This window comes from Zeugodacus cucurbitae, chromosome 2 (assembly GCF_028554725.1).
Source record: "Zeugodacus cucurbitae isolate PBARC_wt_2022May chromosome 2, idZeuCucr1.2, whole genome shotgun sequence".
Taxonomy (NCBI): Eukaryota; Metazoa; Arthropoda; class Insecta; order Diptera; family Tephritidae; genus Zeugodacus; species Zeugodacus cucurbitae.
In genome coordinates this window covers 29861102-30005280 of record NC_071667.1, presented here as the reverse complement: position 1 = coordinate 30005280, position 144179 = coordinate 29861102, and the positions used below count along the sequence as shown (strand labels likewise).

The 144179-nt window shown below is 36.3% G+C and overlaps 4 protein-coding genes across 14 annotated transcripts; 2 read left to right on the top strand and 2 right to left on the bottom strand.

The window, feature by feature from the left end:
• The first annotated feature begins 22259 nt into the window (after positions 1–22259).
• LOC105213638 (geranylgeranyl transferase type-2 subunit alpha) lies at positions 22260–25256 on the top strand. Its single transcript, XM_011186604.2, has one exon. The coding sequence runs from the start codon at positions 22374–22376 to the stop codon at positions 23847–23849; it is 1476 nt and encodes a 491-aa protein (XP_011184906.2). The 5' UTR covers positions 22260–22373; the 3' UTR covers positions 23850–25256.
• Positions 25257–25805: 549 nt separating this feature from the next.
• LOC114804160 (uncharacterized) lies at positions 25806–27383 on the bottom strand. Its single transcript, XM_029041240.2, has 2 exons — positions 26087–27383; positions 25806–26022 (listed from the first exon to the last, which is right to left on the bottom strand). The coding sequence occupies exons 1-2, from the start codon at positions 27254–27256 to the stop codon at positions 25918–25920; spliced, it is 1275 nt and encodes a 424-aa protein (XP_028897073.2). The 5' UTR covers positions 27257–27383; the 3' UTR covers positions 25806–25917.
• A 5796-nt stretch (positions 27384–33179) lies between these two features.
• LOC105213637 (afadin) lies at positions 33180–84201 on the bottom strand. Of its 8 annotated transcripts, none has more exons than XM_011186600.3 (21): positions 83698–84201; positions 63421–63605; positions 63234–63342; positions 62969–63162; positions 62401–62865; positions 62250–62331; positions 48719–48906; positions 48478–48642; positions 44981–45102; positions 44516–44570; positions 44202–44446; positions 43608–43784; positions 42611–43076; positions 41975–42499; positions 41662–41909; positions 41489–41607; positions 37884–38027; positions 37584–37752; positions 34112–36530; positions 33916–34037; positions 33180–33843 (listed from the first exon to the last, which is right to left on the bottom strand). In XM_011186600.3, exons 2-21 carry the CDS (start codon positions 63523–63525, stop codon positions 33654–33656), a joined length of 6309 nt encoding a protein of 2102 aa, XP_011184902.2. In that variant the 5' UTR covers positions 63526–63605; positions 83698–84201; the 3' UTR covers positions 33180–33653. The 8 variants fall into 8 exon arrangements, with proteins under 8 accessions (XP_011184902.2, XP_054081960.1, XP_054081959.1 ...); XM_054225985.1 differs by having other exon boundaries at positions 83720–84201; XM_054225984.1 differs by lacking the exon at positions 83698–84201 and adding an exon at positions 83247–83503.
• Positions 84202–90814: 6613 nt separating this feature from the next.
• LOC105213636 (chorion peroxidase) lies at positions 90815–142830 on the top strand. Of its 4 annotated transcripts, XM_011186597.3 has the most exons (18): positions 97562–101151; positions 121403–122117; positions 127192–127343; positions 127439–127513; positions 129083–129160; positions 130835–130909; positions 130984–131049; positions 131132–131200; positions 133524–133595; positions 133843–133960; positions 134069–134370; positions 134921–135079; positions 137221–137373; positions 137481–137626; positions 137992–138220; positions 140406–140601; positions 140993–141189; positions 141248–142830. In XM_011186597.3, exons 2-18 carry the CDS (start codon positions 121650–121652, stop codon positions 141417–141419), a joined length of 2727 nt encoding a protein of 908 aa, XP_011184899.2. In that variant the 5' UTR covers positions 97562–101151; positions 121403–121649; the 3' UTR covers positions 141420–142830. The 4 variants fall into 4 exon arrangements, with proteins under 4 accessions (XP_054085273.1, XP_011184897.2, XP_011184899.2 ...); XM_054229293.1 differs by lacking the exon at positions 133524–133595; XM_054229298.1 differs by lacking the exons at positions 97562–101151; positions 127192–127343; positions 127439–127513; ... (12 more) ...; positions 140993–141189; positions 141248–142830 and adding exons at positions 90815–91190; positions 91511–91699; positions 91766–92009; ... (3 more) ...; positions 93553–93711; positions 93774–94093 and having other exon boundaries at positions 121403–121604.
• The last annotated feature ends 1349 nt before the right edge of the window (positions 142831–144179 follow it).

Genomic DNA, 144179 nt, shown 5'->3' with positions numbered 1-144179 from the left:
CGATGAACCAAATTTTCGACGGTTTTCTAGCATAAATCGGCCTATACTGCTGCAATTTTACTTTCGATATTCGTCAATCGTCGCTGGCTTATTGGCATAGACCATAGACTTGACATAGTCTAACGGCGTCAAATCGCACGACCAAGGCGGCCAATTTACTGGATCATTTCGTGAGATAACACGTTCACCAAACTTAGTTTTCAATAAATCGATTGTGACATTCGGTGATGCATGTGTCCTGTTGGAACCACATATAGTCCAAGTCCATATCAACCAATTGAGGTCAAAAATATTCAGTTATCAATGAGCGGTAGCGATTCCCATTCGCAGTAACGGGCCGGTCTTGATCATCACGGAAGAAGTACGCCGGCCCAGAAACCGCACCAAACCGTAATATTTTCGGGATGCAATTGTGACTTAAAGAGTATGTGTGGATTGCTGCCTGACCAATAAAGCATATTTTGCTTATTGACGAAGTCATTCGTCCAGAAATGAACCTCTTCGCTGAAGATGATTTTTCGATGAAAATCCGGATTATTTTCAAGTTGTTGCTCAGCCCAATTCACGATATTACGACGATTCTGGTGGTCAAGCGGCTTGAATTCTTGAATTCTAAATTTGATCTTGTAAGGATGTAGGCCAAAATCTTTTTGAAAAATTCGCCGCAACGACGTTACAGAGATGTCCAACGCTTGAGAACGACGTGTGAGAGATTGATTTGGGTCTTCCTCAATTGATACGCTAGTGGCAGCAATATTCTCGACACTACGGGTACTTCTTTGTCTACAGGAACATTTTGTAATGTGCCTGTGGATTCAAATTTTTTCACAAGACGATCAATTGTTGATCTGACAGGACGATTATGACGATCATAAATTGGACGTAGCGTTCTCAAAGTTGAGGTCACTGACTCCGAATTTCGGTAGTAATTTTTTTTTAATTTAGACTCTTATTTATCTTTCCATGAAAATGAAATACAAGTCTTACTGAAGAGAAATGTCAAAAAAGTGGAAAAAATATATGGCGTCGTTTGCTCCCTTTCCATATCGATCTATTTTCGTAGCGTCCCTATTGAAAACCCCTTTAGCATAGTACGCCATATGGACGCCATAGTTATATAGTTCGGTACTAATATGGACTATACGGAATTTAGAAAACCGCTCACAAATGATTGCTTGTTCTAACACAGATCCTTAGCTAAACTTATTCACTTTTTCATTTAAAAATATTATTTCATTATCATATGACGTTGATATAAATCCCTCTCATAGAAACGAAGCGAATTGTTCAGTATATCTAGAACATAAAATATTATGTATATTCTTCACAGTTTGCAGAGAAACACAAAAAATTTGAGAAACATATAAAATCCGATTTGAACCTAGAACTGCATTAATCAAAGGAAGGTGCAAGAACTTAAGAACATGTTCAACTATTTTAAGTTATGCCGACTGTGTTGAGTGCGAGACTACTTGTTTTGTGCTCAGACGTACCAAGAGGGAAATATTAGCTCTTTCAGTGAATTTCTGACACAAAACATCGCCTCATAAAATCCATTAGTCCTTCAGAGATCATTTTAAATTTTCAACTTTACTCTTACAAAAAGCATAATCAATTTTTTTTGTATTTTTTAATGTCCTTGGCTAAATTCTCATTTCATGTTTTTTAATTACTTCATTATTTAATATAAGATTGAACAATGTTAAATTATACTCCTTGAATCTTTTTTTGACATCACTTCAAACCTTAAATCTTACTTTTAAATCTTTCAATTCAATCTTTCAATATATATATATATATATATTCCACCATTATTTAGTAAAGGCACTTTAATATGAACATTTTGTGTGCAAAATAAACTCCTTTGCTGCCATCTCCAGTTAACACCGCTCGAAATCATGAATACACAAATACTATAGCGGTAACAGTAAATAGTTCTGAAGTGTTAACTCCTCGCATTGACAACAAGCGCCAACAGCGCACATTTATTTAGTACAATTTATAGCCGAAATGCTCAGTAAGCCACTAAATTATTTATGATAAAACTAGATACTACATAGTTGGCAATCGAATAAATAATCGAAAGATAGAAGGTAGGAGTGAAGGTACTGTGAAGGTTTTTCAGGCTGAAAATGTATTTATAAATGTACATAAATATTGCAATAATAAGGAAAGTTTAATATAACATGATAGCGTAATTAATTATTCCACATAGTCTGTAGCAGATTGAAGAATTTATATTCGAAAACAAAGTGCCTGACAATAGACGCTGTAATAAATTGCTTTATAAATGAGAAATCTTAGAATTATATTTTAATTTAAATAGTATATTTTTTCTCTTCGGAAATAATATATAAATATACATATTCCCGGTAGTAAGAACTACGGAGATTGAAAGTATGAGGTGTCATTTTCATATTCAAATCTTCAAGATCGTCGAATATATTTTTATACTCTCGTAACAAAAGTTGCTAAGAGAGTATTATAGTTTTGTTCACATAACGGTTGTTTGTAAGTCATGAAACTTAACGAGTTAGGCGTGGCCCCGCCCACAAATAGTTTTTTTTTGTATATATCTCGCAAACCAATAAAGCTATATACACCAATCGGTTCCCTTACGTACCCCCCACACACCATGAAAATTGTTGAAATCGGAAAATAACCACACCCACCTCCTATACAAAGGTTATGTTGAAAATTACTAAAAGTGCGTTAACTCACTAACGAAAAACATCAGAAACACCAAATTTTACAGTAGAAATAGCAGAAGGAAGCTGCACTCAGATTTTTTTTCAAAATGGAAAATGGGTGTGGCATCGCCCACTTATGGGTCAAAAACCATATCTCAGGAACTACTCTACAGATTTCAATGAAATTCGGTGTATAATATTTTCTTGACCCCCTGATGACACGTGTGGAAAATGAATGTAATCGGTTCACAACCATAACAACTTCCCATATAACTCAATTTTGAATTCCATCTCACTCCTTCACCTTATAATATATATAGTACATAAGGAACCAATGAAGATAGCAAAATATAAGTTTACACAAATACTGTATATGATCTGTGGCATCACTTGTGAAAAATTGTCGAAATCGGACTATAACTTTCCAATGCCCCGGATATCGCATATGATGAACTTAGTGCCCCATGGTAATTTTTCATCGAAAATATCGGTAAGTCACTCAGATATCTTAATTTAATTCAGAGAAATTATTTTTCTTTTAATAGTGAATCTCTGTATCAAAAATTTTTAAAATCGGGTCATAACTTCCACTAGCTCCCATATACCTAATTACAGGATTTTAAAAAATACGATGGGCTTAATAGCTTAGAAATCGGTTAATATGTGAAATATCTTAGCCAAATTAAATGAGCATATAATCTTAGATATAATGTATGTTGGTGATGAAAATGAGTGAAATCAGTCCATTAATTAACCAGTCCCCATATACTATATATGATGATTTTTGTTATTCTATTGGACTTTTTTGCCGAATATGTGTCTCAAATTTATGTGTTATCTTAATAAAAATATAGCATTAAATTTCGATAGTATGAAATGTTCGGTTGCATCCTAACTTAGCTTTCCTTACTTGTTAATTCAAGATTTTTTTATTATTTGTACGTTAGATGCTCAAGGAAGTAAACTGTCACATAACAATGAAAAGTCTGTATAAAAGTTGGGATATAGTACAAGTTCCGATTGATAGAGCTCAAGGAATATTTTTAACTGTTTAAGTACATGAAATTAAGTTCTTCCTCAAAGAAATGTTGAAAGTTTCATTAAGAATAACAATAATTTGATCATTGCACTTACAAATGTATATTTTGTATAATTATTTCAATGTTATTATTATATTATATTAACAGTGAAATTATAAAATTAATGACCTTGTAGTTGGATCTGTAAGGAAACTTAGTCCGCTTTTCTCATATAAGATATACAATTTTAAACCGATGATCAATCGATGAGATTTATCTAGCTAAATAAGCTTTCGTTATCTTCATCATCATTTTGCTGCCCCATTAAGGTTATAATATTGCCTTTAGCTACAACACATCTGAGAAGCGGTTTTAAGTGCTCAACCTAGAGTTATACCACTGGTTTGCTAAAACAAGAAACAGTGTCACTAACAAAACAAATTCATCACTTGGTGGGCCATCCATACCCCAGTCTACCTCAATGCCTCGTGTGTATGCAACCGAATGTTTTATCCTACATCTAAGTACTTACGTGAATTTATATACAGATATGTAATGCGGCAAGAATGTCTCGCCATGTCAATTGCATTTTAGGCCGGTTGACTCGGTTGCATGCAAACATATATCCCTGCTGGAAAATGTTCACGTTCCGAACTGATGCGTCTCTAGAGTACTCGATATCATACTGTTTGGGATTGTAATATTCCTCATCAAGTTTTCAATAACTTTGTAATAACCTTGAGCGTGTTGATTTTTAGTATTTACTTGACTTATAGTCTTGAATACTTCCGAATCATTGGTAACTGCTAGTGAAGTTTAAGTGTTGGCCTCTAAGGTTAAGACTAAAGTCCACACCTTCCTTTGATCTCCCAAGTGGAGAGTTCCATAAGAGAATGATATTAATTCTAATCTTTGGCATTATCGAAATCCCGCTTGTCAAAGTAAAATGTCGACTGTATCACGCTTCTCTACAGGGATATATTTCCAGGCATAGGAATGAATTTAAGCATTGACATACACACTTCTGTAAACATAGTATGAACGCATAGAAATCAGTCGTAGCATGGCAAATCGTGCTTTAGTGTAATTCCGAAGAGCATTTATGTCATTGAAAACCGAAACGCCTCTCGAACGGAATTATTATTACCACTTACGGATTGAAGACAGCGGCAACAACAACATCAACAATGTCAACAGAAACAGAAACAGCAAGTGCAATACAATAACAAGAACATGTTAAAAGCAGGAAGAGGACAGCCATCGAAAGCGAAGTCATTGAATCGCGCATTGAAGGTCCAAATGGATTCGACGAACACAATAGTGTCAGCGCATATGCACTTATACGCGTATTTCCATACGAATGCACTTCTATGCAACCCGGGGCATGGGTACACATGCACTCACTAATGAAACACAAGTGATCGGAAATGTTTGCCTATAGCCGATCCTTATGCAAAAAAACTCAAAGATCGTAAAGAGCAATCAACCCACTTCTTCAATAGCGCAAAGGCCGTAAATTTGCAGCCGCAAAAGAAAACGCGTAAATTGTAGGTATTTAGAAATGCAGTGAAGATTGAACACGTTGACATGGGCTTTCATTTTAAAAGTACAAGCTATACATGGTGTGTTCAAAAAATAACGGGAATCGACTACATCAATGTTGTCGCCATCAATTATGTCAGCTCTTCTTCCAATCGTCGAAAGACTTCTCAAACTCGATTTTTCGGATAGCCTTTAGCTCTTTCAGCGATTTCTCATATGCATATAATATGGTGGCCCTTTAAAGTTTTTGGAATTGGGAAAAATTCACATTCACCACTGACGAATATGGAAACTTAGCAAGCAACGAAGCTTTTAACAAACGAAAATCGCCATGCTCATAAAACCACGTCTAATCTTAGCGCCTGCTACAAATAAAGTAAGCAATGAATACAGCTCCAAATTTTATCGTACTTCAGGGGCATTGTCAACCGGGTTCTCCAAACCAACGAAATTTTAAAATTCCCATTATTTCTTTAACTCACCTTATACTGTGTCAGATTAAGTTTATAAAAAACATTTCTTCATAGAACATATTATAGTGCTTTGGTATTATGTCAGTATTACTTTGTTGTCTTACTATTTAATACAACTTTTGTCTTTTGAGCACTTCGATTGAGGAGTATCTTTTCAAAATAGGATATTTACATTTTTTTTCTTGTTTAAACTAAGTTTGCAGTCTTGTTCTTAGTGCTAATTAGCCAGTTTCCAGTAAAACAGCTTTAAATGTCAACGTAATTTTCAAACAAGTAAGGAAAAGCTAAGTTCGGGTGTAACCGAACATTTTATACTCTCGCAATAGTTTAATAGAATAACGAAAATCGTCACATATAGATATAAGGTAAGGCTGAGGTAATTCCTGAGCCGATTTCATTCAATTTCACCAGCAAGGTACACTATATCCAATACTATACGCTCACTTAATTTTGCTAAGATATATCACATATTAACCAATACATACATGCGGAATAAAGCCCAACGAATTTTTGAAAAACCTATAATTAGGTATATGGGAGCTAGGAGATGTTATGACCTATTGGAAGAAAATAATTTCCTCTGAATTACATTAAATTATCTGAGAGATTTACCCATATTTTCGGTTAAAATTTAACCTTAGGCCCTGAGTTCAACATGTTCGATATCTGGGGCCTTGAAAAGTTATAGTCCGTTTTCGACAATTTTTTCACAAGTGATGCCACAAATCATATACAGTATTTGTGTAAAGTTTTATTTCGCTATCTTCATTGGTTCCTAATGTATATATTATAAAGTGAAGGATTCAGATGGAATTCAAAATTGAGTTATAAGGAAAGTAGTCGTGGTTGTGAACCGATTTCGCTCATTTTTTAACCGTGTTGTCAGGGTGTCAAGAAAATATTATATACCGATTTTCATAGAAATCTGTCGAGTAGTTCCTGAGATATGGTTTTTGACCCATAAGTGGGCGATGCCACACCCATTTTCCATTTTGTAAAAAATCTGAGTGAAGCTGCCTTCTGCTATTTCTTCTGTAAAATTTAGTGTATCTGACGTTTTTCGTTAGTGAGTTAACGCACTAATAGTAATTTTCAATCTAACCTTTGTATGGGAGGTGGGCGTGGTTATTATCCGATTTCTTTGGTTTATATTGCTTTATTGGTTTGCGGGTTATATGCAAAAAACCTATTTGGGGGCAGGGTCAAGTCCACTTTTCAAAAACAATTACATCCAAATGTGCCCCTCCCTAATGCGATCTCCTATGTTCCAAATTTTATTTTCATAACTTTATTTATGGCTTAGTTATGACACTATATAGGTTTTCGGAATAAGAAAGAAACCGGTTATAACCAACAAAGCTGAGTATTATGATATTTTCAAGCAATATGGTCAATAAAAAGTTGGGAAGAGATTTACAAAAGACTGGATAGAATAAAGTCAATGAAAAGAATTTTTCCCTCTTGTTCGTAGTCCAACCACTGTTAAATTGAAGACCTATGAAAACTATAGATAATAATCTGGTACAGAACAACATATGTTGGTAAACAACATATGTTGACTTCAGTAAATTTGTATGTAGCACAACGTCCGCTGAAATAATACAAGAAGAAAGGTATTTTTATTTACTCAAGCTTTAGATTTAGAGGCACTGAAGTGGTATAGAAATCTAAACAGAAGCCCTGAAGAACAGAATACTGAAATGGAATGTATTAGGTTTGCAATTCTATAAAGCGCTACAGAGCTCGTATCTGTATCTACTATACATCTTTGGAAGGTCTTGACATAACCTACAAAACGACGCTATGCATAATTAGTTTGGATATTGCATTCAACAGTTATAGACGTGTAAAAATGAAGTTCACTAAAGCCGAAATTCGCGTTATTTTAAAGTTTTCCTTCGTTAAAGGCAAATCCGCTAGAAAAACGTTCCGTGAGATTAATTCTGTTTTGGGAGATGGTACTCTATCACTTCGGACTGCGGAGGAATGGTTTCGACCATTCAGAGTGAAAACGACACCATGGATAAGCCAGCTGGAGAAAGATCTGTGGCGACGAATACCGATTAAATCATGAAAAACATCGAGTTAGACCGGCATGTGGCATCTCGTGACATCGCCCAGGAGATGGGAGTTAGTCACCAAACTATTTTAATCCATCTGCACAATGTTGGATCCACAAAATTTCTTGATTTTTGGGTGCCGCATGATTTGACGCAAAAAAACCTTCTGGACCGAATCAATGCCTGCGATATGCTGCTGAAACGGAACGAATTCGACCCAGTTTTGAAGCGGAAGGCGACAAAAAATGAATCACAAACAACAATATCAAGCGAAAACTGTCGTGGTCGAAGGCCGGTGAATCGTCCCAAACAGTGGCCCTGCCGGGATTGAAGGTCAGGAAGGTTTTGCGGTGTGTTTGGTGGAATTGGAAAGGAATCATTCACTATAAGCTGCTCCCATATGACCAGACGCTCAATTCTACCATCTACTGCGAACAACTGGACCGCTTGAAGCAGGCTTCCAGAAATGGCCAACAGGAAGGGTGTAGTGTTCCACCAGGACAACGCCAGACCACATAATTCGTTGATGACTCGTCAGAAGCTACGAGAGCTCGGATGGGAGGTTTTATCGCATCCACCGTATAGAACGGACAAAAGTTGAACTCGAAAGAGGCTAGTGAAAAGTGGCTGTCCGAGTTCTTCGCAAAAAAGGAGTAGGGCTTCAACGGGGGGTATTATGAAGTTGCCGTCTAGATGGAAACAAATTATCGAACGAAATGGTGCATATTTGAACTAAATCCGATCACTGTAACACTTTTTATAAATTATTGAATAAAGAGCAAAAAAGCGGAAGGGAGATATTTGCCAACCTAATAATATGTGGACAAATACATATATACTGTCGGTTTACTGGTCAGAGAGGAGCTCGATCTGAGGTCTGTGTCGAACCAAATCTATAGCGACCAATATCAAACAGTTGTTTTATGTTGTTCGTCAATCGGCATATAACGGCTTTGCTCAGCATCAAAACGCACATAACATACCATAGAACACTCGCTGTCTATCATTCAGTAAAATTATGTGGGCATGATATATCGGATTGTGTCTTTTCTTCTCGAAACTGGGTAAATGAAAGAAATAATCGTAATTGTTGTAAATAGAAGCATACCAACTCACTTATAAATACTGTTATAAGATCATATTTAAGTAATTTCTAATTGATTATCTTCAAACCAAATCTTAAAAGAAACTAACACCACACATTCATGTACGCCCTTCTAAAAAAGTATGCGTCATTACTTGATAATTTGAAAAGAATCAAATTACAAGAAAAGGTTCTAGTTAATAATTCCATACAGTTTATGCGCCGGCAACGAATAAGACGGTCAGTAGAGATTGGCCGTAATTCCCCATTCCCATTCAACCTTTTATGTTCTACTTCAGCATCAAATTCCCATCCACTTGCACTCGGTTGGCCTTAACAAACTGCAAAACACGGAAAACGGGGGAAAGCGGAATGCCAACACGTCGCAGCAGCGTCATAAAATCCAAATTGCCTTCGAATGCGTAAAAACGAAACTTTTTAATTTCAGCTTAATAAAATGTAATTAAATTTCTACTCCACGATGCACAAACCGGCAGTGGCGACATCAGCTGCAACAACAACAAAGCCGCAACGAACAACAGCTGACACAACAATCCCAGCGGCAGCCGAGGCAGCCTTGGCAGCAGGGCGAACAATAACGGAATGCATAAGGATGAAAAGAAATTTATAATTTTTGGCACAACATGCCTTTGTACACAGAAGTTGGAGAAGAGTGGTTGAAGTAGAAGACGACGAGAAGAAAAGTAATATTTGTAATTGTGAAGAGGCCGTGGAAGGATTGCGCTGTGGACGAGGCGAGCCAAAAACACAAGTCGGACGGACGGACGAACGCACTCAGGCGTCGCTTTAATTGGAAAGGAAGAATTAACCGAACGAGAAGTGGGCGTACGAAGCGCCAAGTGTGCAGCTAAAATCGGTTGCGCTACATGGTGGCAGCACAGCTCGCCGCTCACACCGCTACTCACGTTGCGTTACCCCATTGCAATGTTTTCAATTTAATGCCGTGTACGGTGCGGCAAGAGAGCCAGGCAGCCAGGCAGACAGGCGGGCGGACAGGCAGGCAAGCAGCATGCGGACAGGATATTAAAGTATCCTGTTGAGATTACAGCCTGAGGTTGTTGTGTGTTGACTGTTGTCTGTTGTCTGTAAGCACACACACACACATATATATATTGGTGTGCAATTTCAAAGATCATAGATATAATAACAATAGAGACATACATACATCTTTGAATATACATATGTATGTATGTATATATGAGTTTATAAATGCGTGCATGCCAAGTGAAATAATCATTTAAATACGAGAATATGTAGGTTTGTACGTTTTTGTTGTTGTAAGTGTATACAGTGGGTTAGAATTAAATAAGAATGTGAGTCTACCCTAAATATCTCAACCGTGTGCCCGACTGCTGCGGCTGGTTATGCCAATCGCGCCGAGCTGCCACAGCGCAAGGTTCTTGTTATCATTGTTGTTGTGCTTGTGGTTCTTAAATCGCAATAGCGCGCCAATGTATGGCCTCGTTTCATTTGTATATATATTTATCTGCAGAACAGAGTTCGGCTGGCGTGGAATGAGCAAGAAATGTGCATGGTGCCGTTACCGCTATTTGAAGTTCGTTTCCCCAAAGTGTTTTCAGCATATAATTTAAAGTAATTTCAACAGGAGCATACATTTTGGCGTTTAGCGGGGTTTCAGTTAAATTAAATGAAATTTCGGCAAATTTTAGTGAGAAAAGTTTTCAGTTTTTATTTTGTAATTTGCTTGGAGCTAACCTTAGCTGGAATTATTATTTTGATAATTTCATTCATTTTAATTCTGTGCGGGATTTATTTACACAGCCCTATTTTTAGAAAGAGCAAAGATATGCCATATTAACATTTAAATAGAATTGTAAACTTGAGTGTGCTGTATGAATTTTTAATGCTATCCAAGGATGAAGAGGTTTCTTTATTTAATTACGACTTAATTTATTTTCTCCTGGGTTCTCGTTCTTTTTTGTTATTATTACATTCCTACTAACTTCTTTATATTTTCTATTGGTATTTAACTAGGCTAAATTCCAACTAACTCCTTTCTGGAATCTTGATTTTTTTAAATCTGCTAAAACAAGCATTTTAAAGGTTGCTCACACCTTGAAATTGGCTGTAGCCAATCGGGTCTTCCGCCAATCTCCAAAATAGAACAATATCTTACATACTAAAAGTTCAAATTTTAGACAAAACCCTGCCCGTAAGTCTGGAAAACGGTCCGATACCGCTAGATGCAAACAACGGTTACTGACTGCCGGAACAAACCTTCAGGTCAGCAGGACACTCCTCGATACTAAAAAACCCCCCTGAGTCAGGAAAAAGACTCCGAACTTCTGAGGAACCAAAAAGCTCGATAAGAGCTAAGCATCAAGATCCTTGCAAGGGCCACCCGATCGAAACAGCAATATACCCTCAAGTATCAACAAAAGGAGTAATAACGTCAATGCAGAGAAGGGCAATAGGTCCTACGCAGAGGTGATCCATCCCTACCATAATGAACCTACTCCAACGTCAACATGGATCGCGGAAATGGCGAAAGACCGTAAAACGTAATTGATCGAAATCGATGACACATAAAAATTAACAAATCTTATAACCAATTGTAGCCTGAGAGCAGTGTTTGGAGCTGTTCATTCGTAATAAATCTGAATGCTCACATTAATATGTGAAAAAGGATAAAATATGCGTCTCCCATTTCATCTCTAAATCCGATCGACAGTCCCAGAGAATCCGAGTGGAGGCATGCAAGTGAGAAAACTAACCCAATTGTGTACGAAGAAAGTACTATCGATTCATCAAGTTTCAAATTGAAATATGATTTCAAAATTTTGGACTTTCTTTCGCATCCTCCATATTATTGACCTCCAATTACATTTACTGACTCTCAGACATAAATAAAATAATTAAAAAAACGTTAAATTCATAAATTTGGATTTAGGGGAGTCAGCATATCCGCCACCAGCAGATATATACAGAAGTAAAATTCACCATCCTTGGCCTGTACACAATAACTCAAAGAAAAGACACGACTTTGTTGTTATTGCAAACGAACATACATATGTATGTATGTAGATTCCTTATACTGTCAACTTTACTTTACTAATTACCGTTAATTAAAATAGGTGCAAGCAAGACGTTGTAGCCTCATCAAAACTAAAAACGAAACGAAACGGGGAACAAGAACAGCGAGGTCATCAAAAATCCATACAATGACGTTGCCATAGTCCGCCAAATGGCTGAAGTTAAAAATTCAGGCCAAGCACACGTCTGTGCTGTCCTCGGCGACGTTCGTTTCACAAAAGCGGATGCGAACAATTCTCCAGAGTGCAGATGACTCGTCCGCATGCAAAAATAAATAAGCGCACGCACTGAATTGTTGCTCGGAGAAGTACACAGCAGGGAGTATACTTGCGCGACACGAAGTGAGGGTTGGACGGCAAGTGTATTAAATTATAATTATTTGTGCATGACAAGAGGGCATGAAACAGTGAAACATGCCTAATGACACATTTGCCACACTAAGCGCCCTTACATAAGTAGTCTTACATTTACACACATACACACATCCATAAATTTGGACAATGAGAGAAAAGAGAGCAGCGAAAGACCCAAAGACCCTCTTTGCCAGCAAATAGAAACAAGACAATGCAAATTTATAGAAGCCACTGCACCACATGCGTACTTACATTTGTATATAGAGGTCGCTTTAAAGTAATCCGATCGGATGTCTGTGTGCTAAAGAATATTTGAGCCGAGCAGAGTAGCCGATTTTATAAAATAATTATTTTTAGAAATCTCAGTGTTTAATAATATAAATGTTCATTCTGAGTCCCGCATCACTAAGCGGGAAAAAATATTATACGAGGTTTTCCCCCTCTAGACCCGGTTAAACGCTGTGTTGATGCACTCTTTTGCTACATTGAAATCTTAAAAACTGTAAAGTGCTATAACTAAACCTTAAATAAAGCTATGATTATGAAATTTGGTACAGAGGATCACACTGAGATGGGCTACATGGGCGTGATATTGCTCGTTGCCTGTCGCTAATTTGTTACCGAAAGTATCGGTAAATCTCTTAAATGTTTATGGAAATTTAGAGAATATTTTTCATTATAAAAATGTGCCTCTGTGCCAAAAATTCGTAAAATCGGGTCATAGCTTCCTCTAGCTTCCAAATACCTAATATTCGATTTTTTAAATATGCCGTCTAGATCGGTTAATATGTGTAATATCTATAATGAGTGAAATCTTGTGTTATATGTCGCAACCTTCTTCCTATCATGATTAATTTTTTACAATTATATAACCCGGTTTCATGCATCACTCTATACATAAGCATCCCATACAAAACGATTTGATAACCTCCTCCTTTTATAAGTGAAATGAGAACAGCATGAAATAGAAATCCACATTACAAAGGGAACTGATGAAGACCAAAGTCTCAGAACACATACTGCAAATGAATTCAACTTGTCCAGAGGTTAACAAATTTAGGCATGAAATTTAAACTTTAATACCGGATCACAAGAAAGGCAGAGTCTGCAACAGTAGCAGAGGGGAGATTGTGGCATAATAAGAGAAACACAGAACAAAACAAAATATGGTTCGAAGAAATTCCCGTGTAATCTGAGCCAAAGTCAGTAAGCAGTAAATGCATATCGCAGGCAAGTAAGCATGTGGTCAAGTTTGTTTGAATACAACAACAAAATGTATTACTCGCCAGCTTCTCTATAAATACGATAAATACATATGCGATTGTGTATTTGTGTGCCTGTGTTATACATACCCAGTAGTTCGGCTGGTGTCAAGCGATTACTAGAGCGCTAAACCTACTAGCGATTTCATGCATTACTAGTAATTAGTCTTTTCGCTAATGATTTGTAATGCAACGAGGCATTACTCGAAAAATGAATTGGCAAAACCCACCCCTAAAAACACTACTCTGAGTTGTTTTTTTCATTTCGCGCTCTCTCTCTCTTTAGTTTCTTTTGTCACACAATTTTTTTCAAAAAATTTGACGCGTCATTTCACATTTTTCCGATTAAGAGGAAGATGCGTAATTTGCGTACGGAAAATTATAGAATATTTTTACATATAGTGAAAAAGTAATGTGCAAAAGAGTGAAAATTAATTTAATAGGTGAAAAAAATAATACAATTAGATTAAGAACGCAACAACAGAAGAAGGCAAAAAAACCACGGACGGAGGCGCCAACACCGGATCATCACAAACAACAACAAAATCACCGGAGATCACCCATCTCTACAACCATAGAACAATCGCGGGATTATCTACCCATAGATCAGGTATATACTTAATATAATTGAAAACATATTATTATAAGTAATATAAGAATATTTGCACATGAATTAAATAAATATATTTCTTTGTATTTCGTAAACATTTGTTTTATTTTTTGTAAAAGTGTTATTTTCAAAAGTTTTTCTCAGGCGTAGAACCTAGAATCGCTAGTGATTTTGAATTAATGAAACCTCTAGCGTGTCCGAATTAGTCAAATCACTGGCCATTTTGAATTAACGAAAACGCTAGTGATTCTGTGCTAGCGATTCACTAACGATTTTGGAACTAGTCCTTTCACCAGTGACTGGTAATGCAGAGTCGCACCGCTCGATTACTCTCGTAGGACATTGCAATGTAAAAATCGTTAGTCAAATAACATTGCATGTAATCGGGCTGGGACCGGTGCTAATGATTCGGAATTAGTTATATCGATAGCTCTTCTCCGATGGTACCGAACTACAGGGTAGAGCCCTTGTAAGTTGAAACTTTGATTGAATATTCAGATTGCCTTTGGTTTAAGTAACTAAGTACTATAGTTGACTGTCATAGGAACGGACTCTTTGTGTATGTAATTTGAAGCAGGGTCTTTAATTTTTCTTAATTTCAAATTATAAAGTGAAGCAGAAAAGTAATTAAAGTAAATAATTTAACTTTACTCTTGCTATACTTGCAAAATTCAGGCTTTGCTTTGCATTAGCTTTAGATAATATCGACTATTGTCGATTATATATTGGATATTTAGGAGAAGTATTTATTCTTATAAAATGGATATCGTAAGGATTTGTCGTAGTCCGTATTGACATTCAGTGAAAATCTCTGAGGCCAACGTAAGGATTTCACAAATTCCATTTAGCGAACTTCGGTGTCATGCATTTTCTATTAGTTAATTCCAGTCGATCTTCATGAGATGAACATCAACTAGTAATAATTATAGTCGCTCTTAATCAGTTCAGAGACGAAATGAACGTAGTTCCTGCGGAAGCTTGTTTAATATATTCACATAGCAATTAGCTGTCTATGGCTATCTACGACAATAATATGCATTCAAATGATGGTGCTACAAACTCGGAGGGCCTGTGTCACACATTGCATCCTGCCAAGCTGTCAAACAATTGTCAATGCATGCATACATACAGACATATTGGTATTATCGACGTGCTCAAAAATACAAGTTGATAGGCAGTCATTGTTTTGAGTCTAATTTTTATCCTTTCGTATGAATCCCTCTTTTGTTGATCGCGGTTTTCATACACACGTGCATACTTTTCGGGTTTTAAATACAAAAGGGAGACAGTTGGATGAACTAATTTCGCACTTTAATTTTCAGAGTTTCATTCATGGGTTTCGTGGGTTCAAAAAATCGATTTTTTTTTTATTTTTGGCTTATTAATTTCTACAACATCTCAAGAATATTATCCTAAATTTTAAAGTCGATCCGAATAATAGTTTCGGAGATACAGCCTTTGGAAGGTGTGCGCTCCAACTCTAATACCTGAACCGTGTTTTCAAATTGTCAAATGTTTATGAAAACTACTCAACCGATATTGATGAAATTTTTCACAGGCGTTTGAGATACAATTTACTCGTGCTCTAACGAAGGATTTCCTTTTTTTTTAATTGTATGTGATTGGCGTTGCAACCGTTTAGCCGGTTATAGCCGAATCGACGATAGTGCGCCACCTGTCTCTCTCCTTCGCAGTTCGGCGCCAGTTGGAGATCCCAAGTGTAACCAGGTCGCTCTCCACCTGGTCCCTCCAACGGAGTGGAGGCCTTCCCCTTCCTCGGCTTCCTCCGGCGGGTACTGCATCGAACACTTTCAGGGCTGGAGTGTTTTCGTCCATTCGGACAACATGACCTAGCCAGCGTAGCCGCTGTCTTTTTATTCGCTGAACTATGTCAATGTCGTCGTATAACTCGTACAGCTCATCGTTCCATCGTCTGCGGTATTCGCCGTTGCCAATGTTCTGAGGACCATAAATCTTGCGCAAAATTTTCCTCTCGAAAACTCCTAGTGTCGTCTCATCTGATGTTGACATCGTCCAAGCTTCTGCACCGTAAAGCAGGACGGGAATGATAAGCGACTTGTAGAGCTTGATTTTGGTTCGTCGAGAGAGGACTTTACTGTTCAATTGCCTACTCAGTCCAAAGTAGCACCTGTTGGCAAGAGTTATTCTGCGCTGGATTTCGAGGCTGACATTGTTCGTGTTGTTGATGCTGGTTCCCAGGTATACGAAATTATCTACGACCTCGAAGTTATGACTGTCAACAGTGACGTGGGAGCCAAGACGCGAATGCGCCGCCTGTTTGTTTGATGACAGGAGATATTTCGTCTTGTCCTCATTCACCTCCAGACCCATTCGCTTCGCCTCCTTATCCATGCGGGAAAAAGCAGAACAAACGGCGCGGTTGTTGCTTCCGATGATATCAATATCATCGGCGTACGCCAGGAGCTGTACACTCTTGTAGAAGATTGTACCTTCTCGGTTTAGTTTTGCAGCTCTTATAATTTTTTCCAGCATCAGGTTAAAGAAGTCGCACGATAGTGAGTCACCTTGTCTGAAACCTCGTTTGGTATCGAACGGCTCGGAGAGGTCCTTCCCAATCATGACGGAGCTTTTGGTGTTGCTCAACGTCAATTTACACAGCCGTATTAGTTTTGCGGGGATACCAAATTCAGACATCGCGGCGTAAAGGCAACTCCTTTTCGTGCTGTCGAAAGCAGCTTTAAAATCGACAAAAAGGTGGTGTGTGTCGATCCTCTTTTCTCGGGTCTTTTCCAAGATTTGGCGCATGGTGAATATCTGGTCAGTTGTCGATTTTCCAGGTCTAAAGCCACACTGATAAGGTCCAATCAGTTTGTTGACGGTGGGCTTTAGTCTTTCACACAATACGCTCGATAGAACCTTGTATGCGATATTTAGGAGGCTGATCCCACGGTAATTGGCGCAGATTGTGGGATCTCCCTTTTTATGGATTGGGCAGAGCACACTGAGATTCCAATCGTCAGGCATGCTTTCTTCCGACCATATTCTGCAAAGAAGCTGATGCATGCACCTTATCAGTTCTTCGCCGCCGTATTTGAATAGTTCTGCCGGTAATCTATCGGCCCCCGCTGCTTTGTTGTTCTTCAAGCGGGTAATTGCTATTCGAATTTCTTCATGGTCGGGTAATGGAACATCTGTTCCATCGTCATCGATTGGGGGATCGGGCTCGCCATCTCCTGGTGTTGTACTCTCACTGCCATTCAGCAGGTCGGAGAAGTGTTCCCTCCATAATCCCAGTATGCCCTGGACATCGGTTACCAGATTACCACCTTGGTCTCTACATGAGGATGCTCCGGTCTTGAAACCTTCGTTAAGTCGCTTCATTTTTTCATAAAATTTTCGAGCATTCCCTCTGTCTGCCAGCTTCTCAAGCTCTTCGTACTCACGCATTTCGGCCTCTTTCGTTTTTTGTCTGCAAATGCGTCTCGCTTCCCTCTTCAGCTCTCGGTATCTATCCCATCCCGCACGTGTTGTGGTCGTTTGCAATGTTGCGAGGTAGGCAGTCTGTTTTCTCTCCGCTGCGAGACGGCACTCCTCATCGTACCAGCTTGTTTTTTGTCGTTGCCGAAAACCAATTGTTTCGGCTGCAGCGGTACGCAGTGAGTTTGAGATGCCGTTCCACAGTTCCCTTATACCGAGATGCTGATGAGTGCTCTCAGAGAGCAGGAGTGCAAGTCGAGTAGAGTATTTCGTGGCTGTCTGTTGCGATTGCAGCTTTTCGACGTCGAACCTTCCTTGTGTTTGTTGACGGGCATTCTTTGCTGCACAGAGGCGGGTGCGTATCTTCGCTGCGACCAGATAATGGTCCGAGTCTATATTTGGTCCTCGGAGCGTACGCACGTCTAAAACACAGGAGACATGTCTTCCGTCTATCACAACGTGATCGATTTGGTTCCGCGTGTTTCGATCAGGAGACAGCCAAGTAGCTTGATGTATTTTCTTATGCTGGAATCTGGTACTACAGACTACCATATTTCGGGCCCCAGCGAAGTCGATCAGCCTCAGGCCGTTTGGCGATGTTTCGTCATGGAGGCTGAATTTTCCGACTGTTGTGCCAAAGACACCTTCTTTACCCACCCTGGCGTTAAAATCACCAAGCACGACTTTTACATCGTGGCGGGGGCAGCGCTCATAGGTGCGTTCTAGGCGCTCATAGAAAGCATCTTTGGTCACATCGTCCTTCTCTTCCGTTGGGGCGTGGGCGCAAATCAGCGATATGTTGAAGAACCTCGCTTTGATGCGGATTGTGGCTAGACGTTCATCCACCGGGGTGAATGCCAGGACTCTGCGACGGAGTCTCTCTCCCACCACAAATCCAACACCAAATTTGCGCTCCTTTATATGGCCGCTGTAGTAGATGTCACAAGGACCCACCTTCTTCCGTCCTTGTCCCGTCCATCGCACTTCTTGGATGGCGGTGATGTCAGCCTTAAGTCGTATGAGGACATCAACCAGCTGGGCAGAGGCACCTTCCCAATTAAGGGTCCGGACATTCCAGGTGCATGCCCTTATATCATTATCCTTAAAACGTTTGCAGGGGTCGTCATCAAAAGGGGGGTGTCTCATCCGAGGCTTTCGTAGATTTTTCATTGGGGGGTGTTTTTATGTGGTGGGTCCCAAACCCTACGCACAACCGCATAAGCGGGCTTCGCCTTTTCACTTTAGCTCGCCTTCAAACGGATGTCTGTTGGCTACCCAGAGGATACTTGGTCTAAAACCGGAAGTCGTGAGCTGCTTGAACCATGTGGAGAAGAATCGTTTCTGGCCACTCCCAAGTGAGTGACAATCAAAAACTTTCCTCACTTGCGTGAACTTCTACACATGATCCCATCCTCCATTACATTCCATTAATTACAACTATTAAAAAAACAAAATGTCAAGCAAATTTGATCGAAAGTTTTTGGAAAAATGTCTGCCAAAATTCCAATTTTTACTTTTTTGTCTTTCATTCGTTCAAGCACGAGTTTATGGTCTTACCTAAAACACTTATTTTTGTTTTTCAATTCATGAGTTATGCTGAGAACGCGGATGCACCTTTTTTCCGATGGGTCATTAGAAATAACGTCACAATGGAGGAGTTTTAATTTTTTTTGTTGAAAATTTCCGAAATTAGTCTTCTATCTATCTATGTATCTATAAGACAGAAAGAAGTTTTAATTATATAAATATTTTTTTCATAAAAAAAAATTTAAAATAGGACTTAGTTTGTCCACAATACAATTTTACTAAATCAGGATTTTCCACCAAAAAATTCAACTGTATTTTTAATACTTAGGTTAGTTCTGTGGCTATTCCCCATAAGAGGAGGAACACACTTAGAATGTAAGGACAGCCCTTTGTGAAGTCAGGAAAGCCCCTAAATTGGATATTAAGACTCGAAAAGTCACTATGAACCTACTACAAATCGGCATAGTTCTCGAAGGTGTGAGATCCATAAAAGTGAGAATCAAGAATTTTAGTTTCGATCTCGCAAACGGGAGGCATTCTAGAAGGAGATAATGCGATTACTTCACCTCATCTTCTTACTGGCAACTTCAGCAGCTTACACCCGAAAAATTTTTTGATTTTACAGAGTAGATCCCGACGGGACAATGACTTCTACAACTATAGAAATATACTGAGGGCGTAGAACTACGTAGAGTTCTTGCGATTTACATTGGGTCAGTAAGATTTGCGAATGCACAATTGCTAGTGACTGACCAGCTCAGTTGAGGACCATCCAGTAATAAATCACAAGAAGATATGTGAAGATCTCCATAACTAGTATTGGCAATAGCGTTTAGAAATCGTTTCATACAAATTTCCTTCCATAACTCAAACTGCCTTAACTCGATGTTCTCCATAACTCGAACTCTTGGATTGGCAATAGAAGTCAAATTTCATACAAATTTCCTTCCATAAATCGAACTTTTCGACCAGGGCATAATACAAAATTTAAAATTTTATAATCGATTTTGAAAGAGTATTTCTATATCGTATGGAGGAGAATAAAAAATATGATATAAATCCATGTAACAAAAGCATCCCAATAAACCTTTCTATAAGCGAACGGCAATAGAGTTATAGAATAAGCTTATTGTAATGATTTGTCGAAAACATTTAATAAGCATATTTATGAAAGGTTTATTTAATTATAAAATAATAATACTTTTATAAACGTGCTTGAAAAATGATTCACATAGTAACAACATAACAAATATGATTGTAATTGACTTAGGCCTCGCTATAGTTTTGTAGCTCTGTTGTGTACATGAAACTTACAAAAAACTTACGCTCGCTACAGTTTTGCTACAACACTTGCAACAGACTTAGGCTCAATACAGTTTCCAAAGCTTACTGTTTCGTTTACCGTTATTCTGTCGCGCCGTTGTCAGCGTCTTCACATTTTTCATTGTCATTGTAAAATTTTATACGAAGTGAATAAGGTGAGAGTGAACATAACATCTTAAAATAATTTAAAATGCCATATAAAATAAAACAGAGTGTTCGTAATGAGTCTAGTGAAGTTGTTAGTTTGTTATTAAGTGCAAAAAAGAAAAAAAAAGAATAATGAAGATGAGGATATTGCAACCAGCTCCAGTCAAAATGATTTTAGTGAAGCAAATATTATTTGTGATGAAATCAATGAAACAGAAAATGAAATTTACAGTTCTGAGGAAAATGAATTAGATAGAATTGGTCATCCCACAACAGCCATTTCAAACAATGGAGGATTTTTTAAATTTTGAAAAACAGCTACAGGAAGATCCAAATTTGTTTGCTTCATTCGTAAGTTTACTAAAATACTAAATTAATTTGTTCGATAATCAATCATTTGTTTTTTCTTATTTTTAATCAAAGGATATGGAACTCAAAACTGTTGGAAAAAAGTCCAACTTTACCAAAAATTGTTGGAGAAAATTATTGGTCGATGAACTGGCGGAAAAACTTTGCTGGAAAGGGACGAAGCAAAAAAAAAGTGTACGCGGCCTAAGTACATCGAAATCAATTAGAAGTAAATACTTAAATGTTTTTTTGGGATGTATATATTAATTTATTTTTCATATTTTTTTCAGATGCTGCAATTTCTATTGGAATCGAAGAGGATGAATTCATCCGGAACGCAAAGTCTTTCTTCCAATTTGCCAAAAACCGCCAAGAAAGCAAAGAAAAATATAAATCAAAAAAATTAGCTCAACTGTAATCTCAAATGAAATGAAATGAATGAGAAATAACAATACAACAATTTAAAAACGCTTACTATTTTAAAATTTTCACAAGCTTAAAAAAATTTTGCTAAACTAAGCTTATTGTAAGCATGTTTAGAAAACTATTGTTTCAGTAAGCTTGTTCAATAATTAGACTTCTAAGCTTGTTGTATACTTCGACTACTAAGCTTATAGCGAGGGATCGTTTTTCTTTATTCTATAATTATTAAAAAGCCTTTCACAACAGTAGTCACTACAGTTTTCTAAGCATAAGGCTTAGGGCAGCAACTTGTTACAAGTTATTTCCGAAGCGTTTTGGTATGTTGGGATGGGATACAGACGCCAAGAGCTTAACAATAGGAAAGTGCAACAAACAAAATGACATAATACATATTTTTAACGTATTAAAATAAAACTTTTTGCGAATTGAAAATTTCTATAGCTCGAAGTCTCTCTAACTCGAAGTTTTTTTGTGGTTCATGGTGATAGAGAAGTTCCACTATATTATTTTTTTAACTTTTCCCTTCGAAATAGTAGCTCAGGACGCGAGGTCCTAAAATGCACTGAAAATAGCTAAAAGTGATCACAAAAAGTGCCTCAATGATTGGAAGAAGCGGTAGCATAAGTGCCTAATATCGCTCGTATACCAATGTTTACAGGAAAAAAATATATATCCTTATTAGTTCTATCAGACTTTTGACTTTCATTACAAATTCAGAACCTTACATGCAAAGTAAGCAACATGCGAAAAGACCCTGCGTGTTTGAGCATAACTTGTCTAACAATGCGTGTTCACCCTAAATATTTGTATTTGTACTATCTGGCAGCGTTGGTTTATCGATAATTCGGCGATAAAAAGGTATTGTCAGCTGTTACAATTTCTGGAGTTGATATCATTTTATCAGCATCAGTGACTCAGTAAATTGATTAAAACATCTAATTATACTTCAAATAAAAATAATAATAAAATCATTCCAACATGCACGGAAGGCTGAAAGTTCGTACTACTGAAGAAGAACGCGAACGCAAGAAAAAGGAACAAATACTTAAAGTAAAAGCCTATAGAGCCGCAATGGGAAAAATACAGGAGAAACGGCGATTACAACAACTGGATGACGAAATGTTGCAGCTCACTTCGCTAATACTACTTAGAAATCCAGATGTCTCAACATTATGGAATATTAGACGTGAATGTGTCGAAAATAAATCATTGAATATTGAGGACGTAGATCAGAAGCAAGCAATCTACGATACGGAATTAAATTTCAGCGAACAGTGTTTATTAGTAAATCCTAAATCATATAACGGCTGGCACCATCGATGCTGGACATTGGAGCACTGTCCTAATGCCAATTGGGAGCGGGAAGTGCAGCTTTGTACTAAATATTTGAAAATGGATGAGCGTAATTTTCACACATGGGACTATCGTCGCTACGTTGTTGAAAAGGCAAACATAGCCATGCAAAACGAACTAGATTTTTGCACAGAGAAAATAAAAGCTAATTTCTCCAACTACTCATCATGGCATCATCGTAGTTTATTATTACCTCAATTGTATCCTTACGAAGGTGATGCACAACCAAAGCGCGCAATGAGTGAAGAAAAACTGAAAGAAGAATTGGAAATGGTACTTACGGCCGCATTTACAGATCCAAATGATAGCAGTGCATGGTTTTATCAAAGATGGTTATTGGGTTACTCTCGACAGGAATTAGATGTGTGTGCTTTTCGCTGCGATAATAACCATGCAGTGCTATCATTCACAAATCCAATTATAATAACTGAAGAAGATGTTGTGATAACTGATTCCAAAGGAAATATAAAGAAGAAAATTGCAAATTGGCTTTCCATTAACGGCACTAAATCAGATACTACATGGATATCTTCACTAAACGATAATAAACTAATGTTAGATGATGCTAATGAGCATTACATTTTGGAATTAAACATTACTGACATCAATGTCAAGCAAATTAATTTAAAGAGATACAACCAGAGCGTGTTCTATTTCAAACCACCAAACCAATCCTTTGCATTTACGGAAAGTGTTTCGAACGAGTTACAGATGCAACTGGAGTCTTGCGAAAGTTTATTAGAATACGAACCCGACAGTAAATGGACTTTGTTGACATCTTCTTTACTAATGCGCGCCATAGACTCTCAGAAATATCACGATAAGTCGTTGGAATATTTGCAAAAACTTCAGGAAATTGATTCACTACGTGAGAACTACTACAAAGATATTGCATCTAAATGGACATTGGAGAAATATCTATTGGACTGGTCAGTTTCGGAAGACATTCCAAAAGAATTAGACCTTCGCAATGCAGAGCATTTAAATGCGATTTTCTATCCCCAGTATTTGTGCATCGCAGGCAAAGTTCTTCTATCACAAAAGTTAATCAAATATAGTGATACTAAGCTATTGCAAGGATTCGGTGCATTTAAACTCTAATAAAAATATACATATGTACATACATATGTATATATGTATAAGTAAAAATAATGACATTATATTTAAAAGTAGCATATTAAATATAAGTTAACAATGTACAAACTTATGAAACCCATTACAATATTTAAATGTGTATTTATTTTGAATTAACACAACCTCAAGGGAAAGTAGGGTTAACCGCTTGCAGTTACTTTCTGAAATATAAAATCGACCGTCCATTTAAATAAGTTTCTTTTCTATTACCTTTAATTATTAAACAAACTAGGTATATCAATATCTAAAATATTTTCTTAGACGGAATCTATATATATAAAATTAAGTGGCAAAACTTCCTGTTCGCATACTCCTCCTAGACGGCTTACCCGATTTCAATGAAATTTTCAGGGGTGATTGGGGTCTGTGTGGAGGGTGAACATAAGAAATTTAATGTGTGTAGCATTGCACGTTTTGCAAAAAAAAAAAAATTATACTTCCCGCTTATACAAATTCTCATGAAATAATGTTTTGCCGATGAAATGTTCAGCGATTGATATGCTTGACCATGAGCTTCAACGGGAACAACAATACGATTGCAATGAATTTCGTGCTTTCATACAAGCTAACATTAAAAATTGAATATTCAGCAGAAAAATGCTTATGATAAGATTACACGAGCGGTTGACAATAACGCCAGTTGATTCTACTTTCTGGATGCGCCCGGTTGTACAGGGAAAACGTTTCTGATCTCTTTGATTCTTGCTACTATACGGTCACAGCAGAAAATTGCGCTGGCAATTGCTTCGTCAGGCATCGCTGCTACTCTACTTGATGGCGGCCGAACAGCACATTCTGCGTTGAAATTACTGTTGAACATCCAAGTCGTTGAAACACCAACGTGCAACATATCGAGGAATTCAGCAATGGCAAAAGTTTTGCGAGGAGCTGGAATAGTTCTATGGGATGAGTGTCCAATGGCTAACAAAACTTTTAGGCTGAGCATTAGTCTTATTATCCGGCGATTTTCGGTGAACTTTGCCAGTCATTCTTCGATCAACTCCTGCAGACGAAATAAACGCATGTTTAAAATCGTCAGTTTTGTGGAGAAATGTTCAAAGGCTGACTCTTACCATCAACATGCGAGTCCAATTGCAAAACGATCGATCCGCAGCGGCGTTTTCGAAGTAGTTGTTGGACATTGGCGAAGGCAAAATACCAATCGATGATACCGGTTTGAACACATTGCCGAACAACTTTTGTACACTTTTACAACCGAAAGAAGAATTGATTGAAAGTGTATTTCCGAATATTGTTCAACACTATCAACGCAACGATTATTTAAGTGAACGCGCAATATTGGCACCGAAAAATGTACACGTCAACAAAATCAATTTTGCCATTCAAGAAAAACTGCCAGGAGAAGCTACAACATGTACATCGATTGATAGCGTTTTGAATCAAGATGAAATAGTCAATTATCCAACTGAATTCTTGAATTCTTTGGATCCCCCGGTCTGCCACCGCATCGTTTGGTCCTGAAAGTCGGTTCACCCATTATACTTCTACGAAATCTGAAGCCACCGACTTTGTGTAATGGCACAAGACTTTCAGTCAAAAAATTGTGGCCAAATTTGATTGAAGCAACAATACTAAATGGCAAGGCAGCAGGTGAAGTTGTACTCTTACCACGCATTCCCATGATTCCAACGGACATGCCGTTTGAATTTAAGCGCTTGCAGTTCCCAGTACGTCTTGCCTTTGCGATGACCATCAACAAATCGCAAGGGCAAACGTTTCAAGTGTGCGCCGTCAATTTGGAAGAACCGTGCTTCTCCCACGGCCAATTGTTCGTCGCATGCTCGAGAGTGGGAACACCAAGGTGCTTATTCATTTACGCGCCAGGTGGAAAAACCAAAAATGTTGTTTACCAATATGTTTTATAAATAAGTAACAGTATATAACAATAAATAAAACACAAAGTAAAAACCCTTAAGAGTTTTAATCGATTTAGGTGTAGCAAAGCGCACAGGGTAACAGCTAGTTTATAAATATATTGAAATAACTCGATAAAAATTATATTAGAATAGAAATACTACTTAAATATGATTGTCATCGAATCATAGTTACTCGAAAGATGTGACTTATTGGTTAATTTTATTAAATGCTCATATTTATTACAGCAATGTACATCGGGAGTCTGTAAATGTAAGCAAAATAATTAGATATTACAAAATCACAGCATTGGTGTTTTTATGAGTTACCTTTTCTGAGGAATACCAATTCAATATGATTGGCTTTTTCCGAGTACATAAACATTGATTTATGTACGCTTTACTTATAACAATATGAGACATATCACACTGCTCAAAGCTAATCACATCTAATTCCTGACTGTTCGAAATAATGCTTAAAACGTCCAAGTTCATCGCTGTGTGACAATAGAAAAAATAAAGCTGCCTTAGACCTTTATACTTACTAGGTGCACCAAATACATCGTCTAAGATGGCGATATTTATAAACTTTAGAACTTTTACTAGATTCAAAAAGTAGTACTTTCGTGGATTCAGATATGTATAAAGGAAATCAGCGGAAACGTTGGCTATTTCAATAGAACTGATAGCTCGAGGCACAATCGAATGAATATTTTCAAATAGTTTATCTACTTCTGTTGTTTCATTAAGGCCACCTGTTATTATTAAAACTTTAAGGTTGTCAAATGTAACTGCATTATGTTCATCGTATAATGTAATCCACCCCAGCTCAATGCGATTGAGAGTTAAGACTTCAATCTTACAGAATTTTAAGAGCTCTTCCCGACACAAAGGAGTGACCTTCTTAAAAACGTCTAACGTCAATGATTTCAAATTAAGAGCTAACAGTATTCGCCCAAAATCATTTTTGCTTAAGTTTCTACAGCCTGTCAGCGTCAAATTTTCTAAATTTGTGAATAGTTCTAGTGCTTTACTGCAGATTCCATGAGGTGAAAAACATCGCAAATTTGGAAATACATTGGAAAGGTTGGATATATCAGTTTCAACCATGGGTCGAGATAAAGTAATACGAAATTCAGTGACATTTGGGAAACGATAGGATTTCAAAAGTTCAAAATGCCGATCGGGTAGAAACAATATACGTAGTGCTTGAACGGTCGTATAAATCGAACTTAGAAGAAAGTTAAAGTCATCTAAACTAATAGTGTCGCGAGAAAAGGATATTTCCCATTTTTTAAATTTCGAAGGTAGCACAATATACTGCATAAGATTTCTTATGGATTGTGACACTTTGGACATATTCAATATATCTTGGCAAGACAGTAAATCACAAACTAAAAGCCAACAGTCCCTATTTAAGATCAATAGGTTTGTATAATTTTCAGATAACTTTTCACAATGTGGTTTTCTTTCTTTGATCAGTTGGTTATTGTTATCCATAATTGAAAATTGCTATTTCAAATAGAGAATAAATTTAGCTTCACATTTGTTGACGGTATCCAATTGTTTACAAACACCAGATGATTTGAATATAGAATCGATAAATGGGATGATTTCGGCGTTGCCATCGAGAAAGAATTAATAAATGGTAATATTGTAACGAAAATGGCACCAGAACAAACTAGAATAGACAATCGAAGGCGATAACTTGCCAGATGTATCTAGACATCGAAATTCGTAGTTGCCAGAATGTTCGAGTGACGATAACATGTTAGCAATCGACTATATAAGGGCTGCCGGGCTGGCAGCAAGACACAGTTCTGATAAGAGAGTTGTCGAGTGAGGACAATTCTAAGGAGAGAGTTGTCGAGCAAAGTGTAAACAAGTTATAAGTTAGAGTTGTAAAGTAGAGTATTGAGTACTAAAGTGTTAAGTTATAAGGAATTAGAAATAAAGATTAGTGTATAGCCATTAAAGTGTGACTTTTATTTGACAATCCAGTGATCGAACTCAGGGTAGAGTTTTAGAGTAAACGGCAGATTTTGGAAATCCGTTACAATTGGTGTCAGAAGTGGGATTGACAAATAAAACTCCATAGGAGATAATGGCCAAATTCAGCGAATTAAGGATACCACAACTCAAAAGAGAGTTGGAACAACGAGGCTTAGCAACGAATGGTTTAGAGAGGCAAGGGAAGAAGAAAACATCAGCGTGGACGAATTTGTTTTCGAATCGCTGTTAGAGGAATCGACAACGAAAATAGAGGAAAAGGAAGAGACTACATGTTCCTCAGGGATACAGGACATGAACATGGTTTTGTCTGCAATATCCCAGATGTCCTCGCAGATATCGTCGCAATTGTTGTCGCAGTTGTCGTCGCAGATGTCGTCACAGTTCCAGGCGCAGTCAGTAGAATTAATGGAGATGAAAGCACAGCAGTCACAGTTGTCAACACAAGTGTCCTTACAAATAACAGAGCTATCAACGCAAATATCAGCTCAATTTTCTTCACAGTTAAAAGAGCGGATGTTGGAAGCGAATGGGTTATCCTCAAAGTTGGAAAAGCAGGAGGAGGAGTCAATGGATGTGACTTCAAAAGGAGCAGACGTGTTAACACAGCTGGAAGCGCACGAAGAAGCGAATGAGGCGCTTATGTCAAGACCTTTGGAAGCGCATGGAGAGATTCTGTTATCACAATTGGAAGTGAATGGGGTGTCTTCACAGCTGAAAGAGGAGGAGTCGATGGAGGTGACCTTACAAAGGGAGGAGTTGTCAACACAGCTGGAAGTGCATGGAGAGTGTATACCATCACAGGTTTCGGCACAGGTGTTGACGCAGTTGAAGGAACAGGAGTTGCATAAATCGATACAGGTGATCCCAGAGAAGACAGACGTGTCATGGACAAAAGATTGTGATATGAAGGAACAAGAATCTCAAGATGAAGCTCCAGTTGTGAAACATCCAAAGAATGAAGAAATGTATGCAGAACCTCTATTCTCAAAGGCACAGTGGAACAGTTTCAAGTTGGTCGCTGGTTGCTTATATCGAGTGTGGAAAGGCAAAGGAGGATACTGCTCCCGATCTCTCGTGGTTGTTCGAAATGAAAGATCGCCTAAAGTTTGCTACGAGATGCACAAAGGTCCAAGTGAAGGACACGTAAGAATCACGGAAAGCTTGGGAAGGTTGAGGAATCAATTTTGTTGGGTTGGTTGTCGTCAATCAATGAGAGATTGCATTGCAAATGAAGTGTCGAGTTCCAAGAGACATGGTCAGATGAAGCAGTACAGCTTCGGGAACGCCATTGGAGCAATTTGCCATAGTTGTAGCTGGTCCATTACCTACCAGCAAATCAGGAAACAGGAATATTTTGTTGGTCAGGACAAATATGTGCGCAATTAGTAGTAAAGAGACTGACGAGATGGTAGACGTGGACATCAAAAGTTGGGAGATGTGCCAGATGTGTGTCCGGAAAATATGCGAAGCTGCATCACATCCACGATTCGATATCATGGTGGAAAGATTCATCCGAAATTTGGAAGAGCATTTTAGAAAGCTGGTGGACAGGTATCGTCACAGATACAGAGGACGTCCATATATCCATGTTCCTGGAATCAACGGCGTAGACCACTGCGAGGATAATTTTTGGTTACTGATTGATTTAAAGTTTAGGATTAATGCCAATGGAGAAAGAAACGCTAAGGAGGACAGCAGTGTCCTAGAAGACGAGATGAAAGGAAGAAATGCTAAGGGTTTGGTTCTGGAAGTATGTCTAATCGGGACGATCAGACTTAAGTGGAGGGCAGTGTAACGAAAATGGCACCAGAACAAACTAGAATAGACAATCGAAGGCGATAACTTGCCAGATGTATCTAGACATCGATGTTCGTAGTTGCCAGAATGTTCGAGTGACGATAACATGTTAGCAATCGACTATATAAGGGCTGCCGGGCTTGCAGCAAGACACAGTTCTAATAAGAGAGTTGTTGAGTGAGGACAATTCTAAGGAGAGAGTTGTCGTGCAAAGTGTAAACAAGTTATAAGTTAGAGTTGTAAAGTAGAGTATTGAGTACTAAAGTGTTAAGTTATAAGGAATTAGAAATAAAGATTAGTGTATAGCCATTAAAGTGTGACTTTTATTTCATTATTTTATTTTCAGTATCTACAATCCAGTGATCGAACTCAGGGTAGAGTTTTAGAGTAAACGGCAGATTTTGGAAATCTGTTACAATATCAAAATTATTTATTGTACTGCAGTACTAACATCATGATTTAATTTGTTTATGGGTGTAGCAGTCACACATAGTTGTTGTTGTAACGATTATTTATACCCGCCGGAACGGAAAGCATAAATCTAGTTGTCGTCAAGGTCATCTAACGGGAGGCCCAAGAAACATGTTGTTCGACGGGTCGGACCAAAGGGAAAGGGGTGTTATATGAGTAGGGTTCGTTGGACATGCAAAGCGGTGGTTAGTGTCATGCGGGAGATGTATTTTAGATGTCGGGGTTCAGTCTGGATAAGTAGGAGTGCAACCTGCTACAATATCCAGATCGAATTTGCGCAAGGGTCACTCGGGTTTCACGCGTCAACTCGAGTTCTTCGTCTGCTAAAGGTGGTGGTTATGTTCCAAGGACGCCATTCACTGAAAGGGAGTCAAGGAAGGTGTTAATAGCTCCACTGTGAATGGCGTTTAGAGCGTGTCTGAAAATGTATGTCTCCGCAGTCTGTGACCTCTTGATGTACCTGGGGGGCGGTCACACATAAAAAAGTAAGTTCTTTCAACGTATGGCAAATGAAGGTTGAAAAGCATTCTGTTTTATATCCCTGACACCAGTTCAGTATCTGCAATGGGTGGTGATTGAACTTCAAAGAGACATTTTGCGAAAATATCCCAGGCAGATTCTGATAAATTTGAATATAATATTCGTCTGCGTTCTACGTACTTAAAGCGACCTCGCAGGTGCGACTTGACTTGAGGATCTTGTTGCGGCTCAGTTCTTTGGTGACAATAGTGATCATATGCAGAGAGAAGAAGTACAGACTATCTAACGAGACAACCAACATTTTGAAATCCTCGTAGATGGTTGTAGAATTTGGAAATATAGACTTTATCAATAGTGGGGAGAGGATACTACCTTACGAAACCTCCTGTTTAATATTCTTAAATTTGAGATTCTACCTCGAAACATTACAGATGATTGACGAACGATAACTCAAGGTTCATATCTTTAACTCTGGAGGAAGCGCAGATTGTACAATATCTCTAGGATAAAATCCACTTTGCTTTTGGTTGTTGCTCAGAGAATGACAATTTTAATTCACAATCAAATAGGGTTACATCGCTGGAATAAGATCCTCTAACCGGATAAAAGCCGGACCAATTCCGGTACCGCTAAACCGGTTTTCGTTGTCGTTTTCGCGTATTAACGGATTTGGAGGCTTGCGTTTTCCTGTTAAAAGTGGCTAAAATAAGCCATGCATTGCCAATTTGGATGTTAGTTCAATTAAAATTAATATTAAGAATATATACATGGGTTAATAAGAAGCCATTTTAGTTGTTAGTTATGCTTTTTAAAACTAAGCTAGAACACTTTATTGCATAATTTCTTTTTAACAAGGTGCATAGTGCTAATATTCAGTTGATCAGTTTTCAAGATTCAAATAATTTTGTATCAACTACAGTTCAAAAAGGATAAAGACACATTTACTACATTCTACTGTTATTTCAAATATTATCTTCCACATGTTAGTTAAAGCTACTTAATTTCATATTCAGCGAGTACAATAATGTTCTCTCTTCAAATATTTTCAAATCAGATTATTCCTCTGCTTATTAGTTGTTTTTGTTTTCGCTTGTGTAACTGTTAAAGATTTCAATTACTAAAGTGCAGTATACTAGGAATTTAAAAATGTTTGTTGTATTAAAATGTTTAATTTCTGTTAATTTTAGTTTATGTTGATAAATTCTCTCGTTTTTTATTAAAGCATTCGCGAGTTGGCCTTGCCTAAATTCCTTCGTAAATATTCGTGTTTAGGAATAGAAACATAAGCACGAACAATATCGTACAAAACTAGTTATGTACATGCATAGGTATATTCATTTTACTTAATTTTTAGGTTATGTAAAGTTTTAGTAAAAAGTTCCAAACACTAAATTTTTCTATATTCATATATTAAAGCATTTTACGGTCTTTTTGTAGTAACAATTGGAGTTTTGTATTCGTTTCCTAGTATGTGTTTATAAAAAAAACGATTGTGAAATAATATATGGAAGTAAAAAAATAATATAAATATTTGCTACAAAAAAAGAAAAAAAATTATTAATATGTGTAAATGCAAATTTTTCTCTGTAGTCCCAGCTGCATTTCGATATGAAATGAAAACAAAAATTGTTTACTTAAGTTCTGAGTGCGTATCTAAAAAAACTTTTGTTCTGTGATTGGGAAATGTTACTGTTATGTAAAGTAATTAACAAATTATCCAAAAATTTTAAATTCATTCAGAAGTCTTTTTTTTTGGTTAGTCATAGGTTAGAGATTCAAGTTTTTACAAAGAATGCTTAGAAATTTTCTGGTGTAATATTAAATATTTTGATTTATTTTACTGTTATTAACATATGTAGAGTGTTCGTGTTAGAACAAGAACATTTCAAACTTACTAGTACATACCACAATACTTATTACAAAATGTATACATAAACGGTTTGGACATTTGAAATTTCAATAAACGAAATCTTCAATTGGAGTTGCATTGCAGTTGTCTTCGAAATCCATTACACAAACTACTTAGATCAGCGAACGTGTTTGGAATGCACGTTTTTAGTCAATCTTATCTACCACATATACTGTATACTGTAAATTCACATGTGTTTCTTTTTACTTATACGAATATAACAATTTCTACACATCATTACTAAAATATGTATATGGATATTTGTTTTTGTTGTTAAAGTTTTCTTTTTACAAACAATAAGTTGCATAATATGTTCCCTCATTCATGTTTATTTCATTAAAGCCATAGTTCATCGTAAAGTGACCCGTTTTGTGTTCCGTTTTTTGTATTTGTTAAATATTCGTTTACAGTTACACTGATATTCTCATTTCTGGTTGCCCAGCTTTCGACAATATACACTTGCAATAATGGATATAAAATATATATTCTGTTGAGTTACCATATATTTGTATGTATATTGATATTTGTAGCAAGCTTGTTGTACGGTGTATAATAAGACACACTAGCTTATTGGTGTATAAATTGGTTTAATTAGGACATTTGTTTAGTAAATTTAGTTTATGAAAAATAGTATGCTTGTTGTCGTTGGAGTTTGGCTGCTCAGTTTCGAACCGAACACTGCCCTAGTACATATGTATGTATGTATGTGGTAACGAATGTTGCCTATTTTTAATAAAAATTTATGGGTAAATATTTCAAGTGATAAATAAATTTTGCATTTTATATACTTTCTCATTTCATACTTCATCACACTTAAGCTAATAATCTACGTATACGAAAAATTATTGAATTAACTGTTTCTTAGTATCCATTACTCAATTAAAATACTTTACATTTCACTTAATGCACAATAATAATTATGATTTTTTATTATGTATGTATGTACTTACTAAATGTTTGTTGTGTATAAGGTAAACAACTAAAACTAAATAAACATTTTGTTTCTTTCATCATTCTAATGGAATTCATTTTCACATTCGTCTTCATCTTCAGTTAAATATTCACTCTTCATTTTTTTTATGAAATGTTTTTGTAATTATTGCCTTGCTTAGCAAATTCGTTTTTATATTATTATTATTGTTAGTTTTCTCTTACTTATGCATATTCTACCGCTGTGTACATTTGCTGGTGTATGAGGGTTTGGAGATTGTGTTGAGCGCATGTGAGTCAGTGCACAGCATCGATGTCTCTTTGTGCTCGCGAGATTTTCAGTTTGTCCTTAGGCGTGTTGTCCTCTCCTGACTCCAAGGCAAACATTTTCATTTTCTCTTTGAACGACAATTTCTCTGGCACAGCTTCGGTGTTGCGTTGCTGCTGCTGTTGCTGTTTCTCGGCAAGTCGTCGTTGGCGTGGATCTCTTTACAACAGAGGAGACAGTTTAGTACTTCTAATAAAATTAATTTACATATTTTTCGATCGCAACGCTTACCTGTATACTTCTTGTGCTCCAATGACACCAGGTGTGGATTGCACGGTTGTATTCCAGAGCACAGAGTCCGGGCTAGTTGGCATTGTTTCTAAAACCGTGTTGTCGAACATACGCGCCCGATGCTGCAATATGAAAATGTTGTTAGCGAATTAAAAGCAATTATATGGGCAGTCGTAAAATGTAACGATTCACTTACGTTTCTGTCCTCGAGTATGGCATCCAGATCTAGAGGCATTTGGTTGTCGACACTTGTGGCGTACATGTCAGCAGACGACCCTGTTCCACTTGCTGCATACAACTGTGAGCCTCCCATGTAGTTGTTTTCTTCGTCATGGAACGATACACGCTTGTTGTCACGCAACAACATATTGCTGTTGTTGCTGCTGCTCAGATAGCCAGATGGCGAGAGTTCCAATGCAGGCATTTGTGTCAGATTGTGATTGTTCGCCGCCGCACCATTCGCAGACACTGCTGATGTGGGCGAATTCAAACTGTTGTTGTTGTTATTGTTATTATTTATGTTAGCATTGTTATTCAGCATATTCGCTTTCTTCACCAAAGTCTGATTTTGATTGAGCAAATCAGCGGAATTGCTTGTGGCGGTCTTTAGCAGTCCGATGGAAGAGTTCCGCATTTTTTGTTGCGACATTATGAGATAGGAGCTGTTGCGCTCTGGTGGTGGAGGTGGTGGAACTGTCGAATTGTCTGCATTGGCATCGGCATGTGGTGGAGAGTTGCCTGTGCCCATGGGCGATGCGAGACCGCCAGTGGAGCCTAAGCTATTTATTGACATTTGTGAAATATCCTTGGCCAAACTGGATATATGGTGTTCAGTTTGCAAATGACGATCGTCTGCGAAACTTGTTGATTTTTGCGATTTGGATGGCGAAGACGGTGCGGTGCCACTACCGCTATCATAACGGTTGTTCTTGAGAATGCTTTTAGGCTGCACCACAGTTGTGGCATTCGCTCCGACCGCTGGCGGTGGATTGTTCGGCAGCGGTGGTGGCTGCTGCTGCTGTTGTTGTTGTTGAACGGGTGCTATATCAGATCCACCAGCTGCTGAATTGCGCGCCGATGATAATGGTGATGCGTCCAAAGATCCGCTGGCGCTATTAGAACCACCTCCTACATTGTCGGAGAGCGTTGCATTTTTTATATCTGTTTGTCTGAAATTCGTCAACGGATTTTGTAAAGTGTTTGCTTGCAGGCGGTAAACGTCCTGCGCAATCTCTTTCTCGTACGAGGGCTCGCTTTCATCCTCATGCTCTTCCATCTCCTGCGCGCGTCTTTCGAAATCGCGTTCCAGAATTAACGTCTTCAACTGTTCTTCTTGCTGCGCTGTTCTTTGTGGCAAGCACGAAAGTTCGGCGATTTGTTGCTCACGCCACTGACGTATGTGCTCCCGTCGCATTTCCACTTCTTTTTCGCGCTCCTCACGCTCCCACGGGTTGGTGCCCATAAAGTTCTTCTGATTTTGTGCCGCTACTGTGGAGGAGACTGGCACATAACCACCTTTTGGTGGATCTATGGAGCTGGCAACGTAATTCATGCCCGGTGTTATTTGCTGCGTCGGCTTGAAAAGTGGATGGGTTGCTGTCGGCGGCAGCGGCGGTTTATCTTCGGTGCTCTGCTGATACATTGCATGGTGCTGCTGTTGTTGCTGATGTACTTGTTGTTGTTGTTGTTGTTGCTGTAATTGGTGTTGCATATATTGTTGCTGTTGCACACGATTTGGATGCGGTTTCGGTGCGGTGGGTGGCAGTTGTTGCGCCTGCTGCTGTTGCTTCGTGGGCGACACCTGTTGCATGCTGCCCGGTTTTGGTGGCAGCGACACAAAGTTTTGCTGTGGCATTGGGTTGGGCGAGTGTTGCGCATTTTCAGCGCCCGCCTGCGACATCAACTCGTGCCGTGGATTGCGACGCAATGTCTGACCAGCTGGTGAATGCTGTTGTTGTTGCTGTTGCATATATGTATCACCGCCGGCGCCGTTTTGATACGCAATACCCGTGTCCACTCCGCTCATATTCACATTTTGCATGCTCTGACTGGCTGACATGTGTTGTTGCTGGTATACGCCGCTTATGTTCGGCATTGAGGGCGCCATCATTTGCTGCATACGTAGGCTATGTTGATTTTGCATGTCTCGATTGAAATTCTGCGTGCTTCGCGATCGGTTGCCCATTGTCAATGAGGAGTGTGGCGCCATTTGTGACACATGATGTTGTTGTTGCTGCTGTTGGTATTGTTGAAGTGTGGCGGCGGTCATGTTGCCACTATTCAAATTGCTGCTACTCGCACTCATATTGTGTGTGTGGTGCATTAATTGTTGTTGTTGTTGTGCTGCCAAACTCTGTTGCAAGTGATTGCTGCTTGGCGTTGCAGCATTGGCATTGTGATAATATGCGGATGCTGGACGTGTCGGCGGCATGTTGTTAGACCCTGTTGGAGAAGTTATCGATAAGTGGTGCAGTTGTTGTTGTTGTTGTGATGTAAATGCTGGGTGGTGCATTGAAGCGGTTCCATTTGTTGGTGACAATATTGGATTTGGTCCGTTGTGGGAGGAAGAGTTTCCATTGTGTGTGCTCATTGAGGAATGAAGCGCCATTGACGGTCTGAACGAATTGGAAATTCAAAACAAAAACAAAAAAAAATAACATTATAAAAGGCTTATCGTTAACTGTGAGGATTATATTGTATATGTGTATGAAATATTAATATCTTTGCTAATGGAATTGCATACATATGTGTATATACATACAAATGTATATTAATCTTTAAGTACATAAATATAAACAATAAAAAGTTAAATCTCCATTTTTAATTACACCGTTGAATAACTCTAGAATTGGTTTCTCACTCACTAGTATTTCTTAAGAAAAGCGGTGAAACTCAAAAACATTGGAAGATGTCTGTCGGCAAAAAAGTATGTTTTTTTGTTGTAACGAAATAATATATTTAGGAATGATCTAAAGGAGTGAATTTGGATTTTAGTTGGTTCTTTGAATTTCAAGTGATGAAGGGTATATACAATTTATGAAGTATATGCATCTATTGCCAATTCAAGAGTTTGAGTTACGAAGAACTTCGAGTTATGGAAGTTCAAATGTACTTTATACAATGTGTGTTTGTATGTGCAATACAGTATTAAAGTATTAGTACTGAGGTATAATTATGTCTATAGGTTAGGTTAGGTCAAGGGGTAGATCTCCGCAACTACAGAGAGTCTCACTTAGACAGCATCGACTGTCCTTTGTAACATCAAAATACTCCTGACGGATTGCCAAGTCATTTATGATTCGACAAAGCGCTTGGACACTATTACTATCAGTTTATTAGCTTAAGTCGGCTAATGTCGATTCCAGTCACTTCGCTGGGTTCGTTGAAGGTGTCCCTACCGAAGTGTTTTAAACTTAGTCTGGCGAATGCTGGACATTAAAGGATGAAGTGCTTGGATGATTCCCCTTCGCCTTCCTCAATAAATATATGTATCTGTGTTATGTTCTTCAGCTCGTAGAAACTACCGTTTTGAATGCAATACTTTTCTTTAGAAGCGTAATAAATGTGTTGTTGCAATTATGTAAATATTCAATTTTTGTAATTTCGAGTATAATTTATATCCAAAATCGTATTTAGTTTAATTTTGCAGTTGAATTAGGAATGCTCACCTTTCGGCTAATATCGGTTGACTTTGATTTTGGGCACGGTAAACGCTTAAGTTCTGATAGAAGCCCTGCTCGTTGTTGTTTAGGCTGTTGACACCGCCAGTGATGTTGCTGTTGGTGTTGGGATTCGTGATGAGACTGTGAGTGCTGCGTGATTTCGAAGCATTCATGGCTAAACGACAAAGATAAAAAATTATGCGTTTGTTTATGTGATCAATTTGCAACTACAGATATACGGAAATTTAGTAAAATTATAAACTTATTAGATAGTTAAAGTAAGTAAATGTGTTAATTTTAACTTACAAATAGTACCACTTCCGGTGTGATGGTGTAGTGCTGGCACCGATTTACTATTTGATAAATGGTTATTGGGTATGAGAGGGCCAGCATGTTTGGAATCGGTTACGCCCATTCTTGAAAGGTCACGTTCAGACATGCGGCGATTACCTGTGATTTTGCATGGGCATACAATTGAGATGTCAACAGCGAGCGAGGTTATAATGCACATTCCATACATGCCATTACAAAACGATTATATTAGGTGCAAACGCGACAGCAGCGTACATTTCGGAACGAATTAAGAAACAACCATTTATAATTTACGATTTTGTTGGTGCATGATGGTTGGTGTGTTATGTGGATGTTGTTATGGGCGTATATTAGATATGAAAAGGAAACGAAAGTATTATTAAAATTATGAAATTTAGCAAATACATAGTTATTCACAAGCATGACATGTGCGTTTACAGTTACATGTATGTGACATTACAAGGTTATACAAGTGAGGCATTTCTAATTAAATACATACAAAACGGAATTTATACAAATAAAAATACACAATAATGGACATAAATTGCGACATCAACCAAAAGTATTTATAGAGAGCATAAAGATTTTGTTGTTATGATTAATTAAGTACTCGGTTTGTTTTGATTTCAGCCAGTCCTTAAGGTGCGTTCGTCTAGCTAATTTTTAATAATTTTTCGAATGGAATAATAAAAAAAATCTAAAAAATAATAGTAGTAGTAACTCCGTACAAAAAAAAATCAACTAATAAATCGTTAAAAAACGTTACAGGGTGTAGGCAAACTGCTAAACAACACCAAAGGTATGCCTTAATGAGTATTCAAAAGCTTTAATGGTAGCTCAAGTTTTAAACAAAAGTAAAGTTTTTTTGAATTTTATTCGGTTAGGCATCCCTTTGGCGCGTTGCTAACAAGTCATTGTCGTCACCACCTTTGATCGCCCAGTGGTCAGCTTTCAATGGCGGCATCACCAACTTCGTTTTCGGATAGCTCTTCATTTGTTGCTGTCGTTGAATGTGGACATGTCATTGAAGTTGTAGCGTTGCTTTCGCCTGCTTTCAAGGCAAGCGTTAAAGAGAGTTTCGATCCGTCGCTATGCCGGTGCTGTTTCTGATGCCGCTTCACCGTGCGCACTGTGTTACCCTTCGCAGTGGACATGACGCTGCGTTGCCGCTTCAACTGGCTCTGCGTAGTTTTGGGGCAACTGTCGTAGCATTGAAAAGTAGGCGTCGTTGGGCCTATGGTTGATTTGGCATTTTCGGGGATGGTTTTGTTAGGGTCTGAGATATTTGTAACGATTTTTTTCTTACAATTGGCACAACAAGGACAATCACAGGTAAAAGTGGTGCTAATTGATAGCTCTGATTCTGGTGTTAGTAATGTTGGTGCAGAAATTACTTTTATAGGTGCATTAGATTCTGAATTATTTTGAGTATCTTTATTAACAGTTTCGGCAATTCGTTGTTTGGTTTCGTTTGGTTTATGAGTATTTTGAGTATTACTGTTTTGTAAATTGATTTGGTAATCTTTGCCACTACTGCCATGCAAACTCCATTCCTTGAGTTGCTGCAAAATGTCTAATTGCTCCTGCTGTGTAAGATTCTTAGTTTTGCGTGGCGATGTAGCAGCTTTGGGTGGATATAAATGTGAGGCTGATTTTGAAAAAGTGTTTGACATGCCAGAACTGGCGGCGCTGAGATGTCCAGTGGCATCAAATCTTTGGTTGCGTTCGAAAAATTCAGTCATTTCACGCACTTTCCCCTCTCCGAACGGTTTACTAAATTGATGTAAATGATCCATCTCTTGCTTTTGTGGTTGCAATTGACGACCTTGTGAGAGGGTAAGAATGGTGGTATGAGTATGGCAGGTAGCGGTTGGTGGTCTACCCATATCAATGTTGTCTGGACAGTTGGGGAAATGTATGTTTGCATGGCTAAGTGAACGCGCTGGACAGTAGTTGTGAACAGTTTCAGAGGAACTTTCAATTTCACATACACTAGGAACTTTAATAGTAAAAACTGTGTTGGTTTTGGCTGCTGTCGTTGGATTACACCCTGTTCTTACATGGCATGGTGTAGCAGAAGTGCGGGAAACGGAAACGGGCTTTGAATTTGAAACAGAAGTGTTTGTGATATTTACAAAATTGGTGGGATTGTGCAGTGGGGCAGACCTTTTGCTTATGTTGGCGCGTTGTTGGTTACCGCTGAGTCCGCCACCAGAGGTAGCACGTATCGCATTCAATTCTCGTTTAGGTCGTATTATAGTCATTATTGGTGTTGGTGTTGTACTATTTATATTCAGATCATGTGTTTGTTTGGTTATTAATGACATTTTTTCAATGGACTCATTTGACGAGCGATTGCTGTTGGAACCGCTGCCGGAGTTAGTGCTGGTTGCTATGCTGCCGGAGGTCGAACGATGAGAATTCAGTTCTCGCCTTATTTTCTGTATTAACGGCATACGCTCTCGGTCGCTTTTGTCCAATGACTCTGCGGAAGCGCGATTACTATCGATACCCGGCCTTGCGAATTTACTTATGGCGTCATGTGTGTGGAATTTGCGATTGATACCTGTTCCACGATCTAGCGAAATGCTATCACGTCTGCGTGCTTTCGTCTCTTCCAAATCGAAACTCACGGTCTTGCGGTACCCCGGAGCATTGCGCCGTACATTGCTTATGATACCTGGCGGTGGTTTTGGGACACGTTCTATGCGTTGTAGTAGCTGAGATTGTTGAACTTCCTTTTGAGCTGGTACATATGTTGGCACATCTTCCGTAGGTGAGCCGTCATCTATAAATGGAATGTCATCCGAGTCGGCGACTGAAGCTATGCCGTCTTCATTGAGCGGTTGGTGAGCCTCAGTATAAGATAAGTTTGCGAATGAGTCGTTAGACGCACGTTTCTGAGTGTTTTCTGGATCTGGATCGGGATCCGTATACTCCTCGATATATATTGATGGTGGCGGTGTGCTAGTGTTCAGTGTACTATTGGTGCGCTGACGCACTGGACTGTTGTGAAAGTAATTGTTGTTGTTGTTTTGGACGTTGTTCAAATTGTTCTCGTTAGAGAGATAAAGGCTGCTGACCGATCGTGCAATGGGACGCGTGTCACGATAGCGAGGATCTATGTGCAGTTGATGACCTCTAGCACAAAGCTCCTCTTGTAACGAAGATGCGCTCAAACGGCGTACAGGTGGGGATGACGAGCGCACATAAACTAAAGATTCACGTCGACTGCGGTTTAGGCTGTCGTCAGAAGCCGAAGCAAAGTAGCGGTTAGTATACATCGAATGGCGGCGCTGATCGTGATACAACGACGTCGATGTCGCAGCTACCGGCTCTGATTAGTTTACGGTTTATTAGGTTAGATTTTGTTAAATTGTTTTTTTTTTTAATTGGCAGCATGTAGGGGAGTAGTTTAGTAAAAAAGCCATTAGCATTCATTGTTATAGAGTAACATTGTAGCAAAATTGAGCAATTACTAGCGTGTTCTTACAACTAATTTCATAGCAAATAACTAGCTCATTGCTTTAATACTACGCATATTAGAAGCCTCTTACTTATAACTAAATAATAACCATGTATACATATGGTGGACTTACCGCGCGCAATGACCGGACTTGGCTGTTGTAGTAAAGTGGCTAAACCGTGATAAATAGCTCCCTGTTTTGCCACCTCCAAAGTGACTATTGGGCCGGTACGAACCAGGTAGTCAGCCGCTCTGGAAAATTTGATGATTAGATATGAGTTTATAAATTAAAAAGAACACCCTTACTTCTCTTGAGTTATGCCAATCAGACTCTGGCCGTCAACGCGCAGAAGCTGATCTCCCGCTTGCAGTCGACCGTCGGCGTCGGCTGCGCCACCAGGCACCACACTCTTGATATATATGCCTAAACGCTCTTGACCAGCGCCTTTTGCTGCGACTATCGACAACCCCATGCCGTTGGCATTCTTGTGCAGTTTGATTACCTGCACCTCGGGTTGTGGCAACTTATTGGACATCGCGCTTGATGAACGGGCCTATAAGTGGTCGCCAATATTTTAGTAGTGTCATATTAATATGTTTTCCTGATTTATAAACTTACATTGAATTGGTGCATGTAGACAGTCCACAAACCAATTGAAGTTGGCTGTGCAGCCAGTCGGCACATGCCTTGTTGTTGGAGTGGATTCAAGAAGTCCACCAAACCGGACGGAATTCCACGTACAACATCACAACTAAAGCCATCATCGGGTAAGAGCAAAGCTAAATGCAATTCGGGCGATTCTTCCAAACGCACCTCCCGACCATCCGAACGTGTCAGCTCGTCCGCTACAGACTCGGCCATTCGTATTGCAGTGTCCACTAAATTTCGTGGTATCTTTTCTTGCTGTAGCAAAGCGGACATTTGCAACGAATTCAAGCGGAAGCAAGAACAAGCCAATTGCTGTATCTCCTCGACGGACGATTTGGGCGCTTGGAGAAATTGTGCACACTGGTTTATCTTTGCCAAATGACAGTCGGCTGCTAGTTCAAGGCCTTGACGTTCAGCCCACAACTCCAAAAGTTGGAGTCGCTCTGACATCACTTTTCCCCATTCCGCAGTACACATATGGGAATTGGCCACAATCTATAAACGTAAAATACCGTTATTAAATGCTCTACCAGATCCAACAATTAAAACCAAGGCTTTAATTTAGATTAAATAAAAAAATGGGGTCAACAAACTTTCATTGCTCACCGTATTAAAGCAAATCACATTGATGTAATGGAAAAGCTGGCTAAATAGTTGAATCGTAAGTGCCGCATTAACACGACAACGGCGCAGCAAGGCCATGGCGGATCCAAGTACGGTTAGTACAAGCCCCGCAGCCGAGTCGTGATCGATGGTTTCCGAGAGAAACTGATTCAAAGTCTGCGACAATTCTAAGCGGAAACAATTCACCAAATTTCGGAACGCCGTTTGCACACTTTCGGCCAACACTTCTTGAGCTTGCACGCTAAACGCGCTAATATGACGATCCGATTTCAGGAAATGTAGGAACTCCGAACTATTGGCCATCCAGAAAGCCAGAATGCGTGGGTCGGAATATTGCTCCTGCACAACGTTGTATATCAAATTGGCCACGTGATGCAGAAATATTGTTAATTTGTGTGCACGTTCAGTGGGCTGCAGTTCGGGACGATAGTGAGTCGATGCACGATATCTAATGGAATTATAAGTGGTTAAATACAAATTAAAAAATTGGTTTATATAATTATGAGAAAATCAATACAGCCGATAATATACATATTACATTTTTGTACGCCAATATTGATGAGGCCTCTATCAAATTATGCTTAAACGAAATCGTAATTTTTACTATTCTCTCTTTATACATTTAACGCTATATTTAAGATGTCACTCGCTTCCGATTCTCATTGACCATATAATTACTTACTATTATTTAACACGCGCTCCAATTTTTGGGAATTCTGTTTTATAGTGCGTGCTACATGATATGATTTCAAACACGGTATATCTGAGTTAGGGTCTCGTGAAATTCAATCAAGAAGTACATTTAGGCGAACATTGAATTAAAAGCACATTATATATGCAAATATATTTCAGTTGCTAGACATTTAATCAGGACAAGCGATACAATAAAAGCCCATTTAATATTAGTGCCCTCAAAAGTCAAGTCATGCAGAAAGTTCTAAACTTATTAAAGTAAGTGGTACATTAAGTACTGTGTTACCTGGCACATAAATACATAGAGTACACTGGCGCCAGCTTGAAATGCGGCGCATTCACATCCAATTCGCTTATAATGTGTCTAAGGAATAGTTCCTGATGTGTTTCAGGAAATTCCAAGACGGCGGGTAGAATAGCCTCCTGACCTTGGTTGTCTGAACCACTGGTAATTTTCGGCAATCTGCGAAAAGAATTAATAATAACAAATATTAAACTCTTTGTTCCAGTATAATACTATGCACATATATAAAAATATATATTAAAATTATGATTGGCAACAAATGTGGTTTTAGCACTTTAACATAACGGAAATTTAACAATTTCGAAAACAAAACTCAACTGAAATTATGAAGAGCAACACAATGGTATGTATGTATGTAAGTAAGTTAAAATATTTAATTTAGCTGTTACTGTTTGGAAAAATAAGTATTGTATGTAATGCGTTTTTAGTTTTATGCCGCATGAAAATTTGAGCACTGCCGATGTTAGCTCTTTTCTTGTATAAACTCCGTATTTTGCAAGCTATTCCGAAATTTGAAAAAGAACAATTGAAAAGCTTTTATCTTAATTTCGCGAAAATTACGTATTATGAAATTACCTTTCCTGGCTATTGGAGCCGCCCGACTTCAAGCTTGAAATGGACTTGGTTTCGTTTTCCAAGTTACCCTCAATACTTTGACCGTCGAAGGCCGTGCTGCCAGCGTGACTGTTATGATCACTCGAGCGCAGTTTGTGCTCCTCTTGCTCACGCATACCCAACGTTTGTTCCGTGACACTCATGCCGCCGCCACCACTGACATTGCCGCTATTGTTGCTGGTGCCACCACTTTCGTTCTTGTTTACCTAAATGATTTGGTTGGAGTAAATGTCATTTAATATTTCGCATTCGACATTCCATTCTTGCATACTTACGGAGTTCAGTGCGCCGTCCTCATCGTTCCAGGAGCCAGGCGAAGTTGGTGAGCGACTGTCAGTTGCAATTGTTGTACATTTGTTGTTAGCATCGTATGGCGTACGTTAGTACGGTATTTACCAGCGAGTTTTATATGTTTATATGTGTGTGTATTTGTGTTAATTTAGGTGAATGTGGAAGTGGGAGTTGATATTAAAAAGTATGTGCGAGGTCGCAGAGGTTTAGTGGGTATACAACAATGAAAAAAAATACAAAAATATATTTCAAATAAGTTAAAAAACATACAAAATAAATTAGATAAAACAAACAACATATAAAAGAAGAATTAATCAAAGCGATGATTCGTAGGCTTGCAAAGTTCATCAAATGTTCGAGTTATACACACAACATTAAAGATCAATAATGAATTCACGCAAAAGTTTTTATACAGAAAGTTGTCAAAATATTCCATTGACTGCACTAACCTTTCGTAAAGACAGGCTGAGTCCAGCTGTGATTGCGACAAAGCAAGGTTGTAGCGTCCATCGGTCGGCGAGTCCACAAATCTATAAGAGGCCACACGTCCAAACATCACGACAGAGCCGTTCTGGAGAAGAAAATCAAAACAAAAATATTAAAATACTTCTTAAGATATCTCAAATAATAGAAATAAGAGATTGACTGTTAAGCATAGTAATTAATTACATTCAAATATGTGTAGGGCTGCATGGCGCACAGCTTCCTCTGTTCACCAATTCACAATTCAGACTAAATGAGGGGCGTTTAGACTCACATCAGCGCGAACGCGCGCCGCTCATGATGTTGCATCAACAATTCGGCAGGTCAACAAAAGCAAAGCGAAGCACAAAACGGAATTGAATAAGCATAATTTGAATACCATTGTTGACGATGCTGGCCCACTGACTTGTTAAAGCACGCAGTCGCACACACGTGCACACTTTGTGACGCTTGTCACACACACACACATTAATGTGTACACATTAACGTAACTAATAAACGCCCCTTTTAAATTTACTTTTTAACGAATCTGTAAATTGGTCCACATAATCAGCTTTTTAATTTGAATTATAAAACAGTTTGTTACTAACACACACACACATTCAAATATATCCACACACACACACATTCACAAATGTAAACAATTACTAATACTTTGTTTTATAACATGCAACTAAGTCTCCATTTGTTTGCTGTTGTTTGTGGTTTGAAGCGTTCGAAGAATAGAAATTTTACTTTCCATCACAAATTAAGCAAAAACACAAAGGAATTAGCACAATTTACACGTCACCTTTTTAACTTAAATCGAGACAAAGGCAATATATATAAAGTATGTGCTTGTGTGCCGTATTAGGGGTATGACATTTTCGATCCTGGCTTTATATTAAAAGACTTAACCTAAAATATAAAAAAATGAATCGTTTGAGAAAACTAATTAAGTTTTAATCTGCAGTGATGGCCAGAGATTGTAACCAATAGAAGACAATTTATGAGACCACTTTATAAGATTTGACTGTCTGTTACAATCACTCGTTGATCGTAGTTTTTTTAGAAAAGAGAAAAACAAATTAATTTTCACTTTCGTCAGATAAACAATTATCGTACTTTTATTCGTTGAGTCACAATAAATGGTTACGACGAAAACCAAATTATAAATTAATTATAAAATAAGGAATTTTTAAAAATATTTATAACTAATTTCGTTTTTTAATTTTTTCGCATTTTTGTCTCTCTGGGAATACAAATAGTCTTAAAGTCAAAGAGCGAGGCGGTAATCTTTAGAAATACTATAAGGGGACTAGATGTCAAGCGAATTTATCAACTTTTAACTGTATATAAAGTAAACTACGATTTCAACATATTTTAGAGAGTTACCAAAAGGCCTTTTCTTGTAACGGGTGATCTAAGTAGAGGTAATTTTTATATTCTCGCAACAAAGTTGCTAGAGAGTATTATAGTTTTGTTCACATAACGGTTGTTTGTAACACACAAAACTAAACGAGTTAGATATAGGGTTATATATACCAAAGTGATCTGGGTGAAGAGTGGAGTTAAAATCCGAATGTCTGTCTGTCCGTCCGTCCGTCCGACTGTGCAAGCTGTAACTTGAGTAAAAATTAAGATATGTTGATGAACCTTGGCACACTTATTTCTTGGCACCATAGGAAGGTTGCAAAATCGGACCACTGCCACACCCACAAAATGGCGAAAACCGAAAACACATAAAGTGCCATAACTAAGCCATAAATAAAGCTATGGAAATAAAATTTGGTATGAAGAATCGCACTATGAAGGGGCATATTTGGACGTAATTTTTTTGAGGAGGTGGGCGTGGCCCCGCCGCCAAATAGGTTTTCTGTACATATCTCGGAAACCAATAGAGCTATATAAACCAAACTTTCTGCAGTCATTTTTTTAGTCACTTCTTAATACAGTTCAAATGAAAGAAATCAGATAATAACCACGCCCACCTCCCATACAAAGGTTAGGTTGAAAATTACTAAAAGTGGGTTAACTCACTAACGAAAAACGGCAGAAACACTAAATTTCACATAAGATATGGCAGATGGAAGCTGCACTCAGATTTTTTTACAAAATGGAAAATGGGCGTGGCGTCGCCCACTTATGGGTCAAAAACCATATCTCAGGAACTACTCGACCGATTTCAATGAAACTTGGTTTGTAATAGTTTCCTTACAACCCAATGATATGTTGTGAAAATAGGCCAAATCGATATCGGTGCAGAACTTTGCACAAATACTATGTTTATAGTGTGACAGCCCCATTCTAAAAATCGCCGAAATCGGACCATAGGTTTTCAAGGCCCCTTAACCTAATATTATGGTTTCCAACTTTCAATGAATTTTATACAATATATATGACGAATATGTGGTTCAAATTGTGTATTATATAATATAAATAAATTTAAATAAATAAATTGCGAGAGTATAAAATGTTTGGTTACACCCGAACTTAGCCCTTCCTTACTTGTTTCAATAGCATTTTTTGAAAGATCACGCCTGAGTCGTGTCAAGCTGCCATATTATTATTTTTTATTCTGTTTCGTTTGGCATTTCATCATGGAAAGACCATTACCCATTTTGAGACCCAGCATTCATTATTGGATAATATTCGAAGGAATAGACTACGTCCAGCACGCAGTGAAGAAAATATAGCAGCCTGAGAGTGTACACGAAGACCGTGGAGAGTCGTTTCGGCGACGTTTGCAGCAACTCGGACTAACGTATGGAACGACTTGGCGCATTTTACGTCGAGATCTTAAATTGAAAGCGTACAAAATACAGCTTGTGCAAGAACTAAAGATTCTCGATCTTCCTTAGCGACATCGCTTCGCTCTATGGGCTGTTGAAAGTTTCCAAGAAAATCCGAAGCTTTTGAACCAAATTTTGTTCAACGATGAGGCCCATTTCTGGCTCAATGAGTATGTAAACAAGCAAAATTGCCGCATTTTGGATGAAGAGCAACTTAAAGAGATTCAAGATCTTCTTCATCCAGAAAAAACAACGGTTTGGTGTGGTTAGTAGGCCATTGGAATCAGCGTTCCATATTTCTTCAAAAATGATACTGGTGAGAAAATAAACGTCAATGGGACCATTATCGCGTCATGATAACTGACTATTTGATGTCTGAAAATGGAGCTCGTGATCTTGGCGACATTTGTTTTCAACAAGAATGCACCTCTTCCCACACATCGGACCTATCAATGGATTTATTGAGAGAACACTTCGGTGAGCAGATAATTTCACATGTTGGGCCGGTCGATTGGCCACCAAGATCGTGTGATATCACACCGTCCGACTTTTTCATATGGGGATATGTAAGGTCTAAAGTCTATGCAGACAATCCCACCTCGATTTAGGCCTTGAAGCAAAACATCATGCGTGTCATTCGCAATTATCCGTCGAAATGCTCTAACGATTCATATATTTAAAGTGATACTCACATGCAAAATAGTAGGCTGGCTTATGTGGTGGCCATTGACAAAGGTTAATGCATCGGTGTGCAATGGCGTCACTGTGCAAACGCCCTCCAGCAGTGAGATTAGACAATGGCGCGCTTGTATAGATGGACCAAACAGCTGCAACGAGTTCGTGTTTGCGGAACCAACCTGTTTAAATGAGAATTAAATCGTTATAAGAAAATATTTCAAGCAAAGTTACACAGACTGGGTGAACGCAACTCACCTCGATTGGGTCACTGCCCAATTTGATACGTCGCCCTCCATCGCCGCTATGTGTTACTTCTACCAAGACTGCACCCTCTCGATCGCTGGATATGCTGTTGGCGCCATTTGAAGCACCTAGCGGTTTTTTCTTGCGTCGACGTGGTTGAGAATCCGCCGGACGCCGCCTCACGTGGAACATAATCGAACCTGTAACGAGAGTGAATGGTCGGTATTATTAAATAAGCTTTATGCAACCCTTATTTTAAAAATCATAAAGAATATAGTTCCAATGTTGCTATATAATATAATAGGTATTTCTCAATGCTCTGTGTTTATTACGAGTCAAATTCATTTCCGATTAGTACAAGCGCTTATTAGCCGACCGTTTGCTTTGATTGTTTGTGAAGACTGTATCAAATGCTTTAGAATTCCGTTTGTTAAACTTACAAAGCAACATTAGCGCTAATTAGACAAACAAAAAATATTTCCGACAATCACGATATATCACAGTCTAGCATCACTCAGCGAAACAATTCTTATTTCACATTTCAGCACTACTGAAGTTTGTTTGTGTCCAACCAAAAATTATGTTTCAGTTGTCATTATTTTAATTATCTCGCCTTTAGACTTGATATTTGTGTGCTATGTTCTTTATCTATCTTTCTACAATAGTATTTTAAAATAGAAAATATCAAACATTTTTTTCTCTTATTCCAAGCTTCATTGTCTACACATCACTCGCTTACAAAATATCCGTTAGCTTCGATTGCCGTCTATAGCAATAGGCACACTGGCTACTGAAGCGTCTCGGGTCAAATGCTAGACAATAAATATAGATATATTTTTTGCAATAACCAGAATTCGCATCATTTCTCAGTTTAGGCAAATGTTTAACAAACCGTGAAAATATGAGAATATTTGAACATTTTGTCTGAGTGTCTGTGCGTTGGCAATGCTGCTTTACACCATTGCTGGTGGCCCAATAATTTCGTAAATATTGGTGAATATTTATTGAAATGAATATTTGTCTATATTTACATATGAATTTGTGTAATGTTTACTCATGAGTTTCCATTGTTCACTTGAGCGTATATGACAGGCGTTTGATTATGTGGGTCAACTTGACTGAAGAAAAATTGTGAGTTTGTTGGGGGATATTTACTAAAAAAAAAAATGAAGAAGATGTAAAAATTATTTAAATTTTGGAATCTATTTGTAATTCCATATACTGAGATGATGAATTACACTGCAGCTGTAGTAGTAGGCGAGATAAAGATCTAGTAATGCCCCGCCAACGAATAACCAAAGGCAGTAGTATCAGAAAATAACAAATATCGAATCTCAACCTTAAAATTTATTTATGTAATATAATATCTAGAATCTTCGACCGAAGTTCCATCAGGTTTGTCATTAAGAGGTTATGTCAAATTTAGAATATCTTTTCAAAAAAATAGTCCAACGCGTTTGCATTTAATGTTACAGTCAAATTTTAAATCCATTTGGGTAAATTAATAAATTAAAGGATTGCCCATGCTTAAGCCGGAAGAATTCATATGTACATGGGCGCCTTAAATTTGTAATAAAGGCAACAAGTGTCCATGTTTAGACCGCATAGTATATATACATGTACATATATATCAATTATATAGAAATGCATGTATGTATATTTAATCGATAAACCATGGCATTCGGATGTCAGAAGAACATTTCATGTGGGCAAAGAAAGTTGGCGAGCAGCACACCTTTTATTCTCTACAAAATGTGCTGTTCAACTGCAACAGTTTTGCAAACAGTAATGTGTAAAATTGAGAGGCCTGCGTACATAAATAGATTAAGGTGAAATATTGTAACTAGTTTGGACCTGTTTTGTAATGTCAAACTATTCCATTGCATACATGTGACATATGACAAGAAACTTACATAAAAAAATCCATTCTCATTATGTGTGTATGAAAATTTAAATACATATCGGTACATAGTTTTTATATACAACTTTTTAGTTCCATGATCTACAAGTGTCAAATACATATGTGGAACCTGACAATTACTAAGTCTTACAGCGACTTTTTAGGAACAATATCCATGAAATCAGTATTCTCCCTTAGTTTAGTTCCATTGAACACTACGCTGTATTTTATAATGAAGACCCAAAATTATTATTCATTCAAATCTAAATTAATCGAAATCGAGCTTTTGTTGTTTCCTGATGACTTCAAGCTTAAATATAAAGATTTAAGCTTAATTATAATTAAAGCTTTTCTGATACTGTTTTTGCTTGATTTTTTCCAATATTTATAACCCTTTTTTGGTAATTTCTATTTCAGCTAAAATTTTTCTCGCCACTATACTTAATTAATATGTATCTATATCAACTGTATATACCCAAAAACCCCCACATTCTGATGACGACATAGTATAAGGCTAGTTTATGTAGAGAATGGTGAAATTTGTGTAAATTATTCGTTGCTCATTACCGCATTGAGTGCTTCCTCTTGCCTTTAATGAGTGGCCTCGTCTGTGTTTTTACACGATAATGTTGCACTCAGCAGTGCAACTGTGACAGACCAGCAACACTTGCAATGCAAATTTCCATGGTCATGAATTCAAAAGTTCCGTGAGCCCTTTGGCAATAATTCCAGCTCGTTTGCATACAATCTCCAACACGGTGGAGTAATTCAATTGGAAATACAAGTTCGTGCGAAACTTTTGTGGAGGTTGAAAAGCAGAAAATTGAATGAAATGTAAGCATAACTGTTGCTGCCACCTTTCACTCATTGTAGGCGCTTACCGTAAATGGCACATCAGCGCTTAATTGAATGATTTCAACGAGACTTTCGTTTTATACAGCAAATGAAAATGCAACAGTTTGGTAAATCAATGCTAATTGAAACGCGTATTTTTCATGAAATAATTTTAATTATTACAATAATAATTTAGAAATACTGGCGATTAAAGAAATTACATAAATCTTTCTTCATTTATTGAAAAGTAGTTAACTTGTTCCTGAAACCTTTTAGCGTTTTTACACAGCCAAAGTAATTGATCAACTAAAATTTTGATTGAGAAACCCTTTTTTGCCTTTTACACTGCCGGCTACTCGATAACCGATCAGCTGTTATACATTTTTGTTTTTGCTTTTCATAAGAAGTAAGTTTCATCAGCTGATTGATATTTTTAGCAGCAACATCTACCGTAGTTTTTTTTCTAAACAAATTCAGCCAATCGCAGACAAAGAATGTATATCGTACGTCTCGTTTAAATCGAGCATAGGCCGGTTAATTGATCAATTAGCTCCTGTGTAAAAAGGCTATTAAATTCAAAAATCCGATTTGACCGATTCCTTCCTTTCTCATACCTCAATAATGAAACTGAGAGCTGGTAAGAGGGATATTAATTTTTTTTTTGTATTTTATACTTTTCTGAGAAATTTAATTATTTATACTAGTTTAGTTATTTATTTATAGATATTGGCGTCTTCGTTATTTAGATTAGACTCTATTAAAAGTACTTGAGTTGTTCTTACGAAATATTTATGAAGTCTTAGCCTTAGAAGATCTCAAATGAGTTTGAGATAGAAATAAACTTCGATATATTATAGTAACTTTGTGGATATTTTACAATAATTTTTATTCTCAAATCTAGGTAGTTACAAATCTGTAATAGAAAACAAAACAAAGCTGTATGATCATATACTTCATTTTTATGTAGTTCTTCATTGTATGACCTGTGAAAATGTCGATTCTTTTCTACAGGATTACTTTTTAAACGTGTTCTATGAGAATTAATATTCTTGGAAGGTTTACTTGTATCGACCATTCAGATATATACAAATATAAAATAAATATTTACTACAATTTTCCAAAACAAGCTAAGAACTGTACCTAACGAGAATTCAGGGGATCATGACCCGTGATTTGCGGAAGATCTATGAAGCCATGTACAGGAGTCGTATTATCTTATAGCCACACCTTGGCTAGTATGCCACAAGGGCGTACTCTACTCTAAAGCCGGATGCGGTAGTGTTACTTGACAAAGCACAGCCACTCCTTTTCAACCAAACGTTGGTAATTGTAATGCCACTGAGGAACGATTAAGTGCTTGTCGCATTTCCCGGAACTGGCACTTACTCATGTTTGAGTCACTATATTCAGTTCTATGACATTTCCACTAAAAGGAAGGTTATACCGTTAGTCATTTAGTTATATTCAAGTTTTCACAACTGGGTCTTTAACTGCTTCGTGCTTTATTTGCACACGTGCAGGTGTAGGTGTGTGTATGTACATGCACTTATTGTGTACATAGGATACAAGGCAATGGCGCTATTGTCACCGGCACCGGTGAAGTGCTCTTCCGCTGGTATTCGTTGCTGATATTGATTTTTATGAAAGTGAAATGCGATTTCGCGTTGGAATTTTCGGTATTCGTAATGAAATATAACATCTCAAAAGGGTGCTGAAAAGCGACCGTGGGTATGCCAACAGAGAGTAAATCAACTGCCACATGTAGAAGAGTCGGGTACGCGTTTACGCGTAATTGTGAAAAGTCATTATGACAATTTTATTACCTTCTTAATGTTTTTGTTCTTGCAGCTCTAAAGTATGCCACTCCACACACTACACACTGTCAGAGCAAACCATTTTGGCCAACACAGGTAATCGTCGCTGGTGTTGGGAAATGTCTCTAATATCGCATGTAGTAGACAACACTCACCTGGAGGGTAGTACACAATTGGTTATCAATGTCGCTACCATAAAATCGAAAAGTTGATAGGTGAGAAAAGCTCCTTGAGGCTCCAACAAAGCCAACCCTACCCGCAGCGTATCCTGACACAGGACGCAGTGCAACCGTTTCGTTTCGCTGTGAAATGATTACTGAACAAACTCGACGAATTATTGTTAATAAGCGCAGAAGGAAGCGGTATTATGCTGTAGTATGTTTGTGGTATGTTTCTATTGGTTTTGACGCGCCCCGTTCGCTGTGACTCTTGACTGTCGCTCTATTGTTTGGGCCACATTAAAACTTTGGTTCGTGGTACAAATATACAAGTACATGCGTATATATTTCTATATGCTTTCAGAACTTCAGCCACAAGTTGGGGGGAAAACTGAAAATGAGAATCGGTAAAAAAGTGCAACCAACAAAAAGAACTTATCGCGCATTGCCTGTGCGTATTCACAGCACCGAGCTTGGTTCTAACACAATGCCAGTTGCACCACTACCTTTCAACGCGACTAGTTCACACAATAGCCCGCACATACATACACATATGATATACGTATGTATGTATATGTATGTGTTCACTTTTTATCGGTTTGACATTCGGTTCCAAGCTTTATCCTCTACCGCTCAACAAGCATGTCCTGCACTTGTATTTCGACACTCAACGAACGTCAAAATATCTTTTCTAGGACAAATAAGTACATATGTATGTATATGTTACATATATGTATACACTTGCGACTTGAGTGCGACAAGAATTCAGACAATATAAGCTCTGAAAAATATATTATATAAATTAATCAGTGACGGAGACGAGCAAGAACCACAAAATCCGTTTAACCACTCAAATTTTGTACAAAAAGTGTTAGACAAGAGAGCAACGATTATAGAGTATTCACAAGTCACAAGGAAGTTGTTTTGGGATAATCTGGTTAGAAGGTATTAACTAATGTTTGGAGAAGAAGGTAGGAATGAAAACTTCGGTTTACGGGATAATGTAGGACGAACGATTAAGGTAACGCAAGTATCCAAAGATGGTACAACGATGAAGTGGTAGGGGACTATACTTTGTAGCACCCAAATACTTTTGAAGAACCCTTATGATTCGACAAAGCGCTTGGACTATTTTATAAAGTTCTTAAGTCGGCTAATGTCGATTCCAGTCACTTCGCTGCGCTCGTCGAGGGTGCTCCTAGCGAGATGTTTAAACCTTAGTCTGGCGAATGCAGGAAGAAGGAAGTTCTTGGATGTTTCTCTTCACCTACCTCCAAGCAGCTTTGACAACTTGCGTCTGGCTTGATCCTTACTCTCATCACATGTATACCTATTGGACAGTTACCAGTAAGCACATCAATGATTGCGACAATATGAGCCTTCCTATGCGACAACAGCTGGAAGGACGGTTTTCGGTCAAAAGCGGACCAGAAAGACCTCACTACTGCACAGGTGCAGGTTGTTATCCAGCATTTGACGAGCTCACTCGAAGTCAGTGAGTCCTGCGCTCAATGGTGAGCCAATAACTGGAATTTTTATTCCAAACGGAATTGTGACTTTCTAAGAGAGTTATTTGGTCACGTCGAATACCGCAGACGATGGAACGATGAGCTGTACGTGTTATACGATGATATAGACTTAGTTCAGCGAATAAAAAGACAGCGGCTACGCTGGTTAGGTCGTGTTGTCCGAATGGACAAAAGCGCTCCAGCTTTGAAAGTACAGTACCCGCTGGTGGAGAAGGACCTGGCAACACTTGGGTCTTCTAACTGGTGCCAAACAGCCAAAAGTAAGGGCGAATGGCGCGCTGTTTTAAACTCGACTATAACCGCGTAAGCCGTTCCTACGCCGATTAAGAAGAAGAAGAGAGCATGCTGAGAGTACGGGACTTCTTTGCTAAATTGAAATTGGTTGTGAAGACGAGAACCCAATTGCAAAAAAAAAATTTCTGAAATGTAAACAGAACATAATTATTTAATTATATGCTTATTTTGGTGCTTAACCGGTCCTGGATCTTTTGGATACTTCCAAATTATTCTAAATTCTGTGATATCTTAAAAGCTGTATTCATACTGTAAGTAAAAGTATTTTCATACTTATTCATATTCAATTATTTAGAGCTCTTTTAAGTACTCAGCATGGTTGCTTTTGGAAGTAAGAATGATTCGATGCTTCTAAAACTCCTGAGAATATATTAAAATTTGTTTTCAGCAACAATAATAGTTGATCCTTCGCTTATATAATTATCAATCATCTTAAATCGTCCATCCGCATAGCTGGGGTAGCAGACACAATAAAGTGCTTTTACAAATCACTCCAGCAAAGCACAGCATGTCTGGCACAAATCGCGGCTACAAATTGACACATTTATAGCAATCATCATTAAATTCAACAGCATGTCGTTTAAGCTTTCGTATTTGATTTTCGCCCAAATGTTTCACCTTTCCCTTGTGCCCTTAAATGAGATTTGTCTGTATGTGCGCGTATGTGTGTAAATGTGGGGAATAAACAATCAAATCCAACGACGTTATAATAAAGTGCCGATGAAAAGAGGAGGAGCCTACGATTGACGTCGTATGTGGATTTGCGTAATTTCCTCACTACATACATACTTATATATTATGGATTTGTATGTATATACGACCCATTCCATCGCATAGAAAGTATGTAAATAGTGACTGTATTGTTTTGTTTGGCATATAGCAAATCATTTCTTTGTTATAGACGAGCAATTAAATCCAGGTATGTTGTGAATAAATAACCAAAATTAATCAATTCCTCTGCATTTCCTAAATAAAATATCTATACACATGTATCTCAAATCAATATTGTCATTGGATGGAGATAATAATATGAAATTATTTCTAATAAATTGTACGCACGCGAATATTAGCAGCACTTTATACTATGTAACATATTTTTTGTTCGTCATTTATGAGATCCTTATAAGAAACTAGCACCCTACAAGCCTAGAGTGTGGTAAAGTATTCGAATGGATAATTGATTAAGAGAGGTTGGCTTGGTAAGCAATATCCCAAATAATATTTTTTGCTTTGTTGCTGATTATACGGATATAAATTTGGATCCGTTCTGGGGACGTAGACCCATTTGTCGTGGGATCAAAGTACTCATAAAACGAGTATTGATATAAAATATCAGATAGATGGATGAAATATAATATGGATACACTAAATATTGGGAAATTACAACTAGAATCTGATCGATTTTTTTTTTAACTTATTATAATTATATTTCAAAATATTGTGAAAATATCAGTTAAAGTTTTTTTCTAATTTAAATAGTGCTATTGTTAATATGACAACGCAGAGTAGATTTGGAGTAAGCTATTGTGATGATAGCCCTTGGCTAGAGCTGGGTTCCACCCCGTTAGATAGACCGACTATTGTTCAAACGACACTAAAACTAAATCTAAATGTTATTTCGTTTATGTTTAAAATATTCTGGATTATTGATTTCCTTATTCAATATTTTTAATTGTATAGGAAAAGTGAATTTTAAATAAAATATTTTGTCTATTGTTTATTGGTGTATGCGAGAATTTATATACTTTTATAATAGTATATTTAATAAGTGGGAATTAAAGAGGATATGCGATATAGAAAAATAATTTTCGAAGTGAGCTTTCTATATTTCTCTGCGTACATATTTTGTACCTACAGAGTAATGCATTATATAATACATATATAAATAATCAAATGTTGGCAGTAAATAAAGGTCATATTCGTGATGACGTTAGCAGAGCATAGTAAATAATTATAGAGCATAGTAATCATTATTTCAGATTTACGGTAGATAAACATATTAGTTAATCAATCAAATATCGCTAGATAATAATAGTAATAAAGAAAACTGTGATACTGAGTATTTTCCAGTAGAAAAGTTGTCAATTATTTAATTATAATTTATAAATGCCCTATAGGAAAAATTTTCAGATTATTAATTTTATGTATTCAGTTTTATTTTATTATCTATTTTTTTCAGATTATTTTTCATTTGTTCAATGAAATCTTTATTGTATTGATTTTCTTTGTATTAATAATATTATAGTTGAAATATACTTCAAAGTGAATTATTTTTATTATTATTCTTTAATTTGTATGATATAAATTATATAGTGGGTTGACGAATATATATATGTAAATAAGTTGAACTTCCATAACTCGAAGTTCTTCACAACTCGAACTCTTGAATTGGCAATAAAAGGCAAATATCATACATATTACCTTCCATAACTCGGAACTTGATGATTTTGTGTGGATTATGATGATTCGAGTTAGGGAAGTTCAACTGTACATGTACATATTGAATGAAACTTTGCCAACAATATCCCCCGCATAACTATATGGAATACCTGCTTTGTCACAGCGTTAGATTTTAGACACAAATTGCACATTTTTTAGACAAAGTGTCTTCCCCATAAACGTAATAGTGAAATTATTTGCGGCATGTTGAGATGTTAACGACCGCTCAACAACACAACAGCGAACAGCATCACTATAAGGCGTAATTATCCTTTACAACAAACACACTGCTCATATTTCAACCACAAGCAAACTTCACGCTTATGACATAAACCCAATTAATTGTTTTCCATTTAAATATCATCACTCGGAAATTGTGCAATTTTCTTATTTTGTGCGGCTGACAAAAGCATGGCAATTATAACAAATCCTCCAACTATTACGGTAATGAGTATTCATAAATTATGCACTTACGCCTGATTCCCCAATCCATCATTTTGCAGCTGTTTGCGCAGATGCTCCTCAGCAATGACACACATTAAAATCCAATAAACCGCACATCCGTTCCCCGTTGCCAATCAGCACATACTCCTGCATCTTTTCCACACTTGGAAAATATACAAACGCACGCACACACGCACAGACAAATTTATTTTTGTTTAATGTAAAATGCAAATTTCGATAATCAATCAACAGTTAGCACAAAAACAAAATATGCGACCAACAACAATAACTTTAGTTAAACACAGAAAAAAATTTATATAGCAGTGAATAATAGTAGTGAACAAGAATATAATTATTAATTCAAAAAAAGTAGAAGAACTTTTACACCGTCAGACTAAGTGGCGGTGCGCTTAAGAGCACCGTTTCTTTGTGACTATTGCCAGACGATTGGTGATGGCAATCGGAGAGCGAAACACGCGGTGCACATACTTCAACGTCAGAACGCAGAACAGCGCCAACGGCGGCGCCTACGATGAAAATACCGACCACGACGGCGGCATTGTAGTTACTAGAATACAACACAACAATAACAATGTGTAGGAAATTGTACCCTTGATGAAATAAAACTCAACAGTACCTATCAGCATGCAACTCACCAGCGTATGAGGCAATCACGACTGGCTGCTAGTAAAAAAATGAGTACTCCACCAAACACACATACTAGGGTGTACATATGTACGGACGTCTAGCAAGGGTGCGAAGCGCTCAACAAAAAGGTACACATGCGCTCAAAACACCTGAAAAAGTGTATGTTGACGAGTGAGTGAGTCAAGTGTAAACGGTGTATCTTATCAGAAAGACGATAATAAATATATGTAGGTGACTGATATGATTGCACACACACATACACATATGGAGCTACTATGATTTGTAATAGCATTCTTAAGAAGATAACAAACTATTCAGTTTATGAAACGGTGAGGTATGTCAAAAGCACCCGCCCTCCAATATTGCACCATAATCCGGACAAACAAAACTTGCGTCTTATCACTTTTAAATTTGTATGTATGTATGCGTTAATGAAACATTCTTTTGTTTGTATAGAAGAGGTGCAGTGCCGTTAGGTGACCATTACATGCCATAATTCAGTCATGCATGTTGACACTTGTGGACACATTGCCGACATTTATTTAGCAGCAAAAACAACATAACGGCATAAAAGGTAAGCTAAATGCCATTTTTACCGCATGACGACACTTTCATTAAAATTTCACAGCAACATTCACCCGCCTCACAGAAAGTGTTGTGCGTAAATACTCGTTCATGCCAAAACTGTGTTTATGTCCTTTTCGTCTGTCATGCAAACATTATTGTATGCCAATTTACCTTTGTGTTTACTAAGTCTCTTGCAGCGCATAGACGCGCAGGCAACATGTGGCAATTTGCAATCTCATCTTAAACACCACAGCGCATTTACACAACAAAAACACGACGAGGACGAGAACAAGAAAAATTGTAAAAGTCCATGATGAATTTACTCTAAGGTTCTGCTCCGCCCGAAGGTGTGCTCTCACCAACAAAAACAATATTCTCATATTTAATAGCACATAATAGTAATTTCATTTGATTGAGATGCAACAATGTTTTGCCAGAGAGCTTAAGGGCCAGCGCAAGCGCAGAACTCAATATACTTTATTCCTTTAATCAGCTGGTGTACGCTTTCCAGTACACAGTGAAAAGCTAAATGAATTCATTCGAATATTTATGAAACATAACCAAACAAATAATGACATGCGAAACATATTGAATATCTTTAATTGTTTGTACTCGAATGGTTAAAAATAAAAAAACGAAAACTAGAAAGTTCAGCTCTTTGAAACCCAGAAGCCATTAATAGGTGGACATGATTTTTCAAAAAGTTATGAAGCGATTTTGTCCTAGATCTTTTTTTTTGAGACGTCAAGGGAGAAGATGTACCATCAGCTGAGTTTTAAGAATTTTTGAATAAAACTAAATTGAATTTGATGATAGCATGATTAGTTTGGATATTGCGTTCAACAGTTATAGACTTGTAAACAGGAGATTGGAGTTAGTCACCAAACAATTTTAAGAAGGTTGGATACACAAAAAAGCTTGATGTTTAGGCGTCGCATGATTTGACGCAAAAAAACCTTCTGAACCGAATCAACGCCTGCGATATGCCGCTGAAACGGAACGAACTCGACCCATTTTTGAAGCTGTCGACGAAGGTGAATCGTCCCAAACAGTGGCCAAACCGGGATTGACGGCCAGGAAGGTTTTGCTGTGTGTTTGGTGGGATTGGAAGGGAATCATCCACTATGAGCTGCTCCCATATGGCCAGACACTTAATTCTACAATCTACTGCGAACAACTGGACCACTTGAAGTAGACAATCGACCAGAAGCGTCCAGAATTGGCCAACAGGAAGGGTGTAGTGGTCCACCAGGACAACGCCAAACCACACACTTCGTGATGACTCGTCAGAAGCTACGGGAGCTCGGATGGGAGGTTTTATCGCATCTACCATATAGCCCGGACATAGCGCTAAGTGATTACAACCTGTTCCTGTCCATGGCGAACGCCCTTGTTGTAAAGTTGAACTCAAGAAGGCTTGCGAAAAGTAGCTGTCCGAGTTCTTCGCAAATAAGGATTGGGTATTATGAAGTTGCCGTCTAGATGGAAAAAGATTATCGACCGAAACGGCGCATATTTGAACTAAATCCGATCACTGCAACACTTTTTATAAAGCATTGAATAAAGAGAAAAAAAGCGGTAGGGAGATATTTGTCTAACTAATATAAAGAGGCGGCATTTTAATCGAGAAAGAGGTATTCCGGGTGAGGGATACCGAACATAACTGGTGACTGAAAACTAAAAGTCCGATAAATCATTGTACAATACATTTCTGACGAAATTAAAAAAAAAAACAAATATTAACAACATATGAGGGGAAATGAAACAGTTTTTTGGTTATATATTTAAATAGGTGTGAGAAGTAATATTTATTTACTAACAAAGAATTTATGAAAATATCTCTCTCCTGAAACAGTAATATTTCTAATTTGAACTGATAATTCTTTGTTTCGAATTAATTATTTAAGTATATTTTAATGCCTTAATAAATGCAATGGGAAATATGTCGCCCCTCTCCTCATTTAATTCAATACTTAAAACAACCAATGCGAAGTTCCACGGTCGCGTATATTTCTACCACAAATTTTTTTGAGTTTTAACAGTACGAATAGGCTCCACTTGACACTAGTTTTTCACTTTCCATTTTTTGTTTGAAATATTATTGTTCATATTGTTCCATTAGTAAATTTTCGAACAAAACTTACTTAATTTTTTATAGCATTCTTTTGATATTTTCCTGGGCATTATGTTTCTAAAGCTTATACAACTTATACAGTATACAATTTTCTTCCCAGAAGAATATATTTAACTGCAATAGAAATTTAATTTTCACATCTTCAACAAACTTTTCATACTTTCTGCGAACTAAACTACTGCAACACTCGTCGCTCCCGGGCACTACTGAATTATGCGCAGTCAAATGTTTTCAATTCAATAGTCAGGTCAACCAACATAAAATATGCGGAAGCATACAGCAATAAAGGCCTCCCAAAAATATAAACAAAAATGCAATGCACCAAAAACTTTTATGGGCATACTGTGTCGACAGCGCACATCTGTTCCCGCGCAGCCATAATTATTGATAAAACTTTTCTTAATTGTATGGAAATGTAACGCAGCATAGAGCTACAGGCAACTCCTTGGCAATGCAGCAAGAAACAAATACATATCTACAAATGCTCAAGTATGCATACAACAACAACAAGTGTGTTTGTACACATACATATAATATATATGTATGTACATGTCAGCTTTTATGCTTGTGAGCGACAAATTGTTTTTTTCAAGTGAGGAGTGATGGACTGCGTTATGAATGAAACTATTACAATTCAATTTCAAACATCTATTTTTATACTTTTTCCACAAATCATATTTGTTGCTTATGCGGTATATGAGTTTCACTGGAAATGCAGCGATCCCCGCAAGTTTCTAACAAAATTAGGTTATGAAAATGTTTACCACTTGAAAGTTACTTACCCCGCGATGTTGGGTGATTCATCAGTATCGATAGCGGGCACTCATCATCGTCCAGTATATACTCCGTGCCGTCACTGTTCACCTATAGCAACAACAACAAAATGTTATTTGAGTTTTTGTCTTCGAAATGTATTGTGTGTGGTAGTCAAACCTGCACCAAACAATAGTGTAAGGGATCAGCTTTGTCTAAGCCATATTTCGAGAGCATTTCCCGAACAACGGCTTGTGCACAGTCGCGTATTGACAGCAACAATGTCTTGTAGGGGACATCTTGGCATAGACTCTCGCCGTAAATCTTTAATGTGCCGCCGGTGTCAGGTCCGCCGTCACGTGAACGGAATTGTTGTAACTTCTTTTCGAGCTTTTGTTGTCGTCGTCGGCGCATAACGGCTTCTGGGTTCGAAATTGAGCGCGTGAAAGATGTCTCTGGCAGTTCGGTATAAAGTTTGCCCGCCACCTGGGTTTCACCCTCGTTACTGCCGTTGGTCATGCCACCGTTGAAGCCGCCAGCTGTCGAGTCAGAATTCAATTTTGCAAGTTTTTCTTTCTTTTTTTGTTCTTTCTTCTCACGTTTGGACAGTTTCCGCTTAAAGTTCATATCTGACTGTTCGATTGGCTAAACAAAAGTGCAAAAATTGTATTTAATTTACAGTTGTCGATAGCAAAACTTTATACAAATATTTAGTGGAAGAAACAGAAAACGAAAAAGTATAGCTTACCGTGGTTTTTTGGTCGATATTTTTTAACAAAAACCGACCCTCGCGATCATCGATATGCCAATTTAACTGTACAAGCAATGGCTTTTCGTCAGGGTTCAAACGCCGCTCTTCGCCATTTGCATGCACCTCATAGAGAGCGTAATTTGGCACTGAGAGCATACGCATATCGGGACGGAATTTCTCGATAAGGGTATCTGCAGAGAATTGAAGACATGAAAAAAAAAATAATTTTCTTTTTTAATACGTAAAACACCGTTACACCCACCAATAACATCTGAGACTGTTGCGTCGGAGGCAACACGTATACATTTAGTTGCTACTTTTTGTCCAGCATCTTGGAAATAAAATCGCATAACGCCATGAAATAAAAGATTCTGCCGAGAAATGGAATGTGTGAAAATTTGAGAATTTAGTAAGTTTTGTATATCAAGTTTAGTTAAGCCTTAACTCACCTCGTCCGGTTCAGATAAAGCGAACAAATCCAAGCGATTCGCATTCCATTGTTGGATGACAGAGCGTACGGCTTCTCGGTCAAGCATTTTTCTATCGTGTGTCATTCTCTACTTAGCTTCTAAAATCTTGCGTGCCAATGAACTCCGTGCATTTGGACACCTTTTTGAGAAGCACTTGGGTGTTACTGTATGAAGTAAAAAAAAATAAAATTTACTATATTAACAATTATTTTATCTTAAACTTAAAACTTAACGTAAACCCTAAACTGACCTTAAACTAAAAAGGTTTGCAAATCGCTATGGTTAAGCCGCTTAAGCTCTTAAGCAAAAAATTTGCACTAAAATTTTAAATTTCAGTTATAACGGTACTGCGTATACCTATATTGGTAATTTAGAATTTCGTTTTGTTCGCGACCTAAAGATTTCTTTCAAGCCTTCTTCACATGGTATTTGTTGTTTTGCTATTACCACAAATTTGTGTGCACCAAATTGAGGGTGTGCTGTGTGTTTTTAGTACAAATGAAACCATGCATGTCACAACGGAAAGTTTCTTCAAAAACAAAACACTACAACTGCATGTGAGTTCAACCTCGTTGCTGTCGCTACAAATGCGGCACAGCGTGAAAGAGGGTTGCATTACCCGGTCGCCCGCAAGTTGTCTGCTCGCTCTAGCAATCGTCGTATTAACCGAAAATGGTTCAGGCTTTCTTTGCACTTTTTTGTTTCAAAACCGCTTTTGTTTTTGTTTTTGTATAGGTTTGTTTAATAACCGTCGACGGTTACACTTAGTTGATCACAAACGTCCAAAGCGACAATGTAGCAACCGAATTTCATATTCTATTTTCTTGTCGTTTAATACGGAAATTTTTACAGGCAATTTAGTTGTAAACCTTTTTTGCCACAATACAAAAGACAGTGCGTCTAGTTGGCCGGGTATACGTCTCCAAATATTACCGTGCGATTATGACTGACGACTGTGCGGCAATTGTGCATGGTTGACTCGCTGGTAGCGCTGAGGCGCACCCACCCATCAAGCGTACAATGTTGTTGTTGTTGCGAATTTCTTAAAGGCCTCATGTGAGCATAAAGACTATGTATGCATGTATGTAAATGTGCAAGAACAAATATGCATATGCATAGTTTCTGGCAAAATTACTCAAGCATTCTGCCAAGAGCACCACTGGCATATTATGTTTCTCACTTTGTGCTAAAGAGGTCAGGCACAAACGAAAAGCACTTATATTTGGATGTATGTATGTATGCACATAAGTTAGTCTAAACTACAGTAATGATTCTAAAACTATTGTAATGATGAAAAAGCTTTTTACAAAAAAAAATTCGTAAAAATATTTTTTTTTGTGTTTTAATTTTGAAAGCAACTTGTTTTAATTCTTATTACAGAGGAACATTGTTGGGAATATCGCAAAGTTGTCTTCAGCTTGTTGAAAATAAATTAAAGTATAACAATTTTACAGATAAATCCGATAAAAACATACAACGAATTAAGTTCTTTGACCACTTTTATGATCTAAAGTTTTTGTTTGGATTGAAACATAATCGGCTTGCAAACAAAAAATATTTTATCATCAAAAAAAAAACATAAAATAAGGATAACGATAGAAAATAAATTTTTTTATTCCGACTTCTTAACACATATTATCTTTAATACTTGGATTTTATATTTTTTTAAATAACATCTTAAGTAAGATCGATCAAATCAGCGATCGTCTAAAAGTTGAATTGTTGTCATTGAAACAATTAGTTAACACTCTCATTAAGAACCTTGTGTAGACAACAATCACTAATCGCTTTACACACTTCACTTCTTGAAACTTCATTTACTGCAAAAATAGTCGTTGTTTTAGGATCATTTAAACGATGTTGCGAAGTGGGGTCTCTTCTCTCCTCAATGCGATCGAGAATTTTCGGACATTAGCTTTAGTCGTTTCTTGTTGCTAATGCATTCAGTGCAAAAAAGTTGAATTTTTCTTTTTTGTTGACTTCATTTTCATATGATTAAACACAAATACTTTTTTATTTATTATTAATTTCTATTATTGGCTTAATTGTATACTACACGCACCGACTTTTATAATAATTACATTCTTCGTGTCTCCCACAAATTAAACATGTATTTCTAATATGGTAATAGTCAATAATCGGCAATTAAACAATTAAAGTTTCGTATTAAACAATTGTATGCTTTCGTCGTCATTTAATTAGTGTTTCTCGGTAGACGCTTCTTCACATTTTGTTATCTTTTCCTTCAACGCACCGATACCGTCAAAGTTTATGGTCTATTTGTTCTGTTTTGATTCTGTGTTTGCTTTTTTATGGTTTCGCTGTGTGATCGTCGATTTTGTTTACGTTTGCCATTCGTTCTCGGTTTAAGACGTCCCACGTTTGCTGCTATTTTGTTTCCGTACCTTCGACAAACTGAAAGTTCAGAGAGACTTTTTGTCGTCCAACTGTGTCTCACTCTACAAACATACATATATACATACATAGTATGAATATATAGAAGTAGTCATTCTTATGGCGCCGTGGCATTGCTGTTGGTTTAGTTTGCTTCCCCCCTTTCATATTTTAATCCAATTTTACAGCAATGTACTTAATAAAGCATTACACGTTCGTACTCTATTTTCCACCTTTACGGTCGTCTCACATCACTACCTTGTCTTCTGCAAGTAACACTTTTCGAACTTTCTTTTTTGTTTTTGCCTCAAGTACGCTCGCCGCTTATTGTTCGCGCAATTCGAGTGTAATAATTCAAAGCAAAAATACCAAACTGGTTGTTGACTCTTATGCTTGTATCTCGGCGTTTCAGCGTTGCGTGCCTACACAGTTCCACAGTTATAGCAAAGTTCATGCTCCTGGTACTTATGCACTACTTTTCGGTAGTCATTTTGCGATTGTTCAAGTTATAGGCCATTCAGTGTAAAATATGAGACAAGTAGATAATTGTTAAGTAGTGAAAAGTAGTATAACAGTACAAAATGATTCACGATATGCCGCCAGTCGGAGTAGCCGCATACTCAAGTGATGGAATAAAATCTAAGTTCCAAGAAAGGTAAAAAAAAGGTGACATTACAAATAGTTATAATGAGTAGTCATGGTCAGAACCATAAACTATGCTTAAAAATCTCCCATATCCTTATATTTCACATAAGCTACTTATATTTTTATACTCTCGCAACAAAAGTTGATAAGAGAGTATTATAGATTTGTTCACATAACGGTTGTTTGTAAGTCATAAAACTAAACGAGTTAGAGATAGAGTTGTATATATCGAAATGAGCAGGGTGACGAGACGAGTAAAAATCCAAATGTCTGTCCGTCCATCCGTCCGTGCAACGGATAACGGAGATATCCTAATGAAACTTGGAATACATGTTCCTTGGGACCGTGTGAGGGTTGGTTTCGAAAATGGGTAAAATCGGACTACTGCCACGCCCACAAAATGGCGAAAACCGAAAGCACATAAAGTGTCATTACTAAGCCACAAATAAAATTATAAAAGTAAAATTTGGTACAAAGGATCGTCCTAGTAAGGGCCATATTGGGATGTATTTTTTTGGGGAAGTGGGCGTGACCCCACCCCCAAATAGGTTTTTTGTATATATCTCGCAAACCAATAAAGCTATATAAACCAAACTTTCTGCAGTCGGTTCCCTTACATGGTGGGGTACCTCCATACACCATGAAAATAGTTGAAATCGGATAATAACCACGCCCACCTCCCATACAAAGGTTAGATTGAAAATTACTAATAGTGCGTTAACTCACTAACGAAAAACGTCAGAAATACTAAATTTTACAAAAGAAATAGCAGAAGGAAGCTGTACTCAGATTTTTTTACAAAATTGGCGTGGCATCGCCCCCTTATGGGTCAAAAACCATATTTCAGGAACTACTCGACAGATTTAAATGAAATTAGGTATATAATATTTTCTTGACACTCTGATAACACGGATGAAAAATGGGCGAATCAATTCACAACCACGCCTACTTCCCATACAACTCAATTTTGAATTCCATCTTATTCCTTCACGTTATAAGATATACATAAGGAACCAATGAAGATGGAGAAATAAAACTTCACACAAATACTGTATATGATCGGTGGCATCACATGTGAAAAAATTATCGAAATCGGTCTATAACTTTTCGAAGCCCCGGATATCGAATATGAAGAACTCAGTGCCTAATGGTAATTTTGCACCGAAAATATAGATAAATCTCTCAGATATTTTAATGTAATTCAGTGGAATTTTTTTCTTCTTCTAATAGTGTGTCTCTGTACCAGAAATGGGTTAAAATCGGGTCATAACTTCTCCCAGCTCTCATATAGCTAATTATAGGATTTTCAACAATGCGATGGACTTAATAGCTTATAAATCGGTTAATCCCTTGACGTATTTCCAAGAGCCTGGCTCGTGGTACAATTTCTGTGACTAACATTATTATCACGAGTCTGACTCCCGTTATTTCCGTGCACCACATCTATTCTAAAATAAATAATTAATTAATAAAAATATAGCAATATAGCGAGAGTATTAAATGTTTTGTTTTTGTATAGAGGGTTATGTTGAATCCTATAGAATACTATGATCTTTATCAATTATCACATGTAAAAGAACAAGTACTTTTAATTGCTCAATTTAAATGAATAATATTCTTTGGAAATTTCAAACTATTTTAAATGTAGGATTATTTCGTCTATAAATTATTATAGCTATAAACAGGGTTGCCATACATTATTTCATAAATTATTTGGTTAAAAATAAAAATATATAGTTTATTCTAATTCCAATATGAATTTTCTAAAAACAGGTGGTAAAAACCATTGACAGCAAAATACCCTATTGGGACTCATACCCGCAACATTTGGCTTATGCCAATATTTTATAACTAATCTTAATAATTATGATTGAGGCCATAAGAAGTATTATTTCTTACATTTCGTGAAATTCCAATGCATACTGCCTAGCTTGGGTGTGCCAACGCATGTCTGTGCTCATAAGTTAATTGAGGAAGTGTCGCTTCGGCCATTGAAGAAATTATTTAATTAAATATTCATTTGCTCATTGACTTCTGTTGACTTGCATACTGATGTTGAGTGGCATAGAATTTAGCAATCGCATTGCAATGGCATTTGGTGAGCAATAGCATAGTAAACAACACTTCTTGCATAAATAATTGTTACTACTTTCCTAGGCATGTTTATATTATATTATTTAAGTTTAGAAATGTGGAACATATCAAAAAGGGGTGTGGCATCAAAAGGCAATTGCAATATTTCATTGACACTCATTTAATTTCACCCACACTTATGAAATTGATTTTTGTTGTCATAAGGCACTTAATTATTTAAAGCGCATGCGTGCACGCACTTGCTAACAATTCCACCTGCTACACGGGATTGTAAATAATGCCTCATACAAAAGGCAAACAATGTTTATATTGTAATCAAAGTCATACCTAAGTAATTTAATGGATATTAATACTCGTTAAACGACAAATCACAAAATGATCATTAGGATCCTAAGAATTGTATTAAGCAAATTGAACCTTTAAAGCGTAAAAATTGATCCAAACATTTTTTGCCTATTTGAGTTATTATTTCGGCGTTTGAGGTATACAATTTCACATAAAAGTCCCAGTAACCAGTAGCTTAACTTATGAATTAGTTATAGTACTTCAGATTTTCGCTTAACGTCATTTTGTAGGCATAGAAATAGTCCGATTTCTCCGATCTGCAATACCAAACTCCTCAGAGTTCTAGAGAAATTCAGACTCAAATTATCATTTGCACGGACGAACAAACATCGGTCTTGTTCATCATTTTGATACACGTAGCATCTCATCTACATAAATGTATCTTGTTTAATTTAACTTGTTATAAACAACCGTTAGGTGAAGAAAACTAAAATTTGTGCAAAAACTACAAAAAATATTTTTTGTATGTCTTTCCAAAGAAATGTAAGGTCGAAATTCATAATATTATACGTGTTTAGCTGCTGAATCTACAAGAAATGTGGATTATAAGAAACACGCATACACAAAAGAAATGGTCCGGTACAATGCACCAATTGTCAAGAATATTGCACTCTACGCAGTGTTTGTGTGATATGTGGAGATTTACATTCCACCTCCAAATGCACCACTAAGAAAGAGAATTTAAATAAAAAATGCAGCAATTGTGGAGGAAATCACACTGCCAACTACAGGGGTTGTCCTATTTATAAACATTTAAAATTGAAGCTGTCACAGGGAATTCAAGCACGTCGTAACCAAACGTTACATACTCCCTGTAATGACATTATAGATATCACAGACCATATTCCAAAACCTAGTAATATTAAAAATAATACTGTACAAGGGAGCTATGCCAATGTTGTAAAAGGCAACAATGTACAAATGTAACCACCGCAAAATCCCTCGAATGGTGGTATTGAAACCATGATTATAAATCTTACGCAATGTATGTCGCAATTTATGTCTACTATGCAAAATATGATACAAGATTTAATAAAATCGCAAAACCAAATGCTGCAAACTTTATTAAGTAAAAAATGAGCGTACTAAATATCTGTATATGGAATGCTAACGGTGTTAACCAACATAAACTAGAGATTATTAGATTTCTGTCTGAAAAAAATATAGATGTAATGCTAATATCAGAAACTCATCTGACAAACAAAAATAACTTCAATATACCCGGATTTAGACGCTATGTTACAAATCACCCGGATGGAAAAGCGCACGGTGGAACGCAGTATTGGTTAGAAATTGGCTTAACCACTATGCTCTAGAATATCATGCTACAGCCCAGTTACAAGCTACAACAATATCATTAAAAAATCGGGTTTGTGATTTAAATCTAACTGCTATATACTGTCCACCTCGTTTTAAAATTACAGATGGTGAATTTAAAGACTTTTTTGGAAAGCTAGGTCATAGATTCCTAGCAGGTGGAGATTACAATGCAAAACACACGTACTGGGGCTCATGTCTAATTAACGCTAAAGGAAGACAGCTGTACAACACAATTATGAATAAGCACAATAATCTTGATATAATATCTCCTGGCAAGCCGACATATTGGCCTAGTGATCGTAACAAAATACCAGATCTAATTGATTTCGCAGTAATCAAAAATATAGATAGATCGCTTGTGACAGCTGATACATGTACAGACTTATCTTCTGATCATTCACCTGTACTAATAAAGTTGTGTGAACAACCCATATTCGTTGATCCAAAAGTGGGTCTAACATCTTATAAAACGAACTGGTTAAAATATAAGAAATATGTGAGTAGCCACATTAATAGTGAGTACAAAATAAATACAGGAAGAGATATTGACGAAAGCATAAGAGAACTTAATGATATAATAACTAACGCAGCTGTCTTAGCAACACCAAACAGAAACTATAAGCCACTTGGTCTCCGAAAAACCACTAATAGAGAAATAGAAAAGCTTGTAAATGAAAAAAGGCGTGCTAGACGAGAATGGCAGATAAATCGCTCCCCTTCCACTCAGCTTCAATTGAAATCTGCTGTACGAAAATTAAAGAAAGCGCTTAAACGCGAGGAAGAATTCAACAACGAAATGTATATAAAGAAGCTATGTCCAAACTCAAGAAAGCAAAATTCCCTGTGGAAAACCCAAAAGTCCATGAAGCCTCCTGTCGACTCCAACATGCCAATACGAGACTTGGGTGGAAATTGGGCTCGAAGTGACGAGGAAAAGGCTAATTGCTTTGCAAATCACCTGGAAAAGGTATTTCAACCTAATTGCCCAAAGAACTACTTTATGTTGTCAATCTTACCTAACACAGCAAATGAGTCGCTCGAGTCTTTTAAGACTTCACCTTTTGAAATTAATTGCATCATAAAAGAACTAAATCAAAAAAAGTCGCCAGGACATGATAATATCACCCCAAAAATGCTAATAGAGTTACCAAATATTGCTGTAGAGGTGCTCTCTTTGCTCTTTAATGCGATTTTTAGTTTTGGATACTATCCGATTTCATGGAAAAAGTCGCAGATTATCCTGATAGATAAACCTGGGAAAGACCTGACACAGCCGTCTTCATACAGACCAATCAGTCTTCTACCCTGCCTTTCTAAAATATTTGAAAAGGTGTTACTATCAAAGATGTCTCCTTTCCTCCACGAAAATAATGTAATACCAGCGCATCAATTCGGGTTTCGTGCAAAACATAGCACGATAGAGCAAGTAAATAGAATAACTAACGAAATAAGAAAAGCATTTGAGCACAGAGAGTACTGTTCAGCTATATTTCTAGACGTTGCTCAGGCATTTGATAAGGTGTGGCATGAAGGGCTTTTATATAAGATTAAAAACATTCTACCTTTAGAATTGTATAAAATATTGGAGTCTTATTTAAATAATAGACAATTTACGGTTAAAGTGGGAGACTTCATATCTGATGAACGACAAATAAGGGCTGGTGTACCACAAGGAAGTGTTTTAGGGCCAACTCTGTACATCATATATACTGCTGATCTCCCAACAGCTAATAATGTTTTGACATCAACTTTCGCGGATGACACAGCTTTAGTGAGCCGTAACAAATGCCACATTATAGCATCAAGAATATTAGCGGAGCACTTAAGATCTGTCGAAGAATGGCTAGCCAACTGGCGTATAAATGTGAATGAACAAAAGTGTAAGCACGTTACATTTTCTCTAAGACCAAAAATGTGTCCGGCAGTAAAAATGAACAATATTTTGGTGCCCCAAGCGAATGAAGTTACCTATCTTGGTATTCACTTAGATAGAAGGCTTACGTGGAGAAAACATATATCTAGTAAAATAACATGCATGAAGATAAGAGCTGCAAATTTAAATTGGCTTATAAATAAAAACTCTAAACTTAGCCTAGACAACAAAGTACTTTTATACAATGCGGTCATAAAGCCGATTTGGATGTACGGCATTCAACTGTGGGGTACGACCTGTGCAACAAATATCGATATAATACAAAGGTTCCAATCGAAAATGCTTAGAACAATCACGTGCTCACCATGGTACATGCGCAATGAAAATATCCATAAAGATCTTGGTATCCCAATGGTGAAGAAAGAAGTAGAGGACAGCATATTGAAATATATATCTAAACTCCCTGATCACCCAAACCCATTGGCTAATGCTTTAATACAATCCTGTAATCAATCACGTCTAAAAATCACGTCTAAAAATAAGAGATGTGCCAGCACACTAAAGAGCAACGTTTCACCAAAACAACTCAATCACCTGGTTGAGCTTGTCTAGTTTTTAGTTAGTTTTAAGATTTTATAACTTATTGTTAGGCTTTAAAAAGCAGATTCAGTAAATAAATGTATATTGAAAAAAAAAAAACGCATATACACACGTGCCCATAAGGTAACTTAACTGGAAATCTCATCTGTAACCGAATGTGCTGAAGTCGTCGATTTGTTTTGAGTGCAAAATAGTAGCAACTTTGTATTAAAGTTAATGCCGTATTTGCTACACTTCAATTAGAGAGTGAGAGTGAAAGGTAGACCAATTTAAAGAAAACCAATGACTTTGTAAATTAGCCAATCTTATGCGTACGTCAGTTTGACAGCTTTAACTTCACCTATGTGCATGAATTATGTAAATATAAAGTAGTTTCGAGAGAAATTTGCGCTACTGGATTTTCGCGGTAGACGCCAATGCCACACTATACGCTAACAACAACCGCACAAAGTGGTGCTAATAAACAGTTTACCATGGCAAATGCTGCCGCTACAACGAAGTGATGAAACCAAAATAACAGCGCAAAATATACATAATGAAACAAAAACAACAGCAACAAAGTAGCGAAAGTGTTCACCCAAGCCCAATATGTACATATATTTCACGTCGTATGCAACTGGAAATAATTAAAAGCTCAGCAATAGAAACGCTGAAAGGAAATATAAAACATGAAAACAGTGAAACATCACGTTCGTGAAGTATAATGATGTAAAGCGTGCACAATAAAGCCGAGAAACACACGCGCACACACTCACACAAGTGCACACTATTTACCTATAATATATGGAATTTATGTGTATAGCGAAATAGACGGCTTATACTATATGCACAGAGAAATGTAAGTACGAAACAAATTTTGCACCAACATGGTCCAGTGCGTCAAGTTACCTAACATGGCCAATTTATGCACATGGACACTGACGTACACACACAAACACAATCCGTTGTATTAATGTAATGTTTTGTCCACTAATCGCGAATGGGTTTCAATTAACCGCAGTTACCTGGCTGACGATGGCTCGCAGTCACCAGCCACCAGTCGCCGTCAGACACCGGTCAACCGCCGAAGCAAAAGCGTCACTTATAAAGTGAAATTTCAATTCCATTTTCTTTTCCCAACTCTTCCAAATGGGACGCACGCACACAGTTATTTTCTAACATTAGCAAAGTTTTGTTGCAAGCAAATCGCTTTATGATTGTTGGTAAATTGCGGCACAATTTGACTAACAATAGAATGCAAATACACATGTACACCTATATAAAAGCACATACATATATACATACATATATGAATCTAATAAAGTTAAGTGCCTCTAACTCTTGTTTAGGTCGTGGTGTTTTGATTACTCAGCATCTAGCTTAGGCAGGCTTTAGTCACTTTTTCGAGAACTGTTAGTAAGCTTCGTTTCTAGCACTGGAGCCAAGGTAGTAGCTATGCGCAACCATCCGGTAAATAGTCGACACTTAATTGGGCAGGAAAGTAATTAAGATGTTGAGTACCGTTGTAACAACAAAACAAAAACACACACAAAACATAAAAAGTTACAAGTATTTACATTTACATTAGCATACAGCTTAAATGCAATTCATTTTGCTCACTCATACACATACACACCCTAGAAATTCATGCATTTTGATGCGAGAAACCCCTGCAAAGACAGTGTGGCCTAATTATTTATGTATTAAACAGTGAACAAATGGAGAAAAACTCTAAATTAGAGTCTGTACTATTTTTTTTTTTACTAATTAAATTATGTTATTAGTCAGTGGAAACTAACTGTAGTTTATGACTTCTTAATAAGATTTCCCGATATTCGGTTCCGCATACAAAAATATATCATACAAATACTTATTAGATGACCACCTAGTTCGCGGCGGGTATCTCGAAAAATAAGCATCTGAAATTAGTATTCCAAACGATTAATTCAAATTGCACGGAAGTTTTTATGCTTATATTTTTAGAGAAAATAATTTTATAGCTATAAAGGTATAAAAGATCGTAAATCCACGTTTATGTTTAGGAAATTATAAGTTATTTGAAAATATGTTGTTGAAAGTTGTGCAGAATCGGTCGTCGTTTTGCTTGACTCACTTAGGAACCGCGCCACGCCAATTTCTTTCAGGTTTGTTCACTGAATCATGACATTGGTAAGCTATTTTCCGCTAGCACTTGGCACTTGTAGGCGCTACACTCAGAAAATTTTATTTAACTTAAAGAAAATTTATGTATAACATGAGATCTTTCCAATATCAGAATTCTGGTGTTCTTGCTACTATATATTCTATCATTGTTGTAATTGTTATTGTAGCGGTTACCCAAACATGCCTGAACCGGCAAGCCTAAATTAATTATCATCAACGTCATCTAACGGGAGTCCCAGGAAACGAGCTGTTTCGACAGGGTCGGTCCAAAGGGTCGGAAATGTCTTGGAAAGGTAGGAGTTTAATCTGTTACACTATCCAGAACGAAGTTGTGCGAGGGTCACTCTGCTTTTGCAATGCAACTCGAGCTCTGCGTCTGTAATGAGTGGTGTTTTGTCACCAAGTCCGTCAGTCAGGTGGAGGGAGTCGATGAATATGTTAATGGCTCCTTTGTGAATGGCGTTCAGTGCTTGTGGAAAGTTTGTCGCATCTGAAGTCCGTTCGGTAGTCCTGTATGTCGTCGACGTTTTTCAGGAAGGTACCCTTGATGGCACTGGGAAGCGTCTCGGCTTCCAGTAGGTGACTGCAGGAATGATTTCTACGAAAGCACACATTTTGCCATAAATTATCACGCTAACGCTTTGACAGAGGGTATCAAAAACTGTTACAAGTAATATTATCTTTTCTTAGTTCCTTTACTCATATTGTTCAAAAATTCACGTGATAGCTCATTATGGTAAATTAACCTAAAAATTTTAAATATCAAATACACCAAAGGTAGATTTTCTTTCACATTGATTACTTTCCACCTGTTCATTTTTTTTTTTTTTGGTTTTAATAATAATAACTGATATAGAAACGTATATGAAGTGCAGTGTATCACTTTTAACTATGGATATGCCGTGTCACCTCTGTAACAATAAATTATTTCCAATTGCTGAAGTGTCTGCACTTACATACATTACAAAACACATTCTATGTAATATCAATAAGTCATTTTGTCAAAGAAAAGGCAAAATATAAAGACAACCACCAGTACAGTAGTGCTGTAGAATGCCGATGCGTGTTCCACTTGAGTACATACCCTCCAAGTCTATATTCCTCTGTATATACAAAGGTATGTATGTAGGTGAATAATTTCTTCCCCTGTGCTGTCATTTTGTACACCTATTGTCTACTTATTTTCCATTAAATTTCTAAAAATCAAATAATACAAAGTTATTTCGAGTTTAAACTACCTGTTCGTTGCAATAAAATGGGGCCGCCATCAGCAATAAATACGGGAATGTCCTTATCTTATCCTCGGCGTCATGAGCCTAATAGTTTTGTGCAACGTCATTCCTAAATATCGTTTTTTTATATCCCTAAACGCATAAACACACACATATACACTTATAGTAAACAATCAACCCCCAACCAGTATTATATCAGAATGGCGCAAAGATCAGTTCACTTAGACGGCGCAGAGTTGCACAGATTATAGGCATTCTCTTTTCAACATTTAGTCATCAGTGTCAGACATACATTTTCCTCCATTATTCTTACCTACATTCCAGGCATTTTTGCGAATAATTGTCTACTTGAAGTTATTCTTTATTGTCTCGCCTTCTGTCTTGTACTTGGCATGGCAACAAGGTCTTGCAGTAGCAGTGTGGAAAAGATGTTTGCATCGTTGATCTTCGCCATTTGCCACTCGCCACCTCGCTGTGTCATTCTTGTGTTCCCATTCAGTGTTTTGCGTCGCGTTGCGCATGCGCACGGCGCAAACAGTTATGTGACTACAGTTATTGCTACTGATCTTCCTCGTCTCATATATGGGAATCTCTTGGTCGGTAGGCTGTTGCTAAGCTGAGATTTCTACAACGTACATAAGTAAAACAATGTTTTGTTTTAGCGTTGTCTGCTTTCATTATTCCGCTCGGTGAACTCAAATTGTTTAACAGGCATCTTCTTTAAATAATTCTATTTCAATGAAGTCAGCTGCGGATTTGTGAAATATTCATCTGCTTTCCTTTGTATATTACGGATTATGTGGATTTTAAAAAACACCAAATATCCGAGTAATTTGTAAATGTAAAATAAGAAATATAGACGGATATCGGCACTTTTTTCTGAGTTCTGTTAGACACAATAAACACCTTTACAATAGTCAAGCATCATTCGATCTTAAGAGACGGTTGGATGTAAAAAATTTTAATTATGATCTAATTGACCTATTTATACATTTTTACATCGGCTCAAAACTAAGTAATTATTCAGAAATATGTTAAAGGTGAGAGTAACAAATTAAATTGAGAGTACAAGAGAATAAAACAGTTGTTTATGAAATATATGTTTCAAATAAATGGTTACTTTTCTTATTATTGGGAGAAAACATTTCCTCGCTACAAAAACATAAAATTACTAATTAAGAACTGCCGATCCGTGTTTACCTCTTATTGAACAAATTTAGGTATATTTATTCAGTTTAACATAGACATATTTATTCGCAACCATTTCTGCTTTTACACAACACATTTGTAATGTACCTTAATTTTAGAAACTTTAAATTATCAGAAGTGAAAAAAATACATTTGTTTATCAAAAATAAAAAATAAAACAAACAAATGGATAATTACTGGAAAAAGCCAAGTATTAGAATAACTTTAGCAACAACCAATCGGTAAGCGCATACTTATAATATACTAATTATATAAAAAAACATTTAAATTCTTAAAAAATAATGTACACTCACACGGCATTAGCCTATACTTGTAATCTACAATTAACTATTCTTTGGCATTTCAAAACACACCTGTATAATTAATTAGCGTTAACTCACATACTAATACAAGTATATATGTAAATAGGTATGTAGTCTAAGGTTACACAATAAAATATTACATAAAAAGAGCGAGTTGGATTTACTATTAGCATGTGAATATGCACATTTACATAAAAATGTACGTTTGAAAGAGCCGCTGGAGGAGATTGTGATAAAATCGAGTTTTTGCACGAACTAATTATGAATAAAAAATGTATTTTATTTACAAATATTTTATAGTAAACAGATTCCCATTGGTATACAGTGAAAATATCAACGTTTTTTATAAGCTTTGTTATGTTAAATGCAAGCAACAGCAATCAAACACAAGTCGATGTAAGATCACACCAATTGCAAAACGAACAGAATTTCAGAATTTATTTCAGTAAAATAGTTTTTTTAAAAATTTAATAAAAATCGTCAAATATATCTAACCTTGATGTGTCAAAACATGAGAAAAACTTAAAAAAAAAACAGTTATAACTCGAATATGCGTTGCGATCGGATCGTAATCCGTTAGTCGTTTTATCAAAGCTTGTAGGAATACACATTACTTCCAGTTACAAGCAACAAGTTTCTCCCCACTCCCACCAGTCCTTTCCATTAAGCTTCTCGCTGTACGCATCGCACTCACTTTTGAGTATTTGCAAGTATAACACGTTTCTCGATTTCTCGAATGTGTATTTACTGCTGTAGATGAGCTATGTATAGTTTTTGTAGACGCTGTTATTGACTTGTTTTGAAATTGTTAAAGCGTAAAACTTGTTTAGCTTGATTGACCGTGATTTCTTATGAGTTATTGCAAATCTGTGTACATGCGTTATATTTATAATTAAATTACGTTAAACTCATGAATAAAATGTCATAGAGCCAACCCACACTATTTTGTTTGGAGCTGCAGAATGTCCTTGGAAAAAAGTAATTAGTCATCATTCGAAATGCAATAATGGTGCACTTAGGGAATTCTCACTGTAACAAGTTGTTGAATGATGGTTGTTCTCACGTGAGTTGATGTTTTATAGTTACACTTTACGTTCGGTGTTTGCAACTTATTTTAATGCGCCAACATTTCGGTCAATTCTCATGACGTAGCAGTAATTGCCGAGTGATGGCAGTCAGCCAGCGAACATTTAAGTTTTGTTGTAGCATTCAAAAGACAATTGAATTAAACCGAACAATATGCCAGTGGTAAATAGAACTCGTAGACAAGTGGGACACAATGCGAAAATAAATATAATACAACAAAATATGTAGTACGCGCCATTATTTCCGTTCTTTAGCCGTGTTCGCATTTTTCATGGATGACGAATAACCACTTCATTTGATATCTCATTCATCATCACGTTGGGTATATAGAGAAACACAAACATACATATAATTGGGTTCGGACTGTGTCGAGTAGGCGAATATTTTTAATTCTAAGGTCAAATTTGTAATATTGTAAAAAATTATACTTTGACAAAATACGCGTATAAATCAATTTATTGCTAAGAATAAGAATTAAATAATTTTTTTTTACTGCTGTTACAATGGTGTTAGTATATTGGGAAATGCTAAGACATTGCAAATCTTAAAACTGTGATATCTGGTATTAGGTAAACTTTGTTTGCTTATTATTATTCGATTTATGTATATGTTCAACATTCAAAAAGAAATTATAATACAGTTAAACTTCCTTAACTTGAAACAAGTTTGATTTACATATATAATCTCGAGTTATGAAATTTCAACTATAATTACATTGTAACTTGTTCTTTTCCTCACTTTCATCACGTATAATTGTTTTAATTTAATTATTTATTTATTTTCATAAAATTTACATAATCCAAAATATTTTACAAAGGCAATACTAAAGACAATGAAAGTACTTGTTCCCACGACAATCGGTTCAACGTAAATGGATCGGATACAGATTTTTATTCAGCCAAGGACTGACACATTATTAAAAATTATTTGGGTAATGTTTTATGCCGCTAAAACAACAACAATAAATGTAAATTTTTCATTTAGTTTGGAATGATATTCGTTTTATATTTACAAACACTTTCTGTGCAATATGAATTTCTCTCTATTGTTGAAAATCTTAAGAAGTGTAATTCGATTTTTTGATGAATATCTTCTAATTTGCTAAGCAGTATCTTTATTAATTATTCACAGTAGTTTCAGTACTAATATACTATATTGATGAGTAACGTACTCCAACCATTTTATCAATTAGGTCTTAATGAATTTCACTACTTCAAACTTGTAGATGATATTAATTAAAAGCACTACTTTAAATCTATTAGGCAAGAAACTTGCCAGCTCTTTACGGCATTTGTATGTATGTACATATGTAGACATATTAATTTTCACACAAAACCGCTTTAAAGTAGCAACTTCCATGAACACACACACACAAATATGTGCAATGAACGTTATAAAACTTATCACTTCTTAACAATCAATTGCATTTGCTCAAGCCAAAGGGTTGCCAATGGCAGTAACAGGTGCAATGTTTGCGCCTTATATTATTCAAACACGAATTTATTTATGAACTCGTATCAATGAAATTACATTTTGCGTTTAAAAATGTTTGTTGTATTCATAATAACTCGATTTTATCGTTTATGTTTTATGTGCACAAATATGAATATTTTGATTTGTTCAAACACTAATATATTGCCAATTATAATTACTTTCACTATACTTTTAGGCGACTCGCTACGCTCCAAACTTTCAAAACTTATATTACATATGGAAATATTATTATAAATTAAAAGCCTTTTGTTTGAAATCATTTTAAATATATTTTTAAAGAATTTTTAACTAATAATGATAAAAATGTTAACAATTTCATACTGATAACTGTACCGTCATTTAAGTGTAAACCTTATTACATACGTTGGCAGTGGTTATTCTAAATCATGGTTATGAAGTTGCAGATAAGTTCTGTTCATCTTTATCAGCACATTTCGCACACATATTTAATACACACTGTTGTGGCAACAATTAAACAAAATATTTGCTTTTTGATATGAAATATGAACAAATTAAAGGTAACAAAGCAGGGCATAAGTGTGCATAGTTATAAAAAAAGCACTTTGTTTTCCCTCAACAGATTTAAGCCACGTATAAACAACTAGAAACTCAAATTGTTGTACCTTTGTTACAAGAAATGCAATTATATATTTACAAAAATATTGGCAGAAACATATTAGCTGAAAATGGTAAAAAAAAGTTTAAAGCAAATAAAGTTGTTAGTGCTTGGTAACATAATCTCAAATGATTAACTAACAAAGGTGGCTACAAGATCAATGTTTACTTGACTTAGAGCACAACATAACGACTTTGTATTGAAAGTCTTCCAATGAAAGTTACTGTGGCATTTTTTCTTTTGGAATTGTATTTTAAGGTTTACTTGAACATTATTATAAAAAGATGAGAGTTAAATACGTAACAAAATCAATTTAAATATATATACATATTATCTTTATAAGATTCGTAGTTAATACATATACAGTGTAAGTATAAAAATGTCTACATAAACAATTTTAATTCTAAAAATGCTATTCAATAATGGAACCTACTAAAAGTACAGTTATGTAATCAAAATAAATGCATAGTCATTTAATGCCGTAAATGTTATGGAATATTTATCAAACCACCCCTAAATGTTACACAACTGATAATTTGAAAACTGAAAGTGCAACACACAAATTCCATTTAATGTTATTATGTTGTTACCTACTACTGTGATCAAAATAATGTTAGAAGTCATATTGGGAATGCAGTATAGCCGTGTTTGGCAAAATCAAAATAAAGCGTTTTTAATCCAGCCATCCAGTCAAGTTTCAAATTTCTTCCTTTACATATTTAAAAAATAGGGCAAGTATCAAATGCAAATACCTTAATGTGCATGCACCAATGCAATTATTTATGTACACAAATGTTGACTTCAAGCAAATAATGCAACACAATAGTGTAACTGGAAGCCTGCATTTCCAAACTCGAAATATTAGTTTATAAGTCAATTGTGTTGCACATTAGACTAAACATTTAAATACGATTGAAAAAATTGTGTAGTAATTTAATTTTGTTTTTGAATAAAAATGGAATATATTTGAAATGTATATTAAACAAATGCAAAAGGGAACAAAATAACAAAAGCGGGTAAGAAATATTTATGTATGTATGTATATGTGAATATCTGTAATTCTATTCCTGGTGTAGTAAGTCTGCAGCGCAGTTCGTTGTGAAAAGTATGCGGCTAGAAAAATAAATATAAGGAACAAATTGGAAGTAGAATGGAGACCAATGACCGGTAACAAACAGCGTTTAGTATATAGAGAATACATGCAACAGGCAAGAGATAGAGTCGGATTTGAAGTCGACGGTTTTGAGTAGTACAACAGCGCATGTTGACTGAGCCGCGTACATAACCCAGAACGGCAAGTGTGAGGCGCAATGAAGGCAATGTGCATATGTATGGTATAACTTGGCAACATTTGCCGCCACAAAAACCTCCGAACAACGAATAAATGATTCAGCTAGCCAATTATAAAGCCAGGCAGCCAAACAGGGTAGGAGCGGGTGTTCACTTAACGTAAGAACACGAAGAGAAAAAGAAAGCAATAACCGAAAACAGTCAAGATGTAGAAAAGTCGATAAAGCAACTGCAAGACGAACAGTACACTGCGCTAAACAAAACAAATAAAGCAATGAGCCATATAAAACAGCCAATAAGACATAACTAACAAAACACCAACAACACACAACAGAAATTCCGATCTTCCAGTCGAGAACACCTTCATTATGAACTAAACTGGCAGAGATGATGATGACGAAACCATATCGTCGACGTTTGCTTCAGTCGAGGTTTATTGTGGTTTCACAACTTGAATACTTGTACAGACAGGTATGAAGCTAAATGCAAGTACATACATACATATACATATGCATAGATATCTGTTCACGGTTTAGCGTCGATGCTCAGCGAGTTGTGGTGGAGATGAGGCTCAGATTTCTTAGGAAACAATAAATACACTTTTCGGAGTGATTATAAACACGAAGGTTGGCGAGAAAATAAAAATGCAAAATATGTCGTATTGCCCCGAGACATAGGTATTCAATTGAAATTCTAGAGGCGCACCGTTAAGAGTAAATAAACGAAAGGAAAACGTAGATGCGCACAATAATAACGACATATTTTTAATTAATTGTGGGAGCGAAGATAAAGAAAACATTAGCAGGTAGTTACGATAATCCACACATTCCAATTGAATTACTGGAGGACCGTATTTGGGAATTAATAAAATTATACCAAATTATATTAAACACTTCCTTCATAAATAAATTGTATTATCGGCAGTATTCGTCTTTGACAATTTATAAATTTGCAGAACTCTCTTTTAAGTTAGAGACCTTTCTACAATACATTTTAGCAACGACACATAAATAATTTGTGATTTGTTTTCATCTATAAACAACCAATACCAATTATGTTCGATTAGCCACTATATACGAAAAGTTAAATGTGCAGACGTTGTCATAAATACATAACCAGACAATAAATTATATAAATAGGTATGACAATATAGTATTTTTTACCGATTCCTTAAAATCCAGCATTCAGTTCACTTCAGGACTACCAATTTATTATTTCACTTTTCACAGATAATTTTATAACACACACCCAATTCTCGACTCGTTGTACGCGCATTTATTATTCACTTCGCACTAATATATCAAATTAAGTGATATTCAATACGTATTACAATTATAATGCTTTTGTTTTCAAATATTTATATTAACTGCTGCTATTTCCTTTGCGTTGTTTGTTTTATTTTTTTCCTTGCAGAAATTCGTTTCTTTTGGAATTCCAGATTTTTTAAGCGTTAAACCACTGACATACACATATATCGCTGCATCTCTTTCACACTTGCAAAGTGGTCGTCGGCGTCGGCGCAACTTTGACTATTTTGCAGCGCAGCAATGGATTTTTACCTTCAGGAAAACGACGACGCGTCGTCGCCATTCAATTAATTTAAATTTCGCTTACCACTTCAACGTATATTGCTCACCATTAGCTAATGTAACGACTATTTGCAATGAAATGCTATTTTATCACGTGCACTTTTCTCAACAGGTTTAATATGTATTTATATTTTTTGCAATTCTACCGAATTTCGCACAAACGAACCGAGAATAAAATTTACAACACTACGACTCGAAGGAAAACTCACAACTGAATTCCAACTAATCCATTGGAATTGCACGAACTTAAGCAACAACAAAGCCAAACAAAAACTGTCAAATTAAGAATGACAGTGGAATGGGAAAAATGAGATCGCGAGCAGAGAACGTGTAATATAGAGAAGGTCCAATTGCGGACCAGCGTGTGAATTGTCAAAACCTAACAAAACACGATGAGCGTGTTTCACCTCAGCCAGCTCGGAAGGAGAAATTTTAACAGCGTCACGTTAACATTGCTGAGCATTAAATGAAAAATATGCTCAGAGATTTACATTTCTATTATATCGGAATGTTAGCCCGTTTGCTTATATATTGATACATTTATATGCAATCATATGTGCTAATATGATATTTATTCAAATAAATTATGCGATTTCAGAGGCATATTGGTCGGCATGTTTAAACGGACCTACATATGTATGTAATGTTTTAAAATAATATACCTACTTTCATAAAAAATGTTTTTATTTTTATATTAAATGCATTTCTTACAATACTAAAATTAACTACATATTTCATTATGTGAGTCTTGTATATATCTACATGTAAACAAAAGCGCTTACGTACATATGTAGATGCATATGTATAGACATCTTCCAAAATTCGTATTGTCTCGTTATCACTTATCAGTGAAGGTCATATGCACGCATTGCTACAAATGCCAGAGAACTTAGAACATAGAGAAGGTGCAGGTTCGACAGCGACTGAAATTCAAATCTGAAAGAAGTGTACTAGGGAATTTACCACGCTGCTGGGGAACTCACCTCATGAAAAGTTAACAGCGATTTCAGTTTTAGCATAGGGAATTCTGTAAAACGAGAAATCGCTGGCACATGAAATAATCATGTGATATTTTTCAATTTTAATTAAGTTTTTATTTCTTTTTATTTTTAATTTTTTTATACTACTTTCCAAATTAATATATTTACTAATTAAAATTTTATTTTTACCCAATAATTAATAAAATTAATAAAAATAGTCTTTATGATGAGCGTCGAACCTGTTGCCATTTCTCAACTAGGGAATTCGATGGATAGGCAAAATAGGAAAATATGTGTGAATGTATGATAATTCACTGATTAGATTGTGCGAGAATTTGTCAATTGATGGTAGGCAATTCTGAAAGACATGTTTTATTAAATTTATATAATATATTATTCATAAATATTTTTATTTCATCTAATTTTCTATTTTTCATTTAATTTTTATTAGATATTTTTTTATTTATTTCAAGTAAATTGTTATTTGTGTATATCCGATTTAAAATTTTGTCTTATTCTTAATTATTTAAATAAACTATATAATAATCTGTAATATCATTATTAACTCGAACAATCATTGATTTGCCGTCGGCAAATTTCATAACAATGTGTATGTTCAAATATTTTTGCTACCATACGCGTGCAGAAATATATATATACATATATACATATAAATGTGAACATACAAATCTACATTCCTCACATTTGTTACAACAACATTTTCCTTCATAAGCGCAAGCGTCGCGCACATCTCCGCGCATGCCTTGCCCAAAAGCGGTTTGTCTGGAATTCAAATTCAAACAATTTCTGATATTTCCTTCAAAAGAGAAAACTGGCAGTGTCCGAGAATCATATTCATATTTCTATTAGAACTAGCATCTTGTCCTATGGATTATGAAATATCAATTAAGCTGATTGACTATCAATAGCTATGATGGTGCTGGTGGTACGCACGCACCCGCTTTTTAGACGGTGCTCGGGTTCAAATCCTGGCCGAAGTCTTATTTTTCGCATATTTTTATATTTCTGCCACAATTGATGGCAAATATGAAAATTTATTCTTTTATGAATTTTGTCAAGCTGATTGGCACTGTTGCCATTTTTCGCTTTGACTTCAGCATCAACATCGAAATATGATTTCTAATTTTTGTCATCGTCGCGAGGAAGCAGTTTGTACACCGACAGCTGCAGGGGGGAAAAGGGTTGACATATTATTGTTTCTGCTTCTTGATGTTCAGAGTTTTTTGTAGTTTGTATTTGCGTTGGTTTTTTTTTTGACGGTCATTCACATATTCTAATTGGTGCGTTTGCTTTTGCGCATATGAAGGAAGGTTGTTGTTGTTCCTATGACTCTTTGCAATTCGTAATATTCTACATACATATGTACGTACACTTGTAAGTTTGTTAGTCATTCGCGCATATTTGTGCGTTTGTTATGGGCATGGGCATATCACATCAAAAGGCCAATCGTCACATATTTTCATTCCCCCGACAGTCAATTCTGTAAAATAATATAGAGAAGGTGCATTTTGATTTTTGTATGATGCTCGATTGGCTCGTGTACAGAGCTGAAAACCGACGAGTAGGGAATTCACCAATTGCTGTTATACTCGTTATTATTTTACAGAATTGACTGTCGGGGGAATGAAAATATGTGACGATTGGCCTTTTGATGTGATATGCCCATGCTTTGATATGATATACATTTTTGACTTCTTATGGCTTTTTATTAATTGTATATAATTAATATGGTTTTTTAACTCATAAATAGGATTTAAAGAATTTTTAGATAATATAAAAAAAAAAAAATATTTATAAAATATTGCAAATGTGGAGAAGTGAACCCGAAAAATGTAAAAAGTTGTACTGAGTTCACATTTGATAACATCACTTCATGTCAACTGTATCTGTGTTCATAAAATATAAAATTTTTGTCTTTCTGAAATTATTCTAATCAAGTATAAGAAAAGTAAAAATTTAAAAATAAATGCCAGCTGGAGATTTGAACCCAAGCGCTCACCGCAGCAGCGCGAGTATTCTTCAAGCATGCCAAATTATGTGATATATTTGTACTTTCTCAATTATGGTTTGGTTACCCTAAGAAGAATAAGCAGTAGTACAATTTGATTTTATTCCCTCGTCAAGAAGGCAAGCTCATGCGAGAAGTCAGCTGTGTACATATGTATATATGCTAACTCCGGTCTGAAAAGTCATATGGTAATTGGTCAATCCCGCGCAATTCACTTGGCGCAATTATCATCTCATATCATAATTGACACTTGTATCATATGGTAATTGGTCAAAACAAAAGAAAGAACACTTGTAGCATATGGTATTATCCCGCGCAATTCATAAAATTCTTGTAATTTTGGCGCAATTATCACCTCATATCATAATTGAGACTTGCCATCATAAGGTCCATAATTGGAAAAAACAAAAGAACATCATTTCATGTCATATGTGTCTGCATTCATATATGTGTTTGACCACATCAATAAAACTATCTCTTGTACCATATGCGCAAAATAGTTCTTACATTCTTACATACATAAGTATATTTGTATGTAAGTATAACCAGGGAATCCCTTCATATGCACAATACAAACGCACAAATATGCGCGAATGACTAACAAACTTACAAGTGTACGTACATATGTATGTAGAATATTACGAATTGCAAAGAGTCATAGGAACAACAACAACCTTCCTTCATATGCGCAAAAGCAAACGCACCAATTAGAATATGTGAATGACCGTCAAAAAAAAAACCAACGCAAATACAAACTACAAAAAACTCTGAACATCAAGAAGCAGAAACAATAATATGTCAACCCTTTTCCCCCCTGCAGCTGTCGGTGTCTACAAACTGCTTCCTCGCGACGATGACAAAAATTAGAAATCATATTTCGATGTTGATGCTGAAGTCAAAGCGAAAAATGGCAACAGTGCCAATCAGCTTGACAAAATTCATAAAAGAATAAATTTTCATATTTGCCATCAATTGTGGCAGAAATATAAAAATATGCGAAAAATAAGACTTCGGCCAGGATTTGAACCCGAGCACCGTCTAAAAAGCGGGTGCGTGCGTACCACCAGCACCATCATAGCTATTGATAGTCAATCAGCTTAATTGATATTTCATAATCCATAGGACAAGATGCTAGTTCTAATAGAAATATGAATATGATTCTCGGACACTGCCAGTTTTCTCTTTTGAAGGAAATATCAGAAATTGTTTGAATTTGAATTCCAGACAAACCGCTTTTGGGCAAGGCATGCGCGGAGATGTGCGCGACGCTTGCGCTTATGAAGGAAAATGTTGTTGTAACAAATGTGAGGAATGTAGATTTGTATGTTCACATTTATATGTATATATGTATATATATATTTCTGCACGCGTATGGTAGCAAAAATATTTGAACATACACATTGTTATGAAATTTGCCGACGGCAAATCAATGATTGTTCGAGTTAATAATGATATTACAGATTATTATATAGTTTATTTAAATAATTAAGAATAAGACAAAATTTTAAATCGGATATACACAAATAACAATTTACTTAAAATAAATAAAAAAATATCTAATAAAAATTAAATGAAAAATAGAAAATTAGATGAAATAAAAATATTTATGAATAATATATTATATAAATTTAATAAAACATGTCTTTCAGAATTGCCTACCATCAATTGACAAATTCTCGCACAATCTAATCAGTGAATTATCATACATTCACACATATTTTCCTATTTTGCCTATCCATCGAATTCCCTAGTTGAGAAATGGCAACAGGTTCGACGCTCATCATAAAGACTATTTTTATTAATTTTATTAATTATTGGGTAAAAATAAAATTTTAATTAGTAAATATATTAATTTGGAAAGTAGTATAAAAAAATTAAAAATAAAAAGAAATAAAAACTTAATTAAAATTGAAAAATATCACATGATTATTTCATGTGCCAGCAATTTCTCGTTTTACAGATTCCCTGCTGCTAAAACTGAAATTGCTGTTAACTTTTCAGAAGGTGAGTTCCCCAGCAGCGTGGTAAATTCCCTAGTACACTTCTTTCAGATTTGAATTTCAGTCGCTGTCGAACCTGCACCAGAGAACTTACAACATAGAGAAGGAGCATTTTGATTTTTGTATGATGCTCGATACGGTCATTTACAGAGCTTATAATTGGCTAGTAGGGAATTCACCATTCGCTCGTTACTCGTTATTATTTAACAGAATTGACTGCTGGGGAATGAACATTTGTGATGATTGGCATTTTGATGTGATATGCCCATGCTTTGATATGATAAACTATTTTGACTTTTTATAAATTTTAACTGATCAATAGAATTTTTTCAGCTCATAAATAATATTTAAAATAATTTGTAGAAAAATAAATAAAAATTTATGTCAATATTTCGGTTTCATTTATAAATGAAATGTGAAAAATATTTAATAGAATTTGTAGGAAATTAAAAAAATATTTTTCAATATTTCGGTTTTATAAATTAAATGTGTTAAAATTTAAAAAATTGCTACATTTTAAAAAAATTATAGGTATAAATGAGCATTTGTATGTATAGATATGCATATACACATGTATATATTATCTGTCATATGCGCGATCGCATAAAAAACCTCCCACGTACACGATATTTCTACATATGTATGTATCTACTACATTCATTCATAAATATATTTTTATGTAAGCGTAAAAAGGGAATTCCTTCATATGAGCAATCACCAACGCACAAATATTCGCGAATGACCTACAAACTTACAAGTGTACGTACATATGTATGTATGTAGAATATTACGAATTGGCAATCGTCATACGAACAACAACACCATTCCTTCATATGCGCAACAGCAAACGCACCAATTAGAATATGTGAATGTGAATGGCCGTCAAAGCACATATACGCATATACAAACTTACATACATGAGTAACTCATTACAAAAAACTATGAACATCAAGAAGCAGAAACAACAATATGTCAACTCTTTTCCCCGCTGCACACGTCGGTGTCGACAAACTGCTTCCTCGCGACGATGGCAAAAATTAGAAATCATATTTCGTTGCTGGTGCTGAAGTCTAGTGAAATGTGGCAACAGTGCAAGCATAAAACATCACTTTCAGAATTGTCTACCATCAATTGATAAATTTTCGCACATTTTATTCAAACATATTTTCCTATTTTGCCCAGCCATCAATTCCCTAGTTGAGAAAGGGCAACAGGTTCGACGCTCATCATAAACATAATTTTTCATTCATTTTATTAATAATTTTGTAAAAATAAGATTTTAAATAGTAATTATATTAAATTAGAAAGTAGTATAAAAAAATTAAAAATAAAAAGAAATAAAAATTTAATTAAAATTGAATAATAATATCACATGATTATTTCATGTGCCAGCGATTTCTCGTTTTACAGAATTCCCTATGCTAAAACTGAAATCGCTGTTAACTTTTCATGAGGTGAGTTCCCCAGCAGCGTGGTAAATTCCCTAGTACACTTCTTTCAGATTTGAATTTCAGTCGCTGTCGAACCTGCACCTTCTCTATGTTGTAAGTTCTCTGGCTGAATTTATATACAAATTTCAGTGACCGCCAAACTTTCCATAGAAGCAAAAAGGATTGTGACTGTGCTAACATGTTTAGAGCTCGGTAAAAAGAGGGGTTAAATTAAGTGGAGAAGTTTAAGTAAAATGTGATTATGTTGACTCTTAAGTTTGCATATTTTTAGAGGAGACATGAACCGCTATTTACCGCCAGGTGCACTTTGATAGTGGATTGTCCGTTACAAAGAACGTGAAGGAGGAGAAGATAATTTCTGTGTTTATATGTTCTCTGGAATGCATCATAAATGCACTGAGTATTTATTTTACCAAAAAGCCATGGTAAATTATGGAAAAAAAGGCATGAAAGCGTGAATTTCAATCAATGAATTACCGTATCTTATAATTGACTTATATCTTTTTCGCATTTCTTACCTCCTCAAAGTGGTCACATCAGTTGTCTCATTACCTACAGTAATTGGTGTATAACCGTAGCATAAGCCAATATTTCCTACAGGTGCATGTGTGTGTAGAAATGTTTAAATATTACATAGCATTATATTATATATTGGCGAAAGCATATAAGTATCAAATGCATGTAAGGAAAAGAACTGAAATATTTTGGTTTATTACGGCACCTTAACTTCGAGCATACGGATTTTGTGAAAGCGGTTAATACTCGTATATATTATAAAATTTATATATTTAGAGGTTTACACTTAAATTAAAAAACTATGCGAATTTTTATTGCATATAATGCACCAATTTTATTTTTAATTTCGGTTTGCTTTATAAGCTGTTGCGTGAGTGGGTTTTCGGTAGTGAAAGTAAAGCGATCGACTACAAGTTCAGAAGCTGAAGCTTCAACGACAATATCCAGTGCAACGGAAGCTCCTGCTTTTACCACTGCCGGGCTAGAGGATGAGGATGATCAAACTACCAGTATCTGGGAGTTGCCGCCTAGCGGAGCTACAGGTATGCAGTAAATTAGGTTTGGAAGCGACTGGATGAACGGATTAGCAATTGGTCGAAGATTATTGTTGTCAATCACATATTTTGTGGTTAAAAATAATCTTTGCTTGTTTGGAAACAGTTCTAACGGCAAAAACAAATAACAACTTAGAATGATGTACCACAGTTATAGACGAAACGGAAAATTGTTCAATCCAAGTGCTCAATCTCAATTCTCAATACTAATGTATCTCAGCACCGTTATACATTAATCCAACACAAAAATATAGTTTATAGACCAACAAATGTAAGAGCGGACAATTCTTATTTGACCAACATTTCAGAGGGTGTCTCCACGAAACCTGCATCTAGTCTTCTGATTAAATGCGATACTTGTCCGGATAATGTAACTTGTGTGCCGCAAATTCAGTGCCCGGCGCATGTACGCATGAAGGACCATGAGAAACCGCAGATTTGTGATCTTCCCGGCGGCACTTTTGGTTATTGCTGTGTCACTGGACAAAATCACACGGGTATACTTTGCTTTACAGGCATATTCTGCTTGATTCTAAACAATTTGATTGGTTTTCTTGTGCCAGCTGTACGCCCTGGCATTGAGCGCACGCCTTTCGCCGATTTCCTGCCAATGTCGGTGGTGGAAGAATCACGTCAGAAGTTTGAGAAACTAATGCAGAATGTGGCGATGCTTCCGGTACGACGTGGTCAACCAGAGTTTCTGCATGGCATAAGCTTTCACTCCAATGCGCTCGATGATAAGCAAAATTTCCATTTGTCCAATTCGGCAATGCAGCAAGTCATAGCTGGACAATTGTTCTCCAAAAAGTTAGTGAGCTCTTAATTAAACTACTGACAACCACATAAATACGTTTTTTTAATATAGAGAAGAGATACCGGTGGATGATCTCATTACCAATAAAGTACAGGTCGATTTTAAGAAAACACCACTTGCTCACCATTGTGCAGGACCTCACCACTGTAGCGAGCCGAACAAACCATATCGTTCCTTCGATGGCGTTTGCAATAATCAACTACCGCAACGCTCTCTTTGGGGTTCAGCTGGACAGCCTATGGAACGCTTGCTACCACCCGCGTATGAGGATGGTATATGGACGCCACGTATGCACTCAGTGGATGGATCCGAGTTGATGGGAGCACGTGAAGCATCGCGTCGTCTCATAACGGACGTGGATTTACCGCATACGAAGTATAATCTGCTGCTGATGCAGTTCGGACAGTTTATCGCACATGATGTCTCACAATCGGCCTCTGTACGACTGGGTTAGGAAAGCTGTTGTAAAATTGGTAGTCTTTATGTAAAGAGTTTTCTTTTTTCCACGCACAGAGAATGGCGAGTTGGTGGAATGCTGCACCGCAAATGGTGCTCACGCCTTACCAGAACATAAACGTCACTTTGCCTGTATGCCGATAATGGTGGCACACGACGACGATTTCTTCGGCACATTCAATGTTCGCTGCATGAATTTCGTACGCCTTTCACTCGCCCCAAATACCGAATGCAAAATGAGCTATGGTAAGCAGCGTAGCAAGGTGACGCACTTCATCGATGCTTCCGCCGTGTACGGTTCGAGCGAAGCAACCATACGTGAACTACGCGAGTTCAATGGCGGCCGTCTACTCATGTCCAATGATTTCGGTCGCGAACTACTACCCATGATAAACGATAAAAAGGCGTGTGAAAGTGATGATCCTGGCAAAACTTGTTACAAATCAGGCAAACTATCATATTGTGCCCCACATAGCGTGCGTTTATAAGCTTTAATTGCTTCGTTTTCTATAGGTGATGGTCGTACCAACCAAATCATATCGCTTATTACGCTGCATGTTATCTTTGCGCGTGAACACAATCGTATTGCTGGAGAGCTGGCTCGACTAAACCCCCATTTAAACGATGAAACACTCTTCCAGGAAGCGCGGCGCATAGTCATTGCTGAACTCCAGCACATCGTCTACAATGAGTACCTACCGGCTGTGATTGGGCCATTGCAAATGAAGAGATTCCGTCTGGTGCCCCAGCATCACGGCCATGCCAAGGGTTATAGTGATGAGGTGAATCCAGCTATAACAAATGAGTTTACGGGCGCAGCTTTTCGCATGGGTCATTCTACGGTTGATGGAAAGTTTCATATACACAAGCGCGGCAATAAGGTGGACGAAACCATCAACATTCCCGATGTAATGTTCAATCCGTCACGTATGCGTGTGCGTACCTTCTATGATGACATGCTGCGGACTTTATATACACAACCGATGCAAAAGGCGGACAACTTTATGACACACGGCGTGAGTTGCTTGAGTAGTACATGTTACCATGCCTTCATCCAATATTCAATATATAAATTTACAGCTAAGCCGCTTTCTGTTTCGTGGCCATAATCCGTTTGGTTTGGATTTGGCCGCTTTTAATATACAGCGTGGTCGGGATCAAGGACTACGAGGTTATAACGACTACTTGGAAGTTATGGGACACAGGAAACTGAGCTCTTTCCAGGAATTGCCCAAAGAGGTATTTTTTTTCTTATTACTACACATTTGTACAAATATGTATTTTCTCAAACAATTTTACAGATTGGTAACAAACTCGCTGAGGTTTACAAACATCCAGACGACATTGACCTCTGGGTGGGCGGCCTGCTTGAAAACCCAATAAACGATGCAGTTGTTGGCAGCACCTTCTCCGAAATCATCGCCGATCAATTCTCGCGTTTCAAACATGGCGACCGCTACTTCTACGAGTATAGCAAAGATGTGAATCCCGGCGCCTTTACGTTGGATCAACTCCATGAGATACGTAAGACGACCATGGCGCGTCTAATCTGCGACAATGCGGATCATTTGACTTTGATGGAGGTGCCGCCGTCTGCATTTGTACAGGCCGATTTTCCAAAGTAAGTTTCGTTAATTTGTATGTTGATCAAATTCACCTCTGTGCTTTTGCCAACAGCAATCTACCGGTGCGCTGCAACAGCGCTAAAATACCCATTATCAATTTAAAAGTCTGGCTCATGCGTTAAGCGAAGTTGGAATTCCATTTGTGTTTCGTTATGTTTGTCTATTTTATTTTGTTGATTCTGTGAATCGAGTGAAAAATGTTTAATGTTAAAAATATCTGAAAAAAAAACAAAAAAGTGTGTGAGCTAATAAAATCCTTCAAAAGCCGTAAAAATGCCAAAATTTTGATTTCAAGTTAAACTATATAATTAGTTGATGTTGAAACCAAATAGACCCTTCTCTGTCGTTTGAGGTATACATATATGCATATATGTACATAGCTATTGCTTAATTATTTAATAGACGTATTGGTGAAGATAAAATATATAAACAACCATTAGTAGGTGCCACATAAGTATCTATAACTGTACATATGTATGTTTAATTTGTGTACTTTTTGCGTTTCACTTAATTTGCAAAGTCACCAAGCTACGAGTGTATAACACTTATTATTAGCAAAAATTTCCAACAATTGAAAATTCAAATATGTGTCTGTATGTATGTGTGTCTAATGGCTTGTATAATAATAGCTTATGTCAATTTGATGCGACGATAATCTATTAATCAATTTGGGAAGACATAATCTGTGACTATTTTGTTGGCATATCATATTTCTATCGGAATGTTGGCGATCGTTATATTTGTTAAGCAGGAATAAAAATTCAATTATCAGACTTGTGCGAATTGGCCAAAGAGTGCAGAGAAGTCAGAATTCCCAATGGGAAACCAATTAGAAAATAGCTGCGTACATGGAAAAGAGAAAAAATATCTTCCAACTGATCAATGTGTCAAATATTTGGACACAACATGGCAATTTTCTCTTTCTATTATCTGTTTCACACTCCAGCTCTGAAAGTCTTCGAAGCAGTACGCGCTGGAGGAAGCCGCGGAAGAGGACGGCCTCCACTCCAATGGAGAGACCAAGTGGAAAGTGACCTGGCTTCACTTGGTGTTTCCAGTTGGCGCCAGAAAGCAAGAAGAAGAAATTAATGGGGCGCTCTGATGGATACGGCTATGATCGCGTAAGCGGTTCCAAATATATATATATACATATATATTATCTGTTTCTGATGAAGACATTGAGTTGACACTTCTTACTTATTTGCTGGAAACAAATATTTGAAAAAGGAACGATCCGAAATGACCAAAAACATGGGCTACAATTGAAATCGTCCTAAGAATGTAACGCATATATCAATGTATTTGCAAAAGCTTAAAAGAAATTTGTTCACTAGAGGCTAGAGGAAGTTATGATACAATATCATCTAGTTTTGGATCTAAATTCCCCAACACTCAATGCACTGCCCGTTAATGAAAAGTTCGCTTCGTTTCTATGAAAGGGCGCTACTTTCGTAAGGTTTTATATTGAGTGACGAATATTTTGTATATTGGAAAAATAAAACGGATAATCCGAAACTTTGGGAGATATTGAAATATTATTTTTCAAAACAAACAGAAATGATGGTGATATTAAATAATAAGGCTTGATGTTGGCTCAGCGGCTGGATTTCCATACTGGCCATACAGGCACCCCGAATGAGGCAGAGCCGGCTTTAGATGGAATGACGTCCGGGGCGTCTTGATAAGCTTCAATTTTGAAATATTTTGCTCTACACAGGCAATATCAACAAAATTCGGAGAGAAACTCAAACCGTTGGAAAGATATCTGTAACATTTGAAACCTTTAAAAGCAATAACCTTTCCAGCATGCTCCCAAAAATGTTCTGAGACGACGCCGTGGACCGTGGACGCTCGAAACTTTCGGTCGACATTATCAAAATAATAATGTTTTTATGTTCGTCAAATGCTCGGGATAACCGACTAAAAAATGTAAGAAAAACTGTTGTATAATTTTTCTGCGTCCACATTGTTGTTGTTTTAATGATTATCCACCCCTGTTGAAACGTAAAGTATAAATCTAGTGGCCGTCTATGTCATCCAACGGTAGGCCTGGGAAACGTTCTGTTTCGACAGTGTCGTCCAAAAAAGGGAGAGGGGTGTTAGATGGGCGTCCCCTTTGTCCTCCTTATCTGCTCTTCCTTTTTCCTGTTTTTAAATGTCAAGATAATGTTGCTGTTAAGATATCGCCGAGGATTATTTTGAGTAGAAAAAATAATCGTTCTTAAAAATGTTATCGAAAAATTCTCGAAATTTTTTTCCTTGAAACGAAATGAACTGTACTCCTTTTATTTAATTATTTTACAAAGAACCTGTAGGTAAGCAATACGCCAATACTATTGTATAATATTCTTTCACAGCAATTTGCTTAGAAGCGCATACAACAACACATTAAAATTACATGGAAATATACATTAGTACATATACTATACATATAATATAATATTCGAATATTTGTTTGCACATAATACTGAATGTCGTTCATCAACGTCGTTTGACCAATATTAAATATCCCACATAAATTCTTGTACATTTACATATCTTGATAAAATATAATATACATACATATGTACATATGTAAGTAGCTCCGCTTGGAATTCAGAACATTTCGAATTTATAACAAGAACGAAATATAATTTGATAACTTTTAGTTATTTATTTTATTATCTATTATAGTTTATGGATATTAAAGAATTACAAACACCAAAACAAAGACGAAAAATTAATTTGCAAAGGATTGCTTAAATAAAAAAAATAAATATAATATAAAATAAGTTTATTAAAATAACACACAATTCAACCCATATATTCGGCATAAAGTCCAATAGAACAAGTAAGGAAGGGCTAAGTTCGGGTGTAACCGAACATTTTATACTCTCGCAATTTATATATATAACTTTATTTATATTATATAATACACTATTTGACCCACATATTCGTCATATATATTGTATAAAGTCCATTGAAAGTTGGAAACCATAATATTAGGTTAGAAGCACCGAGGTCCTCGTGTTCGATATATGGGGCCTTAAAAACCTATGGTCCGATTTCGGCGATTTTTAGAATGGGGCTGCCACACTATTAACATAGTATTTGTGCAAAGTTCTGCATCGATATCTTCACTTGTACTTACTTTATATATTGTGAAGTAAACGATTCAGATTGTCTTCAAAGTTTTGGTATATAGGAAGTAGGCGTGGTTGTGAAGCGATTTGGCCTATTTTCACAACATATCAGTGGGATGTAAGGAAACTATTACAAACCAAGTTTCATTGAAATCGGTCGAGTAGTTCCTGAGATATGGTTCTTGACCCATAAGTGGGCGACGCCACGCCCATTTTCCATTTTGTAAAAAAATCTGAGTGCAGCTTTCATCTGCCATTTCTTCTGTGAAATTTAGTGTTTCTGACGTTTTTCGTTAGTGAGTTAACCCACTTTTAGTAATTTTCAACTTAACTTTTGTATGGGAGGTGGGCGTGGTTATGATCCGATTTCTTTCATTTTTGGACTGTATTAGGAAGTGGCTAAAAAAAACGACTGACGAAAGTTTGGTTTATATAGCTCTATTGGTTTGCGAGATATGTACAAAAAACTTAGTAGGGGGCGGGGCCACGCCCACTTCCCCAAAAAAGTTACATCCAAATATGCCCCTTTATAGTGCGATCCTTCATACCAAATTTTATTTCCATAGCTTTATTTATGGCTTAGTTATGGCACTTTATGTCTTTTCGGTTTTCGCCATTTTGTGGCTCATTTTCGAAAGCAACCTTTCTATGGTGCCAAGAAATAAGTGTGCCAAGTTTCATCAAGATATCTTAATTTTTACTCAAGTTACAGCTTGCACAGACGGACGCACGGACGGACGGACGGACGGACGGACAGACAGACATTCGGATTTGAACTCCACTCTTCACCCTGATCACTTTGGTATATATAACCCTATATCTAACTCGTTTAGTTTTGGGTGTTACAAACAACCGTTATGTGAACAAAACTATAATACTCTCTTTAGCAACATTTGTTGCGAGAGTATAAAAACGAAAATCATCATATATAGTATATACCCTGAGGTAATTCCTGAACCAAATTCACTCATTTTCACCACCAACATACATTATATTTAAGATTATATGCTCACTTAATTTGGCTAAGATATTTCATATATAAACCGATTTATAAGCTATTAAGCCCATCGAATTTTTGAAAATCCTATAATTAGCTATATGAGAGGTAGGGGAATTTATAACCCGATTTTAACCATTTTTGGTACAGAGACAAATTATTAGAAGAAAAAGATTCCCTCTGAATTAAATTAAAATCCCTGAGAGATTTACGGATATTTTCGGTGAAAAATTACCCTTAAGCGCTGAGGTCTTCATATTCGATATCCGGTCTTCATCTCCGATTGAAAAGTTATATAGTCCGATCTCGAAAATTTTTCCATAATTGAAGCCACAGATGATTACAGTATTTGTGTACAGTTTTATTCCGCTATCTTCATCGGTTCTTTATGTATACATTATAAAGTGAAGGAATCAGATGAAATTCAAAATTGAGTTAAATGGAAAGTAGTCGTGATTGGGAACCGATTTCACCCATTTTCGTGTCATCATTCGTGTCATCACGGTGTCAAGAAAATATTATAAACCGAATTTCATTGAAATCGGTAGAGTAGTTCCTGAGATATGGTTTTTGACCCTTAAGTAGACAACGCGACGCCCATTTTACATTTATTTTTAATCTGAGTGTACTTTCATTCTGCCATTTCTTCTGTAAAATTTAGTGTTTCTGATGTTTTTCGTTAGTGAGTTAACGCACTTTTAGTAATTTTCAACATAACCTTTGTATGGGAGATGGGCGTGGTTATTATCCGATTTCACCTATTTTTATGGTGTATGATCGGGTACGTATGGGAAGTGACAGCAGAAAGTTTGATTTGCGGGATATATACCAAAAACCCATTCAGGGTTTACTTTTCAAAAAAATTACATCCAAATATGCTTCTCCGTAGTATGATCCTCTGTACCAAATACTAGTTTCATAACCTTATTTATGGTTTAATTAAGACACTTATAGGTTTTCGGTTTTCGCCAGCAACTTTGTTGCGAGAGTATAATAACAGCTCTTCCTTTGTGTAACATGTAATATGGATTTATAACTGGTTTACACATATAAACTACATGGGTTGAAAAGATTTTATACTAATAAATAATAAAGAAACGATTTTTTAATGAATGTAATGCTTTATTCTTCAGAGTCATCCAACATTTCGATACATGTGGGCGGTTTCGCGGTCTTCAGAACAGGAGATTATTTCCATCCACTTCCTAATTTTAGTGAAACCAAAATTACCTAGGAAATAACTGCTGGAGTTCATACTGGCGAATATCGGTCGACTCGCTAGCTGAATCAGTCGGAGCTTTGAGCAATGTTCGAAAACATAGCAACCACAACGCGCAAAGCCTTTTTAATAGAAACTATGTATTTTTAAAATATTTGACCTGCACTTTGAGATGCTAATGATGTTAACTACCTTACTCAATTTCAGTTTATGACCGTCCAACCAAATTTCACGAATTTTAATGATTTTTTCTGGGCTCACTGCCGCTGGGGCAGCTTCGCTGTAACCTTATCAAGGTAACGGTTTGCAACAACGGCCGTTTTTTTTTCAAAACTAGCAGAGCTTATATGTTTGCATGTATGCACAAATATTTTTACAGAAGTCTATATGTATATTTGCCAGGTGTTAAGGCAGGTTATTTCGGTCGTGCGCAACAAGGCTGCATACACCTACACTACTGTTCCTGCTCCATTGAAAAGCTTTTACCCGTCATTTTTCAGTTAAAATCTCCCTAATGAAGTTATCATATCAAAAATAGCCTCAGACAAACCTACATAGGCATGCACGGGCTACATTCGTGTGTGTGTGCGTGTGTGTGACAGGAAGGTCGCGGTTACGCGCTTACGGTCATCATACTGTTCGACATTCATTGAACTCTTCCAATTTGTTGCCAGATGTTCATGGTGCGTGATTACTACAGGTGTGTGTGTGTGTGTGTATTACTCCCACCCGAGTGCACACACCAATCTGTTAGCGCCCAGGAAAGTCAAGTACCCTATGAATTCGGCTCTGTAAGTGCATGCAACAAGTGCATCCTAAAGCTGCTGCCGCTGAGCTTTTGCTCATCCCAACCCACTGCGCTCCCACCAGCAAATTTCTCCCCAGACTCGCCGCTTATCGCAATACGATACACCCAGCAGCAGTAGCAACGACCGAACGAAGCACTACAATTATTGTAAACAATCAACACAACAACGAAGTGCGTTCTATTAGCCAATGCGAGCGTCTACGAACACTTTCCTGCGTCGGCAACTCATTGGCATTTCGGCTTCGGCGGCGAACGGTTGTGATTGTTAGCTCGAGCAGTTCAGTGTGGACGCTCGTGGTAGTTACTCATTCGCCTCGTGGGTGGCTAACAGTGTTGTGTGGTGTTTCGCTTGTTGAGTGCATGCCAACGGTATTTGTTTCGAAATCAGCGCGATCCAACAAGTGTTTCGCGCGGTCAGCATGCAACGCTTAATTGCTTGAAAAAGAAAATTCTGAGTGAAAGCGGAAATGAAAAACAAACATACACACAATTATTCGAGCATTGAGTGCCGAATTTACGTATGAATGTAAATATATTTGTTGTGAAATAAAAGTGTGTGTACTTGAGAGTTCATTAGCTTTGGCGCCAAACGAAAAAAATCCGCAAGTAAAATATTAAAATTATTCGCCAATAGATAATGAAAATCAAAATCAAAATATACAAATTTCTGTGTCTGTATGTGTTCCATCCACACTTGTATACATAAACACACATTTAAGAATGCTTAAAAAGTGAAATGCCCACATGAAAGTGGAGCGTGTGTTTGTACGGAAGCCATTGCTCTACAAATTGGATAATTAATTAAGTGTTTTATAAGTATTTGTTTGCAAACAGTTTGGAATAGGTGTTAATTAGAATACGAGTTTATTTAGCTGTAGAAGGCATCGAAGTCACTTCTGGATTCTTCGGTAAGTTTCGGTTTATCAAAACAGCAAAGTATTTTCATCTATATGCCTAGTTTTGAGTAAAAAAGCAAATATTTATAAACTTATTGCTAATTAAAAGTCACCGGCATATAAAAACACATATGTACATTACATAACAATTCAGTTTGCTTAATATAAATATTTTGAGTGACTTCAACAGAAGAGGAACCCTTAAGTGGCAATATTATGTGATCTAATGTAAGCAATAATAGTCGTGCAAAATTATTTTCCTACGATTAAAAAAATTACAATTGGAAAGCACTTTTCAGAATATATACTTTTTGAACTTTTTAAAAACACATTTTATAAAAAAAAAACACAAACGTTCACACACCTTGAACAATTTAATGGTGATTTCGCAAATTTATTATTAGGATAAAGGATGTGATTTATTATACGATTATATAGAAAAATATAAAAAAAGGCAATTATAACAATTATTAAAACATTTGATTTCGTTTTTTCGCTAATTGTTTAAATTTATTATCAACAAAGCAACTTTTGATTTAAAATTTGAAAATCTTGCAATTTTTATTTTATATAGCTAGCAGACCGCTCCGGCTTCGCACTCTTCCATATATGCATATGTATGTACCTTCCCGTTACTTGCGTGGGTTCATTTTAAAAAAGTATGAAATTATATTATATTTGCAATGAGCGAAAACTTGATTACGACCTCTAGTCTTTGGTGTCCGTTGTCTTCCTCTCTGAATACCCCCTAGTGCGACCATGTATATTTCTAATATTTTGTTCTTCAAGCCGCTGCACACGCTCCGTACTCGACTCTCAAGCGCGTACTTGGCGCTGAAATTTTGTTCAGCAAGCAGCTGCGAGCGCTCTTTACTCGACTCGTTGGCACGCGATTGCGATGCGAAGAGAATGACTTGCAAGACGATTTTCAGTTTCAGATTTTTCAGATCTTTTTGATACCTTCACCTGGGAACTATTTCCAGAAAGTTGAGATTCTAGCAACAAATATAGCCTATATAACTCGGGGTGAATTGAGCTTTCCAATGGTGTAAGAATTTTTGAAATCGGCACATTAGTTTTTGAGTTTATTCATTACAAACATACATACAAATCTTTCTTCTTTATAATAGTAGTATAGATAATTTAATTTCTTTCCAAGGAATTTTCATGGCATTCATTCAAAAATATTCGGGGAATATTTTCAAGCTTGAAAGCACTACTCCCTCTATTATCAAGAAGTTGTAATTTAGATCGTACGATATCGGAAAACTTCAGAGAAAGCGCCATATACACATGTAAGTCGAATGTGGGGTTACCAATCGGTATCAATATAGTTTTATGTAGACTATTTCGATGTTACTAGAATTATTTTCAAGATATACCGTTGTAAACTCAATACTATTACGTACTCCGCAGCAAAACTCTCCAATAAACAAAATATTGTAATATTCGACCACAGTGAAGAAAATATAGCAGCCGTAGCTGAGAGTATACACGAAGGCCGTATAGCCGTTCGCAACAACTTCGACTGACATATGGAACGACTTGGCTCGTCAGTTACCAATCGAAATAAATGCCAAATAATGTTCTATCGAGTAATAAGAAACATTGCCTATTAAATTGTAAGTTTTTTAAGGTAGGGAACCTCGAAATGAATCACCCCTTAAAAACAGTGCTCCGTAAAATTTGGCAAATAACCATGCAATTACTAATACACAACTCGGTCTTTACTTGTGCATAATGTGAAAGTACTCTTTTGTGGAGGTGCTTCCAATCAGGCGCCTACGCCTTGAAGTGAGAAGTCAGCTGCGGTTGGCCAGTTGGAAATTAAAATTCCCACGCAAGCCACGGACCAGTAATCCAATGACAATCTTCATAAGGTTTAGGTTTGACAACTTTTGTTTTTCATTTTTTTTTTTTATTTTTTTTTTTGAACCATCAACATTTCAAGAATATTGTGTTAAAGTTTTAGGTTATTCGGAAAAAAACTAACGAAGTTACAGAAGGTTGAATAACGGTACCTCCAGCTATCTGCGCTGAGTGTACAAAACTTTGAATCGATTTTCCCAAATATGTCATTTTTAAAGTCGGTGACCAGCCTACAGAAAAAACTACTACATCGATCGTTTTGAAATTTTGAACAAATATTCTACATATATATATAGCTCTCGAATGACGTCGAGTTTTTCCAAAAATTTTAATTACTAACAATTTTACAATAACAAATAGGTCGATTTTTTCGTCTAAAATGGTCATTTTGGCTTGAAAATGGTACCAAAAATTGAAAAATTGAAAAATTAAAACAAACTCGACGTCAATTGGAAGATAAACTAATAAACTAAAGAAAGCATTTTGATGTTTTGGTTTCGGATGATCCAGTGATGCTGTAGGCTGGTCACCGCACAACAACTTTTTTTCGAGGTGCCTGAAACAAAATTTAAGATCTCAACGTAAAATGCGCCAAGTCGTTCCATACTTTAGTTCAAGTTGATGCGAAAGGGTTTTTTTGGATTGTGGCCTACGTGCAAAAACTTATTTTTTTTTTAAGAAAGTCATTTAGAGCCATAGAGATAGAGATATTTCGTTATGAACCGGTGCATAAGTAAATATTCGATTTATTGATATTTAACTCTGCTTTCATTAAGTTGCTTTAAATACAATAAAGATTTAAAATATAAATACACCGGAGATTAATGAGAGAAACAAATTGAAATTTACCACGCATTGTGATGCATTGAAACGAAGCGCTTATCAGCTATAATCAGACAATACATAACATAAGGGTCAGCTTGAAATCTTTCATCGACACGACAGTGTTGCCATTTCGTTGCAAGCGGTTTTTTCGGTTAGTTTCAATTAATAATGAGTTGTTGTTAATAAGAGTAATTTTTGAGACTGACACATTTACAAAATGATACGCCGCTCTAAAATAGATTTTAAAGATTTTTAATAATTTTAATTTCGTTTTATATTGTAGTTAAGTCTTAAAAAACATAAGAGTATCGTACGCGAATTTTATAGGTCATACTTTATGTGTAGTTGGTAACTCTGAGTCTTATACTGTAGATGATGTATAGCTGTATCACGGTAGTGTTGAAGGAGACTGGCAACAATCACTAAAAATTGACAGATAGTAAACAAATCATAGCCATTTGATAACATACATTTTACAATTCAAAGCAATTAGCTTTATCAAGCGCTTAATGAGACAAATAATTGTTTGCTATTATTAATTCAAATCTTCCTCGTCGTCAGTTGAGATTTTGTATGCGTGATTGACAACAAACGGAATTAGTGCACAAACGCAAATATTACCGAATTTTAATCTTATTCTGATCGGTTTCTAATTTATATTAAGCAGCTATGACAATTTGTCATACTTGAATTTGAAGTCTTATGAATTCATGGCTCTCGCCATGTACCAAATCGTTGTAAAAATCACCTTCCCTTTCTGAACATAGTATTTTCATAGCTCGATACACTTGATCCAACTTCTTATCTCGTGTGAAAACACGTTTTATGGAGGTTTGCAAAGTAACCTCTAGTGTTGGCGAGTGATTTGTTTGAAATTTAGTAGCCTAGTTCACCGATCGATGTACATCAGACCTTGTGAATCCCAAAAAACGGTGAAAACTGCGGTACAGGTTCTCCTGTTTAAGCCCTCTATTTCTACTATTTCTTAGACTGTAGTGTTTTCCAGCGGTTTAAAACGTTAAAAATGGTTTTTTCTTGCTTGGGTACTCAGAATCTTACTATTGTGTCTCCCTTGTTCATTTACCTTCTATCTGAATTATCAATTTTAAGGCGATTCAGTTGCGTGGAATTTTTGTTTTAATTAATCATGTAAATGCATGTTATTAAAATAATAGGAAAACATTATTGCATGTTTGGGGTTTTCGACATAATGCGCTTAAAGTATATATACAATATTATCAGTCGAAAATGATTTCGTGAATCATTTTGTCGACGCGCGGTAAATGAGCCTTTGCTGCTTTTGATTATAGATGGACTTACCGCGAGTCAAAATGAAGACGAATCGAGCAAGAAACGCGCTAAATTACCAATACAGACATTTATCTGGTGCATAGCGGTTTATTGTTGGAATGAACTTAATATTCCATAATCTCTATAGAGTATACATATGTATAATACCATAAGAAAATATGTATGTATATACATATGTATTTATATTAATTGCGTGTGTGTGAATCTACGGGTATCAATAGATGCATAAGTTCTCACCTTAGGTTCATAGGCTCAAAGTAAAAGTATAATAGTAAATAGTTCAAGCAGATATGTACATATGTAGGAACAATTGAGATATCCTCATACACAAACACATGTAATTATGAGTTGAAAGTATCGGATTAACGTAATTCGTTTGGGTGACTCCAAGTCTTCCAGAAGTTGTACTATTCAACAAATTGTACAATTTATTATGGAAGTAAAAAAAGTTATTATAGCGGGTTGGACAGGAATAAATTAAGATTCACAATTAAACTAATAGAATAATGTTTGTAGAATTCTAGAGTCTACTTTAAGATCTACTTGGAAAATGCTAGACATCTTTAAATATGAATTGGGAGAATTTGAAAAAAGCTGAATCCATATATCTGTATATTATTTTTAGAAAATAATATTGTCTATATATTTATTATGCGGATGTTAGGATAAAATTTGAACCGTTTCGACCATTTATGAAAAATAGTTATTTTATATTTGGAGCGATGTTTGTGTTTATTTTTATACCTCTACTAATGCCGACGTTGATTTTGGTTATGTATTAAAATATTGCCCAAGGGTCGCTTACTAACTTTGAATTCCACGAGAAGTGATCTGGCATGTTTTTCACATCATTTTGCAATCATCGACACTTTGTAAGCACATTCTACGAATGAAGTTAAAAGTTGTTATTAGATTGTTGATACTCGCCGTGGGAGACGGCAACTTTCTAATAGTTAAACGCAAGCAGCATTTATGCATATATATGTTTACTAGATTTATCATTGATATTCTCACCCTCAGTCGAGCTTTTCACTATATATTAAAATGCATATATAGTACCATCATAGTATATAGTATCGTATAAGAGCATATGTGCATATTTATTATTGATCTAAATGAATCGAAAATAGTTTTTTCATTATTATTATAAACATTGAATTCAGCTCGAAAGCTTTTTAGTGGGTGTAGTTGATTAACATTCTCTTAAAATATTTTAATTTATGGGGAAAGTATTGCTGGAAAATGTAGAAAATCTGGATCTGAATTAATGAATATAAATAACTATAAATTTAACATATGAAGATATCAATATAAAATAAAAAATTTTTGGATTGATTTATTGCCATAATAAATGGCTTATATGTTAATCGTGTTAAAATTTAATAAGTAAGAGTCAAGTTCACGTGGAACGGATCATTACTTAAACAACTGGTGCTAATACATTTGGTAGATGCTTTCTCAAGCTTCTTCTTCCATTTGCGATGTGAACCTTGTTGTCATTTAAGATATGGGGGGGAACTCTAAGTTTTTGTCAGCTCCGAAGGATTTATAGTATTGCAGATGGGTGAAATCGGACCTTTGCTCCACGTCCACAAAATGCTGTAAGGAAACAAATTAAGTAGGCTATATAAATCAAACTTATTGGAGACATTTTTATTTACTTCCTAATTATATAGTATGAACGTCAATGAAATCGAATAAAAATCACGCCCACATCCCACGCAAAGGTTATGTTGACAACTAGTAAAAATGCTAACAAAAAACGCAAAGTTGAGTCAGTTAAGATGGTACGAAAAGCTGCACTTTAAATATTAAAATTGGATGATGAACTTGCCAATTTGGGTCAAAAATCATATACATCAAGTGGAAGTATCGACCAATTTCAGTCAAATTTGGTACAAAATATAATATATGTATATACAATTATACAATTTAAAATTCCATCTGATTCTTATACTTCAAAATAAGCTTGTATAAATTAAGCATCAATGAAGACATTTGTATTAAACTTTGCAAAAATACTACACTGGAGGTTTGATAAAGCTCATCTAAATCACCTCAGATACCAAAAATGAGAACCTCATATTTTCCTTATTGTATTAATCTCTGGTGCTGAAAATGTATAAAATCGGGTTAATACTTCCCCACCTTTCATATATATGAAGTTTTCAAACATCCGTAAGGCTTTAAATCGTATACATATATCGGTAATATGTAAGATATCTCAGCAAAATTAAGTGAACGGATAATTTTGGATACGAAGTACCCCAGCCCTTACGTCCAATACATAATGATTTTGTATTTTTATGCTGGTTTTTTAGTATAGATCTTGATCTAGTCCCAATATGCACAAGCGGTATATCTATTATAATGGTATAATAGTTTTTGTCAATCTGATTGACTATTTACTTATATTACATATAGTCCCTTTGATTGAGTTTATATTGCATATATCTATGTAAATAGAATTTGCCGCAATTCTATTAAGTGAGAATATTTCGATTAACATTATGCCATCTGGCTATTAGTATGTAACCTGAGTTAGTTTGGCTTATTTCGAACATATTGTAAAGTGAATGAGAAAATTATCAAGATGACGAGACGAGTTGAAATCCGGATGTCTGTCTGTCCGTGCAAGCCATAACTTGAGTAAAAATTGAGATATCTTAGAGCTGCACTCAGATTGACATCAAAAATTGAATTTGAACGGAGCGTCGTACGCTAATGGATCAAAAACAATATGTCAGGAACTACTTGCTCAATTTTAATCAAATTCGGCACATACTATTTTTTAGCACTTTAATATTACGGATGAAAAATTGACGAAATCGGTTTTCATCAGGAACCAATGCACATATCAAAATGACATTATATGTATTGTACAAATACTGCATTGGGTGTAGGGCAGTGGCGGATCCAGAAAAATTTTTGGGGGGGGGAGATGTTTTTACGAAAAGTTTTATTACTCAACGTATTTTTAATATAGCAGTTCCCTCGCGAAAATTCAGTTATTATAGGACACGTTTTTTTTCCCATGCTCTCGAAGCTTTAGAAGCAGTGAACAAAACGTCTTTTGGGAATGTTTTCAAGATTTTACGCATATTGGCGTTATTGTCTGTTTCAATATCATCACCGGAAAGAAGTTTTTCAAGTTTAAAGAGAATTAAAACCTATTTACGAAATATGACAGGTCAAGATAGGCTTAATGGTCTAGCGTCAATGAATATTCATAGGGACATTGATCTGTCAGTTGATGAAATACTAGAAGAATTCTTTCAAAAACCAAGGAAAATATAACATGGAATGTGAGATCCCGTGTAATCCTCAATTAATCACTGAGCTTCAGCGATACTGCTTGTACAAATGTAGAGAAAGTTCAAATTATATGAATAACAACAAAAATCTTGTAATTTATTGTAATTGCTTATAATTTGATGTGATTTTTTTGATCAATAACCTCATTCCAAATCCATATTAACAAACATATATTTGTCTCTGATTTTAGGGGTGTTGTAACACCAAAACACAAACCCCACCCCCTACCCTCCGTGGATCCATGTAGGGTATCACTCATTTAAAAATTGTCGAAATCAGACTATAACTGTTTCCCTTGTCACCGAAAGTGAGGACCTCAAATTAAAAAAAAAATATCGGTAAATCTCTCATATATATTACAGAAATTTAGATTTCTTCTAACAATGCACCACTGTTGCAAAAATTGGTAAAATCGGCTACTTAATTCCCCTAGCTACCATATATCTTTGTCCTTGAGATATCAGCTGGTGAGATTCTAAACGAAACTTGAATGCATTTTGGATGCTTTACACTGTACACACTTATTAAAAACCAGAAGTAAAGGAACTGAGAAAACCAGATCTACATACATACATGGAATCCCAAATGTCAAAAAGGAAAGGGAGAAATTTGAGAAGCTTCAACCTTCAATCTAACTAACCTGCTGTAAAGCAGTTCAAATATGCAATGCAAGCTGTTTTAATTTTTAAGGCGTCCGAATCATTCGCTGTTCTTGTTGTTGCTAAAGGTCGAGATGACTATTTAATTCATCTTTTTGTTTTGTAATCCTCACCATTAGCGCTTTATATGTTTATGTGCAACATTTTTCAGTATTCACTTCTTACACTCATTAAATGTGCATTATTTGTTTAACTTTGTGTGTCAATATGTTTGTTTGGCTTTCATTTGTCCCTTTGTTGCTTTCTTATCAATTGTGTACTTAACACTTTGCATGCAAACATATTTATATATTTACTTCTATGCCCTTGCCACCATTACAAAAACTGTTGTTAATGCTATGAACTTTTAATTAGCTTATTTGCTCTTGTTTCTGATATACACTTTCACAGAATTAAAACTTATAAGCAAAACTTCTGGCGAATCTATTACCATAATTTTTAATTAATCCAATAAAAAGATATCACGATGATAATGATAATTTCCAGTTGCAGTCTCCAGAGTCTGCAGATCCTCCTGAACTATTGTATATGTACGTATAGTTACATTTATGGGTATTAAAAATATTTAATAAATATTTACAATATATCAATATGTGGAGTGGATCTCCGCGGGAAAAATGTGCACAGAATGCGGCTATTTTTGAATGGGACTGTTTTAATTTATGCAACACGCGCTTTAAGTATCCACTTCAACATACTACATATTTTTTACTTCAGCGAATCTTTAAAACCAATAATTCCTCATAGCCAAGTGGCTGTACAAAATTCCTTCTTTATTCCATTACATTTTTACTGTGGAATTTTCACATTTAAGTGGAATAGCTGCTGTGTTTCGAAATATGAAATTTAACAGTAATTTCATATTAGACTAGACTTATGTTGAAGTCAATAAATTAAAAAATATATAATTTTTATTCAGTTTATTTACTCGTCCATTTTATTACTTTCACGAGTAATATTTATGCACATACTTGTATTCCCATGTAAACGCTCCTGTCCGCATAAATTAAAAAGCATGAATACATAAATAATGAGGTAAGGAATGATCGTTTTCGGACCGAACTGAACAACGCTCTTAGGTTTGTAGAATTAGTAGCTAGATTTTGAAAGCATCCGTGGAAATGTCTGATGAAATAGATTTAACCGAAGTTAGTATTTTGATTATGTGAATCAAGCTGAAGTTGTGAACATATTACATACAGCACACATTACATATACCATCTACTGAGAATAACTGGGCCGCTTGAAGCAGGCGGTCGATCAGAAGCGTCCAGAATTGGACAACAGAAAGGGTGTAGTGTTCTACCAGGAACCACGCCTGACCATACACTTCGTTGATGACTCGTCAGAAGCCACGGGAGCTCGGATGGGAAGTTTTATTGCATCCACCATATAGTGCGGACATAGCGCCAAGTGATTACCACCTGTTCCTGTCCATGGCGAACGCCCTTGGTGGTGTAAAGTTGAACTCAAAAATAGGCTTGTGAAAAGTGGCTGTCCGAGTTCTTCGCAAGGCATTTAAGAGGGGAGGTAGTTTAGCGGGTTAGTTGATCATGTGCCATAGGTTAGGTTAAAAGGCAGATCTCTGCATTTACAGAAGATCTGACTTGAACAGTTATAAACACTGTCCTGTGTGATACCTATAATAAACTCCTAATGGATCAGAAAGACCCCCACGATTCGGCAAAGCGCTTGGAATCTATAATATTACAAATTTCTTGAGTCGGCTAATGTCAATTCTAGCCAATTCGCTAAGTTCGCGAAAAAGATGTTTCAATCTCAGTCGGGCAAATGCTGGGCATTGCATTAGGAAATGCTTAAACATAGCGTGTTTATTAATATTATCGAGTCAGACTGAGTTCAAGGAATAGTTTATGAGATATCATGGTTCTACCTAAAAAGTGTTGCAAGCGCGGCAACAACTTTCTCGTTACTTTTTCTAATGTAAACGATATACTATAATATACATAGCTCTTTCCACTATTCTTTTATACAGATTCCCGTGTTTATATATTTTGCAAACGCTCTGATTTAGTCGCTTAACTACCGCTTAAATCATGCCGTAATTGAAAGGCTTCTCGACATTATTTTATGTAAATTTCAGTGGAATTACCAAGCTTCAACTACATGCAATCCACGAATGTAACGCATGCGGCATGCGGACGAGTATACCCAGTAACTGTAGTTAGTATTGTAATTCAAGTAAAGTTAAAAATAGTTTGCAGCTTAAAGCTTTTTGTTGCATGCAGAATAGTGCACGCGTACCGTGGGTCGATAAATTTTATCGGGAATTGTTACATACATAGATAATCGTATATTTTCACACCTTTCAGACGGATCAATACGCTTTAGGTTGAAGTTCAGGAAATAGAAGAAAACAATTAAAAGGTGGAACGCTGTTATAAAGGGTGATTTTTTAAGAGCTTGATAACTTTTTAAAAAAAAAAACGCATAAAATTTGCAAAATCTCATCGGTTCTTTATTTGAAACGTTAGATTGGTTCATGACATTTACTTTTTGAAGATAATTTCATTTAAATGTTGACCGCGGCTGCGTCTTAGGTGGTCCATTCGGAAAGTCCAATTTTGGGCAACTTTTTCGAGCATTTCGGCCGGAATAGCCCGAATTTCTTCGGAAATGTTGTCTTCCAAAGCTGGAATAGTTGCTGGCTTATTTCTGTAGACTTTAGACTTGACGTAGCCCCACAAAAAATAGTCTAAAGGCGTTAAATCGCATGATCTTGGTGGCCAACTTACGGGTCCATTTCTTGAGATGAATTGTTCTCCGAAGTTTTCCCTCAAAATGGCCATAGAATCGCGAGCTGTGTGGCATGTAGCGCCATCTTGTTGAAACCACATGTCAACCAAGTTCAGTTCTTCCATTTTTGGCAACAAAAAGTTTGTTAGCATCGAACGATAGCGATCGCCATTCACCGTAACGTTGCGTCCAACAGCATCTTTGAAAAAATACGGTCCAATGATTCCACCAGCGTACAAACCACACCAAACAGTGCATTTTTCGGGATGCATGGGCAGTTCTTGAACGGCTTCTGGTTGCTCTTCACCCCAAATGCGGCAATTTTGCTTATTTACGTAGCCATTCAACCAGAAATGAGCCTCATCGCTGAACAAAATTTGTCGATAAAAAATTTCGAACCGAACACTGATTTTGGTAATAAAATTCAATGATTTGCAAGCGTTGCTCGTTAGTAAGTCTATTCATGATGAAATGTCAAAGCATACTGAGCATCTTTCTCTTTGACACCATGTCTGAAATCCCACGTGATCTGTCAAATACTAATGCATGAAAATCCTAACCTCAAAAAAATCACCCGTTATATAAAATCAAACCAGTGAATAATTACATTTGTTATCTATGCATGTATCTTCTAGAGTTTGCAGTGAGCGTCATCAATAATCGACTTTCTTCTTTTTTGTGTATTTCATTAATTTCTAATGGGATTAATGTTTATCTTTATACATATTAAATTTAATTCATTTGAACCGTTATGTAAAATGTAACTTTGCAACATTCAAACTTCAACATAAGACTGTGGGAGTTGCAACGTTTCTCTGTATTCATTTTTCGCATATTTAAAAATGACAGGGTTAAAGGTTTAATGAGAAAATCTGATCTCAATCAGTGTATAGGTCTTTGTATGGTGTATAGGTGATTTTCTGGCCTGGTTTTGGATAAATATTTTGAACTAAGAAAAATATGGGCAAACATAATAATAATCATATTTCTGCGTTTAAGCATCTGTTTTCGCTTTGAGTCTATTTTTATGCCCAAAGAGGTTTTGATGATATCAAAAATTTTAATTTTTTTAAGTTATGTGAAACGTTTTGTATACTCTCGCAACAAAGTTGGTCACCGAAAATATCGGTAAATCTCTCAGATATTTCAATTCAATTCAGACGACTTTTTTCTTCTGAAAGTATGTCTTTGTTCCAAAAATTATTAAAAGGGGTTGTAACTTCCCCTAGCTCGCATATACCTAATTATAGGTTTTTGAAAATTTCGGTGGGCTTTACTCCGCATATATCGCATAATATGTGAAATATCTGAGCCAAATTAAGTGAGCTTATAATCATGGATATAATGTATGTTGGTAGTGAAAATGAGTGAAATTGGTTCAGGAATTACCTCAGCCCTCATAAACCTTGTATGATGATTTTCGTTATTCTATTGGACTTTATGCCGATTATATGGGTCAAATTGTGTGTTATCTTAATAAAATTACATCAATAATTTGGGAGAGTATAAATTGTTCGGTCGCACCCGAACTTAGCCCTTCCTTACTTGTTTTCTTTTAAGATTTCAATTTCACGAGTAATGAAGAAAAATGTGATTTGGAATGTTGGAATTGAGTCTGGCTGGGACTGCTTAAGCGTTTTGACAGAAAAAAATATTGGTCTGTGATGTGAGGGGGAAGTAGTGAGCGGGGTTAAAAGCCATTTTCAAAAAAGGTAAAAATTTCGTTTCTATAGAAAGTTTTAAATTATACTTAGAGCCGAATTGATAAAAAACAAAATAATGAAACATTTTAATCGGAACATAATCTTGCTCATAACAAATTTTTATTAACACTGATAATCTTCTAAAAATAGAATAAGGCACTCTTTAATGCAAATACCTGCTAACCGCAATTTTCAACTATTAAATTAGGTAATTAGTACCTGTATCGCTAACTTTCCATAGAGATTATTTATTGACTTTGAGAATACGTTTCCGAGACGTAAGACACTCAAAAATAAACTCATATAACTATTTCTTTGTTGTAGTTTCAGAACGAAAGCAATTTTTCATCGAATCGACTTGATTGCATTCACACGCTACGCAAATATCAGATAGCAAGCAGCACCCACAACTACGAGTCGAACCGCCCCACGGCCGCGAGCAAAAGCAACCAACACGCCGATCGTGTTGCTGCAATTAACACTTTGATATACAAAGTTTCGCATCCGCCCTCGTAGCACCTCGCCGTGGTATTCGCCGCAGAAAATGCGTCATTTGCGGGTGTGTGTGTGTGGCCTTTTCGCGGTTGAACGCGCCGTGCGACGTGTGTGTGGCAGTGAAAATTGCCGTCAATTGACATTTTAAATTTCGGACCAATCAATATTGTGCTGGCCATCTCTCAGTGCTTCCAACGACTTTGTCGCCTCAATGGAATTAAATTAATCGCATGCTGATAGTACGGGCCGCACAATTGTCAACGCTCTTAATTTGCTAAATTAAGTTAAGTGATTAAACCAATAAATGCTCAACAATCTAACAGATTTGTGGCAATTCGTTTTGCAAATATCAAGTTTTGTTTATGAATATTGCAAACGGTTATAAAAACAGATTTCGGACAACAATTGTCTATATGTAACTATATCTTTTTGTACATTCATACATATATATGCATGAAATTATTGATAGTTTTGGAATGTGTGACTTCTTTATGACTGCAAAATAGTTCATGCTACGTAAATATTTCATTAAAAGAGAAACTAAGATTCTATGAATAAACATATATATAAATATATCTTCATGTGCGATTTTATGCGATTTAGAATGATATTTGGAATGAGCTGTATGTGCATTCTATTATTTTGTATTTTATGAAAACTTCTGTTAATTGATTGAACATATTTTTTGAAAGCCACTTCCATGCAGTCTACCCCATTTAGAAGCCGAAATTTATTTTCTTTAGATTGATGTGATACATTTTTTATTCCACAATTATTTGAGTGGCATAAGGTATTCGTCTTTTTTAACGAGGATCACATAAAATTGGGAAATTTTGCCAAATTAGCTTTAGAAACACAAACTAGAGCTTATCCATTTTATTTATCAGTTCTGGCTAATATTTCTCTGTTTTTGAAACTCAAAAATTCACGCTAAGTCGGCAGGGTCCATAAAAAATCTTGGAAAAGGTAAAGACAATCCTCACCTATAACGAATGTGTGGAGAATTTAATTGATCATATTTCAATTGCGTCTAAAAGACTTTTCGCACAGCCAAATTAATTTAATACATTACGATTATAATTGAGAAACCAGTTTTGAGCTTTCGCACATCCAGCTATTCGATTAACTATCAGCGGTTGTACATTTCAGTTTTTGCTGTTCCAGCATTACATTACCAATAACTACAACCAAATTAACAGCGTATGGTAAATCGATCTAAATCAGCGAGAGACTATAAAAGAACAATAAATGAAAGAATCATTCAAGGATAGTGTCACTCCGAATCTCTAAGAATTTAGCATTTTGTCGCAGTTAGAACCATTGTGTAGGGCATTTGGAAGACTAAATTAAATATATTTCTATATTTAGTGCAATTTCGTCGTATGGCATCAAAAAGAGGCTTTATTGTTCGCCAGTATTTTTCGTATCATTGAAGAGCTTAAGGCAAACAGTCGTTGTTAAGTAATCAGCATTATATTATTATTATAAGTTATTAACACTTTTTTTTGAAAATTAACAATACGATAATATTGTTTTACATGATATTACGTTCCGCTTTTTTGTCTTTTGAATACCGTGGCTATGTATAAAGCGCTTCAGAGCTCGTATATGGCAATACTATTCATCTTGACATAACCTACAAAACGACGCTATGCATGATTAGTTTGGATATTGCGTGCAACAGTTATAGACGTGTAAACATGGAGGTCACTAACGCCGAAATTCGCGCTATTTTAAAGTTTTCCTTCGTTAAAGGCAATCCGCTAGAATAACGTTCCATAAAATTAATGGTGTTTTGGGGGATGGTAGTATATTACTTCGAACTGCGTAGGAATGGTTTCGACGATTCAGAGCGGGTGAAAACGACACCATGGATAAGCCAGCGGGCGGAAGACCTGTGCCGACAAATACCGATCAAATCATAGAAAACATCGAGTTAGACCGGCATGCGGCATCTCGTGACATCGCCCAGGAAATGGGAGTTAGTCACCAAACTATTTTGAACCATCCGTAGAAGGCTGAATACACAAAAAAGTTTGATGTTTAAGTGCCGCATGATTTGACGCAAAAAACCTTCTGTACCGAATCAACGCTGAAACGGAACGAACTCGACTCATTTTTGAAGCGAATGGTGACTGGCGAAGAAAAATTGATCATATACGACAAGCGAAAACGGTCGTGGTCTAAGACCGGTGAACAGTGGTCAAGCCGGGATTGACGGCCCAGAAGGTTTTACTGTGTGCTTGGTGGGATTGAAAGGGAATCATCCACTATGAGCTGCCCCCATATCGGGATTGATGGCCCGGAAGGTTTTCCCGTGTGCTTGGTGGGATTGGAAGGGAATCATCCACTATGAGCTGCCCCCATATCGCCAGACACTTAATTCTACCACTTACCGCAAACAACTGGACCGCTTGAAGCAGGCGATCGACCAGAATTGGCCATCAGGAAGGGATTAGTGTTCCACCAGGACAACGCCAGACCACACACTTCGTTGTGGACCCGTCAGAAGCTACGGGAGCTCGGGTGGGATGTTTTATCGCATCACCATAGACCCAAGTGATTCCACCTGTTCCTGTCCATGGCGAACGCTCTTGGTGGTGTAAAGCATTGAATAAAGAGCAAAAAAGCGGAATTTTTATATTTGCCAACGTAATATTTGTGGCAAAAGTTCGTTAAATATAAAACTGGTACACCTTGAATTTAGTTAATGAGCATTTTTGATAAAAAAAAGATCTCAGAGAGCAAAGTGAATGGATTTGAGCGGTAGCAGCAGCGAAGAGATGGTAAATGTAACAAGGTGACTGAGATCTGGTCATAAGCCAACAACAATAGGTTAAATAAAATTAACTTAATTCAGATACCCCTCGAACTATTCTTGTGTAAATGTTTATTTTCTGATTTGCACGATGTTTCCAATAGACAGTTGACGAAGTGTTCATAGCGTTACTATGTGTGACTTCAGTTGTCTTTTTATAGAGGACCACGTCTGATAAATCACCAGATTCTCGTATATTCTCGTATTGTTGAAAATTATATTCGTCTTCACATAATGAACCAAACTCAACAGCCAAAAGCACGTGAGACTGACGCAAATATTCTAGAAATGTTTACCAATGCCTTAATTATATGGCTCTAGCTAAGGTTAAACTCTGAAGTTTAATTATTATTTTTTGCCTGCTGTTTCTTAGAACAGTTGCCCACAACAAAAAATCCGACTCTTCAACCACACACTTATAGAACTCACGAGATTTAGTTTCCGCTTCGTATTGTTAACATTCCAAATATTTGCTAATACTCAAGCAATTGTTATAAACCTTTATTGGGTCTCTTTCATTCGGACGGAAAGTGTTTCCACATAATAAAAATGTTTACAATGTTGTATAAGTACTAATCAGAATGTGGATTTACTCGTATAAGAGCCTACGCTGAAATTAATTCGAAGTTAGTAGGTAGGGAACTAGTCTGAAAAACATTAGATTTTTATTAATTTTAGGAAAAATAGTGGCGAGTTATTTGATCTATTTCTCTGATTGATATCAAATTAAAGATCTTAGGCTGGCAAAATCATTTGTCATTTCCTATTTTTCGGTCATTTCGGTTCATAATACCAGATACTATAATTGTTTTTGTTTCTTAAGCAATGAATAGGATTCTGACCGAAATGGACAACTTCGGTTCTTGTTCAAACTAGCCCCATCGTAACTAGTTCATGTTAGTTTTTATAACCAGTCGATTTCACTGCAGGATGGGTATGTGCAATCTTGTTTATATGTATACATATGTATATTTTCGCATGTGTGTGTATATGCAAAATTGTTTATGAGATTAAATTTTTGTTGTTTCAATGGCCTTATGCTAATTGGTGCAAATATTGTTTGACTTTAGTCGGGTAATGATGGTAAATACAAAAAAGCTGTCATTAAATAATATTCTCACACGGTTGCAGTGATATAATCACGTACATATACACATATACACATACACACATACATACATATATATGTTCCAACTGATCATACAGAAGGATTGTGTTATAATTAATATCTATATTTGGGATTCAGTAAATTAAGTGCAATTTCGCCGCATTTCGACTATCTTTGGAAATGCACAACGCATTAATCAGTGAAAGGGGTTAGGATGGCGCAGACTTATATTAAAGGTGAAATGTATGCTCTATTACAGTGGAATTACTTATAACCAGATACCGCCATTGATGTATTTTGCCATAAATGTGTATTCTATTTATATGAATATATTCGAATACTTAATTGAACACATGTTTACATTTGATTATTGCAAATAGTTATATCTGAAGCTCACTAGATATGCTCTTAAAAGCAACATTATTTCTTATAAGCACACCATCTATTTCCTATCCATCTGATGCAACAAAATTCGATACACCCAACTTGAGTGATACTTATTATACTCTCGCAACAAAGTTGCTACGAGAGTATTATAGTTTTGTCCACATAACGGTTGGTTGTAAGCCCTAAAACTAAACGAGTTAGATATAGGGTTATATACATATATCAAAATGATCAGGGTGACGAGAAAATTTCAAATCCGGATGTCTGTCTGTCCGTCCGTCTCTCCGCCCGTGCAAGCTGTAACTTGAGTAAAAATTGAGATATCTTAATGAAACTTTGGAACACGTCTTCCTTGGCACCATAGAAGGTTAAGTTCAAAAATCGGACCACGCCCACAAAATGGCGAAAACCGAAAACACATAAAGTGCCATAACTAAGCCAAAAATAAAGCTATGGAAATAAAATTTGGTATGAAGGATCGAAACTTTGGAACACGTCTTCCTTGGCACCATAGAAGGTTAAGTTCAAAAATCGGACCACGCCCACAAAATGGCGAAAACCGAAAACACATAAAGTGCCATAACTAAGCCAAAAATAAAGCTATGGAAATAAAATTTGGTATGAAGGATCGCACTATGAAGAGGCATATTTGGATGTAATTTTTTTGGGGAAGTGGGCGTGGCCCCGCCCCCAAATAGGTTTTTTGTATATATCTCGCAAACCAATAGAGCTATATAAACCAAACTTTCTGCAGTCGTTTTTTTAGCCATTTCCTTATACAGTCCAAAAATGACAAAAATCGGATAATAACCACGCCCCCCTCCCATACAAAGCTTAGGTTGAAAATTAGTAAAAGTGGGTTAGCTCACTAACCAAAAACGTCAGAAACACTAAATTTCACTAAAATAGGAAATAGCAGATAGAAGCTGCACTCAGATTTTTTTACAAAATGGAAAAGGGGCGTGGCGTCGCCCACTTATGGGTCAAAAACCATATCTCAGGAACTACTCGACCGATTTCAATGAAACTTGGTTTGTAATACTTTCCTTACATCCCAATGATATGCTGTGAAAATAGGCCAAATTGCTTCACAACCACACCTACTTCCTATATACCAGAACTTTGAAGACGATCTGAATCGTTTACTTTACAATATATAAAGTAAGCACTAGTGATGATATCGGTGCAGAACTTTGCACAAATACTATGTTTATAGTGTGGCAGTTCCATTGAACTTTGCACAAATACTATGTTTATAGTGTGGCAGTTCCATTCTAAAAATCACCGACCATAGGTTGTCAAGGCCCCATATATCGAATATGAGGACCTCGGTACTTCTAACCTAATATTAGGGTTTCCAACTTTCAATGGACTTTATACAATATATATGACGAATATGTGGGTCAAATTGTGTATTATATAATATTAATAAAGTTAAATAAATAAATTGCGAGAGTATAAAATGTTCGGTTGCACCCGAACTTAGCCCTTCCTTACTTGTTTTTCTTTGATCTTAACATTCGGGAAATAGGGGTGTTTTGACTTCAAGCCTTAGTGACCCAGTTGAGACATAAACTCCGCTGAACAAGAAGCTGCTTATTTGAAGAATGTTAACTGCAGACTCCCATTTAAGACGAATTGTTTCCTTATTTTTCTTTAATTCTGCAGCTTGCGATCTGTCAATATCGAACCTTCAAAACATATGTATAGACTGAAAACAATTGATTTTTTTATACGGCAGACTTAATTTTTCTTTTTTGTACACATTTATAATTTCCAAAAAAAAAATTATACTATGTACATATTACCAAAAGTTAAAAAAAACGAGTTTTTTAGAGATGATTTGAACAAAATATTGACAAATTCACTTCTGGGTCGAGAGGTGATATAGCGATTGAAGCGCAGAGTATACTGAATTTGTGGAGGGAACACTTTAACAGCTTGCTGATGGGCTGTGAAACTACAAAACCAGGAGATGGAGAACCCGATTCCCCTATTGATGACGAAGGAGCATATGTTCTATTGCCCGGCTATGAAGAAGTCCGCTTGAGGAACAACAGAGCGGCGGAGGACGATGGATTGCAGGCCCAGCTATTCAGACACGTCGGCGAAGAACTGATAAGGTGCATGCATCAGCTTCTTTACAGAATATGGTCGGTAGAGAGCATGCCTGACGATTGAAATCTCAGTGTGCTCTGCCGAATCCACAAAAAGGGAAACTGCGTCAACTACCGCGGAATAAGACACCTCAACATCGCATATAAGGTTCAATAGAGCGTACTGTGTGAAAGACTAAAGCCCATAGTTACCATGCGCAGAATTACGGAAAAGACCCTTGAAAATGGATTGCCACACACCATTCCTTTGTCGATTTTAACGCTGCTTTTGACAGCTTTCTGTCCTTATGCCGCTCCGTCTGATTTTGGTATCCCCGCAAAACTAATACGGCTGTGTGAACTGACGTTGGATAACCCTATAAGCTCCGTCAGGATCGGGAAGGACTTCTCTTCGATGAGCAGATAGTTTCACGTCTTGTCTATCATACCGTTAGACTTTTTCGTGTATGGCTATGTGAAGTCAAAACGGACAAACACGCTTCGATTTAGGCCTTGGAGCAAAACATTTCACCTGTCATTCGCCAGTTACCAGTCGACATGATCGAAAGAGTCATTGAAAACTGGGCTGAATAATGAGATAATCTTTAAAAAATAAATGCCAAAGAATGTTCTTTCGGATGATAATAAACATTCCCCATTGAATTTGAATTTTCTGTGTTTTTCTTTAAAATAAAGCGGAACCTCGAAATGGGATGTAGGATATATGTATGTAGGATATATCAAGACTCAGATCTGTCTAAAATCCCGAACTAAAATTTAACTTATTGTCAATGAAGTTAATTGAGAAGAGGGTAGGACAAACCGAATTTAACATAATTAATAATTAATAATAATCAATATGCGATAGAATAACTATAAAATCCAGATTATTGATAACTATTTATGTATCTATTTTGCAGATTTGGAATTGAATAACTGAAAGTTCAGCGCACCATCGAATAATCAGAGATGAAAATGGTACCTGCGGCAGAATGGCTAGGCCTCTATTATAATCCAATAAAAGATAATCCAAGTAAAGCACGTGAAAGTCACACTTCATTCACAAAGAGGATTCCGCACAGCGCTATACACAACTAAAATAAAACCAACAACAAAAGCGTCTGCAAACTACAGTGATGATTCCATGTTGAAAGTGACATCGCTATAATGAGACGTGCCTCCAAGCAGCGTAATCCGAGTGCGAGAAAGTCGAATGCCATTTGGCGACGTCGGCGTCGTTTCAACAAGTTGTTCTTGCAAATGCGTATATACCCGTTATTTCGCCTATTGCCGGTGTTATGGCTGCTGTTATGCTACTGTTGTTGCTGCTGCTACTGCGCGCACAGACGACAAGCCGAGGAGTATAGCGCACAGCTGAGTAACTGCTACAACATGCAATATGGCTTCGATAGGGCATTGATCGGCATTGCACCCAAACTATTATTACCTAATGCCAACAGCTCGGATAGCGGCAATGGCACCAACGTCATCGCTGCAAACACCATCACTGCGGTAAATGATCTGTGGACACGACATCCCCAGCAGAGTGCTTCAGATATGCGCAAACAAGGCTACCGAAAAGCGCCGGTTATGCACACAGGATGGCAATGTTGCTGTTGGAATGCCACAAATCAAGTGAGTATAACAAGCAAAAGTGTGGCTATTATTAAAATACCTTGCTTTATACTCTCTGCATCTGCAGTAACTATTTTATCCATTAATTTGTAGATAAAGGATGAAACAACTTCCGTTAGATACGCTCCTAAGAACTCATTTCACTCATGGTTATCTTTTTCTTTTTGTAGTTTCCAAACACATATACATATATGTATATCATATTATATATATGCCAATGTATGTATGTCAGTACACACCTTTTACAACTCAATATGAAATTGAAAGTCTTAAGATATCACATTGCCTTTCAGAAGCATTTTCTACGTAACCGGTATGCCAGCACTTACGTGCATATGTTCTTATGTTTTTGTTATATATTCCTATTTATTGTCTACCCTCCGTTAACAAATCCTTTCTAATGTATGTATGTATGCATTTTATTTTCACGGAGTTAAACTAAATCAATTACTCTATCGTTCATATGTATATTGTTCAAATAAACCACCCGCTACCTCCTGCTTGCTGGTATCTCTGGCACTTCCTGCAGCAACCGTACAACATGTGCATTTTGTTTGATTAACGTGCGGTCATACTTGAACTTATTTGCCATTTAGTTATTCGTCATATAGTTGAAGATAATTGCACTTCAAAATGATGGGGGTCTTAAGAAATTTTTCCAAACTTCTATATATTGCGTGCACCTTGATGTTATCTAATAAATATACCCAAACATGTGGTCTATTGTATATTTCGTACCATTCACATCGGATACTATGTGAGTTATCTCAATAGCGAAAATACTACGCTTAGCATGAATGAAATCATTCCTAAAAATGGAGTGATGCCGAGCATACCCTCCCTGGCACTCATATGATATAACGAATTATAACAAGTTGATTTTAGTATATCCACTTCGGATATAGGGAAAGTTATAGTAGTGAAACTAATGGAATATACGACTCATATAAAGGGTTTTTCAAAAGGGACGCTGCAAAAGTAGACCGATTGGGACAGCAATCGTGCCATATTTGACATTTCATCAAGGAACGATAAACGATCCAACAATGAGTCGAAATTATTAACTGCCGAAATTGGGAGTCCGGGGGTCCTCAACTTAAAGAGCGCTACGTCCAATTTATGGTCGTCTCACTTTTAGCCGAATGGCTAAGTTAATAAGTAAATATATATGCGTTATTGGTCAGGCAGCAATCCACACGTACTCCATGAGTCACCATTCCATCCCAAAAGAATTACGGTCAGATACGATTTATGGGCCGGCGGCGTCATTGGCCCGTACTACTTCCGTGATAATCAAGACTAGCACGTCATGTTATGGACTTGGACAATATGTGGTTCCAACAGGACGGCACCACAAACCACACGGGAATGTCACAATCGATTTATTGAAAACCAAGTTTGGTGAACGTGTTATCTCACGAAATGGCCTAGTCAATTAGCCGCCTTGGTCGTGCGATTTGACGCCATTAGACTATTTTCTGTGGAGTTGATGAACTACTTACGGATATCGAACGTGACATTTCAGCAGTATCGGCCGATTTATGCTTGAATACCGTCGAAAATTTGGTTCTGTGTCTGCACTTCTGCAAGCGTCCCCGTGGTGGCCATGCAAAATATATCGAGTTATATACATAATTGCATCGAAGGTACTTTCACAGGAATAAAGAATTTCGTTAATATCCCAAACCATTTTTATTTTATTTAAAAAACTTTTTAGCACTATTTTTGAAAACCTTTATAAGTCGAAAATCTCTCTTGTTTTGGATAATTCCCAAGCGCATTATTCATAAGTGAAGTTTTGACTGTTTGTGCTAATTGCCTTTGCACCGCAATTATCTAAGTTTAGAACAAAACTTCTGCTAAATTGGCTGAAAATTACGTGCGAAGGAGGAACCGAATGTCTTATGTCTTATAAAATATAATAACAAAGGGGGAAACGTTGCTCTGCGCAAATGATTGGTTAGTGTTGTTGTGAAGTATATATAGATAAAAAAGAATCCCGAAATGGTAATGAAATGTATCGAGAATATTCAAAAAATACAAATTGTACTAAAACCATCTACCAAGTTGGAGAACTTAAAAATGTACGAATGACTGGAGAATGAAATGGGGCAACATTCGAATTATTTTTTACAATATTTTGAATAGTCGACACCACGAGTTAATATAAGTGTTGTATGCACATAAACCACTTTCGTTTACTTTACTGTCTACAATACAACTAAATGTACCAACATCAAAGCATTAGGTCTATAAAAGTGAGGGAAATCACATAATTTAAGAGTCCAGTTTGCCTCCCACCTCCTGTCACGACTGTCCTCATCAGTGGAAGCGTGCAAACACTATCTGAAGTAAAATCGAAAAAATAAGAAAATTGAACACATCAAAAGCAACCAACAATTTGACCTTTACCACAGCCCATTAGTGTTTGCCAATTGCCTTCATTCAATCTGCTTCGCTCCAAGGGCGTTGGTATTTGCTGGCGCCAATTTTCGTGCGCATTTGTGGGGCGAGTGCAATCATAAAACTTGTTGGTGGCAGCCTTGTAACCAGCATACTGAGTCCATGGCAAAGGAAGAGGCGGACTAAGCTTGACACTTTCATTTGTTGCGGTTGAGCGAAATGTAAGCGATAATTTTATTACAGACGACAGTTATCAAATTGTCAGTATGCTCTAGTATGCGCGGGAAATTCTAAGAGGAAAACTTTGTATAAGTGTCTTTCAGTGAAATGGATATTTGCCCCGGCACTCTCGGTTAACGGCGATCGAAAAGTTTAAACATGTGTAGTGAGATATTTCAATGGAACAACACCTGAAGCAATTAGCTCTATTGGCATGTACATATACGTCGGAGTTTTTAACGTTATACTAGGGTGAATCGTATGGGAATAAATGCAAGGAATTTTTGAATTTATGATTATTGTGGCAGATTAAGAAGAGAGTATGAACTTTTATGGAAATATTGGTTGGCAAATATTTTCCTTCCTTTCCTAAAGCGCTACAAAGCTCGTATCTGGAAATACTATACACCTTTGAAGGTTCTTGTCATAATCTACAAAACGACGCTATACAGGATTAGTTTGGATATTGCGTTAAACAACAATAGATGTGTTAACATGGAGTTTACTAACGCCGAAACTCCCGCTATTTTAAAGTTTTCCTTCCTTAAAAGCAATCCGGTAGAGAAACGTTCCGTGAGCTTAATGCTGTTTTGGGTGATGGTACTATATCTATACGAACTGCGGAGGAATGGTTTCGACGATTCAGAGCGGGTGAAAACGACACCATGGATAAGCCAGCAGGCGGAAGACCTGTGACGAGTTAGACCGGCATGTAGCGTCTTGTGACATCGCCCAGGAGATGGGAGTTAGTCACCAAACCATTTTAAACCATCTGCAGAAGGCTGAATACACAAAAAAGCTTGCGGCTTGGGTGCCGCATGATTTGAAGCAAAAAGACCTTCTGGACCGAATCAATGCCTGCGATATGCGTTGAAACGAAACGAACTTGACCCATTTTTAAAGCGGATGGTGACTGGCGACAAAAATAGATCACATACGACAATATCAAGTGAAAACTGTCGTGGTCGCCCAAACAGTGGCCAAGCCGTGATTGACGGCCAGGAAGGTTTTGTTGTGTGTTTGGTGGGATTGAAAGGGAATCACCTATATCACAATGAGGTAAATAATTCTACCATCTACTGCGAACAATTGACGCTTGAAATAGGCGATCGACCAGAAGCGTCCAGAATTGACCAACAGGAAGGGTGTTGTGTTCCACCAGGACAACGCCAGACCACATACTTCGTTGATGACTACCACCGAAAGCCCTTCTTGGTGTAAAGGTGAATTCAAAAGAGGCTAGTGAAAAGTGGCTGTCCGAGTTCTCCGCAAATAAGGAAGGAGGCTTCTACGAGGGGGGTATTATGAAGTTGCCGTCTAGATGGAAACAGATTATCGAACGAAATTACGCATATTTGAAATCCGATCACTGTAACACTTTATATAAAGCATTGAATAAAGGGCAAAAAAGCGGAAGGGAGATATTTGTAATGTAATGAGGCTTTCTATGACTATGACTATTCTATAATCGAATTCTTGTGGTAGTTTTGCAGTTTTATTAAAAAATTCCAAACCTGCTCTTTTAGAATTCACACAACCAGTTACCAGAAATTGTAAAATTTCCCATAATTTCAAGAATAAAAGCCACCCTGATGTTCGGCATCCTCAGTTTAGTTTCGCGCATCGATGTGTATTTAATGAGCTGCATACACCACCGCCAATTAATAGAGAAATTGAATTCAATTACTAATGTGTCTTCCAACAATTAACTAATGTCTTCATTGCAAATAGATTTCAAGCATTACAAATACATTAATGGTGCAACAAATGAGATGCTGTGGAATATTGGACGGCAAACGCATATCTTCTATTGCAGTGCAATGAACGTAATGATGCATCCTATAATTAGAAATTAATGGACTAAACTGAGTTTGTTAAGCGTTTTTAATCGGTTTTATGATACTTTCGCATTGCTAACATGTACTTAAGCACTTAGATTGGTTACTTCATTGTCGAGCGTTCAAACACATATGAAGCAAGTGTGACTTAATGAAAGCGTTAAGCCATATTGAGGCTTGAGGCCTCTAGGATTGTAAAAAGTTTATAAATGTTTAATTATTATTCTAAAGGAACGGCTAGTCTCCAATGTCTTCGTGTAGTTTATTTTATTAATCTCTGGAAACGCCGGAAACGGGCAGGTTTCAACAGGGGTTTTTAATGCATTTGGTAATTACATGATGGTAATCAAAGCGCTGTCTTACCAGAATAGATATTCCTCTGTACACATGACACTTCCTATTAAGTTATTTGTTTACTCATTTATTCTCCTTTCTGCATGCTGATCATTCATTTGCACACGCGCCGGAGGAAGAATTTTTATAATTAAGTAAACATTACCAAAGTATTTCCACAAGCACTTTGGCAATTTGCTGTATAGAAGCATATTGCAACGATTAACTGTATTTAAAAAAACACTTTACAAGTACCTGGAATTTTTATTTTCATATTGCAGGATGAAATCGAGTGCCACTGTGTGGGTGAAGCGTTGATGCGAGTGCCACAGACACTCACCGTGCCGGTGCAGAGGCTTAGCATCGCGTCGGCGGGCTTGCCGCGCGTTCGTACCACTGGTCTAAAGAAGTATGCTGGTTCATTGCAGGATTTGTAAGTAGGAAAATTGAGACAACAAAAACCGTGAACCTGATTTCACTTTATTCTATTTTATGCTGGTTTGCTGGTCGCAATTGCAATACAAACAGTATTCTAAAGGACTTGCAACATCTGGAGTGCATCGAGGATGGCGCATTCGACGGACTTAAGCTGCTGCGAACTATGTGAGTAGTACATTTGTAATATGGTAATACTCTATATTTAATTGCAAATAGCCGTTTAAAATCAAGCTAAGGTAGTATGAAATATTAGGTTGGCAAATATCTCATTTCGCCTTTTTGTCTTTTAATTTCGCATCTATGTATAAAGCGCTACAAAGATCGTATCTGGCAATACTATACATCTTTGAAAGGTATTGACATAATCTACAAAACGACGCTATTCATGATTTAATATTGCGTTCAACAGTTATAGCCGTGTAAATATGGAGTTCACCAATGCCGAAATTCGCGCTATTTCAAAGTTTTCCTTCGTTAAAGGAAAATCCGCTAGAGAAACGTTGCGTGAGGTTAATGGTGTTTTGGAAGATGGTACTATATCACTTCGAACTGCGGAAGAATGGTTTCGACGATTTAGAGCGGGTGAAAACGACACCATCGATAAGCGAGCCGGCGGAAGACCTGTGACGACGAATACCGATCAAATCATGAAAAACATCGAGTTAGACCGGCATGTGACATCTTGTGACATCGCCCAGGAGATGGGAGTTAGTCACCAAACCATTTTAATCCATCTGAAGTAGGCTGGATACACAAAAAAACTTGATGTTTGGGTCCCGCATGATTTGACGCAAAAAAGCCTTCTGGACTAAATAAACGCCTACGATATGCTGCTGAAACGGAACGAACAGCGGATGGTGACTGGCGACGAAAAATTGATCACATACGACAATATCAAGCGAAAACGGTCATGGTCGAATACCGGTGAATCGTCCCAAACAGGGGTCAAGTCGGGATTAGCGGCCAGGAAGGTTTTGCTGTGTGTTTGGTGGAATTGGAAGGGAATCATCCACTATGAGCTGCTCCCATATGGCCAGATGCTTAATTCTACCATTTACTGTGAACAACTGGACCGCTTGAAGCAGGCGATCGGCCAGAAGCGTCAAGAATTAGCTAACAGGAATAGTGTAGTATTCCACCAGCACCACGCCAGACCACACACTTCGTTGATGACTCGTCAGAAGCTACCGGAACTCGGATGGCAGTTTTTATCGTATCATCCATATAGCCCGGACATAGCCTTGATGGTGTAAAGAGGCTTGTGAAAAGTGGATGTCCAAGTTTTTCGCAAATAAGGAGGGGGCTTCTACGAGGACGGTATTATGAAGTTTCCCTCTAGATCGAACGAAACGGCGCATATTTGAACTAAATCCGATAAATAAAAGTGTTACTTTTTATAAAGTATTGAATAAATAGCAAAAAACGAAAAGAAGATATTTTCCAAACAATATTTTTTGTTCTGAAAAATTCAAATGTTTGGTTCTAGTTCCTGGAATACGTTTTCTGGAATACATTTATCAAGTCTTAAGTCTTTTGTTTGAGTAACTTTAATGCATGCGATGCTTGCTTGAATCGTTCAAATATTTTAATACGTATTATTGAATAGTGAGTGATTCGTTTAAAATTATAGGGACTTCAAATTATTTGATATAAGCACTTTTTGTGTAATAATATGTTTAGGTATTATATTTCAAATCGAATTTAGTAAAGAAAGTTAATTTATTATATTTTCAGCTACATTTCAAATGCTCCGAAGTTGTTGACACTGGCACATGATGTATTCCGTGGTATTTCGGATACCATTAAAATAATGTGAGTAAATTTAAAGGTCAATAACATACAATTGAAATCACAAACAGATTATAGTCTAATTCGGATAACACCAATAAGGAATGCTGGTAACACCTAACGTAAATAAATACATTGGAACTTCCATAACTCGAAGATCTCCATAACTCGAACACTTGAATTGGCAATAGCGTTTAGAGATCAAATTTCATACAAATTTCCTTCCATAACTCCAACTTCATAACTTGAAGTTCTCCATAACTCAAGGCAGAATTTTAGTTTATCGAACAAAATATGCTAAGAAGACTTAAAGAAGTTCCACATATAATATATAATAATACGTATAAAGATCCATGGACGAAGACAGCTTAAGGCTTATTGGTATCTCCACTTGTCGCTGATACAACAAACGTCAAGTATTCATATGAAATATAATAAATAGAAAACAACATTTCTTCACAAATCCTATTTCAATCTAAAATGGGTCGATTGGTATTTCAATGAATTCACGCAAAAATAATGTTAAATCAAAAAATTCGTTTGACATTCAGACTATGAAATCCTCTCCCCCAGTAATCCTCTTAACTCCAGGTGAGTGTATCCTTGACAATTTGTCAGGTACGTGCCGCTGAGTGCAATGAAAATGTCAGCGGCAGACTTGAGAACCTACTTCTCCCACTACATATATATGTATGTAAGTTTATGCACAAATCAGTGCTTTGTTCCGAACGCAAAAACGAAGAGACAAACTTGCTGTTATACGAGTATTGATATTTATAAATTCGATGTGTTGATTTTTTTGCCCCCATCAAATTCAATAAGTCAGCGACTAACCAACAGGCAAACAAGTTGTATAAAAATATTTTCAGGCTTCCAGGTAGGACATTTAAGCAAATGTTTTTGTTTATATATATAATCCATGAATTGTTACAAATCAACTTAAAGCCGAGCTTAAAATGAACTGCATGCCGTTAAGACTTTTAAAATCAGAGGGAAATAATATAGTTTTTTTACGGCAACTAGGAAGTAGAAGAAGCCTTGAAGATAGGACCAGGAATAAGTAGCAGGAGACTTACGGGTCAAGTGGTGTCCGCAAATAAAAAAAACAGTTGAACTGGACAAAAAGCTCCATATTAAAAGCGACCAAAACCGGAACTACTACGCAAGCTAGCCTCACGTAAAAAATAGTATCAGCTATTTATTGTATGTTCACACACACTAACTCAAATTAGTCGACGAAACATAATGAAGTTGACAAGCGTGACCACACAATAAAAGTGCTGTTATATTTTTTTTAATAGTTGAGAAGAGCCTACAAGTATAATATATAAATATAAATATCATAAATACATACACATAAATCCAGTAAAATAGAAATATAAATACATTCCATATATGTGCGTAAATCTAGTCATTACAAAAATTAAACGCTATATTTACTTTATTAGAGTTTGATTAGCTTGTAATACAAACCACGAATTTTTGCGGTCGCCGTTGCAAGGTGGGTTGTGGCAAGGGTAAATAATATATTGCTTTATCTCACTAATGCAATACATCGTGCGAATATTGTTGACATGGAGAGGTGTTTCGCTATAACCCATGATATTATATATACATAAAGAAACAAAAGAAAATTTGTTTATATAAACGTACAAATACCTCCTCGTATTTATGAAACATTTGTTAAAAAATTTTCAGACGTATTATAAACAGTGGTCTAATAAGGGTGCCGGACTTGCGGCACATTCCACCGGCCAACATTTTACAAATGATGTGAGTATATATGGAAATGTATAAAATGCAATATTTATCTAAATATTTTATTTTGTTATCCCAAATATTTTCAGTGATCTCGACAACAATGAAATCACTCGAATCGATAAGAATTCCATCAATGTTAAGACTGATCAGCTGTAAGTATAGTCCTTGTTTGTAGTTGTAATATTAGCATCGAAATCACTTTAATTTTTATATAATATGCAAATATTTTCTTAGAATTTTAGCAAATAACGAGATAAGTTATATCGACGATTCCGCATTTAATGGCTCTCAAATCGCGAAACTGTAAGTATTTTACGAAATAATTGATTTTGAAAGAGTAAGATATAGAAAATTAAACATTAACAAGTAAGGAAGGGCTAAGTTCGGGTGTAACCGAACATTTTCTACTCTCGTAATTTATTTATTTAATTTTATTAATATAACACACAATTTGACACACATATTCCTCATATAACGGGTGATTTTTTTGAGGTTAGGATTTTCATGCATTAGTATTTGACAGATCACGTGGGATTTCAGACATGGTGTCAAAGAGAAAGATGCTCAGTATGCTTTGACATTTCATCATGAATAGACTTACTAACGAGCAACGCTTGCAAATCATTGAATTTTATTACCAAAATCAGTGTTCGGTTCGAAATGTGTTTCGCGCTTTACGTCCGATTTATGGTCTACATAATCGACCAAGTGAGCAAACAATTAATGCGATTGTGACCAAGTTTCGCACTCAGTTTACTTTATTGGACATTAAACCAACCACACGAATGCGTACAGTGCGTACAGAAGAGAATATTGCGTCTGTTTCTGAGAGTGTGGCTGAAGACCGTGAAATGTCGATTCGTCGCCGTTCGCAGCAATTGGGTTTGTGTTATTCGACCACATGGAAGATTTTACGCAAAGATCTTGGTGTAAAACCGTATAAAATACAGCTCGTGCAAGAACTGAAGCCGAACGATCTGCCACAACGTCGAATTTTCAGTGAATGGGCCCTAGAAAAGTTGGCAGAAAATCCGCTTTTTTATCGACAAATTTTGTTCAGCGATGAGGCTCATTTCTGGTTGAATGGCTACGTAAATAAGCAAAATTGCCGCATTTGGGGTGAAGAGCAACCAGAAGCCGTTCAAGAACTGCCCATGCATCCCGAAAAATGCACTGTTTGGTGTGGTTTGTACGCTGGTGGAATCATTGGACCGTATTTTTTCAAAGATGCTGTTGGACGCAACGTTACGGTGAATGGCGATCGCTATCGTTCGATGCTAACAAACTTTTTGTTGCCAAAAATGGAAGAACTGAACTTGGTTGACATGTGGTTTCAACAAGATGGCGCTACATGCCACACAGCTCGCGATTCTATGGCCATTTTGAGGGAAAACTTCGGAGAACAATTCATCTCAAGAAATGGACCCGTAAGTTGGCCACCAAGATCATGCGATTTAACGCCTTTAGACTATTTTTTGTGGGGCTACGTCAAGTCTAAAGTCTACAGAAATAAGCCAGCAACTATTCCAGCTTTGGAAGACAACATTTCCGAAGAAATTCGGGCTATTCCGGCCGAAATGCTCGAAAAAGTTGCCCAAAATTGGACTTTCCGAATGGACCACCTAAGACGCAGCCGCGGTCAACATTTAAATGAAATTATCTTCAAAAAGTAAATGTCATGAACCAATCTAACGTTTCAAATAAAGAACCGATGAGATTTTTTTGCGTTATCAGTATGCAAAGTTATCAAGCTCTTAAAAAATCACCCTATATATGGCATAAAGTCCATTGAAAGTTGGAAATATTAGGTATATGGGAGTTAGGTGAAGTTATGACCCGATTCAACGTCTTTTAGGCACATATTATTAAAAGAAAAATCTGAATTTCTTCGAAATATCTGAGAGACCTATCTATATTTTTGTTAAAAAAGTTAGAAGCACTGACGTCCACATGTTCGATATATGAGCCCTTGAAAACTTATGGTCCGGCTTCGACGATTTTTAGAAGAGCGAAGCCACACTATAAATGCAGTATTTATGCAAAGTTCTGTTCCGATTTGTTCGTTAGTGCCTACTTCATGTAAAATAAACAATTCAGATCGACTTCAAAGCTCTGGTATATAGGAAGTAGGCGTGGATGCAAGGAAAATATCACAAACCGAATTTCGAGTAGCTTCGAAGAGATGGTTTTTGACCCATAAGTGGGCGGAGCCACGCCCAATTAAAATTTTGTATACCAATTTGAGTGCAGCTCTTCCGTACCTTCTTTATAATGAAATTTAAGGTATCTAGTGTTTTCCCTTACTGAATTAAAACATTTTTAGTAGTTTTCAACATAACCTTTGTATGGGAGGAGTGCGTGGTAATAATCCGATTTCCATTTTTGGACTATATAAGGTAGAACCTAAAAGAAACGACTCTAGATAGCTTGGTTGATATATCTTTAGTAGTTTACGAGATATGCACAAAAAACTTAGTAGGGAGCGGGAATATAAAAACAAAAAATTTATGAATTGTGTTTTATACACACATAGTTTCTTATCTGATTACTTTTTATCAATATTCCATCAACAAACATTTAGTTTTCTTAATCACAGAAATTATATTTGCCGTATTTATGGTTTCAGTACTTTACGACAAAACAGAGTTTTGAAGGAAGTCCATCCAAATGCTTTTAATGGGATTAGCATACATGTATTGTAAGTACATATTGCAGAAAAATATTTATTTTTTGATCTAGGTTGCTTGCTTTGGCCCTCCATAGTAAATTCAAATCTATAACGCAAAATTAAATTAAGAATTAATATAAAGTGATCTATAGCAATATAAGAATGCATAGATGTTCCAGAATGTTAAGTTGCCATAAATTGCGCTGTTTTATATTGCTTCTGATGGACTTATTTTCTTATATAATTCTAAAATTCTTTACTAATTTTCGCTCCTAAGAGACCTATCTGGCACTTCATTGGTGAGTTTACCGTCGGCGGGCTTGCAGGACATTGAGGAATTGCGCATTGAAGATGTACAAACACTCAAAACTATTCCATCCATATATAATTTTAAGGTGAGCGTGTTTTGCTTTTCGCAATCTTGCACTGTCTTCATGTGTGTTTCTCGCGCCATTGTGTACTTATGTTATCATCAATGTTTTTCTTACGCGCAATTTCCGTAGAATTTACAAAGAGCATTTCTGACACATTCCTTCCACTGCTGTGCATTCATATTCCCCTCGCGTCACGATCCCCAGCGACATGCTGAAAGAATGAAAGAAATTGAAAAGTGGCAGCAGCGTTGCAAAAAGAATGACAATGGCAATGACAGCGGCGATTTTTTGGAGATGACAACTGGAAGTGGAATCAATGACAGCGTAGATAAGATGAGAGCAAAAGAGACTGAAAATGATTATGATGGCCGTAGTTGGGGCGCCAGTGGGGGTGGTATGAGTCCACCATATGCTGGAGGAGTTTTTTACAGGTAAATACAATGAACTATTTCTATATCTATAAATGTGACTCTTTGTTAACCTTACGACAAATAATAAAGACAAGAAACGATTTTACAAACGATGAATTTCATAATATTTTTTTGGTACAAACTTTGCTCTATCGGTCTTAACATATCTTGAAATTAGTGTTTCAAATCTCGTTTTTGATTCCTATAAACATATAAGTTACGTATTTGTCTGATATTAAAGCACCTTTAGGGTGAAACCAAACACTCCAATTATAGACGCTGGAATCTAACGATTTGAAGACTTCCGAAAAAATGTTAAATTTTAATCACAGGATTCAAACCTTTTATCTAATTTTAACCAAAACTGTCCAAAAAGTGACTTTATTGTATTTTTTTAGTCTCAGATTCCGAAACTGAAATTTTTACATATTTACGGAGAGGTGGACTAGATAATATCCAGAAAAATTTTCATAATTTCTCACTTCATATCTTTATTTTTATTATTATTTTAATTTTACCAATATACCATAAATATTTAAAATCTACTTTAATTTTTATTGACTTACAACAGCAGTTTAGCCCGGACCGATTTTGTTGTAAACAATAAGGAGAACGAAGCTGAAACCATGAACGACTACTTCGCTGAAGAATTTGGCACATTTCACTCGGTAATCACTATAAATCCTGATGTCATTCAAACCGATGAGTATTGTGGAAATTTTACATTTAGGTAAGACTGAACCTTATTGAATATATTAGGTTGGCAAATGTCTCCTTTCCGCTTTTTCAATGCTCATTCAATGCTTTATAAAAAGTGTTATAGTGATTCAGATTTAGTTCAAATATGCGCCGTTTTGTTCGATAATCTGTTTCCATCTAGACCACAACTTCATAATACCTCGTAGGAGGGGGCGCGTTCGCCAAGGACAGGAACAGGTGGTATTCACTTGGCGTTACGTCCGGGCTATATGGTGGATGCATAAAACCTCCCATCCGAGCTCCCGGAGTTTCTGACGAGTCAACAACGAAGTCTGACGTTGTCCTGGTGGAACACTACACCCTTCCAGTAGATGGTCGAATTAAGTATCTGACCATATGGTAACAGCTCATAGTGGATGATTCTCTTCTAAACCCACCAAACACACAGAAAACCTTCCTGGCCGTCAATCCCGGCTTGGCCACTGTTTGGGACGATTCCTTCGACCACGACCGTTTTCGCTTGATATTGTCGTAGGTGATCCATTTTTCGTTGCCAGTCACCATCCTCTTCAAAAATGGGTCGAATTCGTTCCGTTTTAGCAGCATATCGCAGGCGTTGATTCGGTCCAGAAGGTCAAATCATGCGGCACCCAAACATCAAGTTTTTTTGTGTATCCAGCCTACTTCAGATGGATTAAAATGGTTTGGTGGCTAACTCCCATCTCCTGGGCGATGTCACAAGATGCCACATGTCGGTCTAACTCGATGTTTTCCATGATTTGATCGGTATTCGTCGTCAGAGGTCTTCCGTCGGCTCGCTAATCCATGGTGTCATTTTCACCCGCTCTGAATCGTCAAAACCATTTCCTCCGCAGTTCGAAGTGATAGAGTACCATCCCCCAAAACACAATTAACCTCACGGAACGTTTCTTTATTTTGGCGTTAGTGAACTCCATGTTTACACGTCTATAACTGTTGAACGCAATATCTAAACTAATCATGCATAGTGCCGTTTTGTAGGTTATGTCAAGACCTTTAAAAGATGTACATATAGTATTGCCAGATACGAGCCGTTACACAAAGCCGTGAAATTCAAAAGACAAAAAGGCGGAAGGGAGATATTTGACAACCTTATATGTATGTATTAGAGCTCTTGGTATTCGACTAATCGACGAACCGAATTAACTGAATAATAATATTCGGTTTGCACTATTCGGATAATCGTCAGTCATTGACTATTCGATTAACCGCTCATTTTCGACTATTAGGTTAACCGTTCGTTGTCGACTATTCGAATAGTGAAAGTTCATTAAATTTCTATGTTTATTGAAAAATATGAGACTCATGAAAAATGCGAACAATTGACATTTTCACAAATAAAAACAAACAAAAATTAAAGGCTGCTTGGATTTCAAACAATTTTCATTTATTCAAATGCTCCCACTATTCGAATAGTCGCAGCGGAACAACTATTCGAATAACCGTAGTAGAGCGATTATTCGAATAGTCGGAACATTGCCACTAATCGAATAGTACTAACCAGTTAATAATCGTACGAACGGTTACAAACCGGATATTCGAATAATCGGTTTTCAGGTTAATCGAATAATTGTAAGAGCCCTAGTATGTATATATTTTGTAAAGTGAAAGAATCAGTAGGAATATAAAATTGCATTATATGGGAATTAAAAATATCTATAACCGATATCATCTATATTAAAGTGTAATTTTAATAGTTTTCAAAACAATCTTTATATGAGGGGTGAACGTGTTTATTATATTATTATATATGGATATTTAATCCATTTTGTTTCTTGTATGATAAAGTGCCAAAGTGAAGTGTCTCTAGTAAGTTCAGTTGATATACATAGCTTTAGTATTTCAGAAAATTTAAGGAGTGTATTGAACTAGTTCGCATCGTCCGATTTTTTAAATTATATCTTAGTGGGCATAAGAGATATACAAGATAAATGTGTTGACACTGTTAAAAAGATATCTTATAAATTCCAAGTTGCATTTAAACTGAGTGAATTCAATATCCTTTAAATTTCGAAAAATTCCATTTAATACTTTGGCCGTCGTTATAACGTTATTATTCAAGACGCTTGATGTTTAAAGAGTTTGCTATAATGTTTAGTACTCAGATTTTAACTTCTACTGTTATTTCATTAGAAAACATGTTGTGGAGTGTTATCCCATGGCAAACGCACTCAATCCTTGCGAAGATGTTATGGGCTATCAGTGGTTACGTATTTCCGTATGGATTGTTGTAACTTTGGCTGTGGTTGGCAATGTCGCTGTGCTCGTTGTATTTATTTCTATAAGGTGAGTGAGCTGTTTGTTTATAAATTCTACTTTTTTTGGCCTGTGTGTAAAAATACAAACTTACACATGCATACATATACTAATACTTACTTTTTCCCATCGCTCAGATCAGAAAATCCATCCGTGCCACGTTTCCTAATGGGTCACTTGGCCTTTGCGGATTTGTGTTTGGGGTTGTATTTGCTGTTGATAGCCGCTATTGATGCACATTCCATGGGTGCTTATTTTAATTACGCCTATGATTGGCAATATGGTAGGTATATGTGGTTCATATGTGCCCTCCAGGTTTAGTAGGCAGCTATTTTAAGTTCATCGTAATTACTGCCCCACATGTCGTCATTAACTCTCGTGCTATTTGGTTATACCTTACACAACATTTGGAGCATTTTATTTTTTAGTCACTATCCTATTGAATTATTTGTTTCTGTTTATCTAATCGGCCTTTCCGTTTTCACGCTTTGACATGAGCTTACAGTAGCTAAATCCGCTAAAGTGTAATAATCTCTTCTACATATTCATAATCCTCTCACGAATATTCGCAAAAGAAAAATATTTATGTTTCGTAAGGTCTTCGTGGCATCATGCAAACATTCTAATTAAGTGACACATTCGTTGCAGGCGCCGGATGTAAGGTTGCTGGCTTCCTAACAGTTTTCGCCAGTCACTTGTCGGTCTTCACTCTGACAGTCATTACCATCGAACGTTGGATGGCGATTACGCATGCGATGCACTTGAATAAACGCATTAAGCTTCGAGCTGCCTGCTTTATTATGGCCGCCGGTTGGGTATATTCCATTGTGATGTCACTGTTGCCGCTCTTCGGTATCAGCAACTACTCATCAACCAGGTGAGTACTAAAATAGTAACACAAATAATTTCATATATTCATGTGTAAAACATAACCCTATTTTTATAAACTTAATTTTTTATTGCTGATTTATTCAGAAATATTCATTTATTATTACTAAACACCTACACTGCTTGTGGTAAGTCGCTTCCGTACCATTTTTTATTATTATTAGAGAATTTATGTGCGAGAAAAACCCTTGCATATTTACTTACGTTATCTACCATTGTTAGAAACAAGTAAGGAAAGCCTAAGTTCGGATGCAACCGAACATTTTATACTCTGGCAATTTATTGATATATTTTTATAAAGATAACACACAATTTGACCCATATATTCGGCATAAAGTCCAATTGAATAACGAAAATCATCATATATGTATATTATATGAGGACTGAGGTAATCCCTGAACCGGTTTTACTCATTTTCACCACTAAGGTACACTACATCCAGGACTATACGCTCACTTAATTTTGATAGATATCTCACATATTAACCAATATAGGCGGAATAAAGGCCGCCGTATATTTGAAAAAACTATAATTAAGTATATGGGAGCTAGGAGAAGATTTTAATAATTTCTGGTACAGAGACACACTATTAGAAGAAAAAAAATCCTCTGAATTACATTAAAATATCTGAGAGATTTACCGATATTTTTGGTGAAAATTTACCATAAGGCACTGAGTTCTTCATATTCGGTATCCTGGGCATAGAAAGGTTATATTCCGATTTCGACAATTTTTTCACAAATGATGCCACAGATCATATACAGTATTTGTGTAAAGTTTTATTCCACTATCTTCATTGGTTCTTTATTATATATTATATAGTGAAGGAATCAGATGGAATTCAAAATTGAGTTAAATGGGAAGTTGTCGTAGTTGTAAACCGATTTCATCCATTTTGCACACGTCTCATAAATGTGTCAAGAAAATATTATATACCGAATTTCATTGAAATCGGTCGAGTAGTTTCTGAAATATGGTTTTTGACCCATAAGTGGGCGTTACCACGCCCATTGTCCATTTCGTAAATATCTGAGTGCAGATTCTTTCCGCTATTTCTTCTGTAAAATTTAGTGTTTCCGACGTTTTTCGCTAGATATATACAAAAAACCTATTTGGGGGCGTGGCCACGACCACTTCCCCAAAAAAATTACATCCAAATATGGCCCATACTAGGACGACCATATTTTACTGTAAAAAAATTTAATGAAAGGCTGTAGACTACATATTTCTAGAATATTATATGACTGAGTCTGTAGCAATTCGTTTTTGGCGTTATAACCAAACTTTAAGGAAATTAATATACAATAATATCACAAGTACATATATGTATGTACATATGAATAATTTACATAGCATAGCATAACGGACTACCATTACCAGAGTAATTAATGAGCAATCATTTTACGGTCACCTGCACCCATTATAAATTTTGTATTCACAACAAGTTGGACGGTTCCTCGAAGGTGTATGCAATGTTGTGGTGCAATTGTGGTTTGCGGTTTATAATGAATAAGGCATTTGGTTTATTTATGTCTGATGATAGTAAGATGCATGGATGCATTAATTCACCATTTTGCAACCAAATACGTCAATCGTAGTGGCTGTTTGTGCCCTTTCAGTTTAAGGGGATAGTCGGGTTAGGACAGCATTTTCTCGATGTATATTGTAGTATAAAAACTTAATATAAATAAATAAACGTAATACAATGAAAATGAAGTCATTTTGGAAATAACACATTTGACACATACTTATGTATGTTCAATAATTTAATGTATGAAACGGAAACTCGATTTTTTAACCCTCTAACTCTATTTCCCTACTTGACTGAGCGTACATACGTCTGTTTCTAATTTAATATTCTGTCTTCTTGAAATATGCCAGCTGAGTTAGATAGATGGATATAGAGATAGAAAGAGAGAACTCATGCTCCTTAGAATAAACTCGCACGGCTACTCCGTAGTCCATTTTGGCCCCGTCGGTATAAATTGAGCTAGTATCCTCTTCCCACAACACAACACAGAGTTCTGATTAGAGATTATATAAGAAAGGAGCTCTTTTTTCGTTTACGAAATTCTTAAAATAATATTTTTTTTACTTATATTTCAAAATTATTAAGAATTATTTGGCTTAGTCGCACTTTTTATCTAACAAAATCATTTAAATCTGTTTTGCAGTATCTGCTTGCCGATGGAGATAAGTGATTCTTATGACACAGCATTTCTGTTGGTCATTTTGGGTTCAAATGGCATAGCATTCTCGATTATAACGATTTGCTATGCCCAAATGTATCGATCACTCGGCGAAGAGACGCGTCATGCACACAGCTCTCACCGAGGAGAAATGACTGTTGCAAAGAAAATGGCCCTATTGGTAAGTATTACATGTATACAAGTCTACATAAATATCTACTAATCCTTTGCCGTAATTAAATACTTTCAAAGTCAAAACTATTATTTTATGTAATCAAATCTGTACGCCCAAAGTCATTGGGATCTTATTTTTCACCACCTAAGTGACTATAAGTACATTGTATATAAACATCCGTTAATATCGTATTCGCAACATATAGATTCCAGAAATCAACTATGTATATAGATTAGATTTTCGGAAGAACACTCTCCTCTTAAGGGCATAGTTGTTTTTAGCTATATCTTATCGAAATTCAATTGATCGAAACTAAGCCTTATACTCGAATAAATAGAAAACATAGCTTAAGTATATACCAAGAATATTTAATGCGATTTTCAATTAATTATTACAGGTCTTCACCAATTTTTCTTGTTGGGCTCCTATAGCGTTCTTCGGGCTAACCGCACTAGCGGGCTATCCATTGATAAATGTTACTAAATCCAAAATTCTCTTGGTCTTTTTCTACCCTTTGAACTCTTGCGCTGATCCATATTTATACGCGTTGCTCACATCTCAATACCGAACGGATTTATATGCTCTGCTCTCCAAGTAAGTGCCACTCCAATGCAGTATTATGTTGTAATTGAGAAAGAAATTTTCCTTCCAGATGTGGGCTTTGCAAGAAAAGCGCAATGAAATACAAGAACAGCATATCGGCGCCGTATACCACCACGAATGTTACGGGGCAGGGCTCCTCTCGTCAGCATCGCATTTCATCGTCGTCCTGCAGACAGGCTGAGTTGCAATTAATGCTGAAAAATCATGAGGACTTTGTGTGAATTTTCTAAATATATATATAAATATATTCGTACTTACGGACAACCTTACATGGTATCCTATTAATGAATTAATTCTATTGAAAACGGTTTGAAACGGAGAATTTGTTTGTAAATGTGTATTCCTGATTATCCGGATGTCACAAAGCGGATCGATAAGTTACGTAACATGAAGCAATGATATTTGTGTGAGAAATGAAGATTATAAATTGAAAACTGTATTTATATATGCTTTGAGAGTCAAATTTAATATAATCAACCAAACACGTAGTCCCATACAACTCTGCATGCGTCAACACTCTTTACATAACCTGACAATGTGACTAGGAAATAATATCTGATCTAACATGGAATCGCAATTAGCAGCGACGTGACAGAGTTGCATTTCAAATAAATGTTCAGCAATCAATTTGAGCAACAAATACTAATACTTTATGAAGAGATACATGTGTGCACTTGTTGTTGTAATTGTGTATGCATATATTTACTATAAATGTAGTTAAAATTGCTGAATCCGCACAAAAGTATGTAAATGTAAGATAATATATAGCAGTATATGTGAGTAAGAAATGTACTCAGCAGTAAATGTTCATTTTAAACTAAATGTCGTCTACACAAAACATTAATCCACATCAGCTACAGTGTTGGCAAAATCTGACGCATATATGTAGATAGTCAGAAATATGGCAGTCTTCAAAAAAATCAGTAAATCTATATCAATCTGTGGCAAAATCTTAAAGAAAGGGTGCGTATTTGCGACAGAACTGAAGCTTTTGTGGGTTTATCGTAAATATAGAGTTCACTTTGGGAGAGTAAAAATTCCCACTCTTAAAATTTCTAGACACTAAAATTAGTCCAAAAATATTACTTCACAAAACTAACTGATATGTAACAAAGTACAATGAAAATGTAACTTGCTTTATAGAAATCTGAAAAAGTAGTAGTAGCAGCATGCGAAGAATCTTCAATTTCTCTTAACTCTTAATTTGAATAGTCTTCAATTAAATAGTTTATTGACTATTTTTATTGCAAATTATTGCTAAATAAAATACCTTTTGGTGTATTTGAGAGGTCGAACACATTTCTGCTATAAGATAACGGCAGAATACTGAGTCTACTGCAAGTGAAGGTGATAAATATGATAGATAGTAGAATCAAATATTTATAAACTTTTAGTTAGGTCAAAATGCAACTAAAAGTGCAGCTGAAAGTAGATATCAAGAAAATTTACATATATTTTTTGAGATTTTGTATTGATAATCAGAGGGTATTTTTAGAGGGGTTTTATATTTACATAGATAGAAATTGCTCCTATTGGAGAGTTTACAACTGCATTCAGGGATGCTTGAAATTGTCTGAATGTTGCATGAAAGATAGTAAATACAACCAATTAAAGCTTCGAGAGTTAGATGCTTAGTAGAACGAGTATTTATAGTTTTCGATTCGAGTATTAAGTAAATAAATCTTACTTTAATAAGTTGTAAATAATTTTTTTTTATTATTTCACGACATTGAGAAATAACAGTGTTCTAAGGAAGTCAAACAAATACATTCGAGCTATACAATTCTCGAGTTCTTCTTGATTCCACTATGAAATGTCACTCGTTTTTGTGTTTGATTTGAATTCTCTATGAAAATACAACAACTTTTGCAAAAAAGAAACAATTAAATATATGTATTATTTATAAATGAATGTTTAAGTGTAACTGAAATGGACGTACATAAATGTATTCTTAAATAGTAAATATGCATGTTCATATATGTATACCTAAATATTTATATATATATTTTAAATTAATTACAAACTAATATATAAATGTCCATTAAACGGTACTTAATGTTAGTCGTATAACAATAATAGTTATATAACCCATACATACATACATATGTCCACTTTGTAATTATAATTTTTTGTTGTTAAATCATTAAAGTCGCATTTATATAGGTTGTTTAACGATATCTTGTGATACCTGAGTTAGTTAAAATTTTCAAAAATTCTTATTTATAAATTAGTTTAATTTTTAGGTTAATTTATATCATACTTACTGTAAGCTTTTAAGCATCTTATAAGAAACCTTTCTCTCTGTTCAGACAAACAACTAATAGAGCTTTTAATAATGTCTGAATAGTATGTGGTAATTTGTAAGCTCTTTAAGATTGATTGTTCGGTGCCCTACGACTTGGGTGAAAGAAATTAATAGTACAGTAAGCCAAAAAAAATTACATACATACATACATATGTATAGATTAATTTGAATGACAATTTTTCATTATCGACTAAAATTCGTTCTCTCTTTTTCAAATCACTTATCTCATTTATTGAAAGCTTACATTTTAAATACATGTTTATGAACATTAATAATTGTATAATTACTATTTAAAATTGAAATTTCTTTGTCTATAGATAGACAAGGTTAAATGTTACTAACTTATTTCTAGAAATTTAATTGTTAAAATATATATATAAATGTTGACCATAAATAAATAAATGTGCTGAAGCAAAAAATAACATGGTTTAATATCTTTAGAGAAACAAGTAAGGAAAGACTAAGTTCGGGTGCAACCGAACATTTCATACTCTCGCAAATTATTGAAGAAATTTTATTAAGATAACATACACATTTACCCAGAAATTCGGCATAAAGTTTAATAGAATAACGAAAATCGTCACATATAGTATATGAGGATTGAGGTAATGCCTGAACCGATTTTATTAATTTTCAACAGCAAGGTACAATATATCCAAGACTATACCGCTCTCTT

Coding starts and splice junctions, on each gene's coding strand:
- LOC105213638 (XM_011186604.2), top strand. CDS start 22,374: ATGCACGGAAGGCTGAAAGTTCGTACTACTGAAGAAGAACGCGAACGC.
- LOC114804160 (XM_029041240.2), bottom strand. CDS start 27,256: ATGGATAACAATAACCAACTGATCAAAGAAAGAAAACCACATTGTGAA. Junction 26,023..26,086: donor ATTGGTATTCCTCAGAAAAG/GTAACTCATAAA, acceptor TTACATTTACAG/ACTCCCGATGTACATTGCTG.
- LOC105213637 (XM_011186600.3), bottom strand. CDS start 63,525: ATGACACACGATAGAAAAATGCTTGACCGAGAAGCCGTACGCTCTGTC. Junction 63,343..63,420: donor CTTTATCTGAACCGGACGAG/GTGAGTTAAGGC, acceptor ATTTCTCGGCAG/AATCTTTTATTTCATGGCGT. Junction 34,038..34,111: donor CCATACTCGAGGACAGAAAC/GTAAGTGAATCG, acceptor TTCATATTGCAG/CATCGGGCGCGTATGTTCGA.
- LOC105213636 (XM_011186597.3), top strand. CDS start 121,650: ATGAGACGTGCCTCCAAGCAGCGTAATCCGAGTGCGAGAAAGTCGAAT. Junction 122,118..127,191: donor GTTGGAATGCCACAAATCAA/GTGAGTATAACA, acceptor TTCATATTGCAG/GATGAAATCGAGTGCCACTG. Junction 134,371..134,920: donor GCTGGAGGAGTTTTTTACAG/GTAAATACAATG, acceptor GACTTACAACAG/CAGTTTAGCCCGGACCGATT.